The 144,179-nt window shown below is 36.1% G+C and overlaps 8 protein-coding genes, 1 non-coding gene and 2 pseudogenes across 12 annotated transcripts in view; 10 read left to right on the forward strand and 1 right to left on the reverse strand.

Moving 5' to 3' along the window:
* The window catches only part of LOC126707392 (scopoletin glucosyltransferase-like), a 16,726-nt gene extending 11,241 nt beyond the window's left edge, over positions 1–5,485 (forward strand). Inside the window, exon 2 of the mRNA XM_050407009.1 lies at positions 4,464–5,485. Coding sequence (XP_050262966.1) covers positions 4,464–5,283 — 820 coding nt within the window. The 3' untranslated portion in view covers positions 5,284–5,485. The remainder of the gene's footprint in view (positions 1–4,463) is intronic.
* Positions 5,486–10,551: 5,066 nt separating this feature from the next.
* Positions 10,552–11,983, forward strand: LOC126705005 (scopoletin glucosyltransferase-like; annotated as a pseudogene).
* Positions 11,984–34,358: 22,375 nt separating this feature from the next.
* Positions 34,359–36,021, forward strand: LOC126707393 (scopoletin glucosyltransferase-like). The gene has a single exon (XM_050407010.1). It carries the CDS (start codon positions 34,536–34,538, stop codon positions 35,943–35,945), a length of 1,410 nt encoding a protein of 469 aa, XP_050262967.1. The 5' UTR covers positions 34,359–34,535; the 3' UTR covers positions 35,946–36,021.
* Positions 36,022–40,630: 4,609 nt separating this feature from the next.
* LOC126705822 (scopoletin glucosyltransferase-like) lies at positions 40,631–42,108 on the forward strand (annotated as a pseudogene).
* Positions 42,109–45,185: 3,077 nt separating this feature from the next.
* TRNAR-UCU (transfer RNA arginine (anticodon UCU)) lies at positions 45,186–45,258 on the forward strand. Its single transcript has one exon. It is a non-coding gene; the product is annotated as a tRNA-Arg (tRNA).
* Positions 45,259–45,341: 83 nt separating this feature from the next.
* Positions 45,342–48,963, forward strand: LOC126705911 (thioredoxin M3, chloroplastic). Of its 2 annotated transcripts, XM_050405132.1 has the most exons (3): positions 45,342–45,831; positions 46,921–46,991; positions 48,267–48,963. In XM_050405132.1, exons 1-3 carry the CDS (start codon positions 45,615–45,617, stop codon positions 48,303–48,305), a joined length of 327 nt encoding a protein of 108 aa, XP_050261089.1. In that variant the 5' UTR covers positions 45,342–45,614; the 3' UTR covers positions 48,306–48,963. The 2 variants fall into 2 exon arrangements, with proteins under 2 accessions (XP_050261089.1, XP_050261088.1); XM_050405131.1 differs by lacking the exon at positions 46,921–46,991 and having other exon boundaries at positions 45,376–45,831.
* An 18,011-nt stretch (positions 48,964–66,974) lies between these two features.
* Positions 66,975–67,670, reverse strand: LOC126705006 (uncharacterized). Its single transcript, XM_050403972.1, has 2 exons — positions 67,491–67,670; positions 66,975–67,427 (listed from the first exon to the last, which is right to left on the reverse strand). The coding sequence occupies exons 1-2, from the start codon at positions 67,668–67,670 to the stop codon at positions 66,975–66,977; spliced, it is 633 nt and encodes a 210-aa protein (XP_050259929.1).
* Positions 67,671–86,546: 18,876 nt separating this feature from the next.
* Positions 86,547–87,005, forward strand: LOC126705008 (uncharacterized). Its single transcript, XM_050403973.1, has one exon. It carries the CDS (start codon positions 86,547–86,549, stop codon positions 87,003–87,005), a length of 459 nt encoding a protein of 152 aa, XP_050259930.1.
* A 22,078-nt stretch (positions 87,006–109,083) lies between these two features.
* LOC126704548 (uncharacterized) lies at positions 109,084–114,721 on the forward strand. Of its 3 annotated transcripts, none has more exons than XM_050403519.1 (3): positions 109,084–109,209; positions 109,325–109,390; positions 112,467–114,721. In XM_050403519.1, exons 2-3 carry the CDS (start codon positions 109,386–109,388, stop codon positions 114,067–114,069), a joined length of 1,608 nt encoding a protein of 535 aa, XP_050259476.1. In that variant the 5' UTR covers positions 109,084–109,209; positions 109,325–109,385; the 3' UTR covers positions 114,070–114,721. The 3 variants fall into 3 exon arrangements, with proteins under 3 accessions (XP_050259476.1, XP_050259477.1, XP_050259475.1); XM_050403520.1 differs by having other exon boundaries at positions 109,116–109,209; positions 112,444–114,721; XM_050403518.1 differs by having other exon boundaries at positions 109,137–109,390.
* Positions 114,722–116,632: 1,911 nt separating this feature from the next.
* Positions 116,633–120,034, forward strand: LOC126705716 (ferredoxin--nitrite reductase, chloroplastic). The gene is made up of 4 exons (XM_050404879.1): positions 116,633–117,130; positions 117,645–117,999; positions 118,570–118,858; positions 119,115–120,034. The coding sequence occupies exons 1-4, from the start codon at positions 116,770–116,772 to the stop codon at positions 119,853–119,855; spliced, it is 1,746 nt and encodes a 581-aa protein (XP_050260836.1). The 5' UTR covers positions 116,633–116,769; the 3' UTR covers positions 119,856–120,034.
* An 11,690-nt stretch (positions 120,035–131,724) lies between these two features.
* Positions 131,725–133,816, forward strand: LOC126705009 (receptor-like protein 11). Its single transcript, XM_050403975.1, has 4 exons — positions 131,725–132,253; positions 132,371–132,442; positions 132,573–132,642; positions 132,730–133,816. Exons 1-4 carry the CDS (start codon positions 131,725–131,727, stop codon positions 133,814–133,816), a joined length of 1,758 nt encoding a protein of 585 aa, XP_050259932.1.
* The last annotated feature ends 10,363 nt before the right edge of the window (positions 133,817–144,179 follow it).

Consider the following 144,179-nt stretch of genomic DNA (forward strand, 5'->3'; position numbering starts at 1 on the left):
TCATCGCAAGAATATGATACAAGGGGCTGCCAACCAATGTAGTGGCTATGTCACACCCCTATACTACATCGCCAAGTGATCTCTTCACTCCATTCTATCTATAAAAAAAAAAAAAAGCTGTCCCAAGACAGCCAGTAGTATCGCTCATGGCTACGACTTCATCGAAATTAATCAAGATCAAGCACAACCACACTACAAATTGACCTTCATGTTTTGCAACTACCAGAATCAATGGAGAGTTGACTTCGATATGAAATTCGACTTTAACTACTGCAAGAACTCAACCTCATGGGTCTTTCTCTGACGGTGGGTTTGTGAGTTTTCCAAATAAGTTCCATCCTACACAAGCAACGACACAATTAATTCAACACATCACCAAATATATCCAAGTGATGGCACAAAAAAAAAAAAAAAAAAAAAAAAAAAAAAAAAAAAAAAAAAAAGAAGAAGAAGAAGAAGAGAAGTGTTAACTCACCAAGGTGAGCATCACATCCATTTTTATCAAGTTCACGCAAGGAATGGTCTCGATACTTTATCGCTACATTCAGCGGCTACCTTCGGGCCTTGTTCACAACTTGGGGGCTTTTGTGTCCTACCAGCTGTTGTATGGATTATCTATGGATTATCGAAGCACTTGCTCCTAGAGATGGCTCCAACTGAGTCAAGCATCCTCGACACAAGCGCAACAAAGCTCATGAAAGACAAACTCATTATCCACAAACCCCTTGTCAGCTCACTGATATAAGAGAAATGACTACGCACACAGTGCCGTAAAATAGATGGGCCAGGAAAAATCTATTTTCGACATAGACAGAGTTCCACCAAGCCTTCAAGTGGCACCCATACGACCTATGGAACAACCATATCACAAATATACAATTCATCATTCTCCTACAACAAAAAATTATGCTCCTTGTCCGCGAAGGATCCTCTCACTTCACCAACAAAGATCGCTTTCGTTTCGGCTATATGGGTGGAGGATTGAAGGTGCTTAATAGATTTTCTTCGCTAGTATCCAAAGGTCGCCAACACACCACGCTGGGAGCAGCAATTTTAACCTTGTACCTTGCGAATCTGCTCATGGTGATAGCAAAGATAATGGAACCACCACAATTGATATTAGGAATTTTATTCCTAAATATGTTATTCCTACAGAAAGTGGTGCGACACGCTATTAGAAAGGAATAGTGTGTTTGCTGAAGCGAAATTAAAGAAAATGGAAGTGGCGTATTAGCTAACATCTGAAGAGGAAAGTGAAACTTTTTGGCCTAAAAGCAAAGCAATTGGAATGGAGCAAAGCTAATGCTACATGTAGGTCAATGAAGGAAGAAAGTTTGAAAAGTCAAAGGCCACATATACATTACAAAGCAAAGAGGCTTCACGTCAGGTGCCTTAACAAAATAATATAAATAATTGATGAAATCATCAAAGTAGCATGGAAGCTGCTATGAAGAAATGCTAAAATTGCCATGGTGGTCATGGCATTCAAATTTCTAAAGCTACATGTGGACATAAAAATCAAGGAGCATTACGGGTACAATCTCAATTTACTTGGATTTCACGATCCATGAAATTTCGACACATACAAGATTCTTTGACCCAAGGGTTTTCTACAAGTGGATTTCATGAGCCATGATATATCTACGAACGGGCTTCATCAACTTGTATCTTCTCAACAAAAAATAAAGCATGCGGGTAAACTAATTCCCAAACTCGCAAAATTTTCAAGCAATGGGAAACATCAATCACTCACATGTATGCCGCAAGCGCCACACATGCTCGGGGGGCTAATGTTGATACCCATTTTCGCGACACATTTCGTACAAGCCCGATTCAAGCAAGCCCCGACTTTCTTGTGAGCTCAATTCATATATTATATTATATTTTATTCTTTTAAGCATGGCCCAAGTCCATGCAACTTATGGGGAAATTGAGGAAGTGTGGTTTGGAGGGTATAGGTTGGTTCCTTTCGGACCTTTTGCATGAGCCCAGCCTATGCGTGCTACCAAGTGGGCAAGGGACACTGGTAGTACCTCAGGCTCATGAAGGAGGTCTTGTATCCAAAATTTCTACCCCAAAACAGCTTTTATGCTCTGGGTGACTGTGGCCCAAAGTTTCTGTCCAAACCCTTTTTTTCCTTTAAAAATGGTTGGCTCTCATTGGCCAATTTCAGCTGCTAGCTCTCATCTAGTTGAGCCTCCCAATGGTCTGAAACAACTGAAAATGAGGAACCAATGAGGGTTTAGTCAAGCATTTCCCTTAATGATGATAAAAGTAATCCTTCCTTTTATCCAAACAAAAGCAAACCTGAAAATTACTACTTGCTTAACACCTTGGGGTCCAAAGCCTTTTCTATTGACCAAAAACCAGTCACTTAGAGCACCCCAAACTCAATATAAATTCCACAATCAGATTCAAAACCAAAGGAGCAACACCCAAGCTTAAGACAAGAGTCTTTCTTCAACTAAAAAACAACCAAGTCACGTTCTACCTAAAGACCTGAAACTTCAGAGCAAAAACCCATTTAGCCAGTCAACAATCTCACAATTCCGAAACTTGGGGGTGGAAATATGGGTACAGGGGAACCTTCCCTCTCTTCCTCACGACCTCCCTCAATTTCCTCTTCTGTGTGACTGTGGGTCGAAATTTCAGACCTGTTAAATCACGTTTTCTCTATAGAGCTGAAACTTCAGAGCAAAAACCCACTGAGCCAAGAGACATTCTCACAATTCTAAACCTTAGGGGTGGAAATATGGGTATAGGGGAAACTTCCCTCTCTTCCTCACGACCTCCCTCAATTTTCTCTTCTGTGTGACTGTAGGTCGAAGTTTCAGACCTGTTATTAGTATTTGGATTTTCTCTTGTCAAAGCACCATTAGCCTTTTGTTCATTATACATTTGGAATTTTGGGCTTGATTCTCCACAAATAAACACTTCTAAAGAACCCAAGGGGAGATTTGGGCCATTCTCGCATTTTAGGCCCTTGTCGCAAAAAACGTCCCCGACACTAGCCTTATGAAGTGATGTATATATCATCTGTTATTGTAAGATAATTTAATATTTAATTTTATATATAAATAAAAGTATTCAACATTTTTCAAGTATTTAACTATTCATTTCAATATGTGCAGTCCGTCATTCCACATAAACTAGTTTTTTTTATTCAAAGACTTTAAAAATGTTATAGGTATGACAGTATGAGTGACACCTCAGTTGCCTCCGATGCGTGGTTAAAGCAACATGCATGTAGATCGTTAGTCATCAGAAGATCAAAGCTGTTAATTATGATTTTCTCCGTTCACTAACAAGAAGTTCCTCTGGTAGTTCGCCTGTTTAAAGTTATATATGCAAAAGTGGTTTATAATTTTCTTAAAGAATAATATTAGAGATATTATAAATTTTATTACACCACTTTTACAACTACTAATCACAAAATAATAATTTTAAGTTTATATTTATTATGTTATTGACATGCATCCAATTTAAGAAATTAGGTAGTAAATTTGTAATATATTAAACTTTTTCAGTCCATTTTTTTTTTTGGGTACAACTACCTTCTTAATCAGTTCATGTGAATCATGTGATGTTGATTCACTACAATTATTAGTAGGAATAAAAAAGTTTATGCGGATATAAAATATATATACTAATATAATATTATATAGGACTGCCCCAGAACGTGCAGGGACTGAGAAATGAAAATCATTGCATTTCTTTATTACCACCGAAAGAAGAATTATTCTTTCTCAAGTCCTTGTGGGCTACTATAAACAACTATATAACAATGTTTCGTGTCTAACAAATTTCTCATACCGACGCTGAAAAATATAGCCTAGCCTAATAACCTCTCCATTCCCGCTTGTTCCGGGTGTCATGGGTAACAAAAGTCGCCAGCATCACATATTCTTCTTCCCTTTGATGGGCTATGGCCACCTGATACCAATGATGGACACGGCCAAGCTTTTTGCAGCGCGAGGTGTGAAGGCAACGATTGTCACTACTCCTCGCAACGTGCCATTATTCTCCAAAATGCATGGCACCAACATTGATATCCAAATCATCAAGTTCCCGGCTGTAGAGGCTGGCCTGCCTGAAGGATGTGAGAATATTGACTCAGTGACTTCCCTAGATATGTCTCACAAATTTATCGAAGCCACTAAAATGCTCCAACAACCACTCGAGCAACTACTAGAAGACTACCAACCTAGTTGCCTTGTTGCCGACATGTTCTTTCCGTGGGCAACTGATGTTGCAGCTAAATTTGGTATTCCTAGGCTTGTTTTCGAGGGGTTTAGTTTTTTTTCCCTGTCTGCCACCCATAGTTTGACACTATTTGAACCCCACAAGAAAGTTTTTTCTGACTCTGAACCTTTTGTCATTCCTAGTTTTCCAGGGGAGATAAAGTTGACAAGGATGCAACTTCCTCACTTCACTTTGCAAGAAGTTGAAACAGACTTTTCCAGGTTGTTTAAAGAAGCTATTGAATCAGAGTTGACAAGCTATGGGGTGGTTGTTAACAGCTTCTATGAGCTTGAACCGGCTTATGCAGATCATTACAGGAAAGTTTTGGGAAGAAAGGCGTGGCATATAGGTCCAGTTTCACTATGCAACAAGGATTCTGAAGATAAAGCCCAAAGGGGAAAGGAAGCTTCCATTGATGAACATGAATGTTTAAAATGGCTTTGTAAAAAGAAACCAAATTCGGTTATTTATATTTGTTTGGGGAGTATGCCAAACTTTAGTGATTCTCAGCTTTTTGAAATTGCAATGGGTCTTGGGGCTTCAAAACAACAATTCATTTGGGTTGTGAGGAAAGGCAAAAATGAGAAAGAAGAAGAAGATTGGCTACCTAAAGGATTTGAGAAAAGAATGGAAGGTAAAGGATTAATTATAAGAGGTTGGGCACCCCAAGTTTTGATTCTTGATCATGAAGCAGTTGGAGGATTTGTGACTCATTGTGGGTGGAACTCGACCTTAGAAGGAGTGGCTTCAGGGGTACCCATGGTCACATGGCCTATGGCTTCTGAGCAGTTTTACAATGAGAAATTAATAACTCAAGTACTGAAAATTGGAATTAGTGTTGGTGCTCAACAATGGACTTGGGTGGTAGACGGTATCAAGAGGGAAGCAATAGAGAAGGCAATGAGGCAAAATTTGGTGGGTGAAGAAGCGGCCAGAGCCAAGGCACTTGGAGAGATGGCAAGGAGGGCCGTTGAAGAAGGAGGATCATCATACTCTGATTTGAATGCTTTAATTGAAGAATTAAGGTTGTATTGCCTTTGATCTCTGGTGCTAAAAATTGCTTATATGACTCTTTAATAATTATATATATAAAAGGATTTATTACCCTTGCTGTTTAGTGTGTGATATTTTTACTCGCTTAGTTGTTCTTCAATAATTGTAGGACATTGTCCTAAGAATTTGTGATCAATAGTCCAATCAAAGTTATAATTCTATAAGTTGTAGATAAGTGTTTAGTTGTCTACTATTTCTTAAGTTTCAAATTTTATAGCATTTGCATGGGGATTAGGCAAAAGTTTAGCTAAACTTAACTTAAAAAGTTACTTTTCCCTTATTGCCTAATCCATTTCTTACTTGTGCAACCACAAGACTTTCTATTTGTTTTACTACTTTATTTAAATATTAAATAAATAGCTACAGAGAGAAAGGGGTAATTTGAGAGAGAGAATGAGCTGTTGAAAAAATGAGTAGTTTATTGAGCTACAATGTTATGTATTTTTAGGAAAGAATGATAATAAAGATGCATTATTTCTATTGGGTTACTAGTTAATTTTGAGTTTTTTTTTTTTTTTTTTTTTGGAGTTTGTTCAACATATTTTCATTGGACCTGTCCAATTGTCGAATGATAATACTACAAATTTTACAATATAGAACTTATAAATTGATGTTTAGCTAATCACAAGAAAGCAATTCAAATTTTAATGTATTAGGTTTTTAAAGTTCACTAATCACATTTATTATGATATTAGTATGTAAATATTTTGTAGTAAAATTCATGTTACCTTTTCCATTTTTCTTTTACACTTTGTTTGTTTTGAAGTACAATATTTTATGTATGTAAAACATTTTCAGGTGTTTGGTATGACAAATAATATCTTTTAAGAAAACCACCAAAACCGATGGCTCAACCACTGGAGACGCTGGGGCCTAAGATTCGGTGACTAGATTGTCAACATTGATGGCCAAAATAGTGTCTTCGGTTATTGGACCTTCAGTACCGATCACTAGAATGGTGTCTATTGACTGAACTGCAGACACCGATCATTAGAACTATTGCTTCGACCATCAAGCCCACTAGCACTAGTCACTTGAGCACATAGGGTGAGGGGAAGCCACCGGATAGGATAGGGGGAAGCCACTGTTTGTTTAACCAAAATTTTAAAGGTAAAACGTTTTATAGCTTTTCATAAAGGATTTTATAGTCAATGAAAAATATTTTATAAGTTTGACCATATTTTACTTGCAAACTGTAGACACTCTATTTTACAACTTGCATTTAACCAACAGGTAAGTCTTTAGATTTGTGATACAAAACAAATCTTGATGCTCTAACAATCATAATGGTATGTCATGGGTTTTGATCGGACCACCTGATCAAAAGTTATTATACAAACAATTTTCAATGATCATGCCTCATCTACACAATGAGCCCGATCACGTCCTATTTTAAACACTTAATTTTGATTGGTTTTCACAAGAATTAATTTAAAATTAATTAAGTGTGATTTTTTTATTGAATTTCATTTTACTTCAATTTTTTTAAGAAATAATAAAAAATGTTTTCCTTTATGGCATCTTATCTGCTTTAAAAAAAAAAAAAAAATTAGGGAGAGAAAAAGATATGATCCATGAAAAAATTCAAAAAAATAGAAAAATGCTCAAAAAAACGTTATTATTCTCAGCAGCAACTTGAATCACATTTTTGGCCAGAAAAACGTTGAAATTTGATTTTCTTTATTTCTAGAAAAGTTGTAGAGAATTGAATTTCCTTTTAACAAACATCAATCCCAAATCAATTGGAATTTTGAGCAGAAATTTATAGCCAAAATACGAAACAGGTGCATAAGATAACACAAATTCAGCATCAACTTCAATTTTCTTTCAAAATTTCAAATGGGGATCAACATCAAATCTATTCAAGCTTATCTAATAGGCTTATCCCTTCCCTTAGCTTCAGAAGAAAGTTTTCGAAAAATAAGTTGGATTGAAAAACAGATACATTCTATGAAAAATTTCAAAAAAAATAAAAACAGAAAAATGATAAAAAAAACATTACTATTTTCAGCAGCAACTTGAATCATATTTTTGGCCTGGAAAATGTTGAAATTTTGTTTTCTATATTTCTGGAAAAGTTGTACAGAATTGAATTTCCTTTCTAAAAAAACCAATCTTGAATCAATTGGAATTTTTACAAGAAAGTTAGAGCCAAAATATGAAACAGGTGCAGAAGATGACACATGTTTAGCATCATCTTCAACTTCCTTTCAAAATTCAAATAGGGATCAACACCAAATCTGTTCCAGCTTATTTAAACAGGTTTATCTCCTCCCCTAGCTTCAGAAGAAAGCTAATAACTTAGCTTTAAAGTCAAGCCATCCCTTCCCTTATAATGAGAGAAGACCACTTCCATTTTTTGAACCCCATTCCCTTTGGAGAGTTACGGAGAAAGGAGAAAAGAAAAGCTATTGTGCAACCATTGTTCTTACTTTAGTTATAGTCTAATACTTCCTTACTTTCTCCCTAGCCCTATAAGTGATCACTTCTGCCTTTAATTTAATTTATGCTCTATGCTGGTAAGTATTTAATTATATTCTTTAAGTTTCTGCACATGCTTGAATAAATGCTTCCAAGTCATTATTTGTTTCTTTCATGATATGTTTGGATGAACATGCCTATATATCTCATTGATATTCCTTTCACATGCTTAGATGAACACTTATAGGCTAATGTACAATTTTTTCTTGAGTGCTTAGATGAACATGTCTAGGTAGTTGTTTTACATTTTTTAAATGCTTAAACGAACATGTCTAGAGAAACAGCATGACAATTCTTTGTTTTCCTTCACGTGACAATTCTCTATGGATGGTGACAAATAGCATGGCAATTCTCTATTTTCCTTCACATGCTTGGATGAACAATTCTAAGTTATTTGCTTTTCATATCATGTTTAGATGAACATGTCTAGGCTAGGAATTCCTTGTTTACATTAATTTCTTAGATGAACATGCCATTACTTTCATACTTTGTTTACATTTACATTGTTATCTAACAGATTTCACATTTTGTTTCTCTTTATGTTAAATTCCCCAACACATATTTGTTTACAATTCTTACAAATTAACATGTTTATATCATATATTGTTTGTATTTGTGTGACATGACATGATATTGGCCACCTTAACCTAGGAGACCGGTTTTACCGGGAGAGATGGGTGCTTAATCCCTTCCCATCTCGTAAATTAGCCTTCGAACCAAGATCAAGGGTTCTAGACTAGGCTCTTGTATATGCAATTTTACATTTTTTTAGAATGTAATTAGGAAATAAAGCAATGTAATTTACCTAGATTGTATCTAGGACTAAAAAAGTATTGTAAATTTTTGTTACAAAATTAATGTAAATTGTCATATATAATAATAAAACAGAAGCATTTTTTATAGAGAAGGTTTTCTTATTTTTCCATTCAGATTAAATAAGTGGCAACTCCATGTAAAACCCCTGATCTAAGGGAAAGTACATTTTATAGTGAATTCGACATTTTGAGCATCACGGTCCCACCCGTTTGTGCAGGTTAGGCCCAATTTGAGAAAAAAATTGGCGGGTTGGGGTCACAGTCGCTCACACAAACAAACATCTATTTGGTGGCAAGTAAAATCTTTTAAGAAAACCACCAAAACTGGTGGCTCAGCCACTTGAGATGCTGGTGCTAAGGTTCGATGATCGGACTGCCAATACCGATGGTGGGAATAGTGTCTTTGGTTATTTGTCCTTTGATACTGGTCACTAAAACAATGTATGTTGATTGAAATGCCGACATTGGTCACTAGAATGATTGCTTCAACTATCAGGCCCACTAGCACTAGCCACTAGAGCACATAGGACAAGGAGAAGCCACTAGATAGGATGGGGGGAAGCCACAGTTTGTTTTACCAAAATTTTAAAGGTAAAATGTTTTATAGCTTTTTATAAAGGATATTACGGACAATAAAAAATATTTTATAAGTTTGATAATATTTTACATGCAAACAAACACCTAAAAATGGGAAAAATATATGCAAATGTATAAACTAACATGTTACTAAAGATAATAAATGTAATGAGATTTGTAATATCTCTAGTATCACTCTTTTTATTAAATGTGTGAAGATGATGACTGTCAATTTTTGATGTTGTAGATGATGGTTTTGATGTGCTGGCTAAACTTAAATCAAATCAGATTAATAAGAACCACCACATCAAAATGTATTTTTAGCGACTAAAATTAGTGAGGAAATATTTTTCGTCGCTAAAAATACAACTTTAGTGACGAAATATGAATTTCGTCACTAATAATGAAAAAAATTATAACGTTTAGCGACGGAAAGAAATTTTGTCACTATTGTGATCTGAAAAATGGGCGCAAGTGGAGGTAAACTTTGATGCGAGTTTAATTAATCTATAGCGACGAAATATTTCATCACTAAAAGTTGAAATTTTTAGTGACGAAATATTTTGTCACTGTAGGTATTGCTGTGGAAGAATTAGCGACGAAAAAAATTCGTCACTAAAAATAATAATAGTTTTGCACTTATATGTTTTTAGTGACGAAATCACAATTCGTCACTAAAAGTATGCTTTAGCGACGAAATATGAATTTTGTCTCTAAAAATCTTTAAAAAGCCTGGGTTCTTTAGTGACGAAAATTTGGGTAAAATAATCTTCTTAATCGGACAATGTGATGTTGATTCACTACCAGTTACTATTAATACAATTCCTACAGGAAGATGCATTGTCAATACGAAGGAATTAGGGCAAATACTAGTGTTGTGTGTACGGACTAGTGTAAAATAGACATTGCCCAAAGCATTATTTCATTCTAGTACTAATACAGCAACCCCATTGGATTAATGGGTTTCATAGTGGAACCACACATGTTAGCTTGACAAGCATTATAGTCAACATGGGACAAACAAGTTTGTGGATATGAGTATCCAATAATGCGCGTGGGCACTAGGAATGATAATCATTCATCATTAATGCACGTTGCAGTCAGCACCATACAAAGAAAAATCCTGTGGACTACTTCATACACATATGTTCATATGTTCATGTCCTACAAATTTCTCATAATTACAAGAGAAATGATACGTTTATAATATTTTTATAACAAATCTTAAGTGGCAGGTTGTTATTAGTTGTTATTATTGCGGCAAAAATGTAATTTTAGTGTTAAGTTCAAATTTGAACCAATAACAACTAACTACCTATAATTTGTTGTGAAAATGTTATAAAAATATTGTGAACGTAACATTTCTTTAATTACAAACACTGTAATGGCTAGCAAAAGTCGTCAGCTTCACATATTCTTCTTCCCTTTCATGGCCCATATATGGCCACCTGATACCAACCATGGGCATGGCAAAGCTATTCGCATCAAGAGGTGTGAAGTCAACCTTTGTCACTACTCCTAGGAACGTGCCTTCATTCTCCAAAACTCGTAGCATCAACATTGATAACCAAATAGTTAATTTTCCAGCTGTAGAGGTTGGTCTGCCCGAAGGATGTGAGAATATTGACTCAATAGTGGATTCCCAAGAAATGGTTCAGAATTTTTTCAAAGCCACTAAGATGCTCCAACAACCACTCGAGCAACTACTACAAGATTTCCAACCTAGTTGCCGACATGTTCTTTCCATGGTCAACTGATATTGCTACTAAATTTGGTATTCCAAGGCTTGTTTTCCATGGGATCAGGTGTTTTTTTTTTTTTGGTGTCTATTGACCATAGTTTGAGACTACATGAACCTTACAAGAAAGTTTCATCTGATTTTGAACCTTTTGTCATTCTTAATTTTCTAGGGGAGATAAAGTTGACAAGGATGCAACTTCTTGACTTCATTAAGCATGAAGTTGAAACGGACTTTTCAAAGTGGTTGAAAGAAGTTATGGAATCAGATTTGAGAAGTGATGGGGTGGTTGTTAATAGCTTCTATGAACTTGTGCCGGCTTATGCAAAGCATTACAAGAAGGTTATGGGAAGAAAGGAAGGCATGGAATATAGGTCCAGTTTCACTATGCAACAAGGATGCTGAAGATAAAGCTCAGAGGGGAAAGGAAGCCTCCATTGATGAACATGAATGTTTGAAGTGGCTTGGTACAAAGAAACCCAATTCTATCATTTACTTATGTTTTGATAGTATAGCAAATTTTAGTGATTCTCAGCTCAGGGAGATTGAAATGGGTCTTGAGGCTTCTAAACAACAATTCATTTGGGTTGTGAAGAAAGGAAAAAATGAAAAAGAAGAGGAAGATTGGTTGCCTAAAGGATTTGAGAAAAGAATGAAGGCAAGGGGCTAATTCTAAGAGGTTGGGCACCCCAAGTGTTGATTCTTGACCATGAAGCAGTTGGAGGATTTGTGACTCATTGTGGGTGGAATTTGACCCTGGAAGGAGTGACTGTAGGGGTGCCCATAGTCACATGGCCTTTGAGTGCAAAGCAATTTTACAATGAGAAGTTAGTAACTCAGGTTCTGAAAATTGGGGTTAATGTTGGTGTTCGGCAATGGATAAGTGGTGGGAGATGGTATCAAGTGGGATGCAATTGAGAGGGCAATGAAGCGAATTATGGTGGGTGAAGAAAGAGAGGAAATGAGACGCAGAGCCATGGTACTTGAGGAGATGGCAAAGAGAGCTGTTGAAGAAGTGGGATCATCTTACTCTAATTTAAATGCTTTAATTGAAGAATTAAGTTCACAATTTCCTTGATCTTATTTGACACAAGAAATCTCCAATATGGTTCTTTCATCCTTTAAAAAAAAAAAAAAAAATCACTATTGCTTAGTGTGTGTGAGTTTTACTCGCTTAGTTTTTCTTCAGTAATTATAGGATGTATTCATAAGAAATTGGAAATATGTGGCCACTTACATACTAATCGGAAATATGTGTCCATATACTTACCTACTAGAGGTTATAATGTTATAGGGTAAATTGTAAAGTAAACTCCTAAAGTTTGAGGTTGTTTGGATTTTACACTTCAACGTCTCAAAAATTTGATTTTACACTTGGAAATTTGGTTTCGTTAGCAATTCCCACCCCTCGGTTAGTTTTTGCTGTTAAGTGGCACATAGGATTGCTGACGTGTTTTTTTTTGTTTTTTTTGGGGGGGGGGGGGGGGGGGTGGTGGGGAATCGGCCCTTAAACCACTTTTAAAAAATTCAAGAGCTGTATTCTCCAAATGACCCCGTTTCACCCAAAATAAAAACACAAAACTTAGTCAAACATTACAACATCATTTCACAAAACATCAACTCAATTCCCAAATCAAAACCCAAGAACCTAGCTTTCTAATGTTGGAATTATAGTTTGGAAAATTGTCCAAATTGATTAACAAAGTTACAAAGCAATAGCAATAATATATCAATAAAACAAGATATGCCCAAATTAACTTATAAGCAAAATAAATAGGTGCAAAAGCGTATAAAATTAAGGATTAAGTAAAACTTATTGCTGAGGCACGAAACTAAATCCGCTGATTTTGCCCCCACTAGAATGAATTCGTCGGTGCAAATGGCTCAGGCGGTCGCTCTCCATGATACAATGGCAACTCTGTTAATGTGCACTCACAAACAGAGTTTCGAACTCGTCACAAATGCCCAAGAGAAAATTTTCCAGCAAAAACGGAGTAGCTAAAGTATCAAAGTAGTATTTTTTTTTCAACTAATATCATATATGCAGAATTTTTTGATGGTCTTAGAGCTCTAAAAAGAAAAAAGGAAATAGCTAAAGATGATTAGAGTGAAAAAGGAAAGGCAAAAAACAAAGGAATTTTCTTTCCCATTGATGTCACAAGCTGCTATGTATTTTTTGCAAAACATGGGAAGCTGCGGCTGACTATTTTATAAAGAAATATGAGAAGATTGAGGGTTTTGTTTGTTGCCAAAAATTCCCACGCCAGCCAAGGAAAATTCTAGAGCATGGGCTTGGTCTTTACAACAAAATATCATGGGCTTAAATTTTAAAACATACCCAACAATCCCCCACATGTTTTAAAATTTTGATTTCTTTTAAAAATTTTGGGCAATCACAAGATGAAATTAGTGTTGATTTCTTGTGGAATTGAATCAACACTTGGTATTTGTATTCTAGAATTCACAAAATCTTGGTGATACTAGATCTTGAACCAGTTTCATGAACTACAAGAATACAAACACCTTTGCTTGTGAATTCTTGGACGAGTTCTCGATTTGGCATATTTTGGCCAGGCACCCCACCTGGATTTTCATGAGTGCTCTAGAGAGTTTGCCCTCACTCTCATAGGGGGCAGCCCCACCTCCACACCCACATAGTTGAGTTCATCAATTGTGTACTACCACACACCACCTATAAAGGCTATGAATTCATTAAGAGTCTTAAACTCAACCTCACTAGATTGGTAGTAAGCACTATCTACACCATAGGGAGGGACAATGAGATCTCATTCTCACTAATAGTGCTATCTTGAATCTATCCATGATGTCTATTGAACCTTTGTTGACATAGGTTGGGTTGTCATCATGGGTGATTCACTCAATGGGCTTAAGTCCCATCTCCCTCGATGTATCATAGACCAATTGTCTAGTTAGCCCTTTGGTCAGAGGATCCGTAAGATTCTTTTCTGACCGTACAAACTCTATGGCAATTACACCATTGCTTATGAGTTGCCACACTATATTGTGTCTTAGGCATATATGCCTCTTCTTCCCATTATAAATTTTATTTCTTGCACATGCAATTGCAGCTTGGGAATCACAATGCAATGATATTGATGGTAATGGCTTATCCCATTTTGGTATATCAGCAAGTAAATTTCTAAGCCACTCAGTTTTAGTACCTGCCTTTTCTAAAGCAACAAACTCGGACTCTATAGTTGATCTAGCATTACAGGTTTGTTTAGAAGACTTCCAAGATATAACTTCTCCACCTAGGGTGAAAACATAACCACTAGTGGAGTTGGTCTCATCATTATCTGATATCCAGTTTGCATCACAATAGCCTTCTAATACTGTTGGACGACCTGTATATGTAAGGCCCAAATTCATGGTGCCTTTCAAATATCTAAAGAGACGAGTTAGTGAATTCCAATGTTCACAGGCATGATTATGTGTATATCTACTAAGTCTACTAATAGCATATGCAATATCAGGGCGTGTACAATTCATTAGAAACATCACACTACCAATAATTTTAGCATACTTAAATTGTGCAATAGGAGACCCTTTATTTTTCTTTAAATGTATGCTTGGGTCATATTGAGTTCTCACAGAGTCACAATCAAAATGATTGAATTTTTTAAGTACTTTCTCAACATAGTGTGATTGGGAAAGTGTAATCCCTTCACTATTCCTTATGATTTTTATTCCCAAAATTACATCAGCCTCTCCAAGGTCTTTCATATCAAAGTTTGAAGATAAGAGATCTTTAGTACTTTTTACAACATCTATGTTAGTTCCTAAAATTAACATGTCATCCACATATAGGCATATGATAACACCACTATCACCAGAGAATTTATTATACACACATCTATCAGATTCATTCACAACAAATCCATTAGAAATTAAAGTGTTATCAATTTTTTCATGCCATTGTTTAGGAGCTTGTTTCAAAACATATAATGATTTTCTAAGTTTACACACTATACTTTCTTGTTCTTGAACCACAAAGCCCTCTAGTTGGTCCATGTAAATTTCTTCATATAAATCACCATTTAAAAATGCTATTTTGACATCCATTTGGTGAACAATCAATTTATGTATTGAGGCCATAGCAATCAGAATCTTAATTGTAGTTAATCTTGTCACCGGTGAATAAGTGTCAAAGTAATCTATCCCTTCCTTTTGAGTATACCCTTTTGCCACTAGTCTAGCTTTGAATTTTTTTATGGACCCATCTGCTTTTAATTTCTTTTTAAACACCCATTTGCAACCAATGGTCTTGCATCCTCTAGGGAGTTCAACTAATTCCCATGTATGGTTAGTCATAATTGATTCTAACTCACTATGGATTGCATCCTTCCAAAAGGTTGCATCTACTGATTTCATGGCCTCTTGATAAGTTTTTGGGTCATCTTCAATGAGAAAAGCAATGATAAAGTCAGGCCCAAAGTTGGTTTGGTTTTTAGGTCTTTTACTACATCTTAACTCTGGTGTTGAGTGGTTTTCATCTAAGTTTGAACTTGATCTCACTTGGGGTACGACTAACGAGGACGCATTAGTGAGTCTCATTCTCTTCATAGGAAAAATATGCTCAAAGAAATCAGCATCCCTAGTCTCCACTATGGTGTTAGTCTCCAAAACTAAGCACTTATAGGCAAGACTATTTTGTGCATATCCTATGAAGACACCTTCATTTTAGGACCTATCTTTTCTTTATGTGGTTCAGGAATTCCAACCTTTGCCAAACAACCCCACACCTTCAAGTACCCTAACTTTGGTGCATGTCCTTCCCACAGTTCATATGGAGTTTTTCTAATCCTTTTATGTGGGACCATGTTTAATATATGACATGTAGAAAGGATAGCCTCCCCCCACATGTTGGAAGGAAGACCAGAGCTAATGTGCATGGCATTCATCATATCCTTTAGGGTTCTATTTTTCCTCTCAACTATTTCATTTTGTTTAGGTGTACGAGGTGCAGTGACTTCATGAATAATACCATGTTCTTCACAATTTTTTTTAAACAAAGCTGAACCATATTCTCCTCCTCTATCAAACCTAAGCCTTTTAATTTTCTTATTTTTCTGATTTTCAACTTTTGTCTTAAATTTTATGAACATGTATTCAACTTCATCTTTACTACTTAAAAGGTATACTCTTGTATATCTAGAGTAGTCATCTATAAATGTCATATGATATTTTTTACCTCCTCTACTCATATAATTTTTGAAGTCTCCTAAGTCACTATGAATGAGTTCTAAAAGTTCAAAGCTCCTTTCAACAGTTTTGAAAGGTTTTTTTGAAATGTTTTGCTTCTACACATATTTCACATTTTGAATGCTTTGAATTAGTTAAGTTTGGAATTAGGCTCATTTGTTTCATTCTTTTGAAGGCTGCAACATTCACATGCCCTAGCCTACCATGCCAAAGATCCAAAGACTCAACAATATAAGCAGAAGAGTTACTAGATATATTCATGTTCTCACAATCAGTTTCAAGCACAAATAAGCCTTCATGACAAAATCCCTTGCCCACAAAATCACCATTTTGACTAAGAACAATCTTATTAGATTCAAAAACAATTTTTAGGCCTGCCTTATTGAGCAAGAACCCATAAACTAAATTTCTACACATGTTAGGAACATGAAGAACAGAGTGCAAGGCTAAAGACTTACCTGAAGTAAATTTCAAAAGTACCTTTCCCCTTCCAATAACTCTTGCAATACCAGAGTCTCCCAAATAAACATTCTCTTCATCTATTACTTCCTCATAATTAAGAAATAAATCCTTGCTGAAGCAAACGTGTCTATTAGCCCCAGTGTCCACTACCCAATCAGTTATGTTATTGACTAACTTCATTTCCGAAACAAGTGCTGCCTCATATTTAATGACAACATTAGGAACATCATACATTTTGTTAATCAATTAGAACATAAATAGCTTCTTAAGATTCTTGGAATTATAGTTTGGAAAATTGTCCAAATTGATTAATAAAGTTACAAAGCAATAGCAATAATATATCAATAAAACAAGATATGCTCAAATTAACTTATAAGCAAAATAGACAAGTGCAAAAGCATATAAAATTAAGGATTAAGTAAAACTTATCACCGAGGAACGGAACTAAATCCACTGTCCTTAAGAAGCAATTTCGCCCTCACTGGAATGAATCCGTAGGTGCAAATGGCTCTGGCGGTCGCTCTTAAGGATACAACAACAACTTTGTTAATGTGCACTCACAAACAGAGTTTCAAACTCATCATAAATGCCCAAGAGAAAATTTTCCAGCAAAAACGAAGTAGCTAAAGTATCAAAGTAGTATTTCATTTTATTTTGTTTTTAACTAATATCATATATGCAGAATTTTTTGATGGTCTTAGAGCTCTAAAAAGAAAAAATGGAAATAGCTAAAGATGATTAAAGTGAAAAAGTAAAGGCAAAAACAAAGGAATTTTCTTTCCCATTGATGTCACAAGCCGCTATGTATTTTCTGCAAAACATGGGAAGGTGCAGCTGACTATTTTATAAGGAAATATGAGAAGATTGAGGGTTTTGTTTGTTGCCAAAAATTCCCACGCTAGCTAAGGAAAATTCTAGAGCATGGGCTAGGGCTTTACAACAAAATATCATGGGCTTAAATTTTAAAACATACCCAACATCTAACACGTACAAATCAATCATGAACCTAGACCAGCTCCATCATTAACAGCTTCAAATCAAGTCCGCCGATAGTGAGCTACTATTCCAGCTCTGTTTTTCTCTTTTTTTGGAAATGGTTTACTTGAGCCTTCATTACAGTTTTTGTCACTGAAAAGATTTGGATTTTTGGGGTTTTTGTTGCTGGATGAACAGAATAATTGGGGGTTTTTGTTGTGTATTATAGGGCTATGATGACATCACAAAGGAAATTCCTGATATTGATGCCAAGAAGATAGTTATTAATTTCCTGTTATTTAAATATTGATGATGAAATAGTTACTGATTACATTTTACTTGACAAGAATTAGAAGTGAAGTTACTAACAAGGTGGTTTGTTTCAGCCTCAAGATTGGGATGATGAGGAAGGTGCTGTGTGGACACTCCCACCTCCGTGCAGAAAATTAAAAACCCCAACTACCAGGGGAAGTGGAAGGCACCATTAATTGATTGGTTTTTATTTTTTATTTTTTTGAGAAAGGCACCATTGATTGATATATAAATCTACAAATCGCATAACGTAATACCAATAATTTTAAGTTTTTTGATGTGCTGTGACACCCTATTAGTTTGTTGCTGTTAATGGTACTCTGTAATGCTTAGTAGTTTTTTTTTTTTTTTGGACTAAATACTTATTAGTTTTGTTATTAAGCAGATTTCAAGGATGATCCAGACCTATACGTCTTCCCCAAATTGAAGTAGTTTGGTTGAAGAAACGGTGTTGATTGAAGAAGCCAACTCTTGGACTTTTTTTTTAAGTTGTTTAAGGGCTGATTTGGCCAAAAAGAAAAAAGAAAAGAAAGACATGTCAACAATTCTATGTGTTATTTAACAGCAAAAACTAACTGAGGGTGAGAATTGCTAACGGAACCAAACTTTAAGGTGTAAAATCAAATTTCTGAAACGTTGGGCATAAAATCTAAACAACCTCAAATTTTAGGGGTGTATTTTGCAATTTACCCAATATTATAAGTTGCATTGCATGGGATTACACAAATTTTAACTAAATTTGACTTAAAAAGTCAATTTTTTTCCATTTATAGTGTAGTCCATTATTTTATTTTACTTTTAGTAGCGTTGTTTTCTTAATTTTTTTCACTACTTTTTTTAAATATTAGTTATTTACCAAAAAAAATCACCCAATCACCAATCAAACCTACAAATCTAATACTCAAACTGTTGTGACCCAACCACCTAGTGGCGGAGTCAGGAATTTTTCTTAGGGGGTTAAGCTAAGTATGAAAAAAAGTATCATAACTAAAAAAAAAAGTTTTGTTTCAAAAATTAACATTAACTCTAAAGTTTTGGCTTATATTTTTGGGTGCTATACCAAAATAATTTATAATTAATTTTTTATAATTTGGTAATTTGATAGTTGGGGATAGAGGATTTGAGCTTTAGATTGTATTGAAAACACTAACAAATATTTATTGATCTATAAGACTTTTGCCAATTTATAATTGATTCTGAAGTGTTTTTTAGTAATCTCTTTATGTGTAGTCAGACAAAACCAAACAACTAAGGTGTAAATTCGTATCTATAAAATAATTATATTGCTACTTGTTCAAATATGATTATATAGTTACAAATACTCAAACCATTTTCTCAAATAAAACCAAACAACTAAGGAGTAAATTCGTATCTATAAAATAATTATACTGCTACTTGTTCTAATATGATTATATCATTACAAATATTGAAACCATTTTATCAAATAAACCATAACAAGCCAGCCACCATTATGGAATTTAAAAAATAAAATTCAAATTGTAAATTATAAATTATAAATGATGGTAGCTGTTAACCACTCTGTACATATAATAAACATAATAAAATATATCAATATATTACAAATATCAATAAAGCAGCTAAACATAAAATCTTAAAGGCATAAATGCACTTTTGGTCCCTACATTTTGAGGTCATTTCTATTTTAGTCTCTACATTTCTATTTTACCATTTTCAGTTCCTAAAACAAAAAACGTGCTCTATTTTGATCCTTACCATCACTCATTTAACGGAAAAATCCTACGTGGTAAACGAAGTGCACTGTTTGCACGGTAAATACTGACGTGTCTATTAAAATAATATTAAAAAATGCTACCTTAACATCCATGTCAGCATCCACATCAGCATCTAACTTAAACAATTAAGTTTATCAATTTAAAAATTATAAAAAAAATAATGAAAAACAAAAAAAAATGGTGGAATTTAGATCTGTTTTGTTTGTACTTAGTTTCTTTTTCTTATTTATTTTCTTCTTCTTCCCCAGATCTTTCTCCGCCTCCCATTCTTTCTTTTTGTTCTTTCTCCCTCTATCTTGGTGCTTAGCCATCTTGAACTCTTTAAGCAAGTTCCTCCACTTGTCGGTGCACATAGTGGGTGATCGATTTCTCTCATCTCTGATGAAATCTGCTCCCACAAGTGCTTGTTCAACTTCGGTTTAGACCCATGTCTTGGCTCTCGTCTTGGACCCATGTCTCAGCTTGCTTTTGGGAGCATTAACTTTGACTTCGACTTCATGGTTGTCGTCGCCGCTTCTGAGGAGCGTGGCGAGGTGGCAAGATGTTGGTGCTGGTGCCATCATGTGGGTTTCTAGTTAGATCTGAAACCCCTCTCCCTCCCAACTTTCTCTTCTCACTCTATTTTTATCTGGGTTGAGTCTGTTGTATTTCTTTTGGATTTTTGATAAATTTGAAAAGGGATAATATGGGTTTGTGAAAGAAATTTTTTAGATCTGGGTGGCAATGGTCAGCTAGGCTCACAGGTGGTGGGTAGATTTGGATTTTTTGGCCATTGGTGGGGTTTGAAGGTGGTGGATCGGTGGAGGATTTTCTTGGTCTATTGTTGTGTTTAGTTGAGTTTTGATGTTTGGTGTTTGGTTGGCTAGGTCCGGTAGAGATGTTTAAGTGTTTTGGTTGAGATGTGTTTTGGTATTTTTGTGATTGTTGGGTTTTGGTCTCATTTAAAGATTGCTGTGTGTTTTCCATGTTTGGTTGCTAAGAAAATGCAAGAAGAGAAACAAAAAAATATTTATTTTTATTAATTTTTGGGCAACGAGTTATTTGAGGAAGAACATGAACCATTCTGGGAAAGTGAGGAAGAACATGAACAATTCCGAGGAAGTGAGGAAGAACATGAACAGTTATGGGAAGAACACAAAGAACATAACAAAGGCATGATCTTCCAACAAAATAATGAAAAGAATGGGAGGTGGAGAAATTGAGGAATATCTGGGGAAGAATAAGAAAATAAAGAAGAGATCTGGGTTACACACGGCCATTTTTTTGTTATGTACTTTTTGATTTTGATTGTTTGGTTGCCGAGAAAACAATGGGAGAAACTTTTAGATCTGGGTTGGTGCTCTTGTTCAGGAAACTTTAGATCTTAATTCATGTGAATTTTGGTTTTATTTTTTTTATTTAGTTAAAATTAATAAATTAATTTTTTAAATTTATATGTTGATATGTCATGGGTGATGAGGATTTTTAATAATATTTAAGTCCTCCATTAGCCACCTTAGATATTTCCGTCTGTTGACTGACAGAAAGGACCAAAATAACACTCGTTAATTGATTTAGGGACTAAAAGTGGTGAAATTAAAATGTAGGGACCAAAATGAAAAAAAGTCAAAATATAAGGACTAAAAGTGCATTTATGTCAATCTTAAACTAACCACAGAAACTCAAAATGGCCAAAACAGACCAACAAAGAGGGATACTACCACTAGGCACACTCGTCGAGTCTAGCTATCGCCACAATTAAGGTCACAAAACAGCAACTTGTGGAGGCAAAGTGTTGAAACTTTGCAAAGTGGAGACAATGGCAACAAAGTAAGGGATTTTTTTTTTTTTTTTTTCAAGTAACTGCAGATATGTATTAGAATTTTTTTTTCCCTTTTCCTTGTTGATTTGGTTTTTTTTTTTTTTTTTTTTAATGGAGCTTTTTAAGGAGTTAGATTTGGGAATTTTTTATATGCAGATAGGCCAAAACTTTTATTTCATTGGGTTGTTTCAAATGATTTTTTTTTTTTTTTTTTTTTTTTTGTGTGTTGGATATTTTCTAATCTCAAAATCCTAGGGGGCAGTATTTTAATTTTCATAAAATTTATCATTTTTTCCCATTTTATTAATATTATAAATAGAAATTTCGAAAATTTAGGGGGCGATAGCCCCCTCGGCCCCTCCCTGGCTCCTCCAGTGCAACCACCAATGATGCCCAAATATGTATAACAATGAACAACAACTCCATAACACAAAATGAAACACCAGAGTCCACAACTTTCCTAATACTCACCAAAAAATTTGCAATAATTGTCGTTTGGTCAAGTGTCACCCCTCAATGCCTCCACCAATGGCAATAAACCAAGTTGTCTACTTCATCATTTCCACTAAATATGACTTTTAGATTTGAAAGTGAGAAGATGTGGAAGGAAAAGAAGCAGGGAGAGAAGACAAAGGTGGGGGAAAAAAATGAGAGAAATAGAAAGAGGGGATGAATGGAGAGGAAGAAAAGAAAAAGAAAGGTGAAATGGAGTAAGGAGATTTTTAGTCATAAATTTAAAAAACAAATTAAATACAAAAAAAAAAAAAAAAAAACTATTGTTTCTTATAATGTCGTGGAGAGAGAGAGAGAGAGAGATTCTCACATCTATGTTTTATTTTTGGCGTGTTTTAATTGTTTTTTTATGGGTAGACGCAAAGATGGGCTATGGCTAAAGTTAAAATTAGTGGGCAAAGTGTTATTATTTTTAAGGAAAGTGCTAAACTCATGAACTATTTTACAAATTACTGATGTAGTGAGTGGTTATTGGTAAGTAAAAATGTGATGTTAGTAGTGGGCCCATATAAAAATAAGTAAGAATTTGACACATCAATAATTTGTAAAAATGTTGCAAAATAGTTTATGCCTGTAGCATTACTCTTTTTCAAAACCATGAGTGTGCAGAACGCTAGAATGCAACCACCAAAACCACTAGTTGATATTGTTTAATTAATATTTTTATTATGAAGCACATACATATAAACAGGTATGAGTATGAAACAGTGATATAACAATTTTTGAAAAATTAGGATGCGACATAGCATGACACAACGGTGATACATATATTAATTAATTATTAAACATTTTTATTTATGTGTTTTATATATTTTTAAGCATTTATTTTTCATAAATTGTTAAACATATAACAATTTAAGAACAATAATGGATAATAAAGTGACTCTATGGCTATTATGTGATGTTTATAATACAATTAATTAAAAAAAGCTCTAACCCACCAAAACTAACATGACCATCATTTATTTATAATCAAATCTTATAAATTTTTAACATTAAAAAAATATTAAAAATAAAAGTTAGTAAAATAATTCCTGAAAAAAATTAATATTTTTTGGTTGGACACATGCAAAAGTGTCCAAAGTGTGTTCTTGTTCAATACGTGTCTGACATGGACAATGGACACATGACCCATTTTGAAGTGTTCGAGAGTCAAATCATTTTCTAAATCAAGTGTGGGACATTCTCTATCAAGGCACTCATGTATACTTTATTAATGTGAAATACAATAATACTTATTCAATATTTCTAACATGGTATTAGAACCACTGCTGTAACATTTTCTTGTGTCTTGCAGTCTTGTCTTTGTTGGTATTATCCACTACCTCAACTTCTTTGGTTAGTAAGCCTTCTGCATCGTCTCCCGATTGCTCCACTACTGTCAGAAGTCCTTAAGGTTGAATCTCCACTACCATAAGCACTCTCTTCGTCGTCAAAGACCACTGCCTTCTTAGGTCTGTCCATTGTGATCTTCGATTACGACACTAGACATAACAACCTATAGATCTTAAACATATCTACTCAACGCGGCCAGAATCATCCCCATTTGACCATTTAGGCGATGCCATGCGCTGGTTAAAGTTTTAGCGAAACTATTCCACGCGCCTCATACGCCATTAGTGTTGTCCCGATCTTGTTGTTGCCGCTACCATCGGAATTGTCTTTCTCTGATCTACATCATTGGAAAATAATCGACCTTATCGAATACTGCACGCATCGTCATGTGTCGCCCGAAGCTTCTGCTTCTTCTATCTATGTGCCATACGCGGTACAAGCGTTAAGCTTTTGCCTGCTGATGTCATTTGTGAGTCATACCTGCAACGTCAGCCCTAGTTGACGCCATCAAGCTTACATCATCTGCTAATGTCATCAAAGCTTGCATCATCCGTTGAAAACATCCTCCGCTAATAGTTGACCGCCGCTAGTTGACCATTAACTTTGACTAAGTTTGACTTTTTTGCAGTCCAAGTGCTCCATATCCAGTTTTTCGCGTAGATTTCATTTTTGAAATTCATTTTTGCAAATTCTGCTTCTAAATGAAGAAAAAGGACATGTCTTCTTCTTATTGCAATAATCGTTGCCGACAATCCAACAAATGATTTTGCAATTTTTGCAAATGTGTTGGCCATAGTATTAAGACTTGCTATCATCATAACAAATCAACTGTTTCTATTTCTATTGCTACTGTTGCTAGCATTGAGAGTATCCAACCAATGGCTAACATTTGCACAAAGTCCAAGTCTTCTGAATCTACTATCACCATTTCCATAGTCGACCTGCCAAATATCATTGCTAATACCATTCATATGGTTAGTAATGCATCTATTTCTTCTTCTCTCTCAGCTTTATCTGGTATGTCTCCTTCCTCTTGGCTTATGGATTTTGCTTGTTGCAATCACATGACACCTCACGCTTCCTTATTTTCTTAACTTGAACCTGCACTATACCTTCTTTATATTTGTACAGCAAATGGTTCTACAATGTTTGGTCATAATATAGGTTCTATCTCGACCTCCAACCTTTCAGTTCCTAGGGTCTTTAATGCTCCTAACCTCTCTTACAATTTATTTTCTATGGGACAATTAGTTGAGTTGGGCTATCGCATTACCTTTGATTATCCTTGGTGTACTATATAGGATCAAAGGATGGAATAGGAGCTCGGGACCGGTCCTAGAGTAGGGCGTACGTTTCCCGTGGACACCCTTTGTCTTCCATCTGTTGCTCCTGTTTCTGTTATTGCAGTTTCTTTTATTCCTTCCCTTGCACTTTGGCATGCTTAACTTGGCCACACATCTTTCTCTCGGGTACAACACTTGACTTCTAGAAGTTTGTTAGGTTTAGTGTCCAAAGAAAATTTTGATTGTGTTTCATGCCAGTTAGGAAAATAACTAACTTTGCCTTTCAATACTAGTGAATCAATGTTTATTGATATCTTTGACTTAATTCATTCTGAAGTCTGGGGGCCTTCCTCTGTCTTTAGTATTGGTGGATCTTAATATTTTGTTGTCTTTGTTGATGATTATTCTCGCTATAGCTGGATTTTTCATATGAAACGTTGTTCTGAATTGTCACAAATATATTGTAACTTTGCAAAAATGGTTGAAACTCAATTTTCCAAATGCATCAAAAATTTTCAATCAGATAATGTTCTTGAATACACTCAATATGCTTTCTAACCTATTTTGCATTCCTAAGGCACTATTCATCAACTAACTTATTCAGGTACCTCTCAGCAAAATGGTAGAGTCGAAAGAAAATTTCGTCATATTCTTGACACTATTCGTACTCTCCTTATCTCTACCAAAGTTCCTACTCATTTTTGGAGCAAAACCGCTCTTCATGCTATTCATGCTATTAAATCCCAGTCTTGTCGTCCAAAATCAAACTCCATATGAGCACTTTTTTGGGTCACCTCCAGACTATCACCACCTTCGCTCCTTCGGTTCTACCTGTTTCGTTCTTCTTCAGTCACATAAGCATAACAAACTTGAGCCTTGATCTTGGCTTTGTTGTTTTCTTGGCTATGGCAAAACTCAAAAGAGGTATAGGTGTTATGATCGTGTCTCTCATCGTCTTCATATCACTCGCAATGTTATCTTTTGGGAACATCACTCATTTGTCAAGCTCTCTCACTTCCATACCTCCCTATCTACCTCCTCTGTCTTAGATCATTTTTTAGATGAACCACATATTCCCTCTATAGTTGCTCATGACCCTTCTATAGACTTCTCTATCTAACCACCCGATATTCTTGATGCCTCTCCTAGATCAAACTTTAATGAATAGGTGGAAGATGAACAAGTCGAAGATGAGCTACCCAACTTTGAGCCTGGGTCCCTTGCTCTTGCTCTACTTGAAGATCTTTCACAAGACATTCCACCTTGTCACTCAACTCGGGTAAAATCTATTCCTGCACATTTACTTGACTATCATTGTTACACTGCCCTTGCTACATTGCAGGACCCTCACACCTATTGTGAGGCCACCACTGACCCTTTATGGCAAATTGTAATGAAAGAGGAATTTGATGTATTATCCAAAAACCAACTTGAGATTTGGTGACTCTCCCCTTTGGGAAATCTGTAGTTGGTTGTAAATGGATCTACAAGATCAAAACTCACTCTGATTGGTCCATTGAGCACTAAGACTCGTCTTGTTGCAAAAGGTTTTACATAGGAGTATGAGATTGATTATGAAGAGGCCTTTGCTTCGATTTCTCAAATCTCATTTGTCCATGCCCTTTTAGCTGTTGTCGTTGCCAGTAAATGAGATCTTTTTCAGATGGATATCAAAAATACCTTCCTTAATTGGAATTTAAGTGAAGAAGTTTATATGCAACCTCCTCCTGGGCTCTTTGTTGAACTGAGCAGGGCTTGTCATATTCAACGTGCACTTTATGGCCTTGAACAAGCACCATGAACTTGGTTTGCCAAGTTGAGCTCTACCATCTCTCGCTTGCTTACACTGCTAGTCCTTATGATTCTACCTTATTTCTTTGTTAAACTGACAAAGGCACTATTTAGCTTCTCCTGTGTGTGGATGATATCATCATAATTGGTGATGATCTCAGTGGCATTCAAGAACTCAAGGATTTTCTCAGTCGACAATTTGAGATGAAAGATCTTAGACATCTCAGCTACTTCTTGGGTCTTGAAATCACTCATTCCATTAATGGACTTCATATTACTCAAGCCAAGTATGCTTCTAAACTTTTGTCTCAAGCTGGACTCACTAATAGCAAGACCGTTGACACTCCAGTTGAACTTAATGCTTATTTGGAGTGTTTTATTGTGTTTTTTTAAGGGTAGACACAAAGATGCATAATAGCTAAAGTTAAAATTAGTGGGCAAAGTGATATATTTTTTTAAAGGAAAGTGTTGAAGTCATATTATATTTTACAAATTACTGATGTGGTGGGTGGTTATTGATAAGTAAAAATATGATGGTAGTAGGGGGCCCATATGAAAACTAGTAAGAATTTGTCGAATCAACAATTGTAAAAATGTTGCAAAATAGTTTGTGCCTGTAATATTACTCTTTTTGTAAACCATGACTATGTAGAATGCTAGAATGCAACCACCAAAACCACAGGTCGATATTGTTTAATTAATATTTGTATTAGGAGGCACAGACATATAAACAGGTATGGGTATGACACGGTGATATAACAATTTATTTTTGAAAAGTTATGATGTGACACAGCACGACATGATGGTGATACATATATTAATTAATTATTAAACAATTTTTTATTTATATGTTTTTATATATTCTTAAGAACTTATTTTTCATATATTGTTAAACATATATTAATTTAAGAACAGTAATAGATAATAAAGTGACTCTATGATTATTAAGTGATGTTTATAATACAATTTATTAAAAAAAAAAAAAAATCTAACCCATCAAATACTAACATGACCATCATTTGTTTGTCAAAAAAAAAAACATGACCACCATTTATTTTTTAATCAAATCTTATAAATTTTAACATTAAATAAAGGATTAAAGTTAAAAGTTATTAAAATAATTCCTAAAAAAATTAATATTTTTTGGTTGGAGACGCATGTTGCAGTGTCCAAAGCGTGTTCCTGTTCAATACGTGTCTGACATGGACAGTGGACACATGACCCATTCTGAAGTGTTCGAGAGGCAAATCATTTTCTAAACCAAGTGTGGGACTTAAAGGACTTGCTAACAAGTGGGACAAAATATTGAGGTTGATGCACAAGAGTTGGGACTTTAGCTATAAATTTGTTGAAATGATGAGGTTGATGCTAATGCTTACTAGCCTTATGAAGTGATATAAATATATATATATATATATATCATCTATTATAGTAAGGTAATTTAATTTAATTTTATGTAAATAAGAGTATTCAGATTTTTTCAAGTATCTAATTATTCATTTGAGCATGTGTAGTCCCCCATCCTACATACACTAGGTTATGAGAGATTTTTTTTTTTTTTAATTTTAATTCAAAGACTATAAAAAAGTTGTTATGAGAGAGTTTTTTTTTTTTTTTTTTTTTTTTTTTTTTTAAATTTTTTTTTTAAAGTCAAAGACTATAAAAAAAGTTATAGGTTTGAGTATGACACATAATTCTCAGAATCGGACCAGACCGGGAGGTCGGACCGTGAAAATCAGGAATCGGGATGAAAACCGGTTTTTTAAGCATAAAGAACCGGGCATATGTGGCAATTCCGTGAACCCCTAAAACCGGGGTTGGACCGCATGAACCGGTGGCAAGAACTATGCGGTCTAACCCCTTAGCAATTTATTTATTTATTTTTATAAAAACAACTTAACACAATTTTATTCTACTTAATTAAATTATCCATCTCTTACAAGGAATAAAAAAAATTATAATTAAAATCCTTCAAAGATATTCAATTTTACTTCAAAAATTAATCATAAATTTTAATGTTTTCATGGTTATTATTTTATTTTATTAACTTTCTTATTTAATTATTAAATATATACTTGAAAATCATTAAATTTCCCTCACATATATAGATATATTAGTCAATTTTTCTAGTTTTATAAATTTAATATCTATATTTAGGCTTTAATTAATTATTAAATTAATTATGATGTCATCACGGTTCGACCTCGGTTAGATCTTGGTTCGACTTCAAAAACTTTGAACTTCTCCCTTTTACGGTTCAATGAACGGTTCGAGTCTGAAAACCTTGGTATGACAGTATGAGTGACACCTTAGTTGCCTCCGATGCGTGGTTAAAGCAACATGCACGTAGATCACTAGTCATCACAAGATCAAAGCTGTTGACATAGATTTCAAATATTGGTTTGTTAATTATGATCTTCTTCGTTCACTAACTAGAAGCTCCTCTGGTAGCTCGCCTATTGAAAATTATATATGCAGCAGTGGTCTATATTTTTTATAAAATAATATTAAAGATATTATAAATTTTATTACATAATTTTTACAAATATTAATCACAAAATAATAATTTTAACATTTTTATTTATTATGTTATTGACATGCATTAATTTTAAGAAATTCGGAAATAATATTTGTAATATATTAATTTTTTTTTTCAGTCCATTTGACGTATTTGGGTACAACTACGTACCTTCTTAATCAGTCCATGAGAATCATGTGATTTTTTTTTTTTTTTTTTTTTTTTGATAAATGATCATGTGATGTTTATTCACTACCATTATTATTAGGAATAAAAAAGTTTATGCGGATATAAAATTTTTTTTGGTGGAAAACGGGAGGTGTTATTTAAATTATATAATGTTCATACATCACCAACATCTGAGCCTGGGGCACATAGTCTAGTCACGCCCAGGCCCGCCAAATCCCTTACATAGTTAACATATACAAAATTGGGACAGGTACTATAGATAGTCAAAAGATTCTGTTGGTGAGTTCCCCGCTTTGCCAGAGCGTCCGCACATTCATTTGCTTCACGGTAAATGTGTTGCATACGCACTTCCCAGTCCTACTCTAAAAGGTTCCTGCAATCACAAATTAAAGGCATCATATTAGTAGGGAAACTCGTATTGGGATTTGTTAACCAATTTAATACCACTTTTGAGTCAAGTTTTAGGTAAATAAATTTAAATCCTAGAGTCCAAGCCCTGCCTGACTGCGGATAATTCAACCATATTATTTGTTGCTAGTCCCACGTGGAGAGAAAATCCTAATATCCATTGTCCCAAATGATTCTGCAAAATTCCCCCAGCTCCTGCTATACCCGGATTACCTAGGGCACTTCCATCAGTATTAATTTTTATAAAGGGGCTGGGGGGCAAATGCCAGCGTATATTTCGGGGGATTTTGACCTGGGTCTGCCTGACAGTGCTAGCTAGGTAGTAAAATTCCGTAGCTGCTTGTATGGAGGAGTAGATAATATTATGTTGGGATCAAGATTGATCCCTGAAAATCCATCCATTACGAGCTAACCAAATATTCCAACAAGTGAAGGGGAAATATGCATGCCAAGGAATTTGATGGGGCAGGATAACAACAGTCGTTGTTGCATTGTACCGTAACCAATCTTGCAACAACATTCGGAAGAAGTTTAGGGGCAAGATTCCTGGGGATTGTTGACAGATCTCTTTCGCCCAGGGGCAATCGCGTAAAATGTGGATGGTCGTTTCCGAGGTATGGCACCGGGGACAATAAGTATCCACATGTGGACGCCCAAAAGCTAGGAATTGTTTAGTGGGCAACCGGTTGCACATAGCCTTCCATAAGAAAATTTGAATCTTTTGGGGGCAAGTTAAATCCCAAATCCAGTTCCATAGAGGTTTATTCCACGGTGCATGGTGTTGGTGAAAAAGAAATTTTGAGGCGGATTTTATAGAACAAGTACCACTGTTGTGGGGCCATAGGAAAGTATATGTCAGTTGAGCATACTGTGGCACAAGAATACCCTGAATGAGGTTTTGAAGTTGGGTGGGAAGAGGGATATTGAGAGCCTCAAAAGACCAAGTCTTGTTGGTCCACAGCGAATGGACCCGACAGTCTTCATCATGAGGGAGGAGGGGCCCTTCGATATAGCTACGAAGAGAGCTGTGAGGGAGCCACGGGTCCTTCCATAGGCGAATAGTTTGGCCATCTCCTACTATCCAACTCATGCCTTGTCGAAGCAACTTTGCTCCTAGTGAGAAAGCGGTCCAAATATGCAACCCTCTTGAGTTACGCGGGCTAGTAAACAAAGTTGACTGTGGAAAATATTTGGCTTTGAACACCTGGGCCCATAGCATAGTGGGATTGGTATATAGGCGCCAGGCTTGATTCATGAGAATCGCATGGTTTCTATGCTAAGTGGATGGGATACCCAAACCTCTTGCCTCCTTGGGTAGCGTGACAATCTCCCATTTGACTGTGTGGCAGCCTCTATGGTGTTCAGTATCCCCCCAAAGGAAGTTACAACTCATTTTGTCTATTTGGTAACTAATTTTTTGAGGAAGGAGCATGGTTTGCATGGCGTAGATCGGGATGGTAGTCATAGAGGCTTTGACGAGGGTGGCCCTGCCAGCCATCGATAGATATTTGGCTTGCCAGCCTTCAATTCGCGATTGGATATTATCTACTAACTATTGGTAAGATTGTGCCGTGCAGCGAGAGGTGAATATAGGTGTGCCTAGGTAGGTACCAATGCGGTCAGTGGTGGGAATCCCAAATATTCCAGCCACTTGCTCTTTTATACGCCTAGGGGTATTAGGGGAAAACCATAATCTCGATTTGGTAACACTCATGAGCTGGCCAGATGAATCACAAAATTTGTGTAGAATTTGGCATAAATTTTTGCAGTCCCTAATCATGGCTTTTGTGAAGAGAAAGATATCATCGGTGAAGAATAAATGCGGGAGGCGTACCCTAGCCCTAAAATTTATAGGGTGAATGCGTTTACCACGGACAACCTCTTCCAATTGGAGAGACAACCGTTCCATACAAAGGATAAACAAATATGGAGATAGAGGGTCGCCTTGTCTTACTCCCCAACTTGGTGCCACCTCCTGGAGAGGAGTCCCGTTCCACAAAATATGGAACTGAGTTGAGGAGATCATATTCATTATAAGAGTAATGAGGGTTGGTGGCATGTGAAAGAATTCTAGGGTGTCCCGAATAAAAGGCCATTCTAACCGATCATAGGCTTTTTCAAGGTCCAATTTAAGAGCCACATATCCAGCTCGACCTCACCTAGATTTTAACGTTCGAATCACTTCCTGGACGAGGATAATATTATCACTTGTTTGGCGACCTGGCACAAACCCAGCTTGGCAAGGGTTAATAACCTCTGCAATATAAGGTTTGAGCCGTTGCACAATGATTCGAGAAAGTAATTTATATAGGGTATTGCAAAGGCTAATTGGACGAAATTGGGTGATCAATTCAGGATGAGCTACTTCTGGAATAAGCACAAGGTTTGTGAGGCCCCAGTTTGGAGGTATGGTAAGCTGTTCAAAAATTTCATGAAGAGCTTGAATTATACTCGGGCCCAAACTGGACCAATTTTGTTGGAAGAAAAGCACATGATATCCATCTGGCCCAGGTGCCTTTAAAGGAGGGAGTTCCCTAAGGTTCCTAAGGATTGCCGCAGGAGAGGGAATACAGGCTAACGAGTGGACATGAATAAGAAAAGGATTACATTAACTACCCTGCCTCGTAGTCCTAAGTGTAGGGTGCATATGAGGAAATGTAACCTGAAACAATTTTTTAAAAGTATTATTAATATGTTGGGTTAAGGGCTCTCCAGTCAACCATAATCCCGTGTCATCTTTTAAAGTAATCACCCTTAAATGGCTCCATCTTTGGATGGTTTTTAGGTGAAAGTACTTTGTATTGGCATTATATATACTATTATACAGGACATTATTGGAGTGCATAAGAACGTGCAGTGACTGAGAAATGAAAATCACTGCATTTCTTTATTACCACCGACAGAAGAATATTATTCTTTCTCAAATTTCTCATTCCGACGCTGAAAAATAATAACTTCATACTTTGTTTTTTTGGCATTATGGGTCTGTTTGGATAGAACTTATTTTGCTGAAACTGAAAACTGAAAACTGAAAACACTATAGCAAAATAATTTTTAAATGTGTAAATAGTACCATGGGACCCATTTTTAATATTTTTTAAGGGATAATTACAGTAAACCCACCTGAGGTTAGGCCCGTTTACACTAAGCCTACCCGTGGTTCAAAACTTATCACTTTGCCCACCTGAGGTGCCTTCCGTTAGGGATCTGTTACCCACCTCTCCGTTTGCCGTTAGAAAAACACATTTTTAAAGAAAAACAAACATAACAAAGATCAAAAAGTTAGGACTTTTTATTGTTTAAGAACTTGTTTGAGAACAAAACATAGGAATAGCACAGATCAAATGCTATTCTTGATTAAAAGTGATATCATTGAGCATTTGTTTTTTTATTTATTTATTTTTTTTTTATAGATCTCTCCAACTTTTATTCAAACCAAACCAAACCCAAAAAAAAAAAATCCAAATCCCAGAAAACACAAGCCACAAAAAAAATTCCAAACCCAAAAAAAATTCCAGATCGCGATCAACGTCGCGATCTCGCAGCAATCTCGCGAGCCTTCGCGAGATCGCGATGATCCACGTCGCGATCTCACGACGGCGCGCTCTCGCGAACTCCGGCGCGATCTCGCGAAGGCAAGATCGCAATCGACATCGCGATCTCGCCGTCCCGAGATCGCGACGTTGATCGCGATCTCGCCGGCGCGAGATCGAGACGTTGATCGCGATCTCACCGGCGCGAGATCGCGACGGCGAGATATGATTTTTTTTCTGGATTTGTGGCTTGTGTCTCACGCCAGCGAGATATGATTTTTTTTTCTGGATTTGTGGCTTGTGTCTCGCGCCAGCGAGATATGATTTTTTTTCTGGATTTGTGGCTTGTGTTTTCTGGGATTTGGAATTTTTTTTTTTTTTTTGGGTTTGGTTTGGTTTGAATAAAAGTTGGAGAGATCTATAAAAAAAAACAAAAATAAAAAAACAAATGCTCAATGATATCACTTTTAATCAGGAATAGCATTTGATCTGTGCTATTCCTGTGTTTTGTTCTCAAACAAGTTCTTAAGCAATAAAAAGTCCTAACTTTTTTTATCTTTGTTATGTTTGTTTTTTTTTTAAAATGTGTTTTTCTAACGGCAAACGGAGAGGTGGGTAACAGATCTCTAACGGAAGGCACCTCAGGTGGGCAAAGTGATAAGTTTTGAACCACGGGTAGGCTTAGTGTAAACGGGCCTAACCTCAGGTGGGTTTACTGTAATTATCCCATTTTTTAATGAATAAAGTAGCTGTGGGTCCCATAAACAGTACCGCTACAGTACTGCTACAGTACTGCTACAGTATCGTTTGTCTCCCTTTTCTGCAAAACGCGTGAAATGTTAAAAAAAAAAAAAAAAAAAAAGTGTGAAAACGCAGAAAACGCAACGCCACGCCAACCCAAACACACACTATGTGCCCGTCTGGATTCGAATGAATCCAGTGTCTGCATTTTCTGATTTTTTTTTTTTTTTTTTTTTTTTTGCAGCCGCATAATATGACCAAGTCAACTGTGAACAGTGCACGGATGCACTGTTCACGGACCCACACATTCCACTTTTCAGCAACTTTTTTATTAAAAATGGGTCCTACAATACTATTCACACTTTTAAAAATTATTTTATTACAGTGTTTTCAGTTTCAACAAAAATAAGCTCAATCCAAACGGACCCTATATATACTATTATACAGGACATTATTAGAGTGCACAAGAACGTGCAGTGACTGAGAAATGAAAATCACTGCATTTCTTTATTACCACCGACAGAAGAATATTATTCTTTCTCAAATTTCTCATTCCGACGCTGAAAAATAATAGCCTAGCCTAATAACTTCATACCGCTGGATTGGGCAACTTGTGGACGTACACTGAAATGAGAGCGTTGCATTTAACACCGTAAAGAAGAATATTCCATAGTATTCCTGTCTTCCTGTCTTCCTGTCTCCCTATGTTCATGTCTAATAAATTTCTCATACCAACACTGCAAAATATAGACCAGCCTAATAACCTCTCTATTTCCGCTTGTTCCAGGTGTTATGGGTAGCAAAAGTGGTCAGCTTCACATATTCTTCTTCCCTTTGATGGGCTATGGCCACCTTATACCAACGATGGACATGGCCAAGCTATTCGCAGAGCGAGGTGTGAAGGCAACGATTGTCACTACTCCTCGGAACGTGCCTTTATTCTCCAAAACCCGTGGCACCAACATTGATATCCGAATCATCAAGTTCCCGGCTGTAGAGGCTGGCCTGCCTGAAGGATGTGAGAACATTGACACATTGACTTCCCTAGAAATGACTCTCAAATTTGTCAAAGCCACTAATATGCTCCAACAACCGCTAGAGCAACTACTAGAAGAGTACCAACCTAGTTGCCTTGTTGCTGACATGTTCTTTCCATGGGCAACTGATGTTGCAGCTAAATTTGGTATTCCTAGACTTGTTTTCGGGGGAACCAGTTTTTTTTACCTGTCTTCACAACATAGTTTGAAACTATATGAACCCCACAAGAAAGTTTTCTCCGATTCTGAACCTTTTGTTATTCCTAGTTTTCCAGGAGAGATAAAGTTGACAAGGAAGCAACTTCCTGACTTCACTCTGCAAGAAGTTGAAACAGACTTTTCCAAGTTGTTGAAAGAAGCTATGGAGTCGGAGTTTACAAGCTATGGGGTGGTTGTTAACAGCTTCTATGAGCTTGAGCCGGCTTATGCAGATCATTACAGGAAAGTTTTGGGAAGAAAGGCATGGCATATAGGTCCAGTTTCACTATGCAACAAGGATGCTGAAGATAAAGCCCAAAGGGGAAAGGAAGCTTCCATTGATGAACAGGAATGTTTAAAGTGGCTTAGTACAAAGAAACTCAATTCGGTTATTTATATATGTTTTGGGAGTATGCCAAAATTCAGTGATTCTCAGCTTTTCGAACTTGCAATGGGTCTTGAGGCTTCAGAACAACAATTCATTTGGGTTGTGAGGAAAAGCAAAAATGAGAAAGAAGAGGAAGATTGGCTACCTAAAGGATTTGAGAGAAGAATGAAAGGTAAAGGATTAATTATAAGAGGTTGGGCACCCCAAGTTTTGATTCTTGATCATGAAGCAGTTGGAGGATTTGTGACTCATTGCGGGTGGAACTCGACCTTAGAAGGAGTGGCTTCAGGGGTGCCCATGGTCACATGGCCTATGGCTTCTGAGCAGTTTTACAATGAGAAGTTGATAACTCAAGTACTGAAAATTGGAATTAGTATTGGTGTTCAACAATGGACTTGGGTGGTAGACGGTATCAAGAGGGAAGCAATAGAGAAGGCAATGAGGCAAATTTTGGTGGGTGAAGAAGTGGCCAGAGCCAAGGCACTTGGAGAGATGGCAAGGAAGGCCGTTGAAGAAGGAGGATCATCATACTCTGATTTGAATGCTTTAATTGAAGAATTAAGGTTGTATTGCCTTTGATCTCTGGCGCTAAAAATTGCTTATATGACTCTTTAATAATTATATATATAAAAGGATTTATTATCCTTGCTGTTTAGTGTGTGATATTTTTACTTGCTTAGTTGTTCTTCAATAATTGTAGGACATTGTCCTAAGAAATATTTGTGATCGATAGTCCAATCAAAATTATAATTCCATAAGTTGTAGATTAGTGTTTAGTTGTCTACTATTTCTTAAGTTTCAACTTTTATAGCATTTGTACGGGGATTAGGCAAAAGTTTAGCTAAACTTAAAAAGTTACTTTTCCCTTATTGCCTAATCCATTTCTTACTTGTGCAACCACAAGACTTTCTATTTGTTTTACTACTTTATTTAAATATTAAATAAAGAGCTACAAAGAGAAAGGGGTAATTTGAGAGAGAGAATGAGCTGTTGAAAAAAAGAGTAGTTTATTGAGCTACAATGTTATGTATTTTTAGGAAAGAATGATAATTAAGATGCATTATTTCTATTGGGTTACTAGTTTAATTTGAGTCTTTTTTTCTTTTTTTCTTTTTTTTGGATTTTGTTCGACATATTTTTGCTGGACCTGTCCAACTGTCCAGTGATAATACCACAAATTTTACTATATAAAACTTATAAATTGATGTTTAACTAATCACAAGAAAGCAATTCAAATTTTAATGTATTAGGTTTTCAAAGTTCACTAATCACATTTATTATGATATTAGTATGTAAATACTTTGTAGTAAAATTCATAGTACCTTTACTATTTTTATTTTACACTTCGTTTTTTTTTTTTTTTTGAAGTACAATATTTTATGTATGTAAAACATTTTAGGTGTTTGGTATGATAAATAATATCTTTTAAGAAAAACACCAAAACCGATGGCTCAACCACTAGAGACGTTGGTGCCTAAGGTTCGGTGACTAGACTACCAACATTGATGACCAAAATAGTGTCTTCAGTTATTGGACCTTCAGTACTGGTCACTGGAATGGTGTCTATTGACTGAACTACCGACATCGGTCATTAGAACAATTGCTTCGACTACTGGGCCCACTGGCACTAGTCACTTGAGCACATAGGGTGAGGAGAAGCCACCGAATCGGATAGGGGGAAGCCACTGTTTGTTTTACCAAAATTTTAAAGGTAAAACGTTTTATAGCTTTTCATAAAGGATTTTACAGTCAACGAAAAATATTTTATAAGTTTGACCATATTTTATATGCAAATTGTAGACATCCTATTTTACAACTTGCATTTAACCAACAAGTAGATCTTCCAATTTGTGATACAAAACAAATCTTGATGCTCTAACGATCATAATGGTATGTCATGGGCTTTGATCGAACCACCAGATCAAAAGTTATCATACAAACAATTTTCAATGATCATGGCTCACTTACACGATGGGCCCGATCACATCCTATTTTAAACACTTTAATTTTGATTGGTTCTCACAAGAATTAATTTAAAATTAATTAAGTGTGATTTTTGATTGAATTTCATTTTACTTCATTTTTTTTAAGAAATAATAAAAAAAAATTCCTTTATGGCATCTTATCTACTTTTTTTTTTTTTTTTTAAAAAAAATTAGAGAGAGAAAAAGATATGATCCATGAAAAAATTCAAAAAAACAAAAAAATGCTCAAAAAAGCGTTATTATTCTCAACAGCAACTTGAAAATGTTGAAATTTGATTCTCTCTATTTCTAGAAAAGTTTTAGAGAATTGAATTTCCTTTCAAAAACCATCAATCCCAAATCAATTGGAATTTTGAGCAGAAAGTTATAGCTAAAATACGAAACAGGTGCAGAAGATAACACAAATTCAGCATCAGCTTCAATTTCTTTCAAAATTTCAAATGAGGATCAACATCAAATCTGTTCAAGTTTATCTAATAGGCTTAGCTTCAGAAGAAAGCTTTTGAAAAATAAGTTGGATTGAAAAATAGATGCATTCTATGAAAAATTTCAAAAATAAATAAATAAATAAAAACAGAAAAATGCTAAAAAAACTTTACTATTTTCAGCAGCAACTTGAATCGCATTTTTGTCCAGGAAAATGTTAAAATTTGGTTTTCTCTATTTCTGGAAAAGTTGTAGAGAATTGAATATACTTTCTAAAAACAGCAATCTTGAATCAATTGGAATTTTGAGCAGAACTTTAGAGCCAAAATATGAAACAGGTGCAGAAGATAACACATGTTCAGCATCATCTTCAACATCCTTTCAAAATTCAAATAGGGATCAACACCAAATCTGTTCCAGCTTATTTAAACAGGTTTATCTCCTCCCTTAGCTTCAGAAGAAAGCTAATAACTTAGCTTTAAAGTTAAGCCAACCCTTCCCTTATAATAAGAGAAGACCTCTTCCATTTTCTGAACCCTATTCCCTTTGGAGAGCTAGGGAGAAAGCAGTAAAGAAAAGCTATTGTGCAACCATTGTTCTTATTTGAGTTGTAGTTTAGTACTTCCTTGCTTTCTCCCTAGCCCTTTAAGTGATCACTTCTCCCTTTAATTTATGTTCTATGCTGGTAAGTAGTTAATTATGTTCTTTAAGTTTCTACACATGCTTGAATAAATGTGTCCAAGTCATTATTTGTTTCTTTCATGATATGTTTGGATGAACATGCCTATATATCTCATTGATATTCCTTTCACATTCTTAGATGAACACTTCTAGGCTAATGCACAACTTTCTCTTGAGTGCTTAGATGAACATGTCTAGGTAGTTGTTTTACTTTTTTTAAATGCTTAAACGAACATGTCTAAGTATTTTGATTTTCTCTAGATGAACATGTCTAGAGAAATAGCATGACAATTCTTTGTTTTCCTTCACATGACAAATCTTTGTGGATGATGACAAAGAGCATGACAATTCTCTATTTTCCTTCACATGCTTGGATGAACACTTCTAAGTTTTTTGCTTTTCATAACATGCTTAGATGAACATGTCTAGGCTAGGAATTCCTTGTTTACATTAATTTCTAGGATGAACATGCCACTACTTTCATACTTTCTTTACATTTACATTGTTATCTAACAGATTTCACTTTTTGTTTCTCTTTATGTTAAATTCCCCAACATATATTTGTTTACAATTCTTGGAAATTAACTTGTTTATATGATATATTGTTTGTATTTGTTTGACATGACATGATATTGGCCACCTTAAACTATGAGACCGGTTTTACCAGGCGAGATGGGTGCTTAATTCCTTCACATCTTGTAAATTAGCCTCCAAACCAAGATCAAGGGTTCTAGACGAGGCTCTTGTATATGCAATTTTACATTTTTTAGAATGTAACTAGGAAACAAAGTAATGTAATTTACTTTCTTAGATTGTATCTTGGACTAAAAAAGAATTGTAAATTTTTGTTACAAAATTGATGTAAATTGTCATATATAATAATATAACAGAAGCATTTTTTATATTGAAGGTTTTCTTATTTTCCATTCAAATTAAATAAGCGGCGACTCCATTTAAAACCCTTGGTCTAGGGGGAAGTACATTTTACAATGAATTTAAGATTTTGAGCATCGTGATACCACCCGTTTGCACGGGTTAGGCCCAGTTTAAGAAAAAAATTGGCAGGCCAGGGTCGCGGTTGCTCACTCAAACAAAATTTATTCGGTGGCAAGTAAAATCTTTTAAGAAAACCACCAAAACCGATGGCTCAACCACTTGAGATGCTGGTGCCTAAGGTTCAGTGATCGGACTACCAATACCAATGGTCGGAATAGTGTCTCTGGTTATTTGTCCTTCAATATCGGTCATTGAAACAGTGTATGTTGATTGAAATGCCAACACTGGTCACTAGAATGATTGCTTCGACTACCAGGCCCACTAGCACTAGTCACTAGAGCACATAGGGCAAGGAGAAGCCACCAAATAGGATGGAGGAAAGCCACTGTTTGTTTTACCAAAATTTTAAAGGTAAAACATTTTATAGCTTTTTATAAAGGATTTTACGGACAGTAAAAAATATTTTATAAGTTTGACAATATTTTACATGCAAACAAACACCTAAAAATGGGAAAACTACATGCAAATATATAAAATAACATGTTACTAAAGATAACAAATGTAATGAGATTTGTAGTATCTCTAGTATCACTCTTTTTATTAAATGTGTGATGATGATGGCTGTCAATTTTTTATGTTGTAGATGATGGTTTTGATGTGCTGGCTAAACTCAAATCAAATCAGAGTAATGAGAACTTTGTAATTGAAACAAATAACCATGCTTAAATTGGACAGTATTTGGGTAAAATAATCTTCTTAATCGGACAATGTGACGTTGATTCACTACCAGTTATTATTAATAGAATTCCTACAGGAAGATGCATTGTCAATACGAAGGAATTAGGGCAAATACTAATGTTGTGTGTACGAACTAGTGTAAAATAGACATTGCCCAAAGAATTTTTTCATTCTAGTACTAATACACCAACCCCATTGGGTTAATGGGTTTCGTAATGGAACCACACGCATTAGCTTGACAAGCATTACTAGTTGTGTCCAGTAAATTATGGTCAACATGGGACAAACAAGTTTGTGGATATGAGTGTCCAAGAACGCGCGTGGGCACTAGGAATGATAATCATTCATCATTAATGCGCGTTGCATTCAGCACCATATATACAAAGAAAAATCTTGTGGACTACTTCATACACGTGTGTTCATGTTCATGTCCTACAAATTTCTCAAAATTACAAACATTGTAATGGCTAGCGAAAGTCGTCAGCTTCACATATTCTTCTTCCCTTTAATGGCCCATGGCCACCTGATACCAACCATGGACATGGCAAAGCTATTCGCATCAAGAGGTGTGAAGGCAACCTTTGTCACTACTCCTAGGAACGTGCCTTCATTCTCCAAAATTCGTAGCATCAACATTGATATCCAAATCGTTAATTTTCTGGTTGGAGAGGCTGGTCTGCCCGAAGGATGTGAGAATATTGACTCAATAGTGGATTCCCAAGAAATGGTTCAGAATTTTTTCAAAGCTACTAAGATGCTCCAACGACCACTCGAGCAACTACTACAAGATTTCCAACCCAGTTGCCTTGTTGCGGACATGCTCTTTCCATGGGCAATTGATATTGTTACTAAATTTGGTATTCCAAGGCTTTTTTTCCATGGGATCAGTTTTTTTTTTTTTTTTACCATAGTTTGAGACTATATGAACCTCTCAAGAAAGTTTCATGTGATTCTGAACCTTTTGTCCTTCCTAATTTTCCGGGGGAGATAAAGTTGACAAGGATGCAACTTCCTAACTTCATTAAGCATGAAGTTGAAACAGACTTTTCCAAGTGGTTGAAAGAAGTTATGGAATCAGATTTGAGAAGCGATGGGGTGGTTTATTAACAGCTTCTATGAACTTGAGCCGGCTTATGCAGAGCCTTACAAGAAGGTTATGGGAAGAAAGGCCTGGCATATAGGTCTAGTTTCACTATGCAACAAGGATGCTGAAGATAAAGCTCAGAGGGGAAACTGGAAAGGAAGCCTCCATTGATGAACATGAATGTTTGAAGTGGCTTGGTACAAAGAAACCCAATTCAGTCATTTATATAAGTTTTGGCAGTATAGCAAACTTTAGTGATTCTCAGCTCATGGAGATTGCAATGGGTCTTGAGGCTTCTGAACAACAATTCATTTGGGTTGTGAAGAAAGCAAAAAATGAAAAAGGAGAGGAAGATTGGTTGCCTAAAGGATTTGAGAAAAGAATGGAAGGCAAGGGACTAATTCTAAGAGGTTGGGCACCCCAAGTGTTGATTCTTGACCATGAAGCAGTTGGAGGATTTGTGACTCATTGTGGGTGGAATTCGACCCTAGAAGGAGTGACTGCAGGGGTGCCCATGGTCACATGGCCTTTGAGTGCAGAACAATTTTACAATGAGAAGTTAGTAACTCAGGTTCTGAAAATTGGGGTTGATGTTGGTGTTCAACAATTAATGGATAAGAGTGGTGGGAGATAGTATCAAGAGGGATGTAATTGAGAGGGCAGTGAAGCGAATTATGGTGGGTGAAGAAATAGAGGAAATGAGAGGCAGAGGCATGGTACTAGGGGAGATGGCAAAGAGAGCTATTGAAGAAGGGGGATCATCCTACTCTGATTTGAATGCTTTAATTGAGGAATTAAGGTCACATTGTCCTTGATCTTATTTGACACAAGAAATTTCCAATATGGTTCTTTCATCCTTAATAAAAAATAAATAAAAATTTATCATTGTTGCTTAGTGTGTGAGTTTTACTCGCTTAATTTTTCTTCAGTAATTATAGGATGTATTCATAAGAAATTGGAAATATGTGGCCACTTACATACTAATCGGAAATATGTGTCCATATACTTACCTACTAGAGGTTATAATATTATAAGTTGCATTGCATGGGATTACACAAATTTTAACTAAATTTGACTTAAAAATTCCCTTTTTTTATTTTTTTTTTACAACCACCAATCAAACCTATAAATCTAATACTCAAACTGCTGTGACCCAACCACCTAGTAGTGGTGTCAGGAATTTTTCCTAGGGGGGCCAAGCTAAGTATGAAAAAAAGTTTCATAACTAAAAAAAAGGTTTTATTTCAGAAATTAACATTAACTCTAAAGTTTTGGCTTATGTTTTTGGGTGCTATACCAAAATAATTTATAATTGATTCTTTATGATTTGGAAATTGGATATTTGAGGACAGAGGATTTGAGCTTTAGACTATATTGAAAACACCAACAAATATTTATTGAACTATAAGACTTTTGACAATTTATAACTGATTCTAAAGTGTTTTTTAGTAATCTCTTTATGTGCAGTCAGACAAAACCAAACTAAGGTGTAAATTCATATCTATAAAATAATTATACTGCTACTTGTTCAAATATGATTATATAATTACAAATACTCAAACCATTTTATCAAATAAACCATAACAAGCCAGCTACCATTATGAAATTTAAAAAATAAAATACAAATTGTAAATTATAAATGATGGTAGATGTTAACCACTCTGTATATATAATAAACATAATAAAATATATCAATATATTACATATATCAATAAAGAAGTCAATAAACAACTAAACATAAAATCCTAATCTAACCACAGAAACTCAAAATGACCAAAACAGACCAACAAAGAGAGATACCACCACTAGGCACACTCGTCGAGTCCAGCTATGGCTTAGCCACAATTGAGGTCACAAAACAGCAACTTGTGGAGGAAAGTGTCGAAACTTTGCAGTGTGGAGCAAGGTTTTCAAACCCAGACCGTTCATTGAACCGTAAAAGTGAGAGGTTCAAGGTTTTTGAGGTCGAACCGAGGTCGAACCGGAGTCGAACCGTGATGACGTTTTAATTAATTTAATAATTAATTAAAGCCTAAATATAGATATTAAATTTATAAAATTAGCAAAATTGACAATATATCTATATATGTGAGGGAAATTTAATGATTTTCAAGCATATATTTAATAATTAAATAAGAAAGTTAATAAAATAAAATAATAACCATGAAAACATTAAAATTTATGATTAATTTTTGAAGTGAAGTTGAATATCTTTGAAAGATTTTAATTATAATTTTTTTTTATTCCTTGTAAGAGATGGATAATTTAATTAAGTAAAATAAAATTGTGTTAAGTTGTTTTTTTTTTTTTTTTTTTTTTTTTTTTTTTTTTTTTAATTGCTAGGGGGTTGGACCGCACGATTCTCACTAATTCGTACAGTCCAACCCCAGGTTTAGCGGTTCACAGAATTAACAAAAAATCTGGTTCTTTATGCTTAAAAAGTCGGTTTTCATTCTAGTTCCCAGTTTTCACGGTCCGACCTCCCGGTCCGGTCCGGTTTTGAAAACTATGGTGTCAAGCTGTGTGCAGTGTGCATTGTCACTGTACAGTGCTGTGAAGTGTGAGCAAACTGTGCAAGAGCAAGACCAGCGTGTTGTCCTTGTTTTATCAATCAAGTGGGTTAAAATATATAACTTAAAATATTTAAATTGAATAAAAAGCGAACATTTCAATCTTAAATATTGGAAAGACAAAGATGGAGAGAGGGGTTACCCCTGTTATGCAGGGTTGGCTGAATAAAGAATGACTAAGCTTATAAAAAAAGAGCTTGAAGAAAAGAAAAGTAAGAATATAGAGAGGGAGAGGCAGAGAGACAGAAAAATGAGAGATTTTTTCTTTTGTTTTAGAAATTTATAATCTCTCTTTTTAGTATATTTCAAGATAATTACGTTGTACTATTAATGAATTTGTCTTGTATTAATTTTGACTTAACATATTTTAAGAATGAATTAATAAATTTGTCTCCTAAAATTTAATTTTATTAGTTAAAGCTTGACTATTTTTGTTTTTTCCCTTTAATCTTCCGCATTTCAGGATACAATGGAGCATTTTTAATACATCTTATTGATCAATAAAAGGACTTTTTTTTTTTTTTTTTTTGTAATTAAAATATAGGGAAAATTACACTTTACAACCTTAAACTATACATCTTGCTACACTTTGCATCCTAAACTTTTCGAATGCATTTTTTGCATCCTAAACTATGATCATTGTTACTTTTTGCACCCCAACGTTAAGTTTGCTATTAACTTAAATGGAAAAATATGACACCACATGAAAAGATCTAATTGCCCCTCTTCTCAATATTTTAAAAACAAAAGATAAATTACACTTTACCACCCTAAATTATACTCCTTATTACACGTTGCACCATAAATTTTGAATTTTCATTCAAATTAACAGCAAATTTAATGGCAAGGTGCAAAGTGTAACAATGATCATAATTTAAGGTGTAAAATGTGCATTCGAAAAGTTTATGATGCAAAATATAACATGAGATATAATTTAGGGTGATAAAATATAATTTTTCTCAATATATATAGATAAATATATTATATATATAATTTTTTTTTTTTTTTTTACAAGTGGAGCTTTCTTTTATTTGGGCTTTTAGGCGATTACACCAATTACATTTCTTGTTCAGCTGTCCCTACCAATAGCTACTCAGCTCCACCCACGATCAATTTTGGCTACCGCGCTTCAACGACAACCATCCCAAATGCTTCTATCAATTATCAAAGAAGAGAGACATGAGTTAAAGGGGGAAAGCTAATGAGAGGGGTAATCTAAGAGAGAGAATGATTCGTTAAAAAAAAAAAAAAAGACATTTTTTTGGCTGGAGCTGTCCAAATGTCCAATATCTGAACGTAAAGAGTTAATAATGACTGATTTGGATAGTATCACCAAGAAGCGCCCGTGGCCTAATGGATAAGGCGTCTGACTTCTAATCAGGCGATTGTGGGTTCGAGTCCCACCGGGCGTGTACTGTTTTTCACAGTAAATATCCTTTTTTCACTGTCCCACTCCCACTCCAAACTGAAGTAACAACTCGTTAACTCCACCTACGTATCTACCCACTACATATGAAAACCCCGTTTCGTCCGTTAATTCAACCCATCGCCCTCACCAGATCAGAGAAACCCAAACAGAAAATAAAAAAGTGCACCGCCACTCTCTCCCTCTCTCTCTGTATTATTTTTATTTTATTTTTTTCAATTTTTGGTCATACAAATCAATCAGACTCAAATCGCACCCGAGCAGCGCACACCGTTTGTCTTCTCTCTCTCTCTCTCTCATTCATTCTTCGCTTACTTTGTGTTGTGTTTGGTGCCCAATCAAATGCCTATGGCTTCCTCTCCTTCTCTTTTAGTTTCGGCTCCGCTCTCTCTCCCTCTCCCACGCGCTCGACAACGCCCCTTCGTTTTCTCTCCCTCTCGGACCAAACCCGACCCGACCCGACCCGCCTCATTCCCTTTCCATTCCCGCACCTTCCCTAGGGTTCCATCTCCATCTCCTCATCTCCCTCTCAAGCTTCTCTGCTCGCGCGAATCCAAAGGTACTCTCTGATTGAACCATTTTTGTTGCCTTTGATTTATGATTATGCATATGAATATTAGTTACTACTCTCTGTTTGGTTTCCGAGAAAACAAAAAAAGAAAGAGAAACTTGTAGATCATATTGCATTTCTCTGCTGCTATTAAACCTTTGATTAAAAAAAGTCTTAGTTGTTATCTTCTCTTTCTTTTCATCTTTCGTGCTGTATAATCGTGTGTCATGATCATTGGTAACTGAATCGTAACCGTAAAGTTGTAGAACTGTGCGCTGAAGATTGAAATTAAAATTTAGCAAGAAATTAGGCCAATGAGCTCGGAGTTCTTTCTCTAGTAGGAACGGATTGGAGGATTAGTAGTTTAGGGTTCAAGATCCGCCTTGTGCATGTGTTTCTTGCCAATAAGAAAGAAAATCGAAACGAATAGATCAAGATTAAACTGCCTTGAATCGAAAGAGTTGCGAATTGATATTTGGAAGATGCTTTTTTATACCATTTTTGTTTTTCCTTCTCAAAATATATTCACCTTGTCTTTGGATTTGGGAACATGATCCACACTTCATTTCAAAAACAGTTCATTTCGTCCATTTCATGGTTCGGATTTAATTTTCCTTGGATTTGATTGTTTTGTAATGAATAAATGAAGTAATGTGAATCTATATGTGGCGAATTGATAATAAAATTCTCAAAATGCTTTTCTTGAAGTCACACAAGTAGGGCGTAAAATGACATGTTGCCAAACTTTTAATTAGAACTATGAACATAAAAGATTAAAAGGACCAATCAGGGTACAGCCTAGTAGTTGGAAGCTTAAGATGAGCTGTAGACCCAAGACATCCTGGGTTTGATCCCCACTAAGAGTTCCCTTGGATTACCTGATACACGGTTCTAGCGGGTGGGGCATGTATCCGTGGTTTACATTCCAAGGGATGGGGCCAAAGGACCCTGCCTTGGTGAGGTTCCACATCATAAAATAAATAAATAAAAGGTTTAAAGGGAATAATTGATTCAATTTTATAGGAAATTTTTACAAATATTACAGTTTGTGAAAATATGATTTTTAAACTGTATATTGTATCCTATTTGTTGGCCCAGTTTTTTGCGGATGGTGGAGTCAATCTCAGGGGAAACAAAGCGATATAATTTTTGCTTGTGATACAGCAAAGGTATATTTGGCGAGGTGATCAAGTAATTGCAAGTAATGGTTTATTAAATCAGGATGCCTTTATTGGAGATCTCTTAGATACAGAAATAGGAAGACCGCTGTCAGTTTACATTTTGGATTTCATCAGTCATTGGATATTTGGATGTTAGGTTTTCAATTTAAACTTCATTTTCATGTAACACTTGTAGTTATCTTTTGGAACTCCATATGACACTATCCTAAGAACTTCAAAAAGCAATGGATTATTACATGCTAGATTTTCAAATCTACAATTTATAAGGTAGAATGATGTTGCATATATTAGCTAATGCATGTTTGATCTGGTTTCCTTTTTCATTTTCAAGAAAATGGTTCAGTTAGTCAATTGTATTGGATTGGTGTGGATCTCTCTCTCTCTCTCTCTCTCTCTCTCTCTCTCTCGTTTATATTTATTTATAAAGATGAACAATTTTTGTTTTTGGCTTTGTCCGTGTTTTCTCATATCTGTCTCCATTAGAAATAAAGTAATAATTCTTGTTGAATTCTTTCTTCCAGACAAGATATTGGTGAGAATTTTCCTTTGGGTCTTCAATCCATAAAATTATTGCTCCCTATTGTGGATGTACTTCCTTCATATGTTAATTGTTTGAGTCGATTGATCGTTTTAATTTTCAATCATAACTCTGGTGTTTCTCTTGTATATTTCCCGTGTATTAGGGTTGTGCCCCTTTGTGCGTTTTCAATGAATCAATTACTCATAATTTTTTTTTTAATTAGTATCTCTCTTGAAATGGATTTCCCTGTTTTCTTATTTCTATTTCCTATAGATTTCCTCACTTTATTTTTCTGTCATTTGTTAAACTCTGGTATATTTTATCTGTTTGAATTCTGAATTTGGATTCCTTGGGTGAGATCTGAATGCATTTGGGAGAACAAAGGAAGAATAGCAACCTTTTTGGTAACTGAAGAACAGCAACCGAGGGTGATGGGATCATTGATTTTTTCTGCATCTTATATAATTCCTCAACAAATGTGTTAGATTAGATCATGATTTGCCAAAAAAGTTTCCACTCACATAAGGTATGACATTTTTGAGAGTGAGAAATATATCTCTCTGCCTGCAATATAGAATGTGTACTCAAGGCAATGGTACATGCTGCCTTGACACATCTATGGTTTGGTATACTGCTTCTATTACTTAGAATAGCTTTATTTCTGAAATGTAAGTGAGACTAATGAGACACAAAGATTAAAACATTGGATGTCCCTTCTGACAATATTATGTTAATATGTGCAGCTCCAGTTACAAAAGAATCGTGGGAGAAGTCAATTCTGAAGAGTGAAATCCCTGTCCTTGTTGAATTTTATGCGAGTTGGTGTGGCCCTTGCAGGATGGTCCACCGGGTGATTGATGAGATTTCAGTAGAGTATTCTGGGAGACTTAAATGCTTTGTGCTCAACACTGATAATGACTCAGAGATCGCTGAGGACTACGAAATTAAGGCTGTACCTGTGGTTTTACTGTTTAAGGATGGGGAGAAACGTGACTCTGTGGTAGGTACCATGCCAAAGGAGTTCTATGTGGCTGCCATTGAGAGGGTACTGAAATCTTAATCGTAGTTCTGTGCATGACTAGAAGCTTTAAGCAAAGTCAAATCAATTTTCCAGTAGTACCATAATATTTGAATAACTCGAATCTTTCAACGGGTGTCACTACCTTGGCTGTATATATGTTAGATGTTTGTTTGCTTACCGGATAACCCACATAGGTGCTGGACTGTTGGAATATGTCATCACTATGGTGGTGATGTTCTTCTCCCTTCTCAGCTTTTCATATTTTTTGGTTGAAGAACTGGCTTGAACTTTTGAAACTACATTTTGTAGATATAGGTCGTTTCTTCCTTTCAGTTTTGTAAATCTGAACGGCATTAAGTTCCCTATGCACAAGTTCTGATTGGAACTTTTTAAAGGTTGAAAGTGATCATATTTGGCAATTGTTTTCCTACTCTCCTAAGTGGATCTGGAATTTAAACCTTCTCGATTGGCTTGCAGAAAGTAATTTGATTTCCTATGGAATATCATTCTTTTGAAGTCACTTGTTACTCTAGTGTTATTAGGTTTTACAGTTTTACTTGTTAGTCTCAATCTAAGAAGTAATTATTCAGAGCTTGTCAAGTTTATGATCTAATCCGTCTTGCTTTAACAACCATGTGAAACTTATGAGGCATCCACTTCCTTCTCCCATGAGACCTCTGGCATCCGTGAAGAAATGTTTATATTATATAGGCATTAACATTAAAGGAAGATGACATCAAATCATGCTCCTCTTATTAGCTGGTTCACTATACGAGTAGTATTTTTTCTTCCCAATAAAAGAAAAAGGAAAATATAAGATTAACTTATAATAGACCTGATTTTGGTTTCTAACGATCTCAAGATAAAACTGACCACTTAGTTCATAACTTTTTACCATTTAAAAAAGCACATTGCAATTCATGATATTGGAAGTTTGGAACCATGCGATCATCTAAATAATATCTCAAAAATTAGTTTTTTAATTATGTTGTAGAGCTCAATTCGTAAGACATGATAAGGAGTTAAAAGTATCAGGATTTAGGACACAAAATCCCGTCCCAATCTATTCCATATATTTCAGAAATGCCCTTAATTTTTTTTTTTTTTTTTGGTGATAATTACAGAATATTCAATAAATCCGCTGTGTAACTTTATTTTCTGGGTGAATCTTTGTCACTGTAAATCTTTTGTGAATGTGAAACAGAAACACTATTTTACTCAAAAGAATATTTTACAAATCTTCATTAAACCACATCTATTTGTTAAAATTTTACATTTTGCACGAAAGTAAACTATTTTTTAAAGCCTTTTTATTTTCTGTCAAAATATCACTTGACTTATAAGAATGGATTTTTATATTTAAAGAGATCCAAAATGCAATTTACATGAGCTTGTGTGTGTGTATATGTGACAAATATAACTTTTTTATGACACAAATCTGTTAAACTCCAATCCATTGTATTGTGTTGTGTTGGATTTGCGGGTCTTGAATTTTGCTCTCTGTTTGAGGGTTTTTAGATTTATTGAATAGTTTGCTCAAGTGAAAGACAATTCACTCGAGCAAAATGCAATTCATTCGATCGAGATCGCGGGTAGATTAAGTGCAGGCTTTCAAATTCTGCAAAAAAATAAAAAATAAAAAATAAGTGTCTAAGTGATGTCTAATGACTATTTTAACAAGTGATTTGAAGGTTGTGTCTTGTTAATAGTGGCTTTTCAATTATGTCTTTTTATTGATGTCTTTCTTGTTAATATATTTTACTGCAACTTTCATAATACACACTATAAAGAAAATTAATAGAATTTTTTAGAATTGCTGTCTAGAAAATTCATGCTTATTTTTGTGAGCGTTGTTGCAAGTGCCATGGGTAAGGGTCATCAAATAGTTTATGGTCCATGGCTTGCCCCAATAACCTGCAAGCCCATCGGCCTAATGAGCAATCCAACTCAATACTGTTGAGGCCCATGGATAGCTCACTAGCCTAATGGGGCAGGCCATGGGTTGGTTTTTCTATCCATCGGTGCTTGCTGGCCTAATTTGTTGCTCACCCAAATAATCATATGCCTTTTTTATTTTTTATTTTTTTAAAGTATCCTAAAATCTATAAGTACCAATAGTATTTCTCTCACATAAAATCTATCAAATTCAAACTCAATTCTCAAGCTCTCTAGAGTCTAGACTATTATCATCTCTCACTATTTTTTTTTTTTTTTTTCTCTCTTTTAGTTATATACTTATAGTCTTATGTGAGAGACTACACACCCATGAATTCTTGTTGAGCCAAACCAATATGAATGAGAGAAGTCACACTAGTGCCATTAAAATGACAATTTAACTGATTATATATCTCCCCTTAGATTGAGAGTTTTACAATGAAGTTGCCCTTATTTTATTAACAAGGAAAATAAGAAAACCATAATTTAAATAAACAATTTATTGAATAATGTTTATTAAAGAAATAAATAAACAATTTATTGAGTCAACATATATTAATGTTAGCAACACTACTATTTCAACTAGGTTGCAAACTTCATATAAATTTTTCATCATCAAATCATCAGTTTTCTATTTATTTTCTATTTATTTTGATATGGAAACTTTTCATCACCTTTATACATTACATATTTATTTTTGTCAATCGTGTGTATCTTTACATTCTGACCCAACTTCGGATGATATAAGTAGAATCCATCCTCTTGTACCGTCCAAATGAAATTGCGTCCATTACACTCTTGTTTAAGATATGTTGAAAACACATCAAAACTAGTATTGAAGTTATTGTACAAAAAATAACAAGAGAAAAGCTAGCATCAAATATATTCAATGGGGGCGAAAAGTGAATTCCCACTCTCCTTTGGGTAGAAGAGTTCTAAGACCTAAATCATCATTACTAGATTTACAATGGTAGGTAAGGGATTTGTAATTGAGGTTGTTGATGATTCGTACATGGTGTTTTTTAAATAAGTCTGGTATTAACGATAAAGAACTACTTAGTCCAAAAGCTAAAAGAAGGACAAGGACAAAACCATAAAACTAGAATGCTACCCTTTATTTCATTTTGTGATGATTAGAAAATTTTTTTGTTACATTTGAAATGCATTTCTCTCTTACTTAGTGGTTGCTCAATTGCACATATACAATGCATATTCATATTCTACGTGATTACTATATGTATTAAATTCACCTTAATTCTAAATTAGGAAAGTTGCACTGACCTCCCCGAGATTTACTAAAACCATACTAAACACTCCCTTGTTTTGAATTATACATAAACCTCCATAGATTTTCAAAATAAACTACACTCACCTCTCTATTGCTTGAGAACATTATATTTACTAACAAAAAAGGTTAAAATTTTGCATATTTCCTCTTTTGCCCTTCCTTTTTAAATGAAAATCTCTCTCTTTCTCACCCCTTAAATTCATGGAAAAGAGAAAAGACAAATTTCTTTTAATCTAAATTCAATAACAACGAAAAATATGAAAAGGTCAAGAACTAAAGGTCTGTTTGATAGGAAATTTCAAGTATTTTTGTTCAAAATTTTGTGAAAATTGTGGTTTAAAAAGTGTTGTGAAAATACATGTTTAAAGTATTCATAATGCAAAAAATGTGTTTGGTATTATGTTTCAAATAACATATTTTAGAATGTAAGAAAACATAATTGTGTGTTTGATATATATGTTTTTTTTTTTTTTTTTTTAAGTTGACAAGTACAATAAAAGTATTATTATTTTATTTGAAGAGAGAGAAAGTTCCCTCATTTGGTCTAATTAGGTGGGACTTACAATTTTTAACATATTTATAAAAGTGTCATTAAGTAATATTATTTGAAAACTAAACTGGTAAAATGAGTTCTCTAAACTTAGTGTTGAAACATCCTAAAATGAGAAATGTAACTCAAACACTCCTATAAGAAATCCCTTATCAAACATGGTTTTTTTTTTTTTTTTTTTTTTTTGGCCCACAATTTTTTTGGACTCAATAGTTTTCAGTGTTTAAACACCAAAAACTATTTTTTGAACTACCTTACCAAACAAGCCCTAAATGTTGCAAGATTCAAAATAGGTCATGATTTTTTGGGAATTCTAAGGAAGAATGTTTGATGTTATTTTTGTCAATGGGTTCGGTGCCCGACAAATAGCAAGATAAAATCACCCCCACCCCCCCATCACCAATTGCCCCATGTTTAGTGATCCACTAACACTCTAAGCAATGTTTTTCCTTTCACTTTTACTTCCTTTTAATCTAAAGGTCAACAATAAGCTCCAAAATGGTGGGATAGTCCTACCCTATGTATTGATAATTTGCAATGATTAAAGGATACAATTCAAGCAATTTCCTCCAAAACACCCTTTAACCTCTGCCCTTCATTAGTTTTTGTAAACATACAGTTAGAAAGAACACTGTTGCAACTCGTTGAATTATGCGAACACTTCTCGTTCTTTTATTTGTAGCTCAAATTCATTAAGCGGGAAAAAATAGTACTCCACCATAAGTTTTTTATAATTTTCCTAATGTGATTTCTTGATGGGAAATATAATATTTATATTCCTTGAATCTTGCAATATTGATTTTTTGAACTTTTCTTATTTTAGGTTGTTATAAAATTTCGAGTAAAATAATTCCTCCTTTTTCTTTTCAACCCATTAGTTATAGATTTAAAAATAAGAATTTCATTTGAAAAAGAGGATAAAAGAGGAAATATAAAAATTTTATAAATTATTTTTAAAATTCATTTAATGGATTTAACATTGTTAAGTTGGAAGAGAGGTGATTGTAGTTTATTTTGCAAAACTAAAGAGGCTTTTGTATAATTAAAAATACGGGGGTGGTCAATATAATTTCAATAAATCTTTGGAAAGGTAAGTGCAATTTTTTCACTTTTCATTTTTGGCACCAATCAACTTAAGTCTTAATAAATGCAGTATTAAATATCCAGCATTAAATATACCTGATTATTAAATGTTTTAACTTAAATGTATTTGAAAATAAATTTGTCTGAATTAAGATATTAAAATTATGAGAAAGGCTAACGAGTGCCCTTAAGGTACTGGTTAAGAATCCAATGAAAGAAAGTTTTGACATCATTTTTATGGAAAATGAAAAAAATTGGTAAAGCATTAATTGCTTTTTTTTTTTTTTTTTTTTTTTCCATAAAAACTTTCTTTAACTGGATTTTTAACTAGTGCCCTAAGGGCACTCGTTAGCATGATCCTAAAATTATTACAATAAACTGTTTCTAGTTTGGTTATTGATTGTTTGTCAACAAATATGTTTGCTTGATAAATGATGTAATGACTATTTTATGTTTAAGGGCTGGTGTTTAATTAAGTCTCGAGGAAGAAATTTCTATCTTGTAAAAATAGATTTATGGAGATGGTTGGATGTTAATTCAAGATAAATTTAGAGATTCTAAAGCTAGAATTTTCTAGGCTTGTAAGGGGGAAGAGTACAGTGATTGATAAAAATAAAAAATAAAGAATCACCTAGTAGCTCTTATTCAGAATCTCTCTCATATTAAAATGTTAAATGTACTTTGTAATTGAGGATCCCTCCTCCATTTATAGAGGGGAAAATCTTTGGCAGATGAGTTAGAGTGAATTACTAACTTCTCAATGCTAAAATTATTTGGCATTTCTATTTGAAAATAATTGGATTAAGTTACATCTAAGCAAAATCAAGAAAAAGACTTAATTTTGAAACATAGCGCTAAAGCGTCATTTGATGTTTTTTTTTTTTTTTTTTTTTTTTTTTAATTTTTTATTATTATTATTTTTAACTACCAATCGGCACTTGATGCACTAGCTAAAGTGTCAATTAGCATTTTGACTAAGACACTTACGTTTATTGAGTTTGATTTACATAGTTTTCTGAATAATAAAAGAAATAAATACGACTTTGGACCTATTTGTATCCTATTTCAATTTTCAAGTAAGATAATGCCAAGAGATACTTATTAAATTTAAATGTTTACTAATTTTCTTAAATTAAATGATAATTAATTATTTATTTAAAATTGACACAACTATCCATGGGAATTATCTAGTACATGCATCCACACTCTTATTTAAGCTTTGCTTTAATGAAATTATCTTGTATAATTAAATTCAAATTAATACTTGCAAGAACCAAAACCTAATCATGGGAATGCATATCAACCGTTAAAATCATAATTTGGCTGGCTTAATCTAAGCATGTGAGATGTTGTTTTGATTGTTAGAAGTTGTACATATTTTTTTTCCTATCAAGCTTTTGAAAATCCAATGATCAAAATTAGTATTTTTCCTTTAATGATAGATTAACAGTTTTGCTTGTGGTGAGATTAAACGGAGGTTACAAAACATAGTTTTAGATAGGCTTGCATGCATAAGATTAATTCCAATTTAATCTAATTTTTTGAGAATCAATTCCAATTTAATTTTAATTAGTCATAATATGATTAATTAAAATATAACTAGAGAATAATTCCTATTAGTCCAAATGATAAATAATCATTAGCATGTTGATTCTAAAATAACTTTTATTATTTTATGTTGTTTCCTCTTTCCTAGTTTAATTAGGTTCTTATTTTAAGTTGATTAAAAAAAAGGATCTCAGTTTATGTTCTTTTATTTTTCCTAGTTGAACTATGATTTTTCATATTAAGATTTTAAGTTTTAATGGGTGCAATACCATTTTTATATAAGCTCATTTCAAACATTACTTTTATTATATATAATCACTACATACCATCATCCTATTGGTTATATAATAATAATAAGGGGAAATTACAAAGTTGGTCTTTATCCTTCATACCATATTTCAATTTTGTTCCTATCCTTTCAATTGTGTCAGTTTGATCCCTAACCTTTTGGTATTGTGTTAAAATGGACATGGTTATTAAGTGATAGAATGGATAATACTAATAAGGGTAAATTACAAAGTTAGTCTTTACGAAGTTGGTCTTTATCCTTCACACCATATTTCAATTTTGTCCCTAAACTTTCAATTGTGGCAGTTTGATCCCTGACCTTTTGGTATTGTGTCAAAATGAACATGGCCGTTAAGTGATAGAATGGAGAATACTAACATGGCTAACGCTCAAATTAAAATATTATTTTTTATGCTACATGACTTTCACATAAGCTGCCATGTCTCACCTTCTCAAAAAAAAGCAGCCATGTCTCATTAATTATAAATATCAACATTCTCTCTCTCTCTCTCTCTCTCTCTCTCTCTCTCTCTCTCTCTCTCTCTCTCTCTCTCTCTCTCTCTCTCTCTCTCTCTCTCTCTCCACGACCGAAACTCTTCAAGCTCCTTCAATTAGGCCAATCAATTGAATATAAATTGGAGTAAAACACAAGTTTTTTTTGTAACTTTTAAGAAGAAAATAAGCCAAGGAAACAAATGCAAACACATCAAAAAATCAAATACGAGATCAATACTGTAAAATCAAAGAAATATATCACACCTGTTGCATCATTAAAGGGTATTGATAGCATTATTTTTAACACATTGTGTTGTGGATCATTGCGTGCGTTTCAGTTTTCTTTTGGCAAAGGAATATCTTTGATGAGTTTTTTTTATCAAGGAAAGCCTATGCTAGACTGAGACTTGCGGTGTTTGATCCATGGTTTTCAAACCTGGACCATTCATTGAACCGTAAAAGGGAGAGATTCAAGATTTTTAAGGTCGAACCGAGGTCGAACCGTGATGATGTCATAATTAATTTAATAATTATTTAAATATAAATAAATATATTAAATTTGTAAATATTAGCAAAATTTACTAAAAATATCTTAAAAATTGAAACAAAATTTCAATGAAAATTTCATGATATTATAAGGTTAACATAAAATAGTACATTATAAGGTTAATAAAAAATAGTACCACATAAATAAGCATAATTTTTTATTATATAATAATCCTTTAAGAGAAATCATTTCAATTAACTAAAAACAACTTTTAAAATAAATTCATAAATTGCATAGGTATTATTCTTAAATAAAAAGTTAATTTAGCAATGAAAAAAAAATTAGTAATATTTAATATGTTGAGAAAGATAATATAGAAGTTTAGAAACTATAAATCATGTAAATTTAATATAAATTTAATAATACTGCATATTAGCTCCCAAGAAGAGCACATGGTTCGTTGGTCATGGCTTTAGACTTGGTGCTTACAAGGTGAGAGAATTCAGGTTCGAATCCTGGCAGCTTTCCCTATTCCATGTATACTCGGTTCTCTTAGAAATCATGTATACTAGGTTCTCATAGTTAAAAAACTGGATTTATTACCGGTTCACGGTTAACTCGGTCGGACTAGAGGGTCCGGTCTAGGTTTAAAAACCATGGTTTGATCTCATGGATTTCGGAGGTGCGGGTGATGGGGACACTATGAAGTATGAACATAGAGGCCATTGAGGATAATTTTTTTTTTTTTAAATTTCTTTTTAATGTTGACGTGGCAATACACATGGCTATTCATGTGAATGAAAATAATATTTTATTTTAAACATTAGCTATATTAGCATTTTCCATTCATTACTTAACGGTATGGACCATTTTAACACAATACTAAAAAGTTAGAGATCAAATTGACACAATTGAAAGGTTATGAAACAAATTGAGATATGACTTAAAAGATAGAGACTAACTTTATAATTTACCCTAAAGCTCAAAACGTATCATCAACAATAAGGTTTGCTAAAGTATATCCCTGACCCTATATCAACCCTTGATTATTCTTACTTTTGCTGAATGTGACTTAGATGAAGGTTGAATTTCCATAGACATGAATTTTGAAGGAAAAAAGGTCTATAGATCTCATCTTATGAAATGATTTTTTTAATAAAAAAGAAAAACAGAGATCACGCTAATATTGATGTCAACAACACTACCATTTAAACTAGGTTGCAAAATCCATATAAATTTTCCATCAAATCATAAATTTTTGTTTATTTAGATTTGCAAACTTTTAGTCAAATTCATAATTATTGTTACCAATCATGCATCTTTATATACTGAGCCAACTCTGGATAATATAAGTAGAATCCATCCTCTTGTACTGTCCAATAGTAATTGTTCCCACCACACACCTTTGCAAGATATGCCGAATACACATCAAAAGCAGCATAGAAGTTGTCGTACCAAAAATAGCAGTAGAAAAGTGTTGAAGCTATCCAATGGAGGCGAAAAGAGAATTCCCACTCTCCTTTGGGCTGAAGAGTTCTAATGCCTAAATCATCATCTCCAGATTTACAATGGTAGTTAAGGAGTTTGTTGTTGAGGTTGTTGATGATTAGTACATGGTGTTTAGCAAAATTGTCCAATGTCAACGTAGAAGAACTACTTAGGTCAAAGGCTATGAGAAGGACAAGCACAAAACAATAAAATTGGGATACCATCATTTGTTTCATTTTTATGGTGCTTAGAGAAGATATTTGTTTACTCCTGAAATGTATTGCCCTTTCACTTTTATAGCTAAAGGTTGCCCAATTGCAGGTATAGTGGTATACAAAGCTTGTTCAAATTCAATGTGACTTTTACATGTATTAAATGCACCTTAATTTTACATTAGGAAAATTGCATTAACCTCTGCCAAGCTTTGCTTAATTATACTAAATACTCCATTGTTTTGAATTGTTCACAAACCTCCATAGATTTTCAAAATGAACTACACCCAACTCCCTGTTGTTTAGGAACATTAGTTTACTAATGAAAAATGAAAAATTAATTTAAATTTTGTATATTTTCATTTTCACCCTTCCTTTTCAAATGGAATTTTTATATATATATATATATATATATATAAATTCTTAAAATCATCCAAAAGAAAAAAAAGAGAGATTTATTTAAATCCAAATTTAATAATATTAAATAAATAAATCGAAAAAGCTCAAAAAATCAATGTTGCAATATTCAAAATAGGCCATCAAAGAATTTAAGGTTTCTCAAGAATTATAGGGAGGAATGTCGATATTTTTTTGTCACTGGTTTTGGTGCCAAACAAATAGCAAGATAAATCCCCTCCCCCCAATAGCCTCATGCTTAGTGATCCACTAGCACTTTAAGCAATGTTTTTCAACTTCTTTATTTTCATTTTTACCTTCTTTTCATCCAAAGGTTAACAATAACCTCAAAAATGGTTATCAATACATATGTATTGATAAAGGATAATTGGCAATGATGGAAGGATACAATTCAAGAAATTACTACCAAAATACCCTTCGGCCTCTGCCATTCATTAGTTTTTGTAAACATACAATTAAAATAAAATAAAAATAAATAAATAAAAACACACGATTGCAATTCAATGAACTATGCGAATATGCTTCTCGAAATTTTATGCGTAACTCCTGATCTAGCTCAAATTCGCTAAGCAAGGAAATAGTGCTCCACCATAAGGTTTATGGTGATTTTTTAAAGAAGAACGTTATTTCTTGATGGGAAATCTTATATTTCTTTAATGGGATATATTGAAACTCGAAATGTTGATTTCTTGACCTTTTCTTTTTATGGTTATGGATTTAAAAATTTCCCTATTTGCTTTTTAATCCATTAGTAATAGATAATAAAATGGGAATTCCATTTGGAGAGGATTAAAGCAAAAATATACAAATTTTATAATCATTTTTAAAGTTTCTTTAGTGGATTTATCGGATTTAAGTTGTAAGAAAGGTAAGAACAAAGTTTAATTACAAAATTGGTTGTAGTCTTAAATTACACAACCTTACTTAATATTTTTTTATTGGAAGTGAATTTTGACAAATCTACTATTGGATCCATCTTCTTCTTATATTCTCCATGCTTGCAAAATTTCTAAAAAATTAAAGATCAATAGCTATGTCATCATTAAATTGTTTAAATTGCAAGTTTTTGTAATTTAAAATTATGCATAAAATATAAATTTATAGATCATATAATAAATAATATCCAATTGACACAAAATTTGATATGTGTATTAAGAGTGTAATAAACATGCAAACAGTTAGATTTCTAAAATATGTAGTAATGTTTATTTTATTGAGTAAGGTTGTAGCCTTAGACTACAACTAATTTTGTAATTAAACTTTATCCAAAAGATAATTGTTATTTAAAAAAACCAATGACATTTTTATTATAATGTAGAACTACAAGGACTTTAGTGTAATTTCAATAATCAGGGAAGGTAAATGCAATTTTTCTACTTTTCATTTTTGGCACTCATTAACCTAAGTCGGATGGTTCGTTAAATATTCAACATTAAATATACTTGAATATTAAATATCTTGACTCATTAAATGTATCAGAAAATAAATTTGTCTAAATCTAGATTTTAAATTTGGGTCATGTTAAGGGATTCCCTTAGAGCAATTGTTAATAAACCATTTTATGGGAAATATAAAAAGCTGATAAAAAAATTAATTGCTTTATCATTTTCCCATAAAATGTTTCTAAAAATAATTCCTAAACTAATGCATATAGAGTACTCATTAACATTTCCCTTTAAATTTTTTGCAATAAATCAATCAAAAAAATATATTGCAATAAATATGCTTGTTTAATATTTGCATAATTAATTTGTCTTGCATTAATAAATACGCATAATTAATGCTCCAACATTAAGGGTCCGTTTGGATACAACTTATATTGCTAAAAACTGAAAACTGAAAACACTGTAACAAAATAATTTTTAAATGTGTGAAAAATTACTGTTCACTCTTTTTTTTATTGTTCATATGCCTTGGTGTACTGTTCATGTCCCATGAACAATGCACCAAGCGCTAGTCTTTAAAAAAAAAAAAAAAATGCAAACGTGGGGCTTAAAACGTGGATCCAAACCCACACGAAATGTACTTGCATATAAAATATCTTGATGGTAATTAATTTATCATAATTAAGTAATATCTTCCACTAAAACATGCTTGTTTTAAAAAGGAAAATGCTAAAATTATAAACTATTTCATAAACTTTTTACAAAATGATGATGATGTAAGTGATTATTGGTAAATGAAAATATGATATTAGTGGTAGGCTTAGATAAGAACTAGTTAGAACTTGTCATATTAATAGTTTGTAAAAATATTAGCATTACCTTTTTAAAAAGGATTTACAATAACAATTTTTTCTTACATTAATAAAAATGCGTAGTTAATGTGTAACATTAAGTATACTTGCTTTTTAAATGACTTAGCACTCATTAAATATACTTGATAATAAACTACTTTCAGTTTAATTATTAAATGTCTGTCAATAAATTGCTTAATAAATGATATGACTATTTTATGTTTAAGATTTATGGAGGCCGTTGGGAGTTAATTCAAGATAAAATTAGGGATTCTAAGACACTTTCTCGAAATCTATCTCTTGGACTCAAATGTTGAATGTGCTTTGAAATTGAGGATACCTCCTCAATTTATAAAGGTGAAAATCCTCGGTAGATAAGTTGGAGTGAATTATATACTCCTCAATGCTAAAATTATTTGGCATTTATCTATGAAAATGATTGGATCAAGTTGCATCTCAACTAAATCAAGAAAATAAAGAATTAATTTCAAAACAGAATACTTATGTGTTATTTTATGTTTTTTGAGTGCCAATTGGCACTTGATGCACTTTAAAAATATAGACTTGATTTCAAAACAGAGTACTTGAGTGTCATTTGATGTTTTTTGAGTTCCTATTGGCACTTGATGCACTTTAAAAATCTAATCGACATTTTACCATAAGAGACTCAAGTTTATTCGGTTTGAGTCCAACTTGATTTTCTGATCAATCTAAGAGATAAATACGACTTTGGACCTATTTTATCATTTTTCAAGTATTATAACGCCAAGAGATATTTATTAATTTTAAATGTTTATTAATTTAAAATATAATAAACTATTTATTTAAAATTAAGACAACTATCCAAGGGAATTATCTAGTGCATGCATCCACCCTCTTATTTAAGGTTTGATTTAATGAAATTATGACACAGAAATAAATTAAAATTATATTTTAATACTTTCAATAAACAATCTTAATAAATTAATCATAATCACATGTGATAAACCCTAATCATGGACTGCATATAATCCGTAAAAATCATAATTCAGCTTGATCTTGCAATTTGTGGTTCAATTTATGCATATGAGTTTTTTTTTTTTTTTTTTTTTTTTTTTTTTTTTTTTCTTTTTTGTTAGGACTTGTAAGTTTTATTTTTCAATTAAGCTTTTTAAAATATAATAATCAAAATTTTGATTTTTCCTTTCATCATAGAATGATGGTTTCCCTGGTGGTGAGATTAAATGAAGGTTGGAAAACATGATATCTACTAATAGGCGGCATGCTGATGCATGTATAAGATTAATTCCAATGTAATTTTGATTGATCCAAAAATGAATAATTAAAATATAATTGAAGATAGTTCCTATTGGTCCAAATGATAAATAATCATAGGCATGTTGATGCAAATTGGTTGATTAAGCAGATTTTTTATTTATTTTTATTTTATGTTGTTTCCTCTTTCCTAGTTTAAATGGGATTTTATTTTATGTTCTTTTATTTTTGCTTGTTGAATTAGGAATTTCTTTCCCTTTTCTAGTTGAGTTAGGATTCTTTTCCTTTTTCTTTTTTTTTTTTTTTTTTTGGAGAGGAAACGATAGTAGATTTTATTAAGTAAAAACAATATATACAATAGGGAAGAGAAAGAGGGACATATGACCCCCTATTTCTATTTCTCTTTTGCATCACTAGAGTAGCACGATTACATCGTAAACAAAGAACAACATAAAACTCTGTTGTTTCTAATCACTTCCCATAAAAAGAGATTTAACAGTTCAAAAAATCATTACATTACATTTTTATTGGTTTATTTATTTTCTTTGTTTTCACCTCCTTAAAGAGCACCCCGCCATTTTCAAGAAACTGAAATCCATTATCAAGAATAGCATGATCGTCCATTGATGGAGTTAGATTTTTTAAGTGCAATCCATCTCATGTATAACAAGTTTTTTATTTTTTATTTTTTATTTTTAGAGAGATTTCAACAGTTGATCTAATTAGAACTCACAGTATAACAAGTTAACAACACATGCTTAACAAAAAGGTTGTGGACTTGATTTGATTACGTACAACCCCTACATCTCACGTGATGATGTCGTAAAAATCACCAGTGAGCCACACAGTCCTCGCACACTCGAAGCAAGACCTACACAACAAAAAGAGAAGACCTAATAGAGAGCACCGGTGTGGTGCCGGCTAAATACCCTTCAAAGGTCAAGTTAGAACTATTCTCACAACTCTAGAGTGTTAAAGAGGGGTAAATTATGCGTACCTTTTTCTTGAGGGTCTTTGGGTTTTTATAGTCGCATAGGGACATACCCCAAGACTTGTGGAACAAGTCTTTTCCTTATAAGAAAGATATTCATTAATACGCGTATATTCTAGAATTCTAGTCATATTGGAATTCCATTCATGTTGGGACTCTACGAATCAGGGCTAATCGTATGTCACAAGTATTTAAGGTTCCTTCGAGACTACGTGATGATGAGTTGGATGCCACATGGCCACTCGATCCATCCACGCTGCACCCATCCTAACGTGATCCGTCCAATGCGAGTACACTTTTCTTACGTCAAGTCCGTCAAGATGGATCCATCATGTTTAATTTTTCCTCTTTAGTTGCCCCCTTCACCCCATGGGTCCATGATATTTGAGTGGAAGGAACCATGGGGTGACAGTTCATTCGAGATCCTCAGACTTGTTAGGTTGGCCTGAAATCATTTATTGCGCAAGACATGTGGCGTTCGTTGAGTGGCCATTCTCTTGGATTGAAGTGTCACTTCGCCTTCCGTGATATCTCTCTATATAAACCAACCCTCCTCCCTCTCATTTTTTACTTTTCTGTTGAAATCTACGATCAGAGCACATTCGTCATCCTTGCTAGACAGACAAGACTGTCCAGCCGTTTTACCCATTGTTGTAGCTCTTATCCGTCCGTCCTGCTATTTTGGTGAGTATTTCTCCCCTTCCACTTAGAAAATTTCTTCTTTTTACACTTTAAATTTGCATTACCATCGCCCACTACAGACACATCAGAGTCTTAGGATTAACCGTCGCATGTAGGACATGTTTAGTGCGTCAAGTCACCAGTCATTTGTCTGTTACGGGGCGGGCTACGAGGAAGTGTACCCGTCAGGTCACGAAGACCATGATAGTCAGAGTGAAGAGAGGAGCCCATCTGCTTCTTCTTTGTCCTCAAGGAACAAGGGTTTGGAGATGAGTGATGAAAAGGGTTCTAATGACGGACCAGACAACAATGACCTCCCAATCCAGCCCATTGTGGGTCCTGATGGACTTAGGCAGTTCGTCATGCTACCCGAGTGATCAGTAAATTATTTTACTTCCTCAATTAAAGAGAAACACTTTAAAACGTTTAGAGCCCATTTTCAGATACCAGATAACATTTCCGTCCGTCTGCCCTACGAGTCGGAGAAATGTTATTACGAAGGTTTGGAAGGTGTCAGAGTATATGAGCAAATGTTGAAGGCTAGGCTCAGGTTTCCCTTGAGTTCCCTTCATCATGAGCTACTCCAACACTTAGGTCTGTCCGTCAACTAGGTATCTCCAAATGCTTGGAGGGTCTTCCTAGCAGTGGATGTCCTTTATGGGGTTATGTCGGACGATGCTAGGAGGTTGACGGTATGAGAATTCCTTAACTGTTACCGTCCAAATGAGATAGATAAATCAAGGGGCATGTATAGCTTTACACCTAGAAGCCTATTGTTGAGGCTTGTGTATGAGATCCCGGACTCCAATAGGAACTGGAAGAGTCATTATTTCTTCCTAGAGGGGAATGAATGGATAGACCATCCAGGGGACACAGAGTTCATGCTCATCGACACAACTTGGGGCATATTGAACCCATCCGGTATGCACCCGTCCTAATGCATGAGTCCTTTTAATTGTTCGGTTTTCATTTTTCCCAATCTCTTTAACCGTTCTCTTTCTGCAGTTTGATGGCATCCACAAATTACTCTTGAGCAGTAGAGCTTTCTAGAAAGGATTTTTAATAAGACCAAGCCAGAGGAGAGGACTTGGGCTAAGTTAGTTACGCTAAACACTCTTAATTGGTATTGTGACGGACCGGAGCCTACCCCTGAGGCCATTAGATACGACATTCGAGTGCGCCAACGTAAGTCTGTCACTAACACTTATTTGAATTTTTGGATTTCTTACCATATAGCTAATTTTCGTCCATCTTCCTTTTATAGAAATGGATGCTGCCAAGAGGAGGGCTATGATTAAGGCCCCGGCTGCCAAGAAGGTAGAGGACGGTACTCAGGCACCAAAGGGGATGGGCCCAAACAACCCGTCCACTAAGAGGAAAACTTTAACCAAACAAGACCATGTACCCAAAAAGCCTAGGATTCCTTCGGATACCGTCGTGGGGCTGGAGGCAGAAGGGGCGAAGACGGTTACCCCGGCTAAGCATGGAGCTGGAAAAGGCTTAATGAAGGGGCCGTCACCCTCTCAGTAGAAGCCACCCGTCCTTTTCTGTGGGGACCCCGAATATGCCCTAGAGACGCTGACGTCCATCATGACAACTGACAATTATGAAGACTTAAGCAACCATTCCACGGAGGCAATGGGGGAGACGAGGCTCTTTAGCATAGCTCAAGTAATTCTCCATCTGTCATTACTTTTTAGTTCACATCTAACCCCCTTTTCCCTTTTCAATGGTCATCATGAAAGGGCTAATGGGACGGTGCCTTCACCATGAGACAACCCTGAAACGTGTGCGGGCAAAGGCAGACTTGACGGAAGATGAACTGAATCAGCTCAAAGCATGGAAGTCTAATATGGAAAAGAAGTTTGACCTTTCGGAGAAGGTAAGGAAGGAGCTTGAGCAGGGGATGGAGGAGGTAAAGAAGGTCCTGGAGGACAAGGATAAGGAGATCTAGGACCTGAAGGATCAACTCCGTCAGGCTAAGGGAGTGGCGATCCATTAATACCGCAACTCCGACGCCTTGCTGTCCGAGCTCGGAGACTCTTTTCTAGAGGGTTTTGATGATGCTATCCGTTAAGTCAAGATGGCCTACCCTGACTTGGACATGTCCAACATCAAAGTCGAAGACCGAGGCCAAACCTCCATCATGCCCGTCGCCTCAGAGAATATTGAGGATCTTTTTGCTGAGGATGCAACTCAAGGCGACGGAGAGTTAGCCCAGGCACAGAATGCTCAAGGTCAAGTCCAACTTGTAGGGGATGACACCCGTCAGGAGAAGGATGCAAACCCTCAAGAGTGGTGTTTTTTTTTTTTTTTTTTTTTTTTTTTTTTTTTTTTTTTTTAAGTTGGGAGAACAATCCTTTAATTTTATCCGTCATCACTTTTTCCATGTTAAACAATTTCCCTTCAAGGGTTTTATATTTTTATCTGCTTATTTTGGTTTAATTGGTTGTATCATGGTTGTTATGAACACAATGGGTCCATTCTATATGACCCGTCATTTAAGCCTTAATGGAAATTATGGGGGTTTGAATTTCGACGGATCCGTCCGTTATGTGCTTTTAAGGCCTTCCATTTTTTGGCCATGGAGTTAAAAACCCATCTCCCAAAATGTGTCCGTCCACATTGTGTTTTGGACTTTAAGTTATGTCCGTCTTAATGACTAGAGGGACCGTCCTCCTTATGGACTCGGTTAGACTTTCACCCTCAATGGGCGATCCGTCCACTTTTAAAAATTTCCATACCCCTGGATGGATCGTTCACCTTATAGGCTTAATAATTCATCATTCAAGGATTGTCCGTCCACTAAATGGACTTTCATCTCCTTTAGACGATCCGTCCATTTTTTTGGACTAGGATTTTCATCCTCCCTGGACGAACCGTCCACTTTATGGACTTGATAGTATTTACATCCTTTATGGATGAACCGTCCAGTTTATGGACTTGGTAAGATTTTCATCCTTCGTGGATGAATCGTCCATTTTATGGACTTGGTAGAACTTGGTAGAATTTTCATCCTTCATAGATGTACCGTCCACTTTGTGGACTTGAATACAATTTTCATCCTCTGTGGATGACCCGTCCATAAAATTCTCATCCTTCATGGATGAACCGTCCACTTTATGGACTTAGTAGAATTTTCATAAAAAGACCAGTCATATCTGAATATTCCTTGTATTATTAAACCAAAAGTAGTTCTTTAAAGGAGAAGCTTAAAAACTTAAAAAGTGAAAATAAACCGTCTAGATAGTAAACTAGAAAAGCGGAGAATGTTGCAATAATTAAATTAAACTAGCAAAATGTGAAAAAACTGAGAATCTGTTGAATGTCGCTTTCTACTGGCAGTACTTTCTTAGGTACTCAGTGTTCCATGGATGGGGTAGCTTTTGCCCCGTCTAGTGTCTTGAGGTGGTACGTGCCTTTCCTCTGCCATGACGTAATTCTGTAGGGTCCTTCTCAGTTTGGGTTGAGCTTTTCTTAAGTAGGATCTTTGCTAGCGCCCATTACTTTCATTAGGATGAGATCTCCAACCTGAAAGTCCTTGTGCCTAACTCTGGAATTGTAGTGCTTGGCCATGAGGTTCTGGTACCGTGCCAATCTCTGTTCAGCTGTAGCCCTGACTTCATCTAGTAAGTCTAGCTGCAAGCGCATGGTCTCGTCATTCTTCCGTTCGTCATGATTGTCTACCTTGTAGCTTGTGAATCCAACTTTGGCTGGGATGACTACTTCACTCCCGTACGCTAGTAGGAACGGTGTCTCCCCGGTAGGTGTTCTTGCTGTTGTCTGATAAGCCCATAAAACGCTCGGAAGTTCCTCCGGCCAGATGCGATCTTGAGCAAGGATCGTTTCATAACCTCTACCTATCCGTTGGCTTGGGGGTGGGCGGGCGACGAGTAATGGTTCTTGATTCCTAGCTCCAAACAGAAGTCCCTGAATGCGTGGTTGTCGAACTACTTTCCGTTATCAGAGACAAGCACTCTTGGTATCCCATACCTGCAAATGATGTTCTTCCAAACAAAACTCCAAATATTCTTTTCCATGATAGCGGCTAAGGCTTCGGCTTCGGCTTCCACTCATTTTGTGAAGTAGTCGATGCCGACCACCAGGAACTTCAGCTGCCTGACTGCTATAGGGAAGGGGCCCATGATATCTAATCACTGAGAAAATGGCCATGGGGCCGTCATAGGGGTTAGTTCCTCGGATGGTTGTTTGATGGCATTGCTGAACCTCTGACACTTGTCGTAGGTTTTGATATAGGCTTGCGCATCCTTCTGCATGGTGGGCCAGTAATATCTTGCTCTAATCAGCTTGTGTACTAGTGATCTTGCCCCCGAGTGGTTTCTGCAAATCCCCTCGTGAACTTCACTCATGACATATTCTGCCTCCTCGGGTACTAAGCATCTCAGATATGGGCGGGAGAAGCCTCTTTTATACAAAACATCTTTTATAATAACGAATCATGAGGCTTGGACCTTTAGTTTCCTTGCAGCGTCTTTCCCGTCCGGTAGCATTCCATTCTTTAGGTAGGAGATTAATGGCGCAGTCCAGTTGTTTTTAATACCTATCTCTTGCACACTTGTATTCTCATCAATGAGCGAGGAGGTTTAGATGAAAGATAATACCTATTGGGGACAAGCATGCATTCTGCTGAGGCAGCCTTAGCAAGTCAATCGGCGCGTTCGTTCTCCTCCCTTGGGATTTGGACGAACTTGATTTGGAGACTACCAATTCGGCCCTTCACCTCATCGAGGTATCTTTCATTCTTGCATTCGTAGCCACCGTTGACCTGACTAGTTATGACTTGGGAATTGCAATGTATGATAATGTTTTTTGCCCCTGCTGCTCTTGCGAGGTCTAGTCTTGCAATCAAGGCTTCATATTCTACCTCATTATTTGTCGCATCGAGTCAGATCATGCATTCGATCTTATCTTCTTTTGGGGAGAATAGCACTACACTGGCTCCACTTGCTTGCCTATTAGAAGATTCGTTCGAGTAAATATTCCACAGGGGAATCTTTTCTGCCCCTTGGCCGTCCATGAGAGTGAACTCAGCGATGAAGTCAGCCACAACCTGTCCCTTTACAACCGTCCTCGGCCGGTACTATATGTCGAATTCGCTCAATTCTACAGCCTATAAAGCTATCCGTCCTGCGGCTTTGGGGCTATTCATGACTCTTTTCAAAGGTTTGTCCGTTAGGACCACAATGGTATGCGCTTGGAAGTATGGCTTAAGCTTTTGTGCCGCATTTACCAATGTGAAGGCCAGCTTTTCCATCTGGGGGTACCTCTTTTCTGCTTCTCAAAATGCTCGGCTTGCGAAGTAGACGGGTCTCTGAGCTCCATCTTCCTCTCTTACCAAAGCGGCACTGATAGCGGCTTGTGAGACGACTAAGTATAGGTAGAGCTCTTCTCCTGGCTTGGATGGGCTGAGTAATGGGGAAGATGACAGATACGCCTTTAGGTTTTCAAACGCCTGTTGGCACTTGTCTGTCCATTCAAATGACTTCTTCAATGCGCGAAAAAAAGGGGAGGCATTTGTCTGTCGCCCGTGAAACGAACCTATTTAATGCCTCTATTTTTTCATTCAAGCTTTGCACTTCCTTAACCGTCTTTGGTGGAGCTAGCTCCATTATTGCCTGTACTTTCTCTGGATTGACCTCTATACTTCTTTGAGATTCCATGAATCCCAGAAACTTCCTCGTAGTGACTCTGAATACACACTTACTCGGATTTAACTTCATATTGTACGTTTGGAGCATGTTGAAAGTTTCTCGGAGGCCGCTTAAGTGGTCGTCTTCCCTTACGCTTTTCACTAGTATGTCTTCTACATAAACTTGCACATTCCTCCCAATCTGGTGGACAAACATCTTGTCCATCAATCTCTGATACATCGCCCCTGCGTTTTTGAGTTCGAATGACATTACTTTGTAGCAGAAAAGTTCCCGACTCGTAACAAAGGAAGTTTTTCCTTAATCCGTTTTCTCCATTCTGATCTGGTTGTAACCAGAAAAAGCATCCATAAAGCTCAGAAGTTCGTGTCCTGCGATCGAGTCTACCAAGGCATCTATCCGTGGGAGTGGGTAACTGTCTTTTGGGCAGGCTCTATTAAGATCTGTGAAATCAACGCACATCCTCCATTTTCCATTGGCCTTTTTAACCATAACCACATTTGCCAACCAATCGGGGTAGTACACCTCCCGAATGAAATCTGCATCAAGCAACTTTTGAACTTCTTCAGCTATAGCTTTGCCTCTTTCTTGAGTGAACAGTCATTTTCTTTGTCGGATGGGAGGCAATGAGGGCGACACATTCAACTTGTGTACTATGATTGAAGGGTCAATCCCTGGCATGTCCTCATGACTCCAGGCGAACACATCTTGGTTGTCCTTAAGGAAGGTCGTGAGCGCTTGTCGTACCATCTGACTTGATAATGTACCCATCTTAGTCGTCCGTTCGGGCTTTGATTCATCAAGGGTTATTTCTTCTAGCTCCTCAACCAGCTCTACTATTGCCCTTTGTTCATTTATGCACAATGTTTGTTGGTGATCATCCATTTCTAGCATGGCAATGTAGCATTTGCATGCAGCCACCTGATTTTCCAGTAGCTCTCCTACTCCATAATCTGTAGGGAATTTGATCATCAAGTGGTAGGTTAAAGTTACAGCCTTCCATGAGTTAAGGGTTAGTCATCCAAGAATGATATTGTAAGCGGATGAACAGTCGACCACAAGGAATGTTATGTCCTTGGTAATCTACTGCGGGTAGTCGCCTACCGTTACTGACAATGTGACGGCGCCAAGGGGGAAAATCCTTGTGCCTCCGAAACCGATGAGGGTGGTATTTATCGAGACCAGTTGTTCTCTGTCAATCCTCATCTGCTGGAAGGTCGGGTAATACAGGATGTCTGTTGAGCTGTCATTGTCGATCAGAATCCGATGCATGTTATAATCTCCTACTCGTAGGCTGACGACAAGTGCATCGTCATGCGGGTGGTGGAGCCTTCAAGTGTCTTCTTCCGAGAATCTGATTATATGGTTGTCGATCTGTGCCATCTTAGGTACGGAGCCTGTCAGCTGGACGTTCTAGACCATTCTGAGGTAGGTCTTACGGGCCTTCTTGGACGACCCGGTTTTGGCTGTGCCCCCTACTATCATTCTTATATCTCCAATGAGGGGTCTAAGTCGTTCATTCTCCCGTTGTGGGGCTTGCTCTTGTGGTGGATCCGTCCTTCCCTTACGAATGAACCTCTGCAATTTCCCTTGTCTTATAAGAGCTTCTATCTGTTGTTTCAAATCTTAGCAGTCGGCTGTGTCGTGTCCGTGATCACGATGGAACCGGTAATACTTATCCCTTGACCTCTTATTGGGATCTCCCTTCAGCTTGTCGGGAAACGTCAGAGCTCTTTCGTCTTTTATCTACATCAAGACTTGGTCTATCGGGGCCGTTAGCGGTGTGAAACTTGCGAATTTCCCAATGGTGGGTCCGGAGTGTTAGTCTTCTTGTCGTTCTCTAGTTCTAGCCATCTTTCGACCCTTATCCTACCGAGCGTCTTCCTGTCTTTCCCTCTTTCTAGGCTTCTCTTCTTGGGCCAATAATGCATCCTCCACGTTCATATATTTGGTAGCCCTGTAGAGCACAGCCGACATGGTTTTTGGATCGTTCTTATATAGAGAAAATAAGAATTTTTCTTTTCGTAGGCCATTAATGAATGCTGCTACGCATATTTTGTCATCCGCTTTATCGATTGAGAGGGCCTCCTTGTTGAAATGAGTTATGTAGGACCTTAGCGTCTCATCCTCCCTCTACTTTATGTTCATCAGGCATGTAGTAGACTTTTTATACCTGTGTCCCCTGATGAAGTGCGATGTGAATTGGGCGCTTAACTCCTTGAAGGACCTAATGGAGTTGGGCGTCAACCTGCTAAACCAGACCCTTGTGGGGCCCTTCAGTGTGGTGGGGAAGGCTCTGCACATGATCTCATCTGGTATCCCCTAAAGGTGCATGAGGGTCTTGAAGGAGTCCAAGTGATCCAGCGGGTCTTTGTTTCCATCGTAGTTTTCCACCTGCGGCATACAAAACTTTGGTGGAAGGGGGAAAGAGTTGACTAACATGGTGAATGGTGAGTCGATTCGGTGGACCAGATCGTCGAGATCACTGGACACTCTCCCCTTGAGTGCGTTCATCATGAAGTCCATCCGTTCTCTTATCATCTGCATCTCCGCGACAATGTGGGGCAGAGCCATATCAATAGTTGATGGACGACTCATGTCCTGCCTTTCTGGTTTGCTTGGGGCATTACTTCCTTTCGGCCCCTCCTGGTCTCTTCGTTCAGCACTGGTACCTTCTTGATCCTCCTCTTGGATACTTATAACTACATTCTTCTGCCGTAGCTGCTCCTCTAGGACTTCGTTTTGTTTGGTAAGGCACTCCACTATAGCTGTGAGGGTTTGGACCTGTCTCTCTAGGGCAATAGGTCGCGGCTCGTCTCCTTGAATGTTGTTGGTGGTTGCCATTGAGCGAGTAAGTACCATGCAACTCTTTGTCCGGGAAGCGTTTGTATGGCTTACAAATTGCTGTCGATTCCCATAGACGGCGCCAACTAATGATGCCGTAAAAATCACTAGTGAGCCACACAGTCCTCGCACACTCGAAGCAAAACCTGCACAACAAAAAGAGAAGACCTAATAGAGAGCATCGGTGTGGTGCTGGCCAAATACCCTCCGAAGGTCAAGTTAGAACTATTCTCACAACTCTAGAGTGCTAGAGAGTGGTAAATTATGCGTACCTTTTTCTTGAGGGTCATTGGGTTTTTATAGTCGCATAGGGCCATACCCCAATACTTGCAGAACAAGTCTTTTCCTTCTAAGAAAGATACTTATTAATACGTGTATATTCTAGAATTCTAGTCGTATCGGAATTCCATTCATGTTAGGACTCTACGAATTAGGGCTAATCGTGTGTCACAAGTATTTAAGGTTCCTTGGAGACTACGTGATGATGAAATGGATGTCACGTGGCCGCTCGATCCATCCACGCTGCGCCCGTCCTAACGTGATCCGTCCAATGCGAGTACACTCGTCTTACGTCAAGTCCGTCAAGATGGATCTGTCATGTTTAATTTTTCCTCTTCATCACATATTCATGAAAAAGCAAAATTCTCACTTCAATATTTAACAGAGAAGTTGTTGATTTTATATTGGTTCCACTGCCATTCCCAAATGCTTGGTGGTCTTGGCCCTTGGCTGAAGAAAGTTTTGGCCGCATTTGATGTTGATAGCTTTTTCAATTTTTCATTGAACAAAGTTTCTCTACAAATTTGTTTGAAGAAAAACCCTTCAAACTTTCCTTATATCTTTTTATTGGATATGATTTTTGAAAAATTTACCTTCAAATTGCATTTTCTTATTATTATATTCTCTATGCTTGCAAAATTTCAAGAAGATAAAAAATTAATAACTATGTTATTAATCAAATATTTAAATTTCAAATTTTTGTAGTCTTAATTAAATTATGCGTAAAAAATATGTTTATAAATTGAATAGTAATTAACATCAGATTCGAACAAAATTTGATGTGCATGTTAAGAACATAAAGAACATGTAATCCAATTATTCGATTTTCAAAATATATAATCATGCTAATTTATTAGTCGAAGTTTGAAAAAAAAAATTTCAAACTAGTTTGGAGATAAACTTTGTCATTTTCCATTTTTCATATATATATATATATATATATATTAAGAAGGTATTTCCCTAATGAGTATGCTGTTTAATTTTTTCAATTTATTATACCGTTTTTCTCTGGTACAACACACCACATAACACTACACTCCACACTTCTCTAAATGACTTGTTTGGAATGAAGGGGAGGAATGGAGAGTAGAGGGAAGTTGGCTAGAAATTGATCTAATTTCATCTCTCTCTCAATTTAAAAAAAATAAAAAAATAAAAAAATAAGGAGATATAATTGTGTGAGTAAGATATTGCCTAAAATAAATCTCAAATTTAATTCTAATATTATAACTCACAACCAAACTTATACATAGGTTTATTTATTCCATTACTTTTTATTTCCAGAAATAAAGATTACCATTCTTGCTATAATTCTCATTTAGCGTACCAAACGTGCCCTTAATCCTTTAGGGCATTCACATCAGTCCGTGTAAAATTTTTCGTCTATTTTACAATAAAAACATACTTTTTCTATTTTATACAACCATTTTTCCAAAACACCCACAATAGAGTTGGCAAAAAATTAGGTTAATTTCTGGCCAACTCTACTCTACTCCCCCCCCCCCCCTCTCTCTCCCCCTTAATCCAAACGGTCCTAAAGGAATGGGTGATTTGTGGGTGCAATGTGAATGCAATAATTGAAAATAAAGTACAAAGAACAAGAAGAACAAAAGGCAACAAGCAAAATACCAAAACATGTGATTCACAAAGAAAATAAAAGGTTAAAGAGGAAAGGGTCATGGTGATCGTCCATTACTTCCTTTCTTAGCAGCAACCGATGGTGATTAGTTGACTTGTCTCTCAGTTGTCCATCATAACTTTGTGTGTTCAACTAATGTTCTGAATATGTTTCAAATCCATTACAGTTTGTCCATTTGGATATAATATTTAATTATCAGTCTATTTCGGTGTATTGTTTCGAGATTTCTTCATTACTCACTTACTCTTTCAAACTTTCAATCTTCTTCCTTATAACAACCGCGAGTCTCAGTGCTCTCTTGTTCTCTTATTCTCATCATCATCATCTTTTTCTTTTTCTTTTTCACCTCCTCTATGCCAGAGTGAGACATAGATCAAAGAATGAGAAGTGTTGTTTGTGAGTTTTGACCCAGCAAAATATGACACATATAGGTTTAGGAAGGCCAAAATTCATACCAAGCAAAAGATGAATTTTGGCTGAAATCGACCAGAACTGCCAAAACAAGTCAAAAATTGGGCAAAATTTAATCTGAGGTGTAACATAGGGTATTACTATTTCGGTTTGCAGATTGGTAAGAGAAATTCCAACTATTCCAATTGGAATGGAACAATTTTCATGATTTTGTTTAACCAAATAGGAAGTATAACATTTTAGCAAGGCTCAAGATAGGGTATTAGCAACTTCAAAGAGTTAAGATGGGATGGGTAGTGAGATTGATTAGGACTAGTGAGTGAAATACTAGTTTTCTCAAAAGTCTTTACCATTATGCACACTTGGCACGATAGTCACTCCACAAGTATAAGTGCATATGAGGTGTGGGTGGCAAGAGTCGGGGTTTAAATCTCATAAGGAAATTTTACACACATGTACACTTAGATTAAGTTAGAGTAGAATTCTATCTATCTAAAAAAAAAATCATTGCTTATTACTTTGGTAGTAGGCCAATGGTAAAATTGTATAAGTTTTGGCAGGGGGATTTCTAGATCCTTTGAAATGGAGGTGAAGGGTATTATTTATAGGTGTAAGCACAAAATCTCAAATTTGGAAATGAAACAATTGAATATGTTTCACAAGTGTAAATTTTTATTGATGAATTAGTAGTACAATTCTCTATATTTGGATTCTAATACAATAGAATGATCCTTTGATTTGATCTCCTTGGAAAAGTCTTCAATTGAAGTATTGTGTCGATGTGATCTTGACTCAAACACAAGATATCCTCCCCTTGGAGTAGATTGAAAGATCTTTGGAATGAAATTGCGATGATCTCTGGCTATGTGCTTGTTAGAGATTTCTTGTTCTTTGTATTCTTCATGTGTTCTTAATCTTAATTAGAAGATTTGTGGTGGAAGTTCTTTGAGGCTTTAGAGCTTGAATCTGATGAAGTTTTGATGGATCAAAGTCTTTGAAGTTTTTGGAAGCTTTGAATCTTGATTCCAGTAGAACTTTAAGACTAGGAAGAATGATTTAGACAAATGTTCCTTGTCTTCGAAGATTTTTAGTGAAAGTTCGTTGGGACCTTGGAGGCTTGGATTCGTAGAATTTCACTAATTTGTAGTCTCTTGGTGTTTATGAGGCTTTTGAGCTTGATTCCAATGAACTTTGAGATCTAGAAAGATGACTTGAATGATTTTGCTTCGAAATGTTCTTAAGATTCAAACATTGAAGTTGTTGATGTTCTTGGAGGCTTTGGAACTTGATTTTGGCAGAGCTTTAAGACTTCTGAATTTTTCTGAATCCCCTCCATAAGATTGAGAAGGGTCTCTATTTATAAAGGATTTGAAGACATGTGATTGGCTCTCATTAGTGACACGTGTAATGATCTGAATGGATGGACTTTATGTCTTGTTCTCCAAGGGACATGTGACATTATTTGATTAGCCAAAGTGTTTTAATTTAAAATAACACATGGCAAATTTTAATTAGAGTTCTTATGTCATTTAAATTAACACATGTCAACATGCAATTGGCTCTTAAGTATTCTTTGTGATTTTTTATTTAAAAACACTTGGAATATTTACATTGGTCTCTAAATAATGTCAATGGGACCCACTAAATAGTATGTGGAATCTTGTAATTGGTTGCAAAATTTCTATTTCTACAATAGGCTTAAGAGCACTAGCATTAGGGGGTGTACAACCCCCCTAGTTGCTATTTTAGCAACAAACAAGCCAAACATTAGCCACCGGGGAGAGGGGTGGGAATCTATATTTTTATACTAACTATAGCTTAGGATGAAAAAAAGATATTATTTTATTAAAAATATCTCATCTTTCTCTCTCTTCAATCACGCTACACCTCTTCTTCTCTCCTCTCATTTCTCATCTTCATTTCTCTCTCCCTACTCTCTTTGTTTCGGTTTCTCTCTCTCTCTCCTCACTCTCTGATTCTGTCTCTTCGTCTCTTCTCTCTTTCTTTCACTCCGATTTTCTCTCTCCTTCTTTTCTCTCTTCGCCTCTTCTTTCTTTCACTCTCCGATTTGGTGGTTTTAGATTTTATGGGTTTTTGTGGTTTTTGAGTTAATGGGTTTTGGTGGTTTTTGATTGAGTTTATGGGTTTTAGTGGTTGGCATGGTGGATTAGTGGCTAGGGTTTGGGTTTCTCTCAGCTGGAATCGATTTAGGTTTCTCTTGGATTGGGTTTCTCTCGGTTTGGATAAGGTTGGAATTAGTGGCTAGAGGTGGGATAAGGTTGGAATTGGTGGTCGTGGTGGCGTGGAGGTCGTTGGTTATGGGTTGTGGGTTTTGGGTTTTGGTGGATCATGCAATGGTGGGTTTTGGTCTATGTGTGGTATGGTGGATTGTGTCGATACTATATTTCATTTAGCCTTGATTCATGCATAAAAAAAAATAAAAATAAAATAAATAAAAAAAAATAAAAAAGATTGAAAAAGGTGCAAAATCATGAATTTCAAAGCCAAAAATGGTAAAAATAAATACAACATGTTTGAATGGAGAATCAAAAAGTCACAATGATTGAAAAATCAATTTTACAGCTTAAGACCAAAACCCTAATCGGGTATGGTAAAAAAAGATGACTTTTTTATCCGACCATTAGATCATGTTGATTTTGGACTGTCTCATAGGGCATCTTTTTCCCTTCGAAACGATAGTTTATGGGCCAAAATCGGGGCTAAAATGGATGAGATATCATTAAAATACCAAAAAACCCTAATAAAAATCTTCACTTTTTTTTTAATAGGAAAAACTAGTAGTTTTTTACCTAACTTTGCGCCATAAACTTTACTGATTAGGCAAGAACTGGAACGAGCAGGCTGGACCATCTCAAAGAAAAAGATCTTAGCTAATTTTCATCAAAAGGGCTTAACAATATCTGCTCTGAATTAGAAGATATGAATTTTTCAAGAAAAAAAGGAACAAAAATTTTTAGCAATGTGTCACATTCCTTCTGAGCGCAATATCTTGATGACCGTAGCTCCAAATCAAAGGCCAGGACCATTGGAAACTGGACATCTAGAGCTTTCCATGCATATGAAATTCAAGGAAAATGGAGCTCGGAAAGGCCTCCAAACAGCAGCACAAAGATCAGGCCAGAAATTAGAAAAAGATAAAAAAAAAATGGCTGATGAGGTGGCAAAAGTGGAAGGCTAGCATTAGTGTATCAGTATACACTAGTGCTAGCCTCCCATTTTCTTCATCCCCCTATAAAAACTCCCCATTTTAAAGAAAAATCATGGAGAAAAATAGGAAGAAATAGGTAGAGAAAATAGTGAAATAGGGACAAAAAAGTGAGCAAAATTAAAAAAAAAAAAACAAAAAAAAAAAAAAAGAAAAAGTAGTAAAAAAAAATTCCGGAAAATTACCTTTTTGGAAATTCATAAAAAAAAATTTCTCTCTCCTCTTTCTCTCTCTCTAGGAAACTCACACAAAAAAGCTTCATCCATTTTTATTATAATTTTTGTGGGTAAGGGTATAGGGATGGGTTAGTTTCTTAATAACTACACCTATCCCACCCTTTTTATTATATTGTAATCATCTTTCTCCATACATATAAATTTTTTCTTTTATCTTACTTGTTCGTATTTGCTTTATTTTTCTATGCTCTTGTATATATTGTGTATATATCTATCTATCTCTTTATTTTGATGTTCATATTATTGTTGTTGGTTCATATTATTGTGCTTGTTTTCCCTAGATGGGTATTGGACCATCACCTAGGATTTGTATGGGAGGTACCCTTAGGGGGAGGAAATCCCATCCCACCTAGGCATTTAGGGATTTTACTATGATTGTTCTTTAATTTATGTCATCTCATTTACTTTCAAGCAATTCCATCCCCTTTTAATTTATGTCATCCCATTTGCTTTCAACCAATCCCCATTTTTTATTTTATGTCATCTCATTTAATTTCTTGCACATCCCCTCTCCCCCCTTATTTTATTGCACGCGCACACACACACACATATGTATGTATGTATGTATACTATATCTAGACACCAAAAAAAAAAAAAAAAAGATTTTCTACCATCTCTCTTAAACCTCCATTAGAGCACAATATGGGTATGTCTCATAAGAATAGTGATGACTTAGAAATCTCATTTCTTTATGATGAAGAATCCATAAGGCTTGAAAGAGATTAAAATTTATTTAAGAGAGAAAAAAAGAACATTTTTTAATCAATCTTTACAATATTTCAACACTTTATATTCTCGTCATTTAATTTTTAGCACTTTATATTCTTGTCATTTAATTTTATGCATTTTACTTTTACGTCATTTAAATTTCTACACCTTAATTTCCTTGCAACTTATTTTCTGCACTTTTTATTGTTGTTCCTTTACGGATCTCATTATTAAAGTTGCCATAAGATAAATATGTCTGGGTAAACATTTCCCCTACACACTATTCTAAGAAAATGCTTTTCTTCAAAAATATTTTTACACCTCTTTCTTTAAAAATGAACTCTTTTTCAAAAAAAAAAAAGGAAAAAAGGAGTCTTTTTAAAATGCTTTTCCTTTGTTCTTCTTAAAAGTTTTCAAAACAAAAACCTCATATCTCTAACCTCCACTTGCCCATCAAAGTTGAAGTTACTTAGGAAACTTCTTCATTAACCAATGTTTTAAGGACATGTAACTTCTTATTAAATCATAACATATATGAAGTTATCAAATGGATACGTTATCAAATGGGACAATTTATTCTTACATTCTCCCACTTGGCCCATATGATAACTTATGAAAAGGCTAAATAGGAGTAAATATTAGGTGCACAATGGTACATATCCTCTTACTTTAAATTGGTCATCATAATACTATAATTAAACAACCCACTAATGCGAGTCATGGCAGTTCCATATCAATTATACAACATAGTTCCTTCCATATACTACAACACTAGCAACCTACTTAATATAGCCTATCAATGAGAAGTGACTTAAAAGTCCAACAATAATGTCTCTTTTGTTAGAAATTATTCCTGTTATTATTTATTTATTATCATATATGTATGTACATAAAATAAAATAGGAATAATTAGAAACACATTTAATGAGATCTCCAAGTGTCAAGAGCATACATTAACATTAAAATAACAACCATCATGTTCTACGTTCAAGACCCATTCGATCAATATGCTCCTTCAATGTTTTAGGACGTAACCCCTTTGTCAATGGATCTGCAATCATCAGCTGTGTGCTTAAGTGTTCTATTGACACTCATTGTTTCTGAACTTCTTCCTTAACCGTAAGGTATTTCAATTCCATGTGTTTCGCATCATTAGAATACTTATCGTTTTTAGAGAAAAACACAGCTGCAGAATTATCACAATAAATTCTCAGAGGCTTGGAAATAGAGTTAACAATTCCAAGTCCTGAGACAAAATTCCACAACCACAATCCATGAACTATGGCCTCAAAGTATGCCACAAATTTAGCTTCCATGGTGGATGTAGCAGTGATACTTTTCTTTGAACTTTTCCATGATATTGCTCCTCCACCTAACATGAACATATAACCAAAAGTGGACTTTCTACTATCAACACATCTAGCAAAATCTGAATATGAGTAACCAATGACCTCAAGATTATTAGATCTCTTAAGATCAAGTCTTAGTATAAAATGCACTTAATTCTTATAAAATTGGTTTCTCTCTCTTAACCCTCTTTTCTCTCTAAATATTCAGTGTCTTTGATGGTGTAGCTAAATGTCTCTTTTGTAAATAGAGAGATGACTAAATTCCTTGTATCTATAACCTCCACTTGCCCATCAAAGTTGGAGTTACTTAGAAAGCTTACTTCTCCATTAACCAATGTTTTAAGAATATGTAACTTCTTATTAAACCATAATGTATATGAAGTTATCAAATGGATACGTTATCAAATGGGACAATTTATTTTTACATACAAAACTGTTTTTAGAAATTGTTTTCAAAAAATGTTTTCCAAAATAAAAAACTTGTTTTCCAAAACTGTTTTCAAAAAAAAAAAAAAAAACTGTTTTCTAAAATTTATTTAAAAAATTGTTTGCAAAATAAAAAAAAAAAAATTTCAAAAAAAAGGGGAAACCCGAAACTAAAAAAATAAATATAAATGTTTTCCAATTGTTTTTTATAAAGAACATGTTTTCAAAAATAAAATGTTTTCAAAAGCGTTTTTCTACGTATAAAAGTATGTTCTCAAAAAATGTTTTCTTCAAAAAGCTACATGCCTTTCCCATAATTTTTTTTTTTAAATCTCTTCTAAAAAAATATGTGCTTTTCTAAAATAATAAAAGATAACGTTGTAACCTTTTTATTTTCTAACATTTTCTTAGAATAGTAGTAGTTTGAGGATTTGCGTTCAAGGTTCATTCTCTTGATTCTTTGAACACCCTATAAGTTTATATTGCCCCTAACATTTCTTGGCACTAATGAGTTTTCTTTTTCATTTTTTTTGCATGATTAAAATGAGAAAATGGTGAATGACAACAAGGTGATACTCTTCCAACCATCTTTTTTTATGTTTGTTTTTGTATGGCATTTAGCACACATATGCTAGCTATATAATAAATAAATACTCACATGCTATTGTAAAGTATACTCACATTCTATGTACATACCTCACATGTCTTGATTGTATATTTTTTGTTGGAGTTAATATTTACATGCTAGTCATATGTAAATCTTTACTCACATGTGTGTGTGTCTATATATATATATATATATATATTGTTTGAAAAACATTATAAAAAAAAAATCAAAATGCCAAGTATTCTATTTCTTCATAAAATTTAATGTTTGGAAAAATGAGATACTATCTTCGGATAGGCATTGTGGGGTGTTTAACACCTTCCCCACATGTAACCAAACTTCCGAGTCTAAGATCTTTGGTTCAAAAACTTTTGGTTTGCCTTAATTAATGAACCTTGAAAATTTGGTTTAGTTAATTAGGTAACTTAAAATAAATTACACACCTAGGTGACCAATCACATCTAATACAAAACCAATGATTGGTGGCGACTCTTAAAATAAAAATAAGAAAAAGGGACTCACACAAACACACACACCCCATGCTAGATACACAATTCACAGGAATCACGTCACCAAGGACCCAATGTGCGACAAAACCCAAAAAATGGGCGTCCACAGATTGTGGTGGTGAGATGGTTTGATGTTGTGGAGAGTTGCGGCGGTGGTATCACAGTGGGTTGTTGTTCTCTTTTTCTTTTTTCTTTTTTTTTGTTTAAATCTGATTTCTGGTATGAGTATTATCATATGATGATGGTGGTTGTGATTGTTTTTGAGATTGTGGTGGTGGTGGTGGTGATAGATTTGCTGTGGGGGTGGTGGCAGCAGCTGCTGGTATTGGTATTATGTGGTGATGTGGTTGATATAATGGGTACTATATGGAGTGGCTAGTTTTGATCGTGGGTGTGTGGTGGTTAGTTATATTTGTGGTAGGGGTGTGGTGGTTGGTTATCTTTGTGGTTGTGGTTGAAGAGAAAAAGAGTCTGGGAGGAAAGAGAGAAAGAGAGACGAGTAGTTTATATTATTTTATTGGATTGTATGTAAAAATAAGAACTGGGATGTTGGGTGAGTTGTGAAATGGGTTGGTAGAATAAATAATGTGGTGTTTGAAGATGTAAAATAAGTTTTTTTTTTTTTTGAATCCCCGTATGCTAGTGTTCTAAGAAGGCTAATAGGATTTGGTGTTTGCTAACTATCGGGCTAGACTAGCTAACTTGATCAATCCCCAAAATGGAAAATGAGGATTTTTAGGGTTATGTCTCTAAGTGGCACATTGTTGTATGCCAGTGAGTGGTGTGCAACTCTAAGGCACCTATTGCAAATGGCATTTGGAACTGTGCATGAATCTTTTAATCAACACTATTGTGGTTTACACGTGATTTTGATAATTCTGGTAGAAATTAGGACTTACTTCATTATTTACTTACTTCATTATTGAGACTGAAAACCTCAGGTATAAGATGGATTGAAATAGGGTGTTTATCATGGTTTTAAAAATCAAACCATTGCAAAAACCGTTTTTACCTCCAGTTCCTGATTCAACCCAGGTTTTGGTTGGTTTTCACCGATTTTAAGGGTTTTTATCAGACCAAATTGGTGCTTTGTTCCCAGGTTGAACCAATTGGATCAGCCGGTACGATTTCGTTTTTAAAACCATGGTGTCTATAATTGTATAATGGAGATGATTTGCATGTATTATTTTAGCAAACTCCTTGAGTGGGGGTAAAAATTGTATTAAATAAAGTGATTCATCGAACCTCTACGCTTACTTTGTAACTTTGTTCTATTATTCTTCCATATTTCCTTCTAATCTAATTTCCCCATACAATCCAAGTTGAAAAAGTGTTTTGAACTTATAAGAAGGATAATGATATATAATATTGAAATTTTAGGATATAGTTTAAAACTAAAATTGACTAATTGACTACGGTGCTTAGTTCCTCCAAAAAAAGAAGTTGAGCTTGGAGCATTCACATCATGTTAGGGTCATATTTTTTATGTAATTGGCTAATCTTTTGACAAAACGCACTTTACGTATAATTTGGTAAATCTAATTTGGGTTTAATATATCAAGGAGTATGTTATTCAAACATATCAAGTGGTATTGTTAAAGACATAAAGATTGATTCGAGAAACAAGTGAAGAAAATATGTCTCATTAAGTCTTAACAGAAGCTCGACAAATGCTAGTTTCAAAGTTTAATGGAGAAGCTCGACACAGGCTTAATCTATTGAGATCTACGATTTCAGAATTTCCAGATCTGGAATTCAATCTATGATAACTTATTTTATTAGGGTTTCTTTTCTCACAAATCTAATCATATATAAAGCTTATTTTAAAAGTCATTAGGTATGGAAACAAAGACCTAGAACTCATATACTCTGTGTGAAGCTACTGCATTTGTACGCCTTAAGGTTTTGTAACCAAGTGCTTCCTAATCTTTATTGTTTATGAAGTGAAGAACTTTGCTGGCAACAATAATCATTCAAGTTGTTGGAGTTAGTTACGTATTGGGATCCATGCAAAGGAGTTAGTCCCAAATTGGAGATTTGTGCAAAAAAGGAAAGAACGCTACTACAATATCAAGTTCAATTGGATATTGAAGCGAAGGTTCAACTATAGGTTGGTATTTTGAGATAGGTCAGGGTTGTGGTAAGATTCCTCATACTTGTAACCGCTTGATTATTGATTAGTGGATTCTTGGGGGCGGTGACCTTAAATTCACCCGATGGGATTTTTGCCTTGTGAACGGTTTTCCCCATTTGTCAACAAATCACCATATCAATTTTGATTTTTGTTGCATTTAATTTATTTGGTGATTTGTTAGTGCCTCCACAATTTGCATGTAATTTGACCTAATTAAATTAATTAACCGAGGTCAATCTATCTTAACCAACACATTAGTCTCAACAAACTACTAGTCTAAGGTAAAAATGTAGCTAAAATCCCACAAAAGCCATGCATTAGTCTCAACAAACTATCAAAAAAAATTTAACATCCAATTTGAACTTGCTACAACCGACAAGACACTATTCTCGCTACTACTATTTTTGTTTTCTTTTCTTTCTCTCTTGTCCCCCTGGCTATAAATGAACTAAGCCGATCATAAACAGCTTGAGCTCGGCTCAATAAAAAGCTCATTTATGTTTGTTTGTTCATAAATAAGCCAAGCTTGAGCCTTAGTTTTAGGCTTGTTTAATAAACAAACCGAGCCCAAGCAGAAAAATTTGTTCATGAACAAGCTTGTGAGCTATTAGGCTTGATACAAAAATATTCAAGCATAGACTTATTTATAAGTTTATATGTGTTAGCTAAATATACTCATTACACATATCTTAGTAATGACATGCCCAACATGGGACCACTACCCATTACCTTAATTTTGTCCTTCCCTCTAAGCTGACCAAGAACCACTTTAGATTATAGTTGCATTTAAAAAGAAATTTGTTAATTAAGTGGACCACATAAGATCTTTCACCATCAATCATCTAAAGTAAAGTTACAAAACATGTTAGTATTTTCTCATTCATAATAGTTACAAACAAGTATTTTTCTAGTTCTTCATCATCTAATGTGAATAAAAAAAATTGTATTTTGAATATTTGCTGAAGCTATAGACAAGGACTAATGAATGAATGAATTTAATTATGTAAAATTTTAATTTGAATAATGGCCAATCATAAGTAGGACTAGATGCATGATAAAATGAGTATATTATTTTCTTTTTTCTTAATATTAGAGATTTAAGCATTTGACAATGTAATTTTTTTAGATCTCAAGCTCAAAAGCTTGACTTAAGCTTGAGTTTGAGCTTGATATTAAGCTTGAGTTTGGCTTGACTAATTAATCAAGCCAAGCCAAGCCAAACTCAAGCTTTTTAGCTTTCTCATGTGCTCAAGTTCAAACACTATTTTTAGGCTTGTCACGAGCTCAAGCCAAGCTTGAGTTTTTTACTTTTCTTGACGAGCCAAGCTTGAACATGCACTACTCGACAAAGTTTGGCTCGTTCATAGCCCTAATGCAAGGTCATTCTTGCTCTAGTGAGGCAATTGCAAAATGTGTTTTTCTATAGAAAATTGTAGAAAAATGAGGGAAAAAGAACATTTTGAGTTCCTAGTGAATAGTAACAATTAGTTTACCATTTTAGGAGGTTTGTATCCCCAAAAGTAACCTTTCAAGTGTGCATTTTCAAAGGCAACTCTTCATTGATACAAATAGTCATCCACATTCAGTTATTTATAGATTTTGAAGGCTTATTAAACTTTTACAGATTTTGCAGGCCATTAGAGAGATATTCAAAGGATTTTTCAGTATTGCTACTTGTTGAATCAAGCTTTAATTGTATCTTGTAGGCAATTTTCTTGGAATCTGTTAGCAAACTCATTCGAGTGGAGTCAAATATTATCCTAAGGAAAAATATTGATTCAGCCCTCTAGGCCTACTTCAATAACTCATTTTTCCATTGATTTCCCCCTAAAATGCCCAACATCAAGTGTGCTTGGCTTAGCTAGGTTTATGAAATGAGAAATACTCAACCATTTTTTAAACAGTTTTTTAAGATTTTAAGTTTTAATTGGTACAATACCATTTTTACATAAGCTCAATACTAACTTTACCTTTTTTTTTTTTTCCATATATAATAATCACTACATACCTTCTTAATCAAGCATGGACCTAGGTGGGGCCTAGGCCCCCCCAAGTCCAATTTTATATTTAATTTTTAGTTATCATATATTAATTTTTGTATTTGGGCTCCTTCCAAAACCTTAAGCCCTCATTTTCCTCAATAAGCCTAACTAGCTTTATTCAAATAGCAATTATCCAACCCAAAAACTTAACAAAAACAATAAAAACATTCACAATGGTAATTGTATTTTAGTAAAAGGAAAACTATTTTACCAACGAAGAACCAAAAAATCATGTGTTATTGGAGAAGCTAAAGCTAAATTTTTTGCAACTACAGTAAACTGGTATAAATATTAGTCGACTGTAGCAAGTTCTTAAAAATAAAATAAAATATTTTATTAAGATTATATCTCTTCCTTTAATTAAAAAACTGAAATTCTCTTGCTTTCGTTATAATTTTAATGAGTTGTTTATATTATTTTAAATGAAGTGATTAAAAAAAAAACATTTGATATTGAGTTTATTGTAAAGTGAGGTGGTAAAATAGATAAAGTAACTTTTTGAGGTGCTAAAAGCTAAAATTTTTAACACCACCACTATGAATGATCTAACTTCCTAAAAAAAAAAAATCCTAGCTAGCCTAGTATTAAAAAAAACATTATTTTGTTTTTGTTTTTGTCTTTGTTAATAAATGATTGCATTTTAATGTATTTAGAAACAATAATTTTGAGTATTTATAATTTTTTAATACTATATGGATGCCTATTTGAAGTTTTTTTTTCTTTATATTTCAGGCCCTACTAGCTTAAAATTCTGGATCCACTCCTATTCTTAATATATATTTTATTATAATAATAAGTGTGATAATAGATCAATAAAGCACAAAAATGTCACATCGAATCCTTGTGGGTTGGAGGTGGAGGATTCTAGTATCTTATTTTGGCTTTGTCTCAAAGCACAGGAGGTATGGGAAGCATCGGGCTTGACTGTTGATGTTAAACAATCTCATATCAGATCCTTCTTGGACCTGTTATGGATTCTGAGAAATGTCAATCTTCTGGATGCAGAGAAGCTGACTTTGTTTGCCGCGCTTGCTTGTGCCTTTGGACCTCTAGAAATCAAGCTAGAGTGGGAGGTGACCGTAAGTTAGCTTTGCAGATTTTTCAATGGCCTCAAACTTACCCTAAGGAGTTCCAGATAGCGAATTTTCTCCCACCCCAGTCACGGTCTTCTATTGAGCATTATTGGATTCCACCTAAACCTCCTTGGCATAAAGTTAATGTTGATGGCGCAGTCTTCTCTAATCTAAAAGCTGTTGGGTTGGGTCTTGTGGTCCAGGATCACAGGGGCAACGTAGCTGCTGCAATGAGCAAGTTTGTTGGGTCTCCGTTTGGTCCACTAGAAACAGAGGCGAAGGCTATTGGGGAAGCGGTCAGTTTGCCAGAGACACAAGTTTCCCTGAAGTCCTCTTTGAGAGTGATTCGCAGATGATAATTCAATCCCTTAATGGTTTAATTGTTCCGCCTACCAGTACATCCAATATTATCTCCGATTCTCTCCAGCATCTCTAATCATTTTGAAAGGTACAGTTTTCTTATGTTCCAGGCGCTCGCAATAAGGCAGCTCATGGTCTAGTGCAGTATGCTAGAAACATTTCCAATTTTGTCACTTGGATAGAGGAATCTCCATGTAATGAGCGTGTTTTAGCGTATGATGTACTGTTTTATCCTCGTTTGAATGGAAGTCTCAGTTTTCATCAAAAAATAAATAAATAAATAAAGCACAAGAGGAATCATCAACAATGAGGAGCTAGCGCTAAAGTAAGGATTGACCTTTGATTGTTCTTAGATTTTCTGAATGTGACTTAGGTATCAGTTGAAATTTTACAAACATAAATTTTGAAAAAAAAAAAAAAATCAATAGATCCCGTCTCATGTAAGGATTTTATTTAATAATAATAAAAAAAAAGTCAAGCAGATATTGAAATTTGCGACACTACTATTTCAGCTAGGTTGCAAAATCCATATAAATTTTCCTTCATCACTTTTTTATTTATTTTGTTATGTAAACTTTTCATCACCTTCATACATAGATACTAGTCCAAACATGCAACTTTAAATTCTTACCCAACATTGGATGATATAAATAGAATCCATCATCTTGTACAGTCCAAAAAAAATTTTTCCCATTAACCTCTTGTTTAAGATAACTTGAATAGACATCAAAAGTAGAAGTGAAGTGCTCATACCAAAAATGACAGTTGAAATATGTCTGATGAAACCAGTCGGGGCCAAAACTGAATTCCCACTGTCCTTTGGGTTGAAGAGTTCTCGGACCTATAACATTATCTCTAGATTTACACTGGTAGCCAAAGGATTTGTTAATGAAGTTGTTGGTGATCCGTACATGATCTTTTATGTCTGGTATAATTGATAAAGAACTACCTAGGTCAAAAGCAGAGAAAAGGAGAAGGACAAAACAATAAAACTGGAATACTGTCATTTGCTTCATTTTTATGGTGATTCAAAAAGATATTTAGTTACACTTGAAATGCATTCCTCATCTAGTTTTATAGCAAGAGGTTGCTTAGTTGTACACTTGTACATATTCAAAGCATATTCTATATGTGTTAAATGCACCTTAATTCTACATTAGGAAAATTGTGCTGACGCTCTCGTGATTTATTGAAATTATATTGACCACTCCCTCGTTTCAAATTGTTTACAAACCTCCATAAATTTTCAAAATAAACTACACTCACCTCCATATTTCTTGAGGACATTATATTTAATTATTAACAAAAAATAAAAAATACGTTAAAAGTTTTTTATATTTCTACTTTTGCCCATCATTTTAAAATGAAAACCTCTCTCTCTCTAAATCATGAAAAAAAGAAAAGACAAATTTCTTTTGATCCAAATTCAATAACTAGGAAAAATATGAAAAAAGCCAAAAACTCAATGTTGCAAGATTCAAAATAGGTCATCAAAGAAACATAAGATTTCTCAAAAATTATTGGGAAGAATTAAATTTCTTTTAAGGGTCATGCTAAGGAGTGGTCAAGGACGGACTCAGGTGGGGGCTTGGGCCCCCCCCTGGGTCCAATTTTTTTTTTTTTTTTTTTTTCACAGTTATAATATGGTTGCAAAATTTTATTAAAGAATTAAACAAAATCAGACTGTAATACATCCTCCAAGCCATCAGGTAGTTCTTCTACCCATACATCAGTGTTAGTAAATAAAACCGTTCTTCTTGCTAGGCCATAAGCCAACCTATTTCCCTCTTGATGGACGTGTTGAAAATGACAATGCCGCAATGTACACCCTAGCCGTTTAGTTTCCTCAACAACCTGGCCAAACAAAGTCTTGCACGAACCAGAATTCTCCAAAGCTTGAACAACCCGAAGACAATCCCCTTCTATAATGACATCAAACAGACTTAATTCTTTAGCCAAAATCATGGCCCTCCTTGCTGCCATAGCTTCATCTAGTTCAATCAAAGGTGTGTAGCCAATTCATTGACTTAAAGCAGCAATAACGTTCCCTGAAAAGTCCCAAAACACAACCCCGATCCCAGCATAGTCCAAACCATCAAAAAGGGTAGCAACAAAATTACCTTTGTAATGTATTTAGAAATGACAATTTTGAGTATTTATAAATTTTTAATACTATATGGATGTCTATTTGGAGTTTTTTCTTTCTTTATACTCCGGCCCCCACTAGTTTAAAATTGTGGGTCCATCCCTACGAGTGCCCTTACGGCAATGGTTAATGATCCATTTTAAGAAAGTTTTGACACCACTTTTATGGGAAATGAAAAAAGCCGTCAAAATATCAATTCCTTTTTTTTTTTTTTTTTCTTTTCCCATAAAATTTTCTCTAAATGGATAGTTAACCATTGCTTTAAGGGCATCCGTTAGCATTTCCTTTCTTTTAAAATAATTTCCATTTTTCCTTTTAACCCATCAGTTACAGATTAGAAAATGGAAATTCCATTTAAAGAGTAGAATAAATCTGGAAATGTAAATATCTTATAAATTATTTTTAAAGTTCATTTCATGGATTTAATCGTGTTAAGTTATAGAAGATGTGATTGTAGTTTATTTTGAAAAACAAAGGATGTCTTTGTAAAATAAAAAATACAGGAGACATCAATGTAATTTTATTTAGTCTCAAGAAGGAAACTGTAATCTTCTCACTTTTCATTCTTGGCAATCATTAACCTTAATCTTAACAAATTAATAAGGTTTATTAAATATCCAGCATTGAATGTACTTGATTATTAAATTTCTTGACTCATTAAATACATCTTCTTCTTTCTTTTTATTTTTTTAAATTTCAAACCTCATTAAATGTACCTTAAAATAAATTTGTCAAACTCTAGATATTAAATTACTTGCAATAAATTATTAAATTACTTGCAATAAATTGATCAAAAAAATAATTGCATTAAATATGATGTTTTTAATATTTGCACTAAATTTATTTCTCTTACATTAATAAATACACATAATTAATTTTCTAGCATATACTATACATGCCTTAAAATTGCATTGACCCCCCATGATTTATAAAAATTACATTGACCAATCCCTTGTTTCAAATTGTTCACAAACCTCCATATATTTTCAAAATAAACTACACTCACCTCCATATTGCTTGGGAACATTATATTTACTAACAAAAAAAAAAAAAAAAACGTTAAAAGTTTTTATAATTCCACTTTTGCCCTTCATTTTCAAATAAAAATCTCCCCCCTTCTCTCTCTCTCTCTCTCTCTCTCTCTCTCTCTCTCTCTCTCTCTCTCTCTCTCTCTCTCTCTCTCTCTCTCTCAAAATCATGGAAAAAAGAAAAGACAAATTTCTTAAAATCCAAATTCAATAACTAAAAAAACATATGAAAAAGGCCAAGAACTCAATGTTACAAGACTCAAAATAGGTCATCAAAGAAACATAAGATTTCTTTGAAATTATAGGGAAGACTCAAATTTCTTTTAAAATAATTTCTCTTTTTCCTTATAATCCATTAGTTATAGATTAGAAAATGAGAATTTCATTTGAAGGGTGAAAATTGGAAATATAAACATTTTATAAACTACTTTTAAAATTCATTTCATGGATTTAATAGTGTCAAGTTACAGGAGAGGTGATTGTAGTTTATTCTGAAAACAAATGAGGTCTTTGTATAATTAGAAGTACGGGAGACATCAATGTAATTTGAATAAGGCTCAAGAAATGTAACTGCAATTTTATCACTTTTCATTTTTGGCAATCAATAACCTTAATCTTAATAAATACTTTTTATTAAATATCCAGCATTGAATGTACTTGATTATTAAATTTCCTAATTCTCTTGATTATTAAATTTCTTGACTCATTAAATGTATCTTACAATAAATTTGTCAAAATTTAGATATTAAATTACTCGCAATAAATTAATCAAAAAAAATTATTGCATTGAATATGGTTTTTTTAATATTGCACTAAATTTATTTCTCTTACATTAATAAACACATAATTAATTTTCTATCATATAATATACATGCTTTAAAATTGCACTGACCCCCCGTGATTTATTGAAATTATATTGACCACTCCCTTGTTTCAAATTGTACACAAACCTCCATAAATTTTTAAAATAAACTACACTCACCTCCATATTGCTTGAGAATATTATATTTACTAACAAAAAATAAGATTTTCTGAATGTGACTTAGATGTCGGTTGAATTTTTACAAACATGAGTTTTGAAAAAAAAACAAAAAAAACAAAAACAAAACAATAGATCCCATCTCATTTAAGGATTTTATTTAATAATAATAAAAAAATTCAAGCGGATATTGATATTTATGACACTACCATTTCAGCTAGGTTGCAAAATCCATATAAATTTTCCCTCATCACTTATTTATTTATTTTGATACATAAAGTTTTCATCACCTTCATACATATTTAACTATTCCAATAATGCAACTTTAAATTCTGACCGAACTTCGGATGATATATGTACAGTCCAAAAAAAAATTGTTCCCACCACACTCTTGTTTAAGAAATTCTGAAAAGACATCAAAAGTAGCAGTGAAGTGCTCATACGAAAAATAGCAGTTGAAAAATGTCGGATGTAACCAGTCGAGGCCAAAAGTGAATTCCCACTGTCCTTTGGGTTGAAGAGTTCTATTGCCTAAATCATCGTCTCTAGATTTACAATGATAGTCAAATGATTTGTTATTGACGTTGTTTGTGATTCGTACATGCATTTTTGGTATCAACGATAAAGAACTACTTAGGGCAAAAGCAAAGAGAATGACAATGACAGAACAATAAAACTGGAATACTATCATTTGCTTCATTTTTATGGTGATTAGAAAAGATATTTAGTAACACTTGAAATGCATTTCTCGCATACTTTTATAACTATCTTAGTTGTATGTATACAAAGCATGTTACCATATTCATATTTTATGTGACTACTATATGTGTTAATTGCACCTTAATATTAGGTTAGGAAAATTGCACTGACTTCCCTAAGATTTATTGAAATTATACTGACCACTCCCTTGTTTGAAATTGTACACAAACCTCCATGGGTTTTCAAAATGAACTATAGTCACTTCTCTATTGCTTGAGAACATTATATTTACTAACAAAAAATTTAAAAAAAATTAAAAAAAACCTTAAAATTTTTGTATATTTCCAATTTTGCCCTTCCTTTTTAAATGAAAATCTCTCTCTCTCTCTCTCTCTCCCTCAAAATCATGGAAAAGATAAAAGAAAAATTTCTTTTAATCCAAATTCAATAACAAAGGAAAATATGAAAAACATCAAGAACTCAATGTTGCAAGACTCAATAGGTCATCAAAGAAGAAACATAAGATTTCTCAGAAATTATAGGAAAGACTCAATATCTTTTAAAATAATTTCTCTTTTTTCTTTTTAATTCATTATTTATAGATTAGAAAATGGGAATTTCATTTGAAAAGTGGGATAAAAGTGTCAATATAAAAATTGTACAAATTATTTTTAAAATTTTTTTAATGGATTTAACAATGTTAAGTTATAGGAGAGGTAATTGTAGTTCATTTTGAAAAATAAAGGAGGACTTTGAATAATTAAAAATATTGGAGAGGTCAATGTAATTTTAATAAGTCTCGGGAAAGGTAAGTGCAATTTTCAAACTTTTCATTTTTGGCAATAATTAACCTAAGTCTTAATAAATATGGTATATTAAATATCCAGCAATGAATGTACTTGATTATTAAATTTCTTGACTCATTAAATGAATTTGATAGTAAAATTTTCAAAATCTGGATATTAAATTTTTTGCAATAAATTAATAAAAAATATTTATTGCAGTAAATATGATTTTTTTTTTTTTAATATTTGCACTAAATTTATTTCTCTTACATTTATAAATAAACATAATTAAATTTCTAGCATATAATATACTTGCCTTAAAATGTCTTTGTGGGGGGTAAAATCTGTCACTGCTGATGTTGGGCCATAGTACATGTACCAAGCCCAACCACGATAAGAAGAAAAGGCATGGACGTAGGATATCCCATCCCAACCATGATGAGCCGAGCCTGCTTAGGGGCATCCGAGGAGGAGTACCTCCTCGGACTCGCCAAGTGAGTGTCCAATTCGCACTCCATACCTGGCGAAAGGTCACCCAATACGAAGGAATAGTACGTGACGTTCAGGAAGGGGGGCAACCACAACTGCTGCATTAAATGCCAAGGAACTACTTTTCCAGCAGCATTAATGTGGAAGGGACAGGAACGCAGAATCATCTTGGCCAGTGCAACTCACAGAAAAGAGGAAGGATGACCTATGGGACAGGCACTCAAGTAGAGGGTCAGATGGTTGACAAGTGTAGGGTCATGATCTTAGGAAGGATGCTATATAAGAGAAGGAAATCCCCATGGAAAGGGGATCGCAAGCAGAAAGAAGAAAAAGATAAAAAAAGAGAAAAGAGATAGAAGCAGAAGAAACAGCCCCAGGGACCGTTATTCCAAAAGTTTGAAGGAATATCCTTACGTCCAACTGGTTGCATGACTTGGTCATAACTACGTTTCCTCTGTCAAAGACCTAGTTCTGTAACCTACTCTCTACAAATTCATTGTTGAGGGACTTTTGGGCCAGAACCACCCGCCTGTTGGGCCTGAGCCCCAAAACCGACCCCCTACAATTGGCGCCGTCTGTGGGGAGAACTCGTGTCTCGACAAGTGAAACAGTAAGGGATGGAAGGATCAGGTCCGCACCAAACCGGACGTGCAGAATCTCAACGACAGGACAACTTTGTAAACCTTGAACGGGCAAAGGACCAAGATAATCAACGAGAGGGCAGTGTGAACACCTCTCACACGAGTAGAAGTCGCTCGAAAGGGAAAGATCACGCGTCCCACCAGCACAACGAGCGGAGGGCTCTACAGCAAGAGATTAAGGATTTGAAAAAAAAGCTGCGTCAAGCCCAGCAAAAACATCCTTTGCCCATTTCAGATACTAGCAACGGTGAGGATGATGAATACAGACGTAGGACGAGAACCCCTCCGAGCGAGACGTTCTCCTATGAGGAAGAGCGGCCTCACAAACGCGGTCGCAAAAGCCCACCTTACCAAGGCTTGGTCAATGACGCCATGAGCAAGGCCCTGGATCGAATCTCCCAGTCGCCGTTTACCCGAAGGATAGAGCGGGCGGTGCTCCCTCGGCGGTTTAATCAGCCAACGTTTACCCTGTACAATGGTCGAACTGACCCCGTGGAGCACGTGAGCCAGTTCAACCAAAGGATGGCCGTCCACTCCAGGGACGAGGCGTTAATGTGTAAGGTGTTTCCATCCAGCCTGGGGCCCCTAGCCATGAGATGGTTTGATGCCCTCCCACCAAACTCCATAGACTCCTTTAAACAGTTGACGCAGGCTTTTGGCTCCCGCTTCATCACCAGCACTAGAGTCCCTCGGCCCCTCGATTCCCTTTTATCCCTGTCCATGCGAGAAGGAGAAACGCTGAAGGCCTACTCGGACAGATATTGGGAGATGCACAACGAGGTAGAAGGAAATCACAATGACGTCGCCATCAGTGCCTTTAAAAGGGGCTTGCCGATAGAGCATGGCTTAAGAAAGTCTCTTACTGGGAAACCAGCCACCAGCGTGCGGCAACTTATGGACAGGATAGACAAGTATAAAAGGGTCGAAGAGGACCAGCAAACCGGGAAGGGAAAGGCAAAGTTTGTCCCTCAGGAGAGAAGGGACTTCAGGTCGGACCGCTTCAGTAGCAGTAATAAGCCGAGAAGAGATTATACGGAACAATCGGGATCTACAGGGGCTCAGATAGTCCACGCTGTGTTCCGAGAGCCATTGCACGAGATCATGGAGAAGATAAAGCACGAACCCTTTTTTCAATGGTCGAATAGGATGGCAGGCGACCCCTCAAAACGCAATCAGAATCTATATTGTGCGTATCACTAAGAGCCTGGTCACGTCACTGACGAATGCAGGAACCTGAAAAACTATTTTGATCGACTTGTCCGAGAAGGAAAGCTAAGGCATCTGTTGCAACGCCTTGAGCAATCAAATGTCGATACCAAGCAAAGCGCCTTGAGGCCACCCATAGGCACGATAAATGTCATTCTTGCCGCACCGGGGAGAACCGGTTCCGGCCCATTCAGAGTGATGTCAGTGGGTAAGTCCCCGACAGAGCCAGGTGAAAGGGAATTCAGGAGTGCTAGAGGGAAGGACCTGCCATTAATTGGGTTCACGGAGGAGGACAAGGAGGAAACTATTCAACCCCACGAGGATGCCCTAGTCGTGACGCTCAGAATAGGAGGTTATGACGTGAAGAGGGTGTTAGTTGATCAGGGTAGCGCCGTGGAGGTGATGTACCCAGACTTGTATAAGGGGCTAAATTTGAAGTAGGAGGACCTGTCGCCATACGATTCCCCCCTGCTTAGCTTTGAGGGAAAAATCATCATCCCGAAAGGTATGATTAGGTTGCCAGTGCAAACAGACATAGAAGTAGTGGAAGTGGACTTCATCGTGGTGGACGCATACTCACCCTACACAGCTATTGTGGCACGGCCATGGCTTCATACACTAGGGGCTGTGTCGTCTACCCTGCACCAGAAAGTGAAATATCCGTCAGAGGACCGAATCAAAGAGATAGTGGGGGATCAAGGAATGGCCAGGCAATGCATGGTATCGGCAATTGCTCGACAATTAAGTAGCGGGCCCTCCACTTCAGCCGGGAATAGCTTATAGCAATCAAGGACCCCAGTCCTAGCTACGGGTAATGAAGGACCGGCCATGGAGGCAAGCTGTGAAGAGCTGGAAAAAGTGCTCGTCGGATCAGACCCCGAGAGATTTTTCCAGATTGGCTCGGAGTTACCAGCACAAGAAAAGTCGGCGCTAATTAATTTTCTACGACGAAATGAGGACGTATTCGCCTGGGATCCTTACGAAGCCCCTGGGGTTGACTCAGACCTAATACGCCATCACCTTAACGTTAATCCGGCTATTACCCCAAAGAAGCAGCCTCCCCGACGCCCGTCAAGGGAGCATGCAGACGCTGTGAGAGAGGAAGTGGCAAAATTGAAAAGAGCTGGGGCTATCAAGGAAGTGTTCTACCCCGAATGGTTGGCGAACACAGTCGTGGTGAAGAAGAAGAGCGGGAAATGGCGAGTCTGTGTGGACTTCACGGATTTAAACAAAGCCTGCCCGAAGGATCCTTTCCCAATGCCGCGGATAGACCGACTGGTCGACGCAACTGTCGGGCATCCCCGAATGAGTTTCTTGGACACTTTTCAGGGCTACCATCAGATATCCTTGGCCACGGAAGACCAGGAAAAAACTTCCTTTGTCACCCCAATTGGCAACTATCATTACAAGGTGATGCCTTTTGGCCTGAAGAATGCCGGATCGACCTATCAAAGGATGATGACTAGGATGTTTGAGCAACAGATGGGAAAAACTGTCGAGGTGTATATAGACGATATGGTAGTAAAGAGTAAATTGGTGACCGACCACATCAGGGACCTTGACGAGGTGTTTCACATTCTGAGAAGGTACAAGCTGCGACTGAACGCATCCAAGTGCTCATTTGGAGTGGGATCGGGGAAATTCCTTGGCTACATGGTAACCCACCGGGGGATCGAGGTTAACCCTGACCAAATAAGGGCCATTCATAGTATGCAACCTCCTCGGAATCCCAAAGATGTCCAGAAGCTTACCGGCATGATAGTAGCCTTAAACCGTTTCATCTCCCGCTCAGCGGACAGACGCAGACCCTTTTTCCTCCTATTGCACAAGTGGAAGGGTTTCGAGTGAACTGAAGAGTGTGATTTAGCATTCCAACAGCTCAAGGAATACCTCACCCAACCTCCGATCATGTCCAGTCCCGAAGTCGATGAGGTGCTGTATGCGTACATCGCAGTCGCCGATCATGCGGTGAGCCTAGTACTAATCTGAGAGGACAACGGCACACAGCGGCCCGTGTATTACGTAAGCAAGTCGCTACAGGAGGCAGAAACCAGGTACCTCCCCCTCGAAAAGGCAATATTGGCTGTCGTGCAAGCTACAAAGAAGCTTCCCCACTATTTTCAGGCACATACAGTGGTTGTACTGACCCAACTTCCATTGAAATCAGTCCTCCGTAGCGCCGACTACACGGGGAGAATAGCCAAGTGGGGAACCATCTTGAGCGCCTTCGACATTAGATACATGCCACGCATCACCATAAAAGGTCAAGTCCTCGCCGATCTGATAGCTGAATTTACGGAGCCTACCTTGGAAGGGGTGGAAGTGTCGGGATCACCGAGTGACGATAGGAGATTGGTCAGCACGATTTCTCTACAAGAACACGATAAGTGGAGAGCATACATCGATGGTGCAGCAAACCAAAAGGGCTCCGGAGTGGGGCTCGTTCTAATCTCTCCCGAAGGTATAATCTTGGAAAAGTCGTTGAGACTGGGATTCACAGCAACGAATAACGAAGCCGAGTACGAGGCACTGCTGGAGGGGATGTCCATGATCCGGAGGTTGGGTGGGAAATGCGCGAGCATATTCTCGGATTCGAGACTTATAGTGGGGCAAGTAAGCGGGGAATTGGAGGCGAAAGATGAAAGAATGCAGCAGTACCTTGCCCGAGCTCAACGCCTACAAGCGCATTTCGACGACTTCCATTTAGCACATATACCCAGAAGCGGGAATACCCACGCCGATTCTCTGGCAACACTAGCCACATCCTCGGCTCAGCCCCTTCCGCGGGTTATTTTGGTCGAGGACCTCTGCCGCCCCACGGAAGAGAAGGCTAACGGTATTCGGGTACATAACGTCGTTGAAGGACCAAGCTGGATGGACCCTCTTGTCCGATTCTTGAAGTACGATTCCTTACCGGACGACAAAGTCGAGGCCAACAAAATCAGGAGGAGGGCTCCTCGATTCTGGTTGTTTGAGGACTCCAAGCTTTACAGACGTTCGTTCTCAGGGCCATACTTGTTGTGTGTGCACCCAGGGGCTACTGAACTCATTCTGGAGGAGTTGCACGAGGGGATTTGCGGAAGCCATACGGGGGGCCGGTCCCTCTCCCACAGGGCTATGACGCTAGGTTACTGGTGGCCGAGCATGCATAAGGAGGCTCTGGAATATGTGAAGAAGTGTGACCAATGCCAGAGGTTCGCTCCGAATATACATCAGCCGGGTGGGGTACTTAACCCGTTGTCCAGCCCTTGGCCATTCGCACAATGGGGCCTAGACATATTAGGTCCGTTCCCCAAAGCTGCCAGGAACAAGAAGTTTCTTCTCGTCGGCACCGATTACTTCACGAAATGGGTCGAGGCGGAAGCGCTGGCAAACATTAGGGATGTTGATGTCAAGAAGTTTATCTGGAAAAACATCGTCACCCGGTTCGATACCCCACACACCCTAATCTCGGACAATGGCCTGCAATTTGATAGCAAGGCCTTTAGGAAATATTGCAGTGAACTGGGGATTGTCAACAGGTACTCTACCCCAGCCTATCCACAGACTAATGGGCAAGCAGAGGCAATCAACAAAACCATAGTGAATGGGCTGAAGAGGAGGTTGGACGACGCGAAAGGGAGGTGGGTTGAAGAGCTCGCCCATGTCTTGTGGACGTATCGCACCACGCCCCGCCGATCCACGGGAGAAACCCCCTTTTCGTTGACCTACGGGGCCGTGGCTGTCATCCCATTAGAGATAAACTTTCCCTCCCAGAGGACTGCTACATTCGACCCCATTGTTAACAACGGGCTTCTAGAAAAAAGCCTGGACCTCCTTGAAGAGAGAAGGGATTGCGCGATGGTGCATCTAGCTCAGTATCAACAAAAGCTCAAGCAGGGCTATGACGCCAAGGTGAAGTCGAGACCCTTGACGCCTGGGGACCTGGTGTTGAGGAAAGTCTTGGGCAACGCAAGGAACCCTGCATGGGGAAAGCTCGGACCAAACTGGGAGGGTCCATACCGTATCACCTCTGTGGCTGGCGTTGGAGCGTACTATTTGGAAGACTTGGACGAACGTGTAGTGCCACGTCCATGCAATGTAAATAACCTGAAAAGGTACTTTTATTAATGAAAAATACTTTACTTGACGTCGTTTTACTGTACAATTCTCAGTAAGTGTTAAACAGAACCCAAGTCCTGCATGGCTCCTCGGACCACAGACTTGGGGGAAATTAACCATCCAATCATCTCAGTAAGTGTTAAACAGAACCCAAGTCCTGCATGGCTCCTCGGACCACAGACTTGGGGGAAATTAACCACCCAATTATCTCAGTAAGTGTTAAACAGAACCCAAGTCCTGCATGGCTCCTCGGACCACAGACTTGGGGGAAATTAACCACGTAACAATTCTCAGTAAGTGTTAAACAGAACCCAAGTCCTGCATGGCTCCTCGGACCACAGACTTGGGGGAAATTAACCACCCAATTATCTCAGTAAGTGTTAACCGTTTATGATTCTCAAAAAGCGTTAAAGGGAGCCCAAGTCCTGCGCGGATTCTTAGCCACGGACCTGGGAGAAGTCAGCATTGTAATCGTTTTTGCCCAATTACAAAGCGTCGCCATTCTAACGTATTCATTCATTATTGCTTGACTTTCAGTAGTAAAAAGGCAAAACCAATATCCATTCATGATGAAAACAAAATAGAATAAAGCAGCGATATGTGTAATGAAAGAACTGTTGTCATATAATGTTCAAAGTAACTCAGTTCAGAAATATTAGCGAGGATCAAACAAAATGAAGTACAAAAAGCAAAACAGACGAGTTCCTATTCCACGTCCCTAAGGGCCCTGAGTCGGGGCAGGCTGATCATCCGTTGCTGGGTTCTCCGGGGCGATCTCCTGGGCCTGGGCAAGGATCTCGCTGATGCGAAGACTGTCCTCGGGTGACTGGCCCTGCATTGCTTGCTCCGTGCCCCCAGTCTCGGGAATGGAGGAATCTGCTGGAAGAAGCTCAGTGGAGGCGACCTCGCTAGGAATCTCACGTATTTCCGCAGGGAAAAAGATGTTCTCAGCTTTCCTGAGATCAGAATCTGCGGGGACGGCTGCCCGATCCATGGCCAATCCCCAGGTCGAGGTGACGTATTCCCTGCAGACGATGGCAACTTCCTCGGCCAGTCTCTCCTCAGTATCGTGAACTCCACGTTCATACGAAGCCGCCACAGCCTTCTCGGCAACCTCCCTGGATAAGCGAGCTTCCTCCTTGGCCCTCGCAAGCTCAGCCTTAAGCTCCGAAACCGCCTGTTGCTCCGCTGACAGTCTTTCCTCAGAGTGACGGAGCTGCTTGCGCAGTTCGTCAGCTTGCTTTTCAGCATTCTTCAGGCCAGCCTCTACGCTCGCATTGGCCTTTTTCACCTCTTTTAGCTCATTATCCTGACGATCAAGATCTCGCTTGAGATCGCCGGCGACCCTCTCAGCCGCAGCACGGGACTGAGCCTCCCTATGCATATCCTCACGGGCCTTCTTGGCCCACTCCTCAGCAACGTAAATTTGTTGAGTGACCTGCGCTCAGACGGAAATGAAGACGATACCAAGATAAGACAATAAGAAGGTTCTCAACACAGAGACAAGATAGAAGATTCCACTTACCACAGCCATGTCCCTCTTCAGTGACATGAAAAGTTCTGGCTGACGAATCTTCCTAAGGCCTTCCATATCACGGGGCAAGAGAAGAGGCTGCTGTAGCGTCTCGGCCATGAATGAAGCCTGCTCTCGCTGGGACTCCCATAGGGTCGCATCCCAGAGGATTGGAGCGCCATCTAGCTCGATCCGAGGAGACCATGTTCGTGGTCCCCTCAGAGTGGCCGCCTCATCTCGGCTCTCAGTGGACCTGGTCCTTTTCTCTCGAGGCTCTTTCGTTTCCTTGCCCTTCTTTTTAGGCCCGGCTTTCTCACGGGCAACCTCTCCCTCCTCCGTCTCTTCTACAGGCCTTTTTCGCCTTAGGTTAGGCATAGGTTTCAGCGCCGCACCTGACGAGGGAGGGGGAGGAGGAGCGGGGGCTTTGGGGACGGTTTGTCCTTTCGAGACTTCCTTGGAGGTCTGCCCTTTGGACCTGTTGGATAGAAGACCCCTGAGGCCAGTCCTCGGCTGGAGGTCCATTCCTTCTTCATCTTCTGTGTCCTCGCTGAGATCAGGTTGTGCGATGACCAAACCAATACCAGGAGCCGTTGAGGCACGGTCTAAATCAGCGTCAGAGTCGGAGATCTCTACTACTCTGACCGAAGCCTCCCCTTCCTCAGTAAATTGGAACTGGTCTATTTGATCCTCTAAGGATGAATGTGAAGAGCCGGCCTCCTCCTCTGGGATAACTACTGGGGGAAAGACACGTTGGGGAGGTAACTGAATAGGAGGCAAGTCTGTATCAGCGAGGAACCCTGGTATGGACACGTCAATCCGTGCTAATCTCGGACTACCGGCCCTTATAGCTTGTCTGGCTTCTACTTGGGCTCGAGTGAGCGGAGTGTAATCCAAAATCAAAGGAGCCGACCGTAGTTGTCCGTCCTCGCTAACGAAAATCTCGGACCTCAGGAGGTAATTTAGGGCCGGGATATTGACTAGGCTCAGCCGAGGAGTTGTTCGTCCCTTGTCTGCAAAGGCCGTTAAAAGATTTATGTTAGTCCGAGGAGACATGCAACCAAACCAACAAGTTTAAAATAAAAAAAGAAAAAGAGGGGGAGGAGCTTGAAACCAAAGTCCTCCCCACGGAATCTAGTTCTACGACACCCCACCTGGCGTTCCCGCCCTAGTCGGACAGTGAGGGCCGTCATACCATGGCCCGGAGACGATCAAATGGTCGTCCTTCAAGCCTTTGCTGGACTTCGGAAGGCAGGATATCAACCTCACTTCGTCAGTCCTAGACTTTAGATAGTATGTGTCGCCGAGCTTATGGCATTCATAAAGATGAACCACGTCGTGCCATGAGAGGCCGAGGTTCATCTAATCGTTCAGGGTTTCGACACACCCCAGGATCCGAAACAGATTAGCGGTGCATTGATGGGGGGCCAATCTATGACCACGTAGGTAATCCCTAGTTATTCTCCCCATTGGAATAGTCATTCCTCCTTCCACGAAGGCTATCATTGGAATTGCGACTTCTCCTGTTCTCCGTTTGAGTAAAATGTCCTCCAGATGACAGTACTCTAAACCTACCTCCGGTGGGATACGATACTTCGCCCTGAAGCCCGCCATACTGGCCGGAGAATCTACCATTTTCTCAAGCCTACCCATCCCCTCTAATCCTAAAACAACTTGAAGGCAGTATGATTAATGAAGAATAATGGAGAAGAAGCGCGCACTTACGGGTAAGAGGCTCGAAGGAGTCTTCAAGAGAATGGCAGCGAAAGTAAAAACGGACTGAAGGAATAAGCTCTGAGAAGTTCTGAATATTGGAATGCTCGTCAAAAGTGAGGGACGAACGCCCTCAAAGCCTATTATACTCGGTAGAAGTTGAACAGACGCACTCGCGTCTAAGGCACGTGAAGCGCTGTCCACCGTAGATCCTGCCTCCAACCGTTGGATTGGGCGAGTGTAAAACCTCGAAAGCTGCGGTTACTTTCCCCTGGGTCATTAACTGCCCACAGCATTAATGAGGCACGTAAAGGCGTGCTTTCCCCCCTACACGTGTGAAGCAATGGTTCACCACGAGCCGTCTAGTGAGCATCAAAATCCCGCCTTTTCTCCTTGGACCCAGAAAAAAGGCAGGCATTTTGAAGGGCTATTGTGGGGGGTAAAATCTGTCACTGCTGATGTTGGGCCATAGTACATGTACCAAGCCCAACCACGATAAGAAGAAAAGGCATGGGCATAGGATATCCCATCCCAACCATGATGGGCCGGGCCTGCTTAGGGGCGTCCGAGGAGGAGTACCTCCTCGGACTCGCCAAGTGAGTGTCCAATTCGCACTCCATACCTGGCGAAAGGTCACCCAATACGAAGGAATAATACGTGACGTTCAGGAAGGGGGGCAACCACAACTGCCGCATTAAATGCCAAGGAACTACTTTTCCAGCCGCATTAATATGGAAGGGACAGGAACGCAGAATCATCTTGGCCAGTGCAACTCACAGAAAAGAGGAAGGATGACCTATGGGACAGGCACTCAAGTAGAGGGTCAGATGGTTGACAAGTGTAGGGTCATGATCTTAGGAAGGATGCTATATAAGAGAAGGAAATCCCCATGGAAAGGGGATCGCAAGCAGAAAGAAGAAAAAGATAAAAAAAGAGAAAAGAGATAGAAGCAGAAGAAACAGCCCCAGGGACCGTTATTCCAAAAGTTTGAAGGAATATCCTTACGTCCAACTGGTTGCATAGCTTGGTCATAACTACGTTTCCTCTGTCAAAGACCTAGTTTTGTAACCTACTCTCTACAAATTCATTGTTGAGGGACTTTTGGGCCAGAACCACCTGCCTGTTGGGCCTGAGCCCCAAAACCGACCCCCTACAGTCTTGATACATGATAATTAATTTAAATTTAGTTTGGATAAAGTTTTGTTGTAAACTTGGTTGTAACTAATAGTTACAATTCCACTAAATATTTTTTTTTATTGAATGTAAATTTTGACAAATCCATTATTAGATTACATTTTCTTCTTATATTTTCCATACTTGCAAAAATTTCTAAAAAAAATCAAAAATCAATAACTATGTCAGTAATCAAATGTTTAAATTTCAAGTTTTTGTAGTATAACTTATACATAAAAAATAACTATATGAATCAAATAGTAGATGATATCCAATTAACGCAAAATTTGACATGCATATTAAAATATAAAGACTATGTAATCCAAAGATTAGATTTTAGAGTATGTAGTTATGTTAATTATTTAATAGGAGTTATAACTATTGGCTACAATCAAGTTTGTAGCCAAAGTCATTCTAAAAAATAATAATAATAATAAAATAAAATTGTAGCCAAAGTTTGTCCATTTAATTACTGTATTAAATTTCTTGTACTAAACATAAAAATAATTTGCAATAATCAACTTTTCTTATATTAATAAATATATGTATTTAATGTATAGCAATAATTGCACTTGCTTGTTAAGTGTCTTAGCACTAATTAAAAATGCCTGACAATAAACTATTTCTAGTTTAGTTAATAAATTATGCGATGACTATTTTATGTTTAAGATTTATGGAGACGGTTTGATATTAATTCCAGATAACTTTAGAGATTATAAGGCTAAAAATTTCTTGGCTTTTAAGGGGGAAGAGTACAGCAACTGATAATTAATAAATAAATAAAATTAGAAATCACCTTATAGGTCTTACTCGAAATCTCTCTCTCTCATACTTAAATGTTGAATTTGCTTTGAAATTGAGGATCCCTCCTCCATTTGGAGTGAATTACTAACTCCTCAATGCTAAAATTATTTGGTATTTTTATTTGAAAATGATTGGATTAAGTTACATCTCAACAAAATCATTTGATGGTTTTTGACTACCAATCGGCACTTGATGCACTAGTTAAAGTGTCCATCAGCATTTTGACTAAGACACTCATGTTTATTCAGTTTGATTCCTACTCAGTTTTTTGAATAATATAAGAAATAAATACGACTTTGGACCTATTTTTTTCATATTTCAAGTAAGATCGATACTGCCAACAGATATTTATTAAATTTAAATGTTTATTAATTTTCTTAAATTAAATAATCTACTATTTATTTAAAATTAACACAACTATCCAAGGGAATTATCTAGTACATGCATCCACTTAAGGTTTGATTGGATTAAAACCCAGGATATTTAGGAGTTTTAAATTCAAACTAATCATCTATCTTACAAGACTTATTGGAATTCAAAAATCATAATTATTTTATTTTATCCAACACTTTTAGTTGCATCCTTGTCCTAAAATTTAAACCAATAGGATTTTGACATGTAACTAATTTTAATTAATCCAATTAAGGTCTAATCAAAATTAATTGATCTTAATCACATGGTTTTAGCCCTAGATAACCAGAGTGTATATTTTTTTATTTTTTTTTTAGAAAACAGTAAGGAAATTTTATTAATAAAAATCAGATCGGAACACAGCGTCCAAATCATCAGGTAGATCTTCTACCCATACATCAGTATCTGCAAATAAAACTGCTCTTCTAGCTAATTCATGAGCTAACTTATTTCCTCCCCTTCCAACATGAAAAAGCTAACAAGAATGTAAAGCATAGCCTAATCTCCGAGCATCATCAATCACGTGTCCATACAAGGTTCTGCACTGTCCCTGGGATTGCAAAGCACGAATAACCCCCAGACAATCCCCTTCAACCTAGATATGAAAGAAAGACATTTCTTGAGCAAAAGTGATTGCTCTATGGGCTGCCCGAGCTTCTACCAATGCAACTGATTGAGGGAGAGCAATTTTCTGACTAAGGGCTGCCATAACTTCTCCTCTATGATCTCAAACAACCACCCTAATGCTCGCACAGCCCAAATGATCAAACAAAGCTGCGTCGAAATTGATCTTATAACTACTCTCAGGTGGAGGCGACCGCTGTGCTACCAATCTTGGGCCTGGGTTACTGATATGTTTGTTCGCTTCTAGAAACTCTACAACCATAGCTTTAGCTTCTGAGTGTATATTAATCATTAGATCGTGGTATAGCTTGATTTTTCGATCGGATGGTCCAATCATTGCATCCAACATATTATTTTGATCGTTATGAACTTTAGGATATTTCAGGATTAATTGATTTCGTGTTCATTAGACAAATGAAATGAAATTTACAATTTTCATAGTTTGAAATTAAGAATTTTCCCTTGAAATATTAAATAACTTTTTTAGTCATTTCTATGTTTTAATATTTCACATAACTTTCAAGTTTATATCTGATATGTATTACCTTTAAATATACTACGTGAACTAACTACATGCAATCATACCAGCATATTTAATTTTCATATAAAACATCAAATGTGCATCATTTGCTCAGAGCTTGGGGTCAAGGTCAAAGAAGTTGGCTTTATGACCCCACACAAATCCCAATAATAATAATAATAATAATAATAATAATAATAATAGACCCATAAGCACAAAAATATATCAAAAAAACAATAAGGTGCGCTAAAGTATTTCCTTGGATTTATATCAACCCTCGATTATTCTTACTTTTGCTGAATGTAACTTGGATGTCAGTTGAATTTCCACAAACATGAATTTTATTTGAAGGAAAAAAAAAAGGTCTATAGATCTTATCTTATGAAATTATTTTTTTAATAATAAAAAAAGAGGTCAAGTGGATGTTGATGTCAACGACACCTACTATTTTAATTAGGTTGAAAAATAAATATAAAATTTCCATCAAATCATAACTTTTTATTTCTTTAGATTTGTAAACTTTTCATTACATTCATAATTATTGTTACAAATCATGCATCTTTAATTCTTTATATTTTGAGCCGAATTTGGATAATATAAGAAGAATATAATTGATCCCACCACACACCTTTTCAAGATATGCTGAATACACATCAAAAACAGCATTGAAGTTCTTAAATCGAAAATAGCACAAGAAAAGTATCAAAGCTATCCACTGGAGGCAAAAAGAGAATTCCCAACCTCCTTTGGGTTCAAGAGTTCTAAGGCCTAAATCATCATCTCCAAATTTACAATGGTAGTTAAGGGATTTATTGTTGAGGTTGTTGATGATTCGTACATGGTTTTTAGCAAATGTGTTCGGTGTCAACATAGAAGAACTACTTAAGAATTTTCCTCTAAACCGGTTTGGAGGTAACTCTTTCTTTTTTTCTTTTTTTTCTTTTCTTTTTTTTTTTTTTTTTTCATATTAGGCCACTTTTGTTTCATTCATAAAAAATTTGAAAAAAAATATTTCCTAATTGAATGCTAGTCAGCTTAATAATATTTTCAAGTTGATCTTAAAATAGGAGTTGTTTTGGCATAAAATATTTTTACGCCTTAATTTTACAGTCCTAAAATTTTACACCCGAAGAGTCCTTTACATTCTATCAACAAAATCCCCCATCCAATTACCCACAACTGAACCAGTTGAATACTGCGACCCATCCTTGGCCCGATGAGTTTATAGATCGAATAGTTAGATTGACATGAAATTTGACATATGTATTAAAAACATAGGGAACATGTAAGTCAATAATGGGATATTCAAAATATTTGTCTAATAAAAGTTATTAGATTGTGCAATATTACTTAATGGTAAACTAATAGATGTAACTTGATCTAGTTAAAAAATATATTATATGGACAAAGTTTTCTTTCAAACTAGTTCGAAAGGAAATTTTCCAACTCATTACATGACAAGTCATAAAACTATCTGTGGCAACTGAACCCAATGGTATGGTGTACCTTAGGCAAAGGCCCCCAATTTACTTGTATTTTGGGTTGGGTTTATCCCACGATAGGAGGCCCATGAAATGGTGTAACAGGTTTTTGATGGAGCTAAAAGAAGTTTGACTTCTTTCTCTTTTTATAGCTTCCATATCGTGGGTTCACCATCATGAGGGGTAACCTTCCCCAAGCAGGTGGGTCCCTCTTTGCTTTATATTCATAATTAGATAGGACCCATTGCATGTTCTTAAGATGACATCCTTGGAACTCGTACTTGATGCCGAGATATGTTTGGCAGGCAGATCGCCTCAAGGCATTATCTTTTGTCCATGGCTATGCTCGGTAGCATTCAGTAATGTTTGGTCTTAGGGTTATGCTCAGTGTAGTGTCGATATGGGCCGAGTCGGTTTTAGGGAGCAGGTCGTAGTCTTGGGTTGGGCTTTTGTTCATGATCCATACTCCATGTATATTATTTAAACAAATTACATAGCTCATTTAATAAGTCATGTAATTGAAAGTACATGTGTGGATTGAATAAATTTTCCTCTAAACTGGTTTGGAGGTAACTTTCTCCATATTAGGCCACTTTTGTTCCATTCATAAAATATTTCCCTAATTGAACGTTAGTCAACTTAATCTTATGCCTTAATTTTACGTTCCTAAAATTTTACATCACAAGAGTCCTTCACATTCTAGCAACAAAACCCCCCACCCAATTGCCCACCATCAGACCAATCAAATATAGCGAACCACCCATGGCCCAATCAGACCAGTGTGACCTACCTAACCACTACTATTGACCACCCAAACAACCACCCCCTAGATTTCATGCAATCCACATAATCACCTCCCTCTCTAGTTACAATGTTGCCTCATTTTCATTGCCCTTCCATATTGCCATCACTCACCTAGAGGCGTCATGTCTCAACTCTCTACCAATGTTGATCAGGTAAGATTCTCCCTTTAGCTCTCTTTCTCTCACTTATCTCTCTCTTCTCCTCCCCTCGCTCTTGTTTTGCAACCCACTCTGGCGCCTCTATTTTGCAACCACCACCACCCTCCCTAATCGAACTATGTTTTGTGACCACCACCAACCTCATAAATCTGTTTTTCGCACCTTCGTCAAGCACTCTTTTTCTCTCTCTTAACTTCTCTCTTTTTTTATTTTTATTTTATTAACATATCTTTTTTATTGGATTTTTTTTTTTAAGAAAGTTTCAACCTATGACGTTCGTTCCTAATTATAGTTCTTTATTTTTCGAACCAAGACATTAATCAGTTTTTGATGTAGGCGGGGATCGAACCCTAGATCTCTTATTTAACCATCAGAAACTTTACCAGTTGAGCTAATTAAAACCCATTTTATTGAATTTTTTTAGGTGAGAATGTAATTTTTTTTTTAAACGTATGGGAGCTGAGAAAATGTGAAAAAACTAAAGTAGTAGAAATATGTTTTCTAAAACATTTTCAAAAACTCGATAAAACACTTGAGATTTTTTTTCATTCTCCCAAAAAATGTTTTCACCAAAAAAATATTGTAGGGTCGAAAATTATTTTCATGTGAAACAATCAAAAAACACAGCCTTTATATATATATATATATATATATATATAGAAGAAGCCTTTATCTATACTGTTGGTATGTTTCCTGTTTGGGCAATGTATTTTTAATTTTAGTTTAACACTGAAAGTCGGTGTGGGCGTGTGAGTACTGTTGCCACGTTTATAATGTTTTATGGGCTTCGACTCTAAAGCCCAATATACGGAGAGCTCCACTACTGTTTAGTCCTAATCTAGTAAAATCGTTCAGTTCCTAAAATTCCAGTTTTGTAAGAGAAAAAAATCCCACATACCATAACCAAAGCCAAAACCAAAACCAAAAGGTTCTTCTATTGTTTCTCAGCCATCTCTCTCTCTCTCTCGCACTATTTTATTTATTTTTGTTGTTTAGATCTCTCTTTTGATTATAGATCGCTTAGGCTTTTGATTGTTCTTCAGGATCTAAGTGCTTTTGTTTCTGAGGACTGTAAGGTAAGCTAAAGAGGAGCTCTGGACTAATATGAGGTACCCTTTAATCTCTTTTTGATAGTATTAATTTCTCTTTTGAAGTTCTAATTCTAATCAAAATTGCTAAATTGGGAATTGGGTGATTTTCGATTCTAACCGAATAGACTTACAAGTCTCTCTAATCTGATACTGCTATACTATTATATCAAAAGAAGTAAAGCTGGAAGTTAGGTCATGCTTTGGAGTGGAAAAAAAAAGAGAAGGGTTTTTATTTTATTTTATTGTATTCTTGAATCATAAACCTATTAAATGGTATTGATAAAGAGAATTTCTAAGACCAACCCATTTCCTAGAAACCGCTTTGCAGAAATACCCTGTAGTTGTTTTTAATTATTTTTTGGGGTATTAGTCTAGTTAGCCCACCTGTGGCAGAATCATGTAGTTTCGTTTTTTCTGATAATTCGATAGTTGGGGAAGGGAGGATTTGAACTTTGGATGTATCCATTGGAAACATCAGGAGGTGCCAACCGGTTGAGCCACAAGGCTCTTTGAAGCTTTGTAGTGAGTTTCATGTTAGTGCAAAATCTGAAATATGGCAATACTATTAAAACATTGTTTACCTTGGGAATCTGATTTATGCTTTTTCTGTGGACAAGTGCCGGGTTTAGGCCTCTTTCATTGTATAACATGCTACTTTTGGTGTGTAACCCAGCTTTGCATATAGAAAAACCTTGCTCTAGCTACGTTGGCTATACTTGTCTTTCCTTGCCAATATATTCTCTAATAATGTGGGGATGCTTTTATTTGTAAAATCAATTTAATTCGTTTAATCAACAAAGTGGCTATGCAATTATTATTATAATTAGACCCGTAATGCAAACAACAGGATATTAGAAACCTTCTAATTATGATTTAATCATTGCTGACTCTAGTCTTAAGTGTTATGCAAACTATGGGGTTCAGCCTAATCCTTTTTCTATTGATACCATGTTGCCACCATATGGTTCATAAGTTATAACAACCAGTTTTGGTGGGTCTAGAATTAACACATCTTCCATAACTTCCAACTTCGTTAGGGTTTATGTTTAGTTGGTATGTACACTTGGGGGTTTTTGAACAAACACTATCATTGAATGATGGGGAGCATAAGTGGAAGTCCACTTTAAAGACCTATAAGAGGGAAAACATTTGTTTGGAGCCTTAGGCGCCCCTATAAGAAGTTGACATGTGTCCCTGTCATGTGCATTTCACATGACAGGGACACATACCATCTTCCTATTGGGGGTTGAAGCCTAGTGATCCAAACATGTTTGAAGCCAAACTTTGCCCATATAAGAGACAAGGGAAAGCTGGTTCTAGTGCTCAAGCTTTAATTTGGGAAGTTTTAGATGATGGAGATCTCTCTTGGGACCTTGCCTAGTCATTCTAAAGTTGAATCAAGTCTAATTTTATTACTTATTTGCTGCTGGATCAGTTTTAATTTAAGCTCTACTAGAATAAGGGCAATTTGGTAATTTACAGAAATCTGGAATGGGCTGTCCTTGGCTGTACCAAAGGCCATGAGTCTTATTTTATGTTTTGAGTCCTTTTCTTATTTGATTTAGAAGTTATTTAAGTCCTTTTTGTTTGTTATTTAATCCTAGTCATTCTAAGAACCCTTCTAGGAAAGGGTTTAGTAATAGCCTATTTAAAGGCTTTATTGTATTCATAGTGACATTGATTCTAATAAAATTCAAGCAGTTTATTTTAAGCTTTGAGGGTGTGCTAGCCTTCTCCTACCTAAGTGTGATTGCTTGGGAAAGCCTAGGTATTTGCCTAGTATCTTGTTTTCAGTTCTATGCCCTGTTTCATCCCCAACAGCCATCAAGATTCAATCTTTTCTAACCTAAAACCCTTAAATATCAATCCTTTTTCAAGAACCTGTTAAGAACTCATCAAGAAATCCATTGTAGTTCTGAATTCTTAAAGATTCTACATCATCAAGGTACTTAGGACTGGTGTGTCAATGCAGATTTGGGTTGAACATGTCAACTTTCTTTCTCTCTATAGGATTTGTTTACTTTAATGGCTTGCAATTTCTGCATCGGTTATTCAGCATCTTTATTCCAATTCAATCTTTTCTGACCTAAAACATCAGCTATTCAGCATCTTTATTCCAATTATCTGGTTGTTTTGCGTGGAAATTTTGTAGCAAGGTTAGTAGATGATTTGTGGTGAAGAAACATAAATGTAATGATGAATAAATGTTCTCTTCTGTTCACATTGCCATAAAATTCTTATATTCGACATTCTGCTCTCAACACACAGAACTTTCTAAATTTGTAATGCAAATGCAAGGAATGTTCAAGATCTTGGTTCAGTGTGAGGCTGATGTTTTGCTGGCTGCACCATTCTAGAGCTATAATGTAGCATGATTTACATCATTTTGACCAAAGTGGATATCCCTGAGAAGTTAGCCTTTTTGGTAAAAATTTTCATGGGCATAGGTCACAAAGTTTTGCCTTCCTGAATGGCATACCATATTCTGTGATGTGCATATTGCAATGCAGACCATCATTGTCTTAGCTTTAACTAGTAATTATTTGAATGAGGCTTAAGCCTTTTGTTTCATATGAGAATTATGATTATCAGAGATGAATGGGGTTGGTTGTGACGTCTAATCTAGGCCTATCATAACATGCTTGATTTCTCAATCTTCTTCCATACAAATGAATATGTTTTCCCTATACTGTGGAGTTGGTGAAGTCTGTTTGCCATCAGCTTTTTCATTTATTTTTTTAGCTTATATGCTTATGTACAACTTTTTAAGCCACAATTTTTCTAGGTACAACCATATTTTAACTAACATTCAGAAAAAACCAAGTAAGCTGGTACGAAGTAGTCTCTTGGTGTGCTTGATGAGGATCTAGGATTAAAGGAACAAGAACATATAATCCTTCAGTTTTGGTTTTTTGCCAGATTTTGCCCACGTTAACATGTAGAATTCAGTTTAGACATTGCTGGTTCAGTAGCAATGAAATTTAAGATCTTGGGGTGGCCAGCATCATTTTACCTTGACATGCACTAGTGCTGCCTAGGACTGTTGTTTAATTACATTTTCTGATGTGCAGGAACCTTTGATTTTATTTTATAGGTCAATGATGGCTAATCCGAATGCATCAACATCAATAGCGTCTTCAGAATCCTCTGAACAAAAGGCCACACATATGGCGGATTCAAACATGAACATGCTTCCACCTTCTTTAAGCCATCAAAGTCGAAGTGCCTCAGATGGTCCTGTCGCTATCCTGTGGGACATTGAGAATTGCCCTGTTCCAAGTGATGTCCGCCCTGAAGATGTAGGTGGTAATATTAGAATGGCTTTGCGGGTTCACCCTGTAATTAAAGGAGCTGTTATGATGTTTTCTGCCTATGGAGATTTTAATGCCTTTCCCAGGAGACTCAGAGAGGGCTGTCAGAGAACTGGTGTCAAACTAATAGATGTTCCAAATGGGAGAAAGGATGCTGCTGACAAGGCTATCTTGGTTGACATGTTTCTCTTTGCCCTTGACAACCCTCCACCTTCCTCCATCATGTTAATCTCTGGTGATGTAGATTTCGCTCCTGCACTTCACATACTTGGCCAACGTGGATATACCGTGATCCTTGTTATCCCTTCTGGGGTTGGCGTTTCATCTGCCCTCTGTAATGCTGGTAAGTTTGTTTGGGACTGGCCTAGTGTGGCTCGTGGAGAAGGCTTTGTACCCCCAACAAAGTATTTAATGCCCCCTCGTGGAGCAGTAGCTGACATTGCTGGGTCTCTTATGGGATGCCAAATCAATGAGAACCCTGAAGGCCAAAATGAAGAAGAAGCAATTGTATATAGGGGGTTCTCACAAAACTATTACAATTCAAGGGATCTATCAATAGTGTCACAATCTTTAACTGAATACAACAGTAATTCTTCAATGTTGCCATTTTATCCTACAACTTTGAGGTCACTGAGTCTTCCTTCTGGTTTGAATGAAGTTTCAGGAGGTGTTGTTTCTTCTGGTGATCAGATAGAATCTACTTTGTGGGTACAGCCTGGAGACCTAAATGGTCTGAAGGGCCAGTTGGTAAAAATGCTGGAACTTTCAGGGGGATGCCTGCCTCTGATCCGAGTTCCAGCCGAGTACCAGAAGTTTTTTGGGCGGCCTCTTTATGTAGCAGAGTATGGGGCATTCAAGCTTGTAAATCTTTTCAAGAAGATGAGTGACTCACTTTTTGTAGAGGGGAAAGGCCATAAGAAGTTTGTTTATCTACGAAATTGGAAGGCAGGCCCTAGTGCACCTCCTTTGATTTTGACTAGGAAGGATAAGAAAGGAAAAGGGACCCAGGAAGAGAGTATGGATATTGTTACAGGTGGTGGCTCTTCAGATGAGTTCTCAGATGAAGAGAGAGTGGTCATAGAAGAAAATGATGTGAGCAGGAGCCAAGGAAATACTAATCAGGGAACAGCAGCTCGTGAAGAAATTGATGATCATGGTCTTGAGCAGTTCAAGCATGAGTTGCAGGAGATTCTAGTCAGCTATTCTTGTCGGATTTTTCTAGGTTGCTTTGAGGCGATATATGAACAACGGTACAAGAAACCACTGGAATATCAGAGATTTGGTGTGGATCGGCTAGAGTGTCTGCTGGAGAAATTGGGAGATGTGGTGGTTTTGCATGAAGAACCCTTAACCAAGAGGAAGTTCTTGGCTGCAGTTGGTGGCTAAAAAATAAAGCAGCTGAGATTGTTGTTACCATTTTATTTTCTTAATATATAGAGGGGAAGTCTTTTGGTCTCTTTTGCTTTTGGTTGATATCATTTTGGTCCCCCAGTATCAAAAGTTGTGATTTAGAACTTCAACTTTAAAATCGATTGAATGTTGCCCTTCCAATAAAATCTGTTAAAAGTGAGCAGTTAAATATCCCAAAACTACATGGATTTTGACCAGGAAAGAAAAGAAAAACGATGTCATTTTGGGACAATTAACATCTCATCGATGGATCTTAACAGAGGGGTCATATTGACAACGGATTTAAAGTTGAAGGTTTAAATTGTAACTCTTGATAGAAAAAAAGGTTAAGAGAGATCAAAAGGTATTTTAATCCAAAAAAGATAGGAAAAAAAAAAAAAAAAAACGTAATTGTTGTTTACTCTTTCGCTTCCCCAAAACTTTCTCAGTAGATAATAGGAAAGTCAAACTTATCTCCTTTCAGTTTGTCCTGCATGGATTTGAAGTTTTTAGTATTGCAAATTTCCATGTAAGACTTGTGCACCATGACTGATCTGCTGCTAATGTAGATCTGGATGTAAATTGACCTGCACGTTGTTTTTGTATCTTATTGTTGAATTTCCAGTATAAATTTGATTTTCATTTCCAATGTTTGAGTGTCCCCAACTGAATACTAGAAGTTCAGACTGTTGTACCTATCTAAATTGCTTATCCTTCTGTTCAACCGCTTTTTCCTCCATCGTTGCTTTGTTCTCTTTGCTCAGAACTTAAAGAAACTTAATTGATTCCAGTATCCTGAAATTTTAGATAGCTAACATCATAATTGCAGTAAACATTCTGTATTCATAGTTAGCATGTTTTGTCCTGATAAACTCAACAATGTACTACTAGTGTGAATTCTTCATCCTTAGGTGCTGGGATTTGATTTCTCACTTCTTTTACTAGTGCTTTAACTGTGTGAGATGTCAAGCATTTGGACAGTCTCTCTCTCTCTATGATCTTCCTACTGTCTGGATATGGTGACAAAGCTAGTAATTCTCAGGTCATTGCGATCATTTTACTGCATTTCACATATATTGAGTCATTATCTTTGCTCCAAATCATTGGAAAAACTGTCTTCCAACATACCAAACATAACTGTCATCGAGCTGTAAATTACTCCCTCCGTCCCATTTTGTTTGTCCTCTATTCCATTTTGGGATGTCCCAAAATACTGTCCTGTTTCTAAAAATAAAAGTTATTAATATACTAATGTTCCTATTATACCCCTATTAATTTACTAATTCAATTTTTTGATAAATTTATTTAAGGGTAGTTTTGGAAATTTATACATTTTTAAAAGGTAGACAAGACAATAAATGATGTCCCCTTAAAAAGTTTGACTTTTCAAACAGGACAAACAAAGTGGGACGGAGGGAGTAATTTTGAGTGTTATTGGTCTAAGCTGGATGTCAACCGGTTCAAGCTCAATTCTGATGGCTCATCATTGGAAAACTTGGGACTCGCAGGAGAGGCTACTCGACTACTCGAGAACTATTGGTATAGCCACCAATGTGGTTGCAGAGCTCTGCACATTTAGAGATAGTCTCAAACTGTGCACTCAATTACATTTATTAGCAGTGGAAGGTGAATTAGATAAATCTCTTATCTTATGCCTGATTTCAGGGAACTGATGAGCTTAATTCGTCAGCTGAGGGTTAAGTACTACTTCAGTGAGGCTAACAAATCTAATGAAACACTAGTAAGGAGAGGGACTAATCCTCAAACAAGATTTTTGTTGTTTCTGAAACCCCTATTGATATTTTGATAAACATGGGCATGTGTTAAGACAGACTATACTCTTCTCTTAGTGTTGAATTGTTGTAACTGCTTCTTATCTCTTTAATAAAAAATTTCCTTTTCTACCAAAACAACATCTTCAAAAACTGTGGATAATAACCTCGGACGGGACAAAAAGCTGGAGATATTTTTGGACTCTGTATAAAATCAATAAATCATCATCGGACGAAAACGGTGATAATTACAAAGTTAAGCTTCTTTTTTTTTTTTTTAATTTTTTTTAATTTTTAATTCTTCGAGCGAAATAATATAAGATTACGTTAATGAGTATTTTTAGGCCATTAGTTAATTGACTATTTTAAAAAAGTTTTAATACCACTTTTACCGAAAACATAAAAAGTTGTAAAAATAAGTCATTATTTTTTTCTTTTTTCATGAAAAATTTTAATAATATTTTCTAAACTAATGTCTTTAGAGCATCGGATAAGGTCAATTTTGTGTTTGGAGAAGATAAAAGCTCAATTAAATATCTTCTTGATATCTTCCATTACACTATCTTATATTAATTATTTAAATAAATACAATTTTAGTAGTAAGGGGCTAAGGGCGAACAACACATGAACAAATAACATTTTTATTTTTATTTTTTTTAATAATAATAGTACCACAATACAGCAGAAGCAGTAGTAGTATTCAATTGGTCTTCCACATCTCAAGCAAAAAAAGTGGCCCTTGGCACCTCTCAAACGTCACTCGAAATAGGTAACCTCTTCGCATCTCCTAAGGTCCTGGTCCTCCATATGCATATTCCACCTTACCCTCTACAAAAATGGCAGCCATCGACTCTCAAACTATCATTACACACTTGCTTCAGTTTATAACCTCATCACAATCTTATTACTCTAAGTCCAAACCATCATGTCATCTCTCTCTGTGCGTTTTCTCTCACCTTCATTGCCTTCTTCCACCTCTGCATGGCCCAGCAGTACAAGGCTGGCAGCCACTCAGGCTGAAAGACCAGTGGAATTATCAAGGCTGGAGCCAAGAGTAGAAGAGAGAGAAGGGTACTGGGTGTTGAAGGAAAATTTCAGGGAAGGCATAAATGTTCAGGAGAAAGTGAAGCTTCAGAAAGAGCCTATGAAGTTTTTCATGGAAGAGGGGCTACTACAAGAATTGGTGAACATTCCTCTGGAGGAGCTTGAGAAAGCTAAGGTTACTAAGGATGATATCGATGTCAGGCTCAAGTGGCTTGGTCTCTTCCACAGGAGGAAGTATCAGTGTAAGTCATACCAACAAAACATGTTTCTTTCTTATTTGCTTTGTTTGTCTTTTCCTGACTTTTTTCCCCAGTTATTATATTTGACTAGAAATGAAGTGGAGTGTGTTTTGTGCCGAATGAATTCATTTTTCTTATTTTACTCACACGAATGCCTCGTACATGGTTTTGATTGTTTGGGTTTTATGAATTGATTAGATTGTATGTGGGTTTGAAATTTTCTATGTGAATTGCATAAGATATATTAGCTTTTGAACTGCTTTCTTCTTTCTGCAACGGGAACTGAAAAGTGAAAATTGATATTGATATTTTGACTTATTAACAATAATATTGTGTGACTCAGATTAAGTTGATGATTGGCTACCCTTTTACTAATTTGTTTTGTTGCTGGATAAATTTTGGAGGGAAGAAATAAGATACAAGATATAATGTATGTTAAATAATTGATGTTTGGTGAAAATCTTATTATAGATTAAGATAACAATTTTGAGGATTCTCCCTTTTTCTTGATGATCAGATGGTAGATTTATGATGAGACTAAAACTACCTAATGGGGTAACAACAAGTGCACAAACTCGATACTTAGCGAGTGTGATTAGGAAATATGGGAAGGAAGGGTGTGCAGATGTGACAACGAGGCAAAATTGGCAAATTCGTGGAGTGTTACTACCCGATGTGCCAGAAATATTTAAAGGTCTTGCAGAAGTCGGCTTGACAAGCCTGCAGAGTGGAATGGATAATGTGAGAAATCCTGTTGGGAACCCCCTTGCTGGCGTTGACCCACTTGAGATTGTTGATACACGGCCTTACACCGATTTGTTGTCACAATATATCACTGCCAACTCATGTGGTAATCAGGCCATCACTAACTTGTAAGTTTCTCTAGCCCCCTCAATTGCAGTAAAAATATTTCTTTTTTTGTTTGTTCTGATTCAGAGTTTACATACATGAATTTTCCTAATTTATGGTTGGTATTTGGAGCTTATCAGTGATCTAGAAATTCTGTATCAGGTATAACCCCAGTGTTTGGTCATGGCCCTATGCCCCTATGTATGCATAGTAAGGAGCTTGGAAATATTGGGATGGGAAAATTCAACTATGCAATGATTGATATGTGGTTTCTTTATTCTAATTATATTGGTTTTTTCAATTTTTTTTTTCCTTCTTTCTATTTTGCTAGGGAATTTCAAAACGTTTTGTAAAATTGCCACATGTTAGATGAATAAATAAGGACTAATTTGTTATTGTTCAAAAAAATTGAGGATGTGCATGCTCTTTTATTCGTGAAATAGTGGCCTATGCTTGACACAAAATTTGATACTTAGGCTATTGAATAGAGGGTCTTATTAGGTCAAATAGGAGTTCATAAATGTTAGGAATAAGCATGAAAGCGATTTGTATCATTGTTTGTGACAAGTTCTTGTCAATTTCCGTCTGAACAGGCCAAGGAAGTGGAATGTGTGTGTAGTGGGTTCTCATGATCTCTTTGAGCATCCTCACATCAATGACCTTGCTTACATGCCAGCTATAAAGGACGGACGATTTGGTTTCAATTTGCTGGTGGGTGGCTTCTTTAGTCCCAAGAGATGTGCAGAGGCAGTCCCTCTTGATGCCTGGGTCTCAGCAGATGATGTGGTCCCAGTGTGCAAAGCCATACTAGAGGCCTATAGGGATCTTGGCACCAGAGGGAACAGACAGAAAACAAGAATGATGTGGTTGATTGATGAACTTGTGAGTAATCATTTTCTTAATTATGATGTTTCTGAACCATTATGATACATCCCTGATAATTATGGATTATATATTACCCGGTTTTTTGTGATTTTCAAAGAATTATTTACAAATTTCACAACATTCAGTAGAATTCCAAATTCCAAAGAGTACCAGGATGAGAGAGTCAAATTTTTCTAGTATGCACTGTTTAATCAAATTTCTGATTTGATTATGACACTCACATGACTATTATATGCAATTTAACTAAATGCAGGGCATAGAAGGATTCAGGTCAGAGGTAGTGAAAAGAATGCCTCAACAAGAGCTGGAGACAGCTTCTCCTCAAGAACTAATTCAGAAGCAATGGGAAAGGAGAGATTATCTTGGTGTCCATCCACAGAAACAAGAAGGTTTTAGTTTTGTGGGTGTTCACATTCCTGTAGGTCGAGTCCAAGCAGATGACATGGATGAACTAGCTCGTTTAGCTGACACATATGGCTCGGGAGAACTCCGGCTCACTGTGGAGCAAAACATCATAATTCCCAATATTGAGAACTCAAAGCTTGAAGCCTTACTTAAAGAGCCTCTATTGAAAAACAGGTTTTTACCAGAACCCCCTCTTCTCATGAAAGGGTTGGTGGCTTGCACTGGCAACCAATTCTGTGGGCAAGGAATTATAGAGACAAAGGTCAGGGCCTTGAAGGTGGCTGAGGAAGTTGAGAGGCAAGTGGCAGTGACTCGACCTGTTCGGATGCACTGGACTGGTTGCCCAAACAGCTGTGGGCAGGTACAAGTGGCTGATATTGGTTTCATGGGGTGTATGGCAAGGGATGAGAATGGGAAGCCTTGTGAAGGTGTTGATGTTTTTTTGGGAGGCAGAATTGGGAGTGACTCACATTTGGGAGATGTTTACAAGAAGGGTGTTCCATGCAAGGACTTGGTCCCCTTAGTAGTGGACATTATGGTCAAACATTTTGGAGCTGTACTGAGGGAGAGGGAAGAAAGGGAGGATTGATTCAAATAGCCTAGAAACATTTCATTTTGTTCTTTTACCAATGTGCAAAACATTTGACATGTTGGTCTCATTGATAGTTTTGGTATGGTATGGGGTTCACTTGTTAATGGAAATAATTTGTAGGAGTTCGATAGTAACATGAAAGTAATAAAATAAAATAGAAAAAAAGGTTGATTTAATTACGATGCCTTAAATCAATGCAACACAACTAGTGTCAAATTTCTCAAGGAGAATAAAATTCAATATTAAAAAAAAAAAACAAAAACAAAAACAAAAAACAAAAGGAAAAAGGAAAAATTTAATTACAATGCCTTAAATCAATGCAACACAACTAGTGTCAAATTTCTCAAGGAGAATAAAATTCAATATAATTATGTAGTTGAATTTTAGTGGAGAACTAATGGGGAGAACTTTGGGCAAACTCCAATTTGACTTGACACCACATTAGCACAAAACTTAGCTTACGAGTTTGGATCCAAGTATATTATATTAATCACTCCCTCTTAACATTATTATTTATAGCATGTCTTCATTCACTGGTGTTCACCCAAGAAGAACTTAGGGTATAACACCAAAAAGTTGTACCTAGATTTCCCATTCTTTAAAAATCTAGTCTGGCTTGAACCAAGTCCTCAAGAGAAATTAAAACTTTTTTGTAACGTAGTATGATATTTATATTTATATCCATGTAAAATCGGAAAAGAAGAAAAGAAGAATGGAGAAGCTTTTGGAAGAATGAGGAGTGGCAATTGGCATTATAACTGGTGCTACAGCTAGTGCACACCATGGTGTGAGCCAGCTGCCCTTCATTTTCCCCTATAAAATCTCCCCCCCCCCCCCCTCCTCTAGGAAATTCATGCACAAATTTCCCAAAAATTCTTCTTCTTCTTCTTCTTCTTCTTCTTCTCTCTCTCTCTCTGTCTCTCTCTCTCTCTCTCTCTCTCTCTCTCTCTCTCTCTCTCTCTCTCTCTCTCTCTCTCTCTCTCTCGTTTTCTATAGAAAAGCCCCTCTCAAACAAAAACTTCAGTCATTTTACACCATTTTTACACCTCCAACCCTTAATAGTAGCTGAAAAGGTTACTCGCTAAGGGTCGGTTTCAGAACAGCTTATTTAGTTGAAACTGAAAATTTTTTATTGAAAGTATAGAAAATAAGGTTAAAAGATAGTTGAATAGTACAATGAGACCTATGAATAGTACCAAAAAGTACAATAAGGTCCATAAATAGTTACAAAAAAAAAAAAAAAAACAAAAAAAAAACAAAAAACTCAAATAAGCTGAAACTTGTAGCTCATTCCAAACGGGCTCTAAGCTTGACTTTTTTGGCGAGCCTAGAATGCCAAAGTTGTTAGATGACCAGGTTTAATTCTTGGGCATCAGGTCGATGTTAGCTTAGTTGTATTCTGAGCAGGTACAATTCGTAATCATACTTTAGAAGTTGATGTGTGGACTAAAATTTGTGAAAAACCTACTAAAACGATAACTTGAAAACTTAACTATTAGAGGAAGCAAATTGACAATTCCTAAGACCTAAACCACTACTTTTACTTATCACAAAAACAAAAAAAAAAAAAAAAAAAAAAAAAAAAAAAAACAAAAAACAAAAAACAAAAAACAAAAAACAAAAAAAAAAAAAAAAAAAAAAAAAAAAAAAAAAGAAAAAAAGAAAAAACAAGACCTAAACCTCTGCCTCGGGCACATTGTCTTCGATCAAAGACAATTCTTGTTGTACATGAGCCTCTAGATTAGCATAGTATGCATAATCTTCATTTGGGGCTTCCAATTGTGGTGGTACTGATACATCTGTAGCCACCTACTTTCAGAAAGCTATGCCATTAAAGTTTTGACAGTCATCTTGACCAACATTTTTGTGAATGATTGGTTAGTTCCTTTCCTCAGCCCCCAGCGCTTTCCTAGTTCCTCCACCCACACTTCTGCATTTGTGTTGCTGAAATCTATCAAATGCTCTTGATGCTTTGGAGAGGTGTGGTTCAGGACATGTATGATTACACTTGTACTAGAGCCACTATTCATGCTTGGAGACTCCCATTTTGATCTATTTCGAATATGGCTTTCTTCACTGAATCGTGAAGTAGTTCTGCGTCAAGTCTTTATGGAACAATACAGTGAAAATTTTCCCCCTCTTCCTTGCCAAAAGGACAGACATAAACTGTATTCCACTAAATGGAAATTCAAGTACACAATGAACAAGTTGTTATGTAAAATAACAATATAGCAGGAGCTCATTTGAGCTAGGGGATATAATCTGTGGCTTCAGTGGAATCACATTGCATTCGAGTGAAGTGAAGAGTGGCTTGCTTCTTGCAAGTGACCAATGCAATTTGAAGCAAGTAATATTATTTAATATTTTAAAGATCAGTCATAAAATTGTACAGATGGTGAGCATCATAGTATGGAGATAGATGATAGGCATCAGTACTTTTACTTAATAAAAATAAAAAGAAAATGTAAACGACAAAAGGGATTAATCTTCTATTTTTAATTGGACATGGAAAAGAACTTACATGTGTTGCTTAAGAGCTTGTTTCCTAGAGCTTAGGATGATGCCTCCTGGCTGGCAAGGGTTCCCTCAAACTGTAGATTCTCATGTTCCCGTGCGCTTCTTATATGACAATTCAATTTCAAGTACTTGCTTTCAAATTCTTCATTGCTATTCCCTAAATTCCATATACACTTCTTTCTTTCCATTCTAGGAACACTTACACCCTTTGTAATAATGGAAGTTACAGAAGAACTTTACAGCTTCACCATTTGAAGTTTGTCACCATTCGTTCTTTGAAGCCTACTGCAATTGACCACAAAAGTGGTAAGAATTTATTAATCACTTATCACTAGGTAGTAGGTATCGGTTACCTTGTTAATTTATTTTTGGTTGGAGATAGGGTAAACATAAGGACGTTGTTGTGCAGATAGCACTCCAAGACTCAAATCAATAATAGTAAATAAGCGGAAATTAAATAATAAGCACACACAAAGAACACAAAAATTTACGTGGTTCGGCAAACTACTTACCTCCACGGAGACGACGGAGAAATTTCACTATAAAAAATAGGGAGATACAATAATGTACAATAACACTCTCAAGAAACCCAAATCCCAATACACCCTGACTTTCTCTCACCCACAAGACAAGAAAACTCTATTCTTCTTCTTATGTGGCTGCTAGGTTTTTAGGAATTATCTCATCACACTGCTGCACTTAATACAATATATATATATATATATATTAAAGTCGGCAGAAGAGGTTTCCTATTACAACTTGTATTTGGTTTAGATGACCAAATTGGGCTTTGGCAATTCAAGCCACACGGCCCACATCAACAAATCTTCACCTTGGCTTGAATTGATCAAGCTACACGAGCAAACTCCTCCATCGCCTCCACCTTAGCCCTTTAGGGCTCACAAGCTGCAAACACCAATCAAGTCCAAGCAGTGCTTGAACTTGTATGTTGGAACTGGCTTTGTTAACATATCAGAGGCATTCTCACTAGTGAGAATCTTCGACAAAGAAATATCACCAGACGAAACCCATTCTCTAATCTTGTGATACCGCATAGCAATATGCTTTGTTCTTGCACGATATACCTGATTCTTCGCCAAATGTATTGCACTCTGACTATCACAATGTAGCACCATGCTATCCTGCTTGAAACCAAGCTCATTAACCAGTCCACTAAGCCAAACGGCTTCTTTTCCTGCCTCTGTCATCGCCATATATTCTGCTTCTATAGTGGATAAAGCAACTACATCTTGTAGTGTCGACTTCCAGCAAATTGGGCCACCAACAAACCTAAACACATAGCCTGTTGTGGACTTTCTAGAATCAAGGTCCCCTGCATAGTCGGAATCCACATAACCCACAGCTTCTGTACTAGCTCTCTGATCAAATAGGATACCGAAATCATGAGTGCTTGTAAGATATCGAAAGATCCACTTTACTGCATTCCAATGCTCTTTGCCTGGATCTGTCATATGCCTACTAACCACATTGACTGCATGAGAAATATCAAGCCTTGTGCACACCATCAAATACATAAGACACCCAACTGCATTTGCATATGGCACTTTAGACATATACTCTGACTCCTCATCTAAACTTGGACACAACTATGAGGACAGTTTAAAATGGGCAGAAAGCGGTGTACTAACAAGTTTTGTATCAAGCATACTAAACCTCTCTAACACCTTCTTAAGATATCCCTTCTAAGATAACCATAATTTACCAGCCCCTCTATCTCGATGAATTTCTATCCCAAGGATCTTCTTGGCAGCTCCAAGATCCTTCATGTCAAATTCACTACTCAACAAAGACTTCAACTTCACAATTTCTTGCTTACTCTTTGCAGCTACTAACATGTCATCAACATACAGAGCAAGAAATATATAAGAGTCATCAGCAAGTACTCTAAAATAAACACAACAATCATACTCACAACGCATGTACCCATGTGTGACCATGAATGAATCAAACCGTTTGTACCATTGCCTGGGAGACTGCTTCAAGCCATATAATGATCTCTTCAACAAACAAACATAATCTTCCTTGCCAGGTTCTTTGAAGCCTTCAGGCTGTTGCATGTAAATCTCTTCTTCTAAATCTCCATGGAGGAATGCGGTCTTCACATCTAGCTGCTCTAACTCCATGTCATGCATTGTCACAAATCCTGGGATTACTCGAATTGAGGTGTGCTTCACAACTGGTGAAAAAATCTCATTATAATCAATTCCTTCTCTCTGTGAGTAACCCTTTGCCACTAACCGTGCCTTGAATTTTTTACCTTCCTTTTCTGACAATGCTTCTTTCTTGCGGAATATCCACTTGCAACCAATAGCCTTTTTTCCCTTGGGCAATTTCACTAATTCCCAAGTCTTATTCTTCTGTAGTGACTCCATCTCTTCTGACATTGCTACAAGCCATTTATCATTGTCTTTCCTATTTGTAGCCTCCTTGAAAGTGAATGGATCTCCACCGCTGGTTACGAGAGCAAAACTAACCATGTCTTCAAAGCCATATCTCTGTGGTGCTTTGTAAACCTGCTTCTCTCTACCTTTAGCAATTGAATAAGACTCTTCTTGTTGTAGCTGTGGATCAATCTCAACATCACCCTTATCTCTAGGTGAACTATTCTCGTCAAGCTCCACCTTAACAGTTAATTTCTCCTGTGAACTATCATCACATGTCTCTGCTTCATTTTGTTTTAACATAAAGGCTTCATCAAATATGACATCTCTGCTGGTCACCGTTTTCTTTGAGATTGGATCCCAAAGCCTGTAGTCTTTAACACCTTTTTCAAAACCAAGAAATACACATTTTCTTGACTTTGAATCCAATTTAGAACGCTCTCCACTCTGCACATGCACATAAGCTGGACAACCAAAGATTTTTAGACTCGAATAATCAACTGGTTTACCTGACCAAACCTCTTCTGGAATCTTGAAATCAATGGCTGATGATGGAGATCTATTAATAATGAAGCTTGCTGTGTTAACTGTCTCTACCCAAAATACCTTAGGCAACCCTGCATTCAATCTCATGCATCTGGCTCTTTCTACTAAGATTCTATTCATTCTCTCTGCAACCCCATTCTGCTATGGAGTTCCTTTAACTATGAAGTGACGAGTAATGCCTTCTAATTCACAAAATCTTATTAATTCTTTATCTTTATACTCTAGTCCATTATTTGGTCTAAGGTATTTTATTTTTCTACCAGTCTGATTTTCAACCTGTGCTTTCCACTTTTTAAATATGCCAAACACATCAGACTTATGCTTCATAAAATAAATCCATACCTTTCTAGAGTAGTCATCAATGAAACTGACGGAGTACTGAGCACCACTATGAGAAGAAACTGATACTGGACCCCAAACATCTGAATGAATGTAATCAAGAACACCCTTACTTGTATGAGAGCCTGTCTTGAAACTGACTCTATGCTGCTTCCCATACACACAATACTTGCAGAAGTCTAGCTTGCATGTCTTCACCTCTTTCAATAAATTTCTCTTGTGCAACTCTAATATACCACGTTCACCAATATGGCCAAATCGCATATGCCATAATTTTGTGTCGTCAGTGCTAGACTCCACTGGAGTGGTGACTACAACTCTTCCTACAACTGTGTTCCCAATCAATCTGTAAAGCGTACTTACTTTCTGTCCCTTCATCACCATCAAAGTACCTTTGGTAATCTTCATGATTCCACCCTTTGATGAGTATGAATAGCCCAAATCATCTAATACTCCTAAAGAAATTAAATTCTTTCTAAGATCTGGAACATGCCTGACATTACTAAGAACTCTCACAACTCCATCAAACATCTTGATCTTCACGGTACCAATTCCAATAACCGGGCATGTAGCATCATTACCCATTTGGACCATACCACCGTTGTAAGACTTATACGTGTCAAACCAATCTTTCTTTGGAGTCATATGATATGAGCATGCTGAATCTAAAACCCAAGATTCCAATAGAACAGTGTTACTTGATGAAACTGAAAGTAAATCTGCACAAACTTCACTATCATCTGATGTTTCTTCAGCAACACTAGCTGATTCTAGGGGCTTCTTTCCATTCTTCTTCTCCTCTAAATGCTCTTTTAACTCTTTACACTGATTCTTGTAGTGCCCTTTCTTGTGATAATAAAAGCACTCTACACCTTTCTTTGCACGTGATTTAGACTGTGATCTGTTCCTGTTAAAGTTCCGTCCTCTTGACCTGCTTCTACCCCTATTGCTTGACTTAGACTTTACAATAAGTCCATCAGCCTGAGAACCATCGCAATCTTGCTTCATCTTTATATGTGACAAAAGAGCACTGGTCACCTCCTCGAGTACTATAGTCTCTTTCTCATACATCAATGTAGTTACTAGATGATCAAAAGAAGTAGGAAGCGATGCTAATAAGAGTAACGCTTTATCTTCGTCCTCATAATTCACCCCAAAACTTAACAGTTGGGTGTTCAACATGTTAAACGTGTTGAGATGCTCCAACAGATCAGAACCCTCCTTCATATGCAAACTATACAGTTGCTTCTTCATGTACAACTTGTTCGTCAGATTCTTTCTCATATAAAGACCTTCTAGTTTTTTCCAAACCTCCTTTGCGGTCTTTGCTTCTAGGATGTTGTGAATGACCTCATCACCAAGGTTGAGGCGAATAGCGCTAGCTGCTTTCTCATCCATCTCTACCCATTCTACATCCTTCATTGTTTCCGGTTTCTTCTCCTTCCCAAGCAAGGCCTTATGAACTCCTTGTTGAATTAGGAGATCCTTCATCCGCCTTTGCCAAAGTGAAAAATTTCCCTTACTACAAAACTTCTCTACATCATACTTTGTGCTTGACATCTTTACTGTATTCAAAGGATTGAATCCTAATCTGGCTCTGATACCACTTGTTGTGCAGATAGCACCCCAAGACTTAAATCAATAACAGTAAATAAGCGGAAATTAAATAACAAGCACACACAAAGAACACAAGAATTTACGTGGTTCGGCAAACTGCCTACCTCCACAGAGACGACGGAGAAATTTCACTATAAAAAATAGGGAGATACAATAGTGCACAATAACACTCTCAAGAAACCCAAATCCCAATACACCCTGACTCTCTCTCACCCACAAGACAAGAAAACTCTATTCTTCTTCTTATGCGGCTGCTAGGTTTTTAGGAATTATCTCATCACACTGCTGCACTTAATACAATAAATATATATATATTAAAGTCGGCAGAAGAGGTTTCCTATTACAACTTGTATTTGGTTTAGATGACCAAATTGGGCTTTGGTAATTCAAGCCACACGACCCACATCAACAGACTTCTTGAAAGAGATGAACAAATCAAGGGGGCTCAATGCTTTTAGCCTACAGGGCATTAAGGATTATTATGGAGGAGGTTTGCTTGTTATTATCTACTACAAATATGAAACTACGTTTTGCTATAATTATTTGCTTCCATATTGGTGGGCTCCTTCATTTCTTTTATTGATTTAACATTGTAACTCGAGGTCAAAACTTATTTCTTTTTTCAATAAATGAAAAATTGAAGATGATGAGTTGCTATAAATAAAGTTCCAAGTTAGAGTAATTGCTGGAAAAGTCTAAATAAATGAAATTTGTTGGTAAAATATTTTGTATGTTTGAAGCAGCCCTCCCACCCCCACATACAAATCCCTTGCACCCCTCTTCTCTCTTCCACGCACAGACCCCCTTCCCCTCCCTTCTCTCCTATCTACCATAGTCCTCTAGAGTTTAGACTTCGACTAACGAGCAACTGTAAGGTGGCAGGCGTCAATGTCTCCGACCTTGATGTCGTGGTGGTAAGGGCGGCAAAAATTGACAATTACTAGATCGGATTGACTAAAATTGTGGTGGTAAAGGCAGTACAAATCGGATCTAGTTTTGCAGTTTGGAGGGTGCGTTTGGCATTTGACTATAACCTAGTTTTTTGCTTATTTTATGTATTGTTTGTGGAAGCTAGAGTACTTTTTGTCTTATCTTTCTTTTAAATCATTTAACTTTCTGATTTTTGAAAATAAGCTAATTTTTAGCTTTTTGTCTCACATTATACAAATAAGGGCAAAACTTAGGTATAAAACATTCCTTAGATTCTCCTTTTAAAATTTTGACATTTGTCTATTTTAGTAGTGCAATAAACAATGTTAATAAAACTCCATCTCTTTATTATTATTTTTTCCTTTTTCCTCTCCAGGTTTGTTAGAAAAGCAAATCTACCGATTTCTTCTTCTTTCAATTCAGATCTCTCCAACTTTTGCCTATCTCAGGCTTAGTAAAAACTACAACTTAGGTTTTCTTTTTTAATAAGTTTATTCTCCTACACTTATTATTCTTCAAAATCCTCTCCAAAATCCTCTCCTATCTTTATGGCGTAAATAGGGCTATCCATTGGAAACCGTCACCCGACTCACCCATAAAACCCGTCGTTTCTCGGCCGAGTGGCAATTCCACATTTCCAAAACTCGATCCAAACCAACCCGACTACCCACCCCTTTGCCTCCGTCCAAATCTGCGTTTGCCACTCTCAGATCTATCTTCACCATGCCCGATCTCCCTCCTCACCATGCTCGATCTCCTTCACTGTGCCCTGATCTGTCTTAGTCGTGCCCCGATCTGTCTTCTTCATGTGTAGCTCAGCCTAGATCCACCATCTCCGATCGCAACCCTGCCAAGATCTGCTGCCTGCGATTTCGACTAAAACCCGATCTGCCTCACCCAAAAACCAATTCGATCCGATCCAATCCAATCTCCTTTTCGGTCGTTGATGAGTGAGATTTTCTACCACCTGATTCCATCGGGTCAGTTCCAGGTTAGGCATAAACCTGACCCAGACCAACCCTTGGACAACCCTAGGTGTAACCAACAATACACACTTTCTCTGTCTAATTTTTTATTTATTCTTTTTTGTATACTTTTGTTGTATGCTGCTGGTAAGGACAAAATTATTTTATATAAATTTTTTTAAAGGGCGGGTAGTTTGTTTTGGATAAAATTGGTTGATTGAGATTAATTATTTTTAGTTTTACTATTGGTGATTTTTGTTGTTGGGATAATTTTTTTGGGCTTGTATATTTTGTTCTAGATTTTAGACCTATAAGTTTTTCTACGGCCTTTAAAAGGAGGAAAATACTAGAGTTACAAATTTTTTTTTTACAAATTGCTAATGTGGTGAGTGGTTATAGGTAATTAATAAAGTGATGTAAGTAGTGAGCCTAGATGCGAAACAATAAGAATTTACTACCTCAACAATTTGCAAAAATGTTGTAGGAAAGTTTGTGATTATGGCATTACTCTTAAAAGAATCAATGACATTGTTATGGGAGCAAAGTGTAATTTTATATAACAAAATTGCTAAAATTAGTACCTATGCATATACTAATTTTTTTTTTTTTTAAATTAGGGGGTACCATTGTCCCCCAATGTCCAAGTCTACCCCGTCCATGCCCCCCCCCCCCCCCCAGCGAACATTCGTGTATGCATTGGTGATTTTGAGGGCACATTTGGCTCCTTAGATCTCTGCCTTTTGGTTTATCATTAAAGGTGAGAGAGCTCTCAACATTTTTTGATATCTCTCGATTTCTTGCGTAATCTTCTAAATTCGCAATTTTTTAATCCGTAAATCAAACTCTAGTTTGAAAATTCTATTTGGTTGCCAAGGAAAAACCATGCTTGGTTCACGAGAGAATGTAGGAAAAAGGAAAAAAAAATGCTAGCTTTCTTCTTTTGAGTAATTTTTTGAATTCATAATTTCTATTTGATTTTCTTGTGTCTCAAGCTTTGATTTACTTGCAAATCAATATGTGGTTCGAAGCCTTGAATTGAATCAATTTGGTTTTCTTCTAAATCTTAAGTTGATTAGTCTTTGCTAGGAAAAAATAAAGAAAAGAAAACAAGAAGAGACATCGTTATTTCTCTTGTTTGCTAAGCTAGCTATTAAAATAGACAGCAAATAAAAGAAATTCAAGATGGAAACCTAAAGAACAGTATCTTAAGTACTATATTCTTGAAGAACACATTGTATTAAGCCCCATTATCTCAGAAAAATTTATCATGCATTAAGTGCATGTAATTTCACCTCCTATTATCTCTTCCATACATGTGTGTGCGCAATTGTTTGTCTTTAAAATTAAAAAAAAAAAAAAAAAAAAAAAAAAAAAAAAAAAAAAAAAATCCCTGTCAAACTTTGGTTGAAGTGTGAGACAATGACTTTTTGTAACGCGAGAATGTACTTTTACTCTTAAAAAAAATTAGTACAACCTTTGTATTAAGCCCCATTAAAAAATTTTAGTACCTTTGATAATAATTTTAAACTACATATAAAAACTTACAATTTGAACAATTTATTGATAACATAGCTATTGATATTTGATTTTCTAGAAATTTTGCAAACATGAAGAATATAAGAAGATATAATCTAATGGTGGATTTGCCAAAATTTGCCTTCAATAAAAAGATATTTGTAACTAAACTTTGTCTTCATGCATATCAAGATAGAAATTCTACTCTAGAATAATCTAAGTGTATATGTGTATGAAATTTCTTCCTGGAAACTTGAACCCTGACCCTTGATATGCATGTTAAGAACATAAGGAATATTAAATTCAATAATTAGATTTTCAAAATTCACATCTAAAAAAAAAAATGAGAAATTTGAAAATTTTTCTCTTTAAACTAGTTTAGAGATAAACTTGCTAGTATGTATTTGTTTTTTAAAAATAAAAATAAAAAATAAAACAAAAGCAAAAACTATTGCACTTTAGTTAAAGTGTGAAACAACGACTTTATGCCTTTGTGTAAAGCCGGAACGTTCGTTTAACTTTCTTTTTTGTTCGAGTACAACCTTTGGTTCCCTTGAGTGGAGTTGGTATATGATGTTTCCTTAACATGCATCTTCCCCTCATATGTGGTGGAGTCCACCCCCATGTGAAGGGGAGGATGCATGTTACAGAAACACCATATATTTTCTACTTTTAGAGACGCACTAATTTGATACATCGAAAACAATTTCTACCATAAAGCTATAAAATAAATTAGACCTTTTTTGCAAATCAAAGTATATTCTAATTGTCAATCAAAAAAAAAAAAAAAAGTGTATTCTACCTGATGCTAATCCTCATCCACATCTTGGCTTAACAGACATAATACAAAGTCCTATATCTATAAAAGCCGTTCAATTGCAACTCTTCTCGTATCATAGAGTTTACAACAAACCAAAAAAAAGAAGGAAAAGTTGGAAATCAATGGTGGGCACTACCTATTTGTATAAGTTCATTTCCACGCGGCTGTTTTTCTCTCTCTCATTACTTCTTTTACTCGCTGAATCTTTGTCTTCTATGCAGCCAAACTGCCATGCAGAGGAGAGGTTAGCCTTGTTGCAATTCAAAGATAGCTTTATGATAAACAAGTCTGCTTCCATAAATCGCTATCCTAAGGTTTCATCCTGGACTCTAAATGATTGCTGCTCATGGGACGGGGTTGAGTGCGACGAGCACACAGGTCATGTGATTGGCCTTGATCTCAGCAGAAGCTGTCTCTATGGTTCTTTTGACTCCAACAGCAGCCTTTTCCGCCTTCTTCAACTTCAAAAGCTTAACTTAGCTTATAATCATTTCAATTACTCTCAAATCCCATTTCGAGTTGGCCATTTTTCGAGGTTGGCATATCTCGACCTCTCCCATTCTGTGTTCTCTGGACGAGTACCACAAAGCTTGGCAAATTTATCTTTCTTGACGGATCTCCGTCTAGATAACTGTGCACTGTATGAAGAATTCCCAACCACAATATTTTACCTACCAAACCTACAACGTCTTAGCATAGGAGACAATCAAGACATTACTGGTCATTTGCCCGAACTTCACACAAGTAGTTCCCTCGAGTATTTAAGTCTTCGACAAACAAGTTTATTTGGTGAACTACCGGCTTCAATTGGAAACTTTAATTTTTTATCTTTCTTAGATCTTGGTAATTGCAATTTCTCAGGATCTATCCCGCCTTCAATCAGTAACCTCACCCAACTCAATTTCCTAGACCTCCCAGATAACACTTTTACAGGTCACATCCCGTCTTCCTTGTCAAACCTGACCCAACTAACTTATTTGGGCCTTTCAAACAATCACTTGGAAGGTTCAATTCCGAGCTCATTCTCTGAACTCAAAGAATGCTGAGTTTCTTGATTTTTCAGAAAATCGCTTGAGTGGGATGGTGGAGCTAGACGTGTTTCTTAAGCTCAAAAATTTAAGTGTACTTATGCTGTAATCCAACAATTTGTACGTACTTACCAAAACCAGTTCAAATGACACGCTTCCACAGTTTCACTCTCTAGCATTGGGTTCTTGCAGCTTAAGCAAGTTCCCAGTTTTTTTGAAAAACCAAAGCAACTTGATTTGGCTGGATCTAAGAGGCAACAATTTTCAAGGCTTAATACCCAAATGGATGTATAATGTTAGTGTAGAAGCTCTTCGGGCTCTGTTTCTTGATGGAAACTTTCTGACGGCCTTTGAGCAAACACCAGCCGTTCTCCCATGGCGTATTGTAGAACTTTTAACGCTTGGTGGTAACATGCTTCAAGGAGCGCTCCCAATTCCAGCACCATCTACCAAGCGTTATGGCATTGAGCATAATTCATTGAAGGGAGAAATTTCACCATTGATTTGCAATGTGAGTTCACTCGAAGAACTACTTTTGTTTGATAACAATTTGAGTGGCACGCTTCCTCGTTGTTTAGGAAACTTCAGTAGTTCTTTGTCAGTATTCGATCTGGGTGGGAACAACTTCTACGGCCCCATCCCAAAAACTTGGGCAAAGGGAAGTAGCTTAAGGATGATTGACTTGAGTCAGAACCAGTTACAGGGTCAGCTACCAAAATCACTAGCTAATTGCACCATGCTAGAGTATCTTCATGTCGGCACCAATCAGATCAATGATACCTTTCCGTTTTGGTTGGGAACTCTTCCCCAGCTGAAGCTTCTTGTTTTGCGTTCTAATGGGTTCTATGGTGTAATAAGGAATCCTGAAACCAATCATGCATTCCCCATGTTACGTATCATTGACATCTCTCACAACGATTTCTCAGGAAATTTGCCTTCGGGGTACTTTCAACATTGGACTGCCATGAAAACATTTGAGAGTACAACACAGTTGACATACATGCAAGCAAGTTTCAGCGGAGAAGGGTGGGATTCACAATTCAGTTACTCATTTACAATAACAAACAGAGGAAAAGAGCTAAACTATCACTCGATCCAAGATACCTTATCAGCCGTAGATCTCTCAAGCAATCGATTTGAAGGGAAAATCCCAGAAGAAATTGGAAATCTAAAAGCTCTTCATTTGCTCAATCTTTCAAACAATGATCTTACCGGTCAAATCCCACCGTCCTTGGGAACTGGGAAGCATGACAGAGCTAGAATCTCTGGACCTCTCTAGAAACAAGTTGATTGGGGAGATACCACCAAAGCTAACGGAGCTTAATTTCCCTGCATTCATTGATGTTTCCCACAATTCCCTTGTGGGGCCTATACCACGTGGAAAACAATTTGACACATTTCAGAGTGTTTCATATGAGGGTTATTCAGGATTACGTGGAAACCCATTGACGAATAAATGTGAAAATGTCAACTCTTCCCCGCATCCACCTTCAACCTTCAAGGAGAATCAAGGCTCAAATTCTGAATTTGAATATGACTGGAAAGTTGTTGCGATGGGATATGCATGTGGACTGGTGGTGGGGGTTTTTATTGGACAAATTGTGGGCATGCACACACGTCTTTTCTTCTTTTGATGATATTTTTTACTAGTTGGCTTTTTATTAGTACTGTTGCTGCGCAACTAGTTTTTGATTTTTTTTTTTCTGCTTAAACTTTGCCAATTTATTTTATTATTTAGTTTATTTTTATTAATATTTATGGATTCTATTACACTTTTTGGTACTATTCATAGATCCAACTGTACTATTCCAACTAATATTTATCTTTATCTATAATACTTTCAACAAAAAGTTTTCAGTTTCAACAAAATAAGCGGATTTCAAATAGACCCTAAGTGTGTGTTCGACAAAAATTATTTTTGCCAACTTATTTTACTATGCAGCTTATTTTTACTACTATTCATGGACCCACTACACTTTTTGATACTATTCATAAGTCCTGCGGTATTTTTTACTTTTATCTACAGTACTTTCAATAGAAAGTTTTCAATTTTAACAAAATAAGTGGATCCCAAATAGACTCTAAAACTTTGTTGGAGTTGCTTGTGTATATATATATATATATATAAATAACTAGTTGTTGAGCACAATTTTACTCTTTGTTTTAAACATCCATATCTTAAGAAAAGAATGCAATCCTTAAATATTCAACCTAAAATTAAGAAATACAAGTTTTGAAACTTAAACAAATTTTAATCCTTCATCATTTGAAAAAATTTCTTTGTCAATTGCAATTTCATCAGACCATGATCTCACAAATGGATGTAACCAAAAAGAAAGATGTGAGAAATATTTATACTACCAAAATTATAGAAATCTGTATAAAGCACAATAATGACTATTATACATGTATAGAGTTGGACTATGTCCCAACTCTACCACATTCCAAGTCTTCAAATGACAAAAAATGTCTATTGAACATGTTTACTTCAATTTCACTACTTTTTTTTTTTATAAGAAACTAGTGAATTTATTTCATTTCATGCTTGAAAAAACTAGATTGCATCCGAAGATATTTCAAATTCTATAACGGATGGGGACTCCTCAATCCATGTAACAAAGTCATCAATAACCTATGCATTTTTTGCAAGGCTGTGTTCTACCTTGTTCCCTCTCTTAGCGTGTTCCTTACTTCTATTCGTGAATCAGCAGAAGTATTATATCCAGCTTTAACTCCATCTCCCCTACTTTCCCCCACTTATTTTGACTAATATACTTCATAACCTCAAAAGCAATACAAACATTATCTGTGATAAGTCTGTATGACATGAAAGCACACTGATTTTCACTAATGAGGTTTGGCAATATAATCATGAGTCTAATAGCCAAGATCTTTGAAGCTATTCTCAAGATGGCATTACGCAAGCATATAGGATGGTACTCAGTAATCCTTCTAGGGCTTTTGACTTTAATTAGGGATAAGTATTATGGGTTTCATTAAATTTTGGTGGAATGGCACCCAAATTTTAAAAATCTAAAACATATTTTGTAACACAATCCCCCACATTTTGTAACAACACTTTTGAAAGAATATCCAAATATCTTTTTCATTGAATAAGCCATGTACAAAACCTTTTCTACTTTTAATTTCTAAAAAAATCTAACGATTTATAGTTTGATGACCACTAAATGAATGTTAAAAGAATTAAGCCAATCAATTGTTACAAATATATCTTCCAATATATATATATATATGAAACTAGAAGAGTCACCAATTAAGCTAGTGGTTTGATTGAAGGACATATGATTTGTGCAATTTGAAATTTTCTTGAGTTTTTCCCTTATACCCAATCAATTCATCTAACTAAATTATTGGGTAGTGTTTTATTTGGAGTTTGGTGAGGAAAATGAAAATTTTAGGTGAGTTTCTTGGTGATGAAACATTTGGCCACGTAATTTGGTGTTGCATACCATGGCCAAATGGGGGAAGCACGCAAAATTGGGCCAATTACGATTAGTTATAACCAAAATCATTACAAAAAAAAGATCTATAGTTGCGTTTTTAAGACACAGTAGTAGCTTCTAAAAATGTGGATATAGGTCAATTTGACCTATACTTGCGTTTTCTATAGCCATGTTTTATAATATTGCCTATACACCATGGCAATAGACCCAACTAGTCTATACCAACATTTTTAAAGCGCCGGAATAGGTCTTTAACCTATAGTGACGTTTTAAAAATGCGGCTATAGGGGTTGAAAATCTGAATTTTTTCCCCTTATTTGGTAATGTAATTACAATTTTTCTTCAGGTGATGTTAATTGGAATTATGGGTGATGAGATTTGGAGGTTTTGGTGGTGTTGGAAAGTGAATGGGTGATGTTTTAAGGATTTGGTGCTCAGTTATGGTGTTTGGACACTATAATCTATAACCGAATGTGGAAGGGGAGGGCTGTGGGGTTGTTATGAATAAACTGTGAGGACTTTGCATGGGCATAGGTTGTTTGAAGGTTGTCCGGCAAGCCTGGACTAGGTTATGGAGTCAAGTTGCTTAAGTCTTGATTCAAATTTCCTTATATTGGGAAACTTTGAGAATGAAGTGTGAAACAATGGTTAGTGGTGGATTTGGAGTCTTTTGGCTTAATATTGTGTAAATTGGAGTTTATTTGTGATATAGGCATTGTTCAAAGTTATTTAGGGAAATGTGGGGAGATGCGAATTTTTGCAATGGTATTGCTGAAATTATGAGAAAAAGTAAGAGGAGAGAAAAACTATGTGACGGAAGGGAGAGAGAGAGAGAGAGATTTTGGCAATGGTATTGCCGAAATATATACCCAATTTTTTGCTGCCCATGCTGACTTGACCTAACCAACTAACTTGATCGAAACAAGGAGAGAGAAAAAAAATTGAATTGTGGCAATTGCATTACCGAAATAGAAAAGAGAGAGAGAGAGAGAATGGATTGGGGCGTGCCAAAATTGGAAAAGGGAAAATTTTGTATTTTTTGTAATGACATTGCCATAATTCAATTTTTTTTTTCTCTCCTCCTATTTACACAATTCAATTTTCTTTCCCTCTCCATCATATTTTCACACAAGGAATAAAAATCTATGTAACTTTCCACTTTAATTTTTTTTTTTTCATATACCTATATTGTTGGGGGATATGTATTTCTACTATATCTTTATTATATCTTATATGCTTGCAAAATCTCAAGAAAATAATAAATCACTATCTATATAATCAATCAAATATTTAAAATTCAAGTTTTTATAATTTCAAATTATGCATAAAAATAAGCTTATGAATCAAGTAGTATATAATATCTAATTTGAACTAAATTTGATCAAAGAACATGTAAATAAGAATATAAAAAACATGTAATTCAACAATTAATTTTCAAAATGTGTAATCATATTAAATTTTTTAATATTATTTGTAGGCAAACTTTCTCAATCTCAAAATTCCAACTAGGGAGCACCACCAAACATCATCGTTTGCTGCCACCACCAAACATCATCGTTTGCTGTCGACTTTATCCTAACATCCTTTCAGCCTAACGATGGTTTGCTTTATTGTGGCTTGTAAATCAAGTCGAGCAGACACAACGTGAGTAACATGAGTTTGAAAAAACTAAAAAAGTATAGTGAGATTTCAAAAGTTTTGAGCACTAGACGTTTGTCAATTAGTTGAAAGAAAAAGAAAAATAAGAGGATAAGTCTGTTTGGTAGGCAGTTAGTGTTTCTCTTTTGGTTCAAAGAAATTGACGTATAGCTAGCCATACGTGACCATGGGTGCGTCTGATGACTCTGATAGAAAGAAAAAGTTGAATTTCTAAATCATTGTTGACCTCCTTTTAGTATACGGCATAGATGTTTATGAGTAATGCTAGGATTATAATCCAAAAATCAATCTTAGAATTTTTATTTTTATTTTATGAAATATGAAAGTGGTGGTGATTATGGACCATTAATCGTGATAGATTGATCCAACTTGACACTACAAAAAATACAAGCTATAGCCACTTTTTTTTAGCCACATTTTTAAACGCGGCTATAGACTTAACCTATACCCACGTTTTTTAAAACACGGCTATAGGTGGAGTCCATAGCCGCGTTTGAAAGTGTCTTTAGCTGCGTTTTTGTGATAGGGCCTATAGCCGCATTTAAAAAATGCAGCTATAGGTCCAATCTAATAAATTTTTTTTAAAGGATGACCTATAGCTGCATTTTTAAAAACGTGGCTATAGGTGAAGTCTATAGCTGCATTTGTAAGTGACTATAACTGCATTTTTGTGATAGGGCCAATAGCCGCGTTTTTTAAACGCGGCTATAAGTCCAGCCAAATTATATATATATTTTAAATATAATATACAGCCAAATAAAATAATTTTTTTTTTTAAAAGGAGGACCTATAGCTACGTTTTTAAAAACGCGGCTATAGGTAACACAAAAAAGGATGATCTAAGATATATAGCCAAATAAAATATTTTGGCAAAAATGCAAAACTGACCCTCTAACTTTCAGTTTTTTTCATTTCAGTCCTCTAACTTTCAGTTTTGTCATTTCAGTCTTTTAACTTTCAATTGTTGTCAATTTGGTATTTCGTTAAACTCCAGTTATGTCCTGCTGTTAATTAAGTCAAAACTACGCCATTTTTGCTTTTTTAAAAAAATAAAAAATAAATTTCGGAATTTAAAGAAAATTATTAAAAAAAAAAAAAAAGAAGAAAACATTTATGTGATGAAAACCCAGTTCGAAACTGCAACCAATACCGATAAAACCTCGGTGGAGTTGAAGTTGAGGACATGGGTTTTCTTCTGCAAGGACCACACGCTAAGGCTGAGGTTGACGTCGGCATGGCGAAGCACGACACGGAAGCTGACGGTGGCAACGAAGACTATGAGGAGGAGAGTGTTGAATAGAGGGTGGACGGAGCATTTTTGTGGGTGTGGTAGTTTCATGGTTTTGGCTAAAGACGGGATGTTGAAAGATTGAATCTTGGGTCAGGGTCAGATCTATTGTCTTCTTCAGTTTTAGGAGTGTTCTTGGACATTCGCAGAGATGGGATGTTGAAAGATTGAATCTTGGCATGAAATGGTGGAAAGAAAGCTGAAACTTTTTTGTGAGAGATTGATGAGTAGCTAGTTTCCTGAAAGTGGTAATGGGAGTTTTGTTGTTGTTGTGTATTAGGTTTACAATGTGGAGGATTTGGTTTGAGTTTGAGAAGTGTGTAGGAAATTTACCAGCGAGTGATTTAGGCGTGGCTCGTTTTTTTTTTTTTTTTAATTTTCTTTAAATTCTGAAATTTATTAAAAAAAAAAAAAAGAGCCAAAACGATGTAGTTTTGGCTCAATTAACGACAGGACATAACTGGAGTTTAACGGAGTACCAAATTGACAACAATTAAAAGTTAGAGGACTGAAATGACAAAACTGAAAGTTAGAGGACTGAAATGAAAAAGACTGAAAGTTAGAGGATCAGTTTTGCATTTTTGCCAAATATTTTTTTAGAAGGACCTATAGCCGCGTTTTTGAAAACGCAGCTAGGTAACACACGAAAGGATGGCCTGAGATTTTTTTTAAAGGAGGACCTATAGCCGCGTTTTTGAAAACATGGCTATAGGTAACACACGCGCGCGCGCACACACACACACACAAAAAGATGACCTGACCCCCCACCTACCCCATTTGATCCCTACCACTCAATTCAAAGTATCTCTTTTCTCTCTTTGGCCGGCCACAAATTCTTTGTTCTTCTTTTCTTTTTCTCTCAACACAACACACACACACTCATCCTCTCCCTTATTCTTCATTTTTCTGGTAAGGATCACCAGAAAACTTCATAGGAAAAGCTAAGGCTCACTCATCTCAACTATTTGAGGTAAAAAATTTCTAATCTTTTTCTGGGTATTACGCTTTTGCTAGAGGTTATTTTTTATCTAAGCTTTAATAATAAAACCCATGTGATTTATAAGCATTGGGAGTAATATTTATGTGTTTATATGTATGGGTTTTACATTGGTGGAATTATTTGATTTTGAATTTTTTGGATCTGTGCTTGAATTTGTGCTATTGTGTTGTTGATATTGTGCTTATGTTTAAATGAGTTTGTGTTCTTGAGCTTGTTCTTTTGTGTTTCTGAGCTTGTGCTTTTGTGTTCCTTGAATGGATTTAGTGTTAAATTTGGGTTGGTTTTGTTGAATGAGAGGAGATTCATGGATTTGTGTTCTTATATTTTGGAGCACGTTGGGTTTGTATTGTCAGTATGTTGTATTTGATTCTGAATTTTCTAGGTGTGTTTGTATTGTGTGTATATTGCGTTTAATTTTGAATTTTCTGGGTTTGTGTTTGAATTTGAATTTTTTGGGTCTATGTTTAATTTTTTATTTTTTTGGTTTGAATTTTGAATTTTTTGGGGAAAAAAAACCCAAATTAAAAAAAAAATAAAAAAAACAAAAAAAACCTATAGCCGCATTTTAAACACAGCAAGGTCTAAGCCTATAGCCATGTTTTTTTAAAACGCAGCTATAGGCCGGCAATCTATAGCCGCGGTTAAAAAACGCGGCTATGGGTCTGACCTTTAGTCGCGGTTACAAAAACGCGACTATAGGCCTATTGCTGTGCTGTTTAGGCCGTGTTTGTAAACACAGCTATAGGAAACGCGGCTCTATCCTATAGACGCGCTTTTGGGGTCAATAGCCGCGTTTTTGAAACGCGGCTATAGACCCCTTTTTTTGTAGTGTGATGATATGATTTCAGTATAAAAATAAATAAATAATAAAAATAAAAATAAAAATTCGTTTGATGATTGATAGAATCTTTTGCTCCCAACCATCAATTAAGTATTGCGTTTCAAGCAATAACCTAATTATTGTACAGGATCTTGATCTGTAGGTAGAGGTTCCAAGGGTGCAGAATATAGACATAGAGTAAATGTACTCACCAACCGTGAGATAAATTGCAGTATATATCCCCGCTATTTTCCCAGAAGAGTATCTAAGATTAATGTCTTGGTACGTATTAGCTGGCCAAAATGGGCAAATGCCCTTTTCGTGCAAATTATACAGCCTTCTGCCCCCTTTCCCAAACTAATTAGGGAAATGCCCCTCTTTTGTAACTTGATTTTTTTAAAATTGAGTTTCAACTTAAAACTCTATTTTTGGACAATCGAGTTATAACAAACTGAAAATTTAAAAAAAAAAAAAAAATTGCTAAAACTCAAGCTCCATGAACTCGAGTTCCATGAAATTTTTTAAAGCCCTATAGTGGCATTTTAAAACATGCAAGTTTTTTCCTTAAGTCTGATCGCTCCATAGGAAACCCTATAGTGGCGTTTTAAAGCCCTATAATGGCGTTTAAATATGCAAGTTTTTTTTTCTTAAGTCTGATTGCTCCACTAGGGAGCCCTATAGTGGCGTTTTTTATGGAGCTCGAGCTCCATGAACTCGAGTTCCATGCAATTTTTTTTTTTTTTTTTAGTTTGATTGCTTCATACTCGATTTTCTACGAATCGAGTTTTACATTGAAACTCGATTTTGAGAAAATCGAGTTAAAAAATAGGGGCATTTCCCTAATTAGTTTGGGAAAGGGGGTAGAAGGCTGTATAATTTGCGCGAAAAGGACACTTACCTAGATGAAGGGACATTTTAAAGGCAGAAGTGAAAACAGAAAATTTCTAGCACCACAACCAATTTTACATAAATTGTGACATCTAATCACAATTTACTACATAAAATAATTACGAAAATATGTGTGGAATTGATTATGATCCTAGAATAACAAATAAAGAGAAAAACTCTTTAAATACAGTCTTGTGTTCACACTTCACATCTAAGACCAACCATAAAGTAGACCTTGACTTAATACCCAAAAATAAAAATAATGGGTAAATTATAGTAAATCCACCTATAATATGGCCCGTTTTCATCTTGCCTACCCGTAGTTCAAAACTTAACACTTTACCTACCTGAGATTACATTCGTTAAGGTTCCGTAACCTGTCTCTATTAAAAACATAGGTAGATAGTGAACCTAAGCCAAGTTCCTTAAGTAATGCACTAAAGCAGTAATCAATTTTAAAGAATAATTCACTCAATTGCGTAAAAAGGTTAATTGCATGAGGGAAACTATACCCACACCCCAAATTATTAAAACTTATCATCATCACTCCAATCCTAATAAAGATTACAAAATGTACTTAAATTGACAATTCAAACTAATGGACACATGCACGTCATACTTTATTTGCTATAATTAATAACATCTACAAGTAATCCGTGTTAATACCTAACAACCTCGTCTAGTGTTTGTAACACCTTTTATGTACCATGGTTAGGGTTTTCTTTGCCTTTTTTTTTTTGCGCGGGGGGTGGGGGTTTAACCTCAATCTTATGAGTTAAACCTTTCAAAGGGGTTGGCCTAATGATTTCTAAGGCTTTATGAAATTTACAAGGTCCTTGAGCCAACATCTTAATTAAGCCACCCTCAAGAGATTTCTCTCTACAAAAATATGTTCTCAACATCTTGAACAAGCATAGTATGAAAACCAATCGCACCACTATTTTCTTAGAAGAGTATCTATGATTAATGTCTTGGTATGTATCAGCTTCATAAAGATGCTGGACTTTTTAAAGGCAAAATTCACTCCCCAAATAATTTAAACTTATAATCGTCACTCCAATCTTATCAAAGATGACAAATTGCACCTAAATTGACTATTCAGACAAATGGTCACATGGGTTCTAAGGAAAAAAAAAAAACTAATGGTCACATGCACGTCATACTATTTTAGCTATAATAACAACTACAACTCAATTAAATGCTCAACATCAGTGCTTCTAAAAGTGTGCATATTTGCACATTTGCTAAAATAACCGTGCATATATGCATAGTTACTGTGGCTCGTGCATTTAGTATTTTTTTTTTTCTCTCTCCACCTCTCTCTCTCTTTATCTCTAGTTTGACTCTCCACCTCATTCGGGTTCCCTCTCTTTCCCAACGATCACAGCAAAGAAGAAGAAGGCAATTTTCCAACCACCAACTTAGCACAACACAACTATCACCACCACAACCCAAACTTGCCGAAAAACCCATTCCAAATCCAAACCAAAACCAATAAAAACTAAATCCAATGGAAAACCCATAAGAAAAATCCAACAGAAACCCACATGAAAAATCCAACGGAAATCAGTCAGATTTGCCGCCGGATCTACCTTGCTGCTGCCGCCGCCGCATCTGCCTTGCTGCCATCGCTAGATCCAACCTAAATATACTTAGATTGACATGGGTTTGTGTTGAAGTAAAGATTTTTGGTTTGTTTGTGGAGTTTTCTGGTTTGTTAATGGAGTTTTCCGGTGAAGAAATGGACGAAAGAAGAAATATTAACTGGTGAAGAAAGATGAGAGAAAGAAGAAAAAGAAAGAAAATTCACCATGAGAGAGAGAGAGAGAGAGAGAGAGAGAGAATAGTGTTCAGAAAAGAAAAGTGAGAAAGTGGGTTTGACTAGTAAGGTTGTTGAAATATATATAGATAGATATATATATATATATATATAAAATGATTATTTAAAGAAAATAATGTGTGTAATAGATAAACTGATGTAGGTGTTTTGGATAAGTAGATGTGCAAAATAGAAAAAGTAGGTTTTAGATGTGTAAATTTACAAAAAGTTTGCATCCACTGATGTTGGATGCTCTAAGGGAGCTAAACTATTTACCTTTTAACAACACAAATACTTATTTTGTCTATTTTAACAGCACACTTTACAATACACCCTACATCAAAACTTCTATTTTAACATACACTACATTAAAATAATATGAACAACAACCCACAGCAACCCACTACCACAATAAACACCAACAGCAACAGCAACAGCAATAGCCACCTCCACCACCTCCACTGTCACCCCACCAACCACAAACCACAGCAGCAAAAAAAAAAAAAAAAAAAAAAACAGCAAAAATACCTCCACCGTCGCTCCACCTTCCTCTTCCACTTCTCAACAACCATCAACAACCACCATGCCACCGACCCATCAATAACACCACCGAAACCCATCATCACCGTCGCCAAAGCACCTTCGATACATACAACTAAGACCCACTAGCACCACCCACTCACCCACCAAACCAAACCCATGAA

The sequence above is a fragment of the Quercus robur genome, chromosome 11, assembly GCF_932294415.1.
Source record: "Quercus robur chromosome 11, dhQueRobu3.1, whole genome shotgun sequence".
NCBI classification, from domain to species: Eukaryota; Viridiplantae; Streptophyta; class Magnoliopsida; order Fagales; family Fagaceae; genus Quercus; species Quercus robur.

Bases quoted from the DNA above. Each gene is read 5' to 3' on its own strand.
- LOC126707393 (XM_050407010.1), top strand. From the start codon at position 34,536: ATGGGTAGCAAAAGTGGTCAGCTTCACATATTCTTCTTCCCTTTGATG.
- LOC126705911 (XM_050405131.1), top strand. From the start codon at position 45,615: ATGCCTATGGCTTCCTCTCCTTCTCTTTTAGTTTCGGCTCCGCTCTCT. The intron at 45,832-48,266 runs GTACTCTCTGAT...TAATATGTGCAG, and splicing joins CTGCTCGCGCGAATCCAAAG to CTCCAGTTACAAAAGAATCG.
- LOC126705006 (XM_050403972.1), bottom strand. From the start codon at position 67,670: ATGGCCATTTTCTCAGTGATTAGATATCATGGGCCCCTTCCCTATAGC. The intron at 67,428-67,490 runs GTATGGGATACC...CCACGCATTCAG, and splicing joins TGGAAGAACATCATTTGCAG to GGACTTCTGTTTGGAGCTAG.
- LOC126705008 (XM_050403973.1), top strand. From the start codon at position 86,547: ATGGATTCTGAGAAATGTCAATCTTCTGGATGCAGAGAAGCTGACTTT.
- LOC126705716 (XM_050404879.1), top strand. From the start codon at position 116,770: ATGTCATCTCTCTCTGTGCGTTTTCTCTCACCTTCATTGCCTTCTTCC. The intron at 117,131-117,644 runs GTAAGTCATACC...CTTGATGATCAG, and splicing joins CCACAGGAGGAAGTATCAGT to ATGGTAGATTTATGATGAGA. The intron at 118,000-118,569 runs GTAAGTTTCTCT...CCGTCTGAACAG, and splicing joins AATCAGGCCATCACTAACTT to GCCAAGGAAGTGGAATGTGT.
- LOC126705009 (XM_050403975.1), top strand. From the start codon at position 131,725: ATGCAGCCAAACTGCCATGCAGAGGAGAGGTTAGCCTTGTTGCAATTC. The intron at 132,443-132,572 runs GTCACATCCCGT...TTGATTTTTCAG, and splicing joins CCCAGATAACACTTTTACAG to AAAATCGCTTGAGTGGGATG. The intron at 132,643-132,729 runs GTAATCCAACAA...GGGTTCTTGCAG, and splicing joins AATTTAAGTGTACTTATGCT to CTTAAGCAAGTTCCCAGTTT.